This window comes from Nelumbo lutea, chromosome 4 (genome assembly GCF_056320005.1).
Source record: "Nelumbo lutea isolate HS-2025 chromosome 4, American lotus-T2T, whole genome shotgun sequence".
In the NCBI taxonomy this organism is placed as follows: domain Eukaryota; kingdom Viridiplantae; phylum Streptophyta; class Magnoliopsida; order Proteales; family Nelumbonaceae; genus Nelumbo; species Nelumbo lutea.
The window spans coordinates 680,918-802,123 of NC_142687.1; the positions used below are offsets into that span (position 1 = coordinate 680,918).

General features: G+C 41.1%; 1 protein-coding gene, 1 long non-coding RNA gene and 1 pseudogene across 3 annotated transcripts; 1 reads left to right on the forward strand and 2 right to left on the reverse strand.

The window, feature by feature from the left end:
- Positions 1-4,206: 4,206 nt before the first annotated feature.
- LOC148853283 (uncharacterized) lies at positions 4,207-5,078 on the reverse strand. The gene is made up of 2 exons (XR_016112214.1): positions 4,822-5,078; positions 4,207-4,489 (listed from the first exon to the last, which is right to left on the reverse strand). It is a non-coding gene; the product is annotated as an uncharacterized LOC148853283 (long non-coding RNA).
- Positions 5,079-5,634: 556 nt separating this feature from the next.
- LOC148853284 (Gut esterase (DUF1350)) lies at positions 5,635-112,355 on the forward strand. Of its 2 annotated transcripts, XM_088983801.1 has the most exons (10): positions 5,635-6,362; positions 34,149-34,218; positions 36,376-36,500; positions 66,526-66,634; positions 66,712-66,775; positions 66,897-66,952; positions 90,544-90,651; positions 91,307-91,456; positions 111,530-111,700; positions 111,891-112,355. In XM_088983801.1, the coding sequence occupies exons 1-10, from the start codon at positions 6,103-6,105 to the stop codon at positions 112,122-112,124; spliced, it is 1,347 nt and encodes a 448-aa protein (XP_088839927.1). In that variant the 5' UTR covers positions 5,635-6,102; the 3' UTR covers positions 112,125-112,355. The 2 variants fall into 2 exon arrangements, with proteins under 2 accessions (XP_088839927.1, XP_088839928.1); XM_088983802.1 differs by lacking the exon at positions 111,530-111,700 and having other exon boundaries at positions 5,667-6,362.
- Positions 112,356-118,210: 5,855 nt separating this feature from the next.
- Positions 118,211-119,733, reverse strand: LOC148853285 (putative UDP-rhamnose:rhamnosyltransferase 1 pseudogene; annotated as a pseudogene).
- Positions 119,734-121,206: the final 1,473 nt, after the last annotated feature.

Below are 121,206 nucleotides of genomic sequence, written 5' to 3' on the forward strand. Positions count from 1 at the left end.
TTGTTTTGTTTTTTTTTTTTTTTTCATTTTGGTGTGGATTATCCATTTCTACCTTTCAAATATAAATTTCAATTATACAATTTGGATAATGAAGTATTCAGTCTGCTTTACGCAAAATGTTTTAATATTTGACAATATATAGGTATTTCAATATTAGTTTTTATGTACAAATTTAACAGAATATTTTGACCAATCTAAATGTTAACTTGGAATTCCACCCATCTGTTCAACTTTTTTTATCAAATATCTATAAATCTCCAAAAATTCCATTCAAGTGTTTAAGGACCAGACGAGTTTTTGTTGGTTGTTAGATGCCTTTAATTCTCTAAAATCCATCATGCATGGTGTTTAAGTGATAGTTGTTAACCATTCTAATTGGTAATTAGAAAGTACGATAAACTATCTGATATGTGTAATGCCGGATATTCATTTGGTTTGTTGTCAACATTGGATGATGTGTATTTTAACACATATTCAAGAACAAAAAAGAATTATGTGGTCTATTAGTTGCTAGATGCACTTGAGACTCTAACTTTCATTAGAGAACTTGAATAATAGATGTACTCTAATTGGTAATTTGACATTACCAAGAAACTATCCAGCCTATTTTGTGTGAGATGCTCACAAGTTTGTAAAGTGCTATTTAATGATCTGTTGGTTGTTAGATGTTAATTATAAACTCTAAATGATAATTTAGCATTACAAATAACCATCCAACCTATTTTGTATTGGATGTTCATAAGCATCCGGTCTATTTAATACTGGATGATTTGTACTCTAACACATATTCAATATTCATAAGAAACCATATGGTATGTTGGTTTTTATATGCATTTAATGCTCTAAATACCATCACAGCATTTGAATATTAGATGTTAACCATTCTAATTGGATATTTAAAATTACAATAAACCATTCAATCTGTTTGTATCAAATGCCCATAAATTTGTGAAGTACCATTTGATCTCTAAATACCATCAAAACACTTAAATAATGGATTTTAATTACCCTAAATGGTAATTTTAAGTTAGAAGAAAGAATCCAGTCTATTTTATGTCGGATGCCTATCTGGTTTGTTTGATACCAAATGATGTGCATTCTAACATATTATATTCGAGAATCATAAATAACAATATGATTTATTAGTTTTTAGATGTATTTAAGGCTCTAAGTACCATCAAGGTACTTGAATGTTAATCACTTTAATTGGTAATATAAAGTTGTAAGATAGAAATTAACTATCTGCTCTATTTTGTACCAGATGTTGGTAAGTTTATAAAATACTATTCGGTTTATTTAATATTAGATGATGTATACACTAGCACATATTCAAAAATCATAAGGAATCATATGGTCTATTAGTTATTAAATGAACTTGAGGCTTTAAATACCATCAAAGCATTTGAATACAAGATATTAACCACTCTAATTTGTAGAATGTCTTTTAATTTCTTTAATACCAAATGACATACATTTTAAGACTTATTTGAAAATCAGATAGAACCATATGGTTTGCTGATTGTTAAATGCCTTTAAATATATAAAAACCATTAAAGCACTTGAGTGTTAGTTGTTCATCACTCTAACTAGCAATTTGAAATTGTACCAAATTTCTATATAATTACTTATACTTCCAAATTACTAGCTAGACTAGTTAATATTTATTATTCAAGTGTACATCGTTCAGTATTAAACAGACCAAATGATTCTTATAATTCTAAAAATTAATGTCTAAAAATTCTATTCCCTTAAGGAAGACGCACCACTTGTATCTTTTGACTACAACATTTTGCTCTCTCTCTCTCTCTCATATTGAGGAAAAACACCCAATTTTCTTTAATATAAAACACTTTAAATACCCATTCAACATGCGTTTCCACCATACATGATTTATATGTTTAAAAAAATTAAGGAAATGGCATCCCCTTCTTGGTGAAATGGAACAATAGTGAAATGCATTGGTGCAAATACATCTAACTCAATTATAAAAATTGGGTTATTCGGGTTGTGTTATGTTAGAGTCTTAAAGAAGGTTACCTGAAAAAAATGTCATTTACTAAAATCTTATAGTCTTTTGTTTTATAAAACCTACCTTATAGTCTTTTATTAAAACCTACCTTATAGTCTTTTGTTTTATAAAACACCCCATCCTATAATTTGTAACCAATTTGTTTTTAGCCTTTTGTTCAACCTTTTCTTCTATTGTTGTTTGAAAATTGCTATATGACCATCTAAGTTGAATGGAAAATGTTTAAGGGCATAGGTTTATAAATGTTTATTCCAAAAGCACCCGTAGCACTTTACAAAACTTTTGGCTATATTTGTATATGGTGTAAATCCAAGTTTACACCGAGGATTATAACATGGATGGATTTATGAGAATGTAAAATGGAAACCGGATGTTGATCCCATTTAACACTCTTCGTATTTGATAAATTGGTTGAGGCAAAACTCCAACCTTATTAAAACCCAACGCTTTCTAAGAGAGAAGTTACAGTTCTTGTCCGCTGGCCAAGAGAAAACCAACTTAATCGGCATATGTAGACAAGGTAGCAGATATAGTACGTAACATCGCACAGAGAATAATGACTCTTCACCAGAGTGGAGTGGAATAGAAACTAGTCCACCGGATGGCGGTGGAGGAGACTACCTTCAAAAATGGAGTACCGTCTGTTTCACCTTTCACTCTCTAGCAACCACCACCCTTAAACACAAATATGCAACACCGGCCTACGAAGCCCTTCCACTATTCCCCTCATTTGACATCGCAAATACACTGTCAGTGCCACTGGGGATCTAGATTGTCATTTGGGGTTACTTTCGGTTTTGACATGTATTTTACATCAATTATCAATGTAAAAGTCTTTCGAAATCAAATTTTACATGATCTTGACCAAACAGCCACAAACCTAACTGAAATATAATATTACACTGATCCACTATTTACATCGCAAATAAAAGCGACCAATAGCTATCAAACAATGTTTGATTTCAACAAGATAAAGAAGAGAAAAACAATGGTGTCGAGGTTCACTGTTTGTACATATCTTCCTTTTTCCACTTTTTAACAGAATCTATATTAAATAAATGGATAAATTTTTTAAGCTACCCCTATTGTTTATGAAATTGAGAAACTGTATTCTTAGTGTTTATATATTGTCTTAAGCTATCCTTAAGTTTTCAGACAATTGTATAAAACCTCCCTTGCTGTTAATTTTCCGTTACACTCTATTTTCATGTGACATTACGTGAGTAGTAATTATTCTAAAAATCCTAAAATACCCTTATTGTTCACCGTAACTATTGAAAGTTGCAACGGTAGCAGTGATTTTCGTATCGTTAAGAACCAGCAGTTAGGGATGTTCATGAAAAACTGAAAAACCAAAAAACTAAACCGAACCGAGAAAATTGAACTATAAAATGTGGTTAGCCAAACCGGTCGGTTTGAAATTTTTGAAAAACAGAAGGATCGGTTTGGTTTTCGGTTAACCTACAAAAAAAACAACAGTTAGCTGAACCGACCGATATATATTTATATGTATATTTTATATATATTTTTAATATATGTCACATATTTTCTATGTATTATATATAAAAACCGAAACTGGTGGACCAGTTAACCGATGGTACCAGTTCGGTTTCGGTTTGGCAAAATGAAAAAATTGGTACCACCAGTTTGGTTTATAAAAAAAGGGCCATGGTTCGGTCAACCGAACCGTGGACACCCCTACTAGTAGTGCCGGTGGGATCGCTAAGAGCCTCAAGAGTCCCTGCAATACAACTTTCAGACACCCATTTCAAGATTAAAAAAGAATAAAGAGATTGGGTCAAATGACTGAAAACATACTTTGCAAGAAATTAAAACTCTCACCTATGCGCCCAAGTAACGAACAAACATGCCACTACTAGAGTAACCAATCAAGACCCCAACTGAAGAAGAAATCCATTTTAAGACCCCAACTGAAGAAGAAATCCATTTTGGATTACACGAGGAATTAGAGGTGCATGATAATTGATAATATGACACATCCGTAATTGGGTTAGGCTCTTATTTGGAGTCGGAATATAACAAGAGCAGAAAGCGGATGCTCTGCTTTTGTCTTTGAACAGAGAAAAGGACTGAGTGAGAGAGAGTGAGAGAACGAGAAAATAATGGTTTCAGTTAAAGAGTGAGAAAGAGATTTATTTTCAGATCGCCTAATTCAATAGCTCAAAAATAGGTGGAGTTCGCCCTTTGAAGCATGGTTTAGTTAAGCAACAGGAGGGTTGTTCAGCGAACGGGAAGCAAAGTCTTGAGTCTCCATACCAACATTGACGGCTTTGCAGCTATCCAGAAGAGAGTACGCGCGCTAGTCAGACTAGGCGCCTGACTGAAACAGCAAAGGCACCTTCCCTGCAAATCCCCTACCCCAATATCTGCATGCACCACCAAACATTTGCTACAGCTCGTTTTGAATTAACTCACTTCCCTGCCCGTCTCGCCATCCCTCTGACATATATATAACAAGAAAAATTAGAGAAATAGAGCGATCTAAAGAGAGAGATGCAGCAAGATAGAGGTAGTGGTGGTGGAGGAGGAGGAGGAAGAATAGCAGTTGTAGGAGGAGGAAGAGAGGACCAGATGAAGGGGTTGCAACAGCATGATTGGCGGGTGAAACCGCCACCACCACTGGTGGTTATGACTATAGGATTACCACCACCACTGCTCTGTTTTCTCCATCTAAGCAGAAAGCGAATGCTTTGTGACAAGGGAGGTTAAGACCCAACTCTTAACCAATTGGGTCTTCTGGAGGGGGAAGAACAACGGTGCATAGCACAAACCTTACAGAAACCATGGGGAGCAGAATAGGAGTCAAGAAAGTCCTCGACTTGCCATCCCGGCAACATCTTTATCAAGTACTCCGATATGCTACTGGCCGATCCCCCTCCGCTTGTCGGATGATCATCAAACTTGTGAGTCGTAATAATAGCAGTAGTTGTTGGTGGAGGTGGTGGTGGTGGTGATGGTTTTTCAATTACTGGCAATGTAGAATGAATAACCCCTCTAGAAAATAATTGGAAATCAGGGGTTTTTCATCGATTGTTTTATTTTGATAATTTGATAAATAGTGTAGGTCTATTTTGATGTTTTATTTTTTTATTTATATTTATCACGTGTCAATTGTCTGATAACTTAAGGATACAATATGTAAACAGTACGGTACAATTGATCAATTTTGTGAACATTAGAGGTAATTTAAGAGATTTTCTTAAACAAATCGTTGCATAAATGGGTGTTTTAGTAAAATACAAACTGCAAAATATATAAGGTATTTAATTAGTAATGGCAATGGGATAAGGCGGGCCCCACGAAAATCTCATCCCCATCTCCATCCCATCTCGCTAACGAAGACAAGGTTATTCCTTAGGGATCTCAATTTTTATAATGTTAATAATTTTGTTTTTATTTTTTTTATTTTATTTAAAAAATAAAAATAAAATAATTAAAATTTATAATCTATTAAAATAATTTAAACATATTCAACTATATTTTTAAAATATTAATATATAATATATATATATATATACATATATACATATATATTAATAGGTATATTAATAAGTATATTAATATATTAATATTAATATATACATACATATATTAATACGTATCTACGAGCGGGATCGGGATTCCCAAGGGTGGGGAGTGCGAAAATTTCTCTATCCCCGTACCCATGAAGGGAAGGGCGAATCCCCGGAAATGGGGAAAATTGCCTGTAGATGATATGTAGGATTAACGTACCTTTACCTCGAATTGGGTCTGGGTTGACCTTAACCCAACCTAAACTCGACCCAAGTTTGACGTACCTCATCAATAATTCTCTGCTTGGTTTCATGATCCGGATCCATCTTGTGACGGTTTAGCAACGAAAAAGCAAACTTCTAGATCAATAGACCAATCGAGACTCGAGAGACCTACCGTAAGAAAGAGAGAAGGAAGCAGTGAACACTGCCTTTTATATCATTTTATTCCATAATAAATAGAGAGGGTGGATTCTAACGAACAAAAGGTCTTACAGTTGCAGTGTTCTAAGTTCTAACTGCTGTGCTTTGGAGGCAGCTATGGCTAATTGGTTTTCGGCTCCACGTCCGTCCGTTGCTTCTTCCCCCTACCCGTCCAAGCTACCACATATTCCATGCGTAAGAATATCGCGATGCGATCAAAGCCATGACTTTCACCGCCTGCCTTTTTCGCTCAGAATCCGTCTCCATCGCCGGTCCAGTTGTAGCAGCGTTGCTAATAGAACTTTCCATTACACTGATGATACCAGCAAGAAACCTCGCGAAACAAGCGGAGTTCAGCTCTACAGTGAGATTGAGAGGTATATGTCAATACCTTCTACCATAATTTCTTTTACTTTTATTAGAAGATCATACATAATCTACATATGTACTAATGAACAATTTTCTTTCTCATGAATTTTTGTAATGGCTATACATGAAATCTTAGAGGATTTCGTGCTTTTTAGTTCTCGAGTCCACGTTTCTGAATTGTAGAATGAATTCATAGAGGATGCTTCTTGGACCCAGCTGAACTCAACTAGCCCTTCTGCTCTATCAAGGGTTATCTTTTTTCGCTAAATATCAAAGGCCATATCTTGGTTTGCATGGACCTGTTCTACTATTTTCTGCTGGTTTATTTTGATAGCGTTTCAATGAATTTGCAGATTCAAATGCAAGAGAGGTCGTAAATGAAGCAGTGTTATAAAAATTGTTACCTTATCGTAAATCAGAGAGAAATCTGAATCAAATACCATCGTGAATTGTATCATAAGGTCATTTTTGTTTGTTTACAAATTTGTCAAAAATTAAGAACAGATATACTAAAACTTTTAATGTATAGAAAAGTGATTTTACCCAATTTTTAATCCATATCTACCAAATGTGTACCAAAATTAATAGAGTTTAACACTTATACACTATAGGCCTAAGATTATAGTCAAATTTGACTTGAAAGTCAGATATGTTGTGTGATGCAGATCTAGAGTCTATATCTCATTTTCTCGTTTACTGTAGCTTCGCTGTGCCTATTTGGTGGCACTTCATCAGGCTGTTTGGCCGGCGATGGGTCACTCCTGACATGGTGGGGCTTATCCAAACATGACCAACAAGTGGTTTTAACATTAGAGGAAAAATTCTATGAAATCTTGTTCCTTTTGTTTATCTGTTGGCACTTATGGATGGAAAGAAACACTAGGATTTTTTTAGTCTAAATGATGAGAAGCTCAAGCACTCATAGGTGGCATGAAAAGGAATTTGTTGTATGGGTATGAATTTTAGAGATTTCAAGGATTTTTCCTTGAGACAATGTATGATGTGTAGGGGAAGTGGAATTATGGGCTAGGGTCTGTTTTTCCCGTCATTTTATTTGGGCAGTTGGCCCTTTATTTGCAGCAAAAGTTTTCCTTATAAAAAAAAAAAGTTTTGGGACATTGTTACCTGGGTTGTAAGGAAACAATCCTCTATTATCACCCTGAAATCCATCTAAGTAGCCAAATTTTGTCACTGGAAATTGCAAACAAGCCATCATTTCAGAAGGCTATGGGAGAGCACCATCATTGGTGGTGATGACGGAAAAAAACATCATGGGAAAATAGCATTATTGTTACAATAAAGAAGAATAAACTAGAGTGGAATCTGGTTGCTACATTGGTAAAGAAAAAAATTGGATATCATGGAAGAAGTAAGGATTAGGCCATTTGACAATTGTAAGGCACCGTTTGCAGTGTCAAAACCAATTTCTATGTTGAAACATTGGCATTCAGTCAGAGATGGTTTCTATCCTGATTACAAAAGGGATGCCTAGCAGAAAATATGAAGGTCTAGAATCTTCCAACAGCCATTGCTGTAGGTATCTTGGGTTTTCCCTTCAATCTTTCGACGACAATCATCTTCAAACAAATAGTGATTTGTCTGGTGGTTTTGTTGGGGCGGATGAGACCTCTCTCAATCTTATCAACCTTCATATGTCCCGCATTAAAGTGGTAGGCTGTATTCTAGAATTCATCCTATTAATGATGGAGTTGTTTGATGGTCTGAAGTTCAAAGTTTGGTAGACAAATTGTTAGCGCTCCATTTGCTGAAGGTTGAAGACAATGACATGGCATCACCTTAGGAAGTTCAAAAGACATCCATGGTAGTGATAACATTAAGTTGATTAATTCTGACTGGCCATCTAGAAAATGTTTTCTGAACAAGCATGCTCAATCCTCACTGCCTATCTTAGATCTAAGGGTCCATAAAAATAACATTGGGACAGGGGTAGTCAGGAAGCCTGTTAACCTGACACATGGATGATTGAGAAGGGAAGTCCATTAGATGGTAATTTCTGGAACATTGGATCTATGGTCCATGCCAAATAATGTAGAGGGAAAATTGATTAAAATTCACTATTTGGTTAGGCAGGTTGAACCAGAGATTAATACAAGAACCGGTTTCAGAAGATCATAGGGGTTGTCCAAGATAACAAGTCACACGACTCACTTAAAAGTTATGTGGCTGGACCTAGATGTCGAAAGAAAATATGTGAAATGGCAAGGTATGGATAAATAGCTAGGATAAATGAGATGAGGAAAAGTTTAGTGTCTCTTCTGATGAATTAGACATTGAGGGGTGTAAGGAAAAAATATCAGGTCATAAGGAGGTGATGCCAATAATTGTATTGTTTACTTAAGATATTTTGAAAGAGCCTACATTTGCTCTGGTGGGGAAGTCTGACAGAAAACTAAGGAACTTTGGTAGGGTGTTCTCTCATTCGGCTAAACAAGGGTAAGGAAAAATCTTAAATTCAGAAGTACAAGGACAGGGTGCATTGAGAATGAGATTAGACACAACTAAGTGTCTTGTGTAGGACCCACTGAACAGGATTACAGAAAAGGCTCATCTGATAACAAATGAAACTTTGGTTGATCCTCTCATGTTAACATTGCCAAATTTGAGCCCTGAGGCTGAGGATGTTTGGGCTTCAGTGGTTAATAGGTGATATACCATTGGATATTACATGTTTTTTGGCGGTGACCTTGTCAAATGGAGAAGTAAAAAGCTGATTGTTGTGGCAAGGTCAAGTACAGATGTGGAATATAGAGCAATGGCCCATGATGTAGCTAAAATTTTGTGACTAAGAAACTTGTTAGAAGAGTTGTTTCCTTTTTCCAACACTATGATAATAAGGCAGCTATTAACATTTGCTTTTGTTTTTATTGTAGGTACAGTAGTCCGAACCAGTAAGGAGAAGAAGAAAGAGAAGAGAAGAAGAAGAAGATGAAAGAGTTGTCGAAGTTGATAGCTAAACCCTATCAGTCAACCTCTTAATAGTGATTAGGCTTCTAATTAAATGTACAAGGACTAAACTGCCCCTACTTAAGTATGGGACAGAGAACCTCTAATAAGACTGCCACATAAGCTCATAACTTAACCAACGTGAGATGACTAATCTACCCTTATTCGGCTAACTCTAACACTCCCCCTCAAGCTGGAGAATATATATCATATAATCCCAACTTGTTACATATATAGTTCACTCTCCCTGAGCTTAAGTATTTTGTAAACAAATCTTCCCACTGATCACCTGAGCTTACATGTTCTGTGCTTATCTCTCCAGTAAGAACCTTCTCCCTTACAAAGTGGCAATCAATGTCTATGTGCTTTGTTCTCTCATGAAAAACAGGGTTGGATGAGATATGGAGCGCAGCTTGATTGTCACAGTACAACTTCATAGGTTTATCCATGTGGAACCCGATTTCTTGTAGGAGATTCCTCAACCACACTAATTCACATGTGGTGTGTGCCATGGCTCAGTACTCGGCTTCAGCACTGCTTCTAGCCACAACCGTCTGCTTTTTACTCTTCCACGTCACAAGATTTCCTCCAAGAAATGTGCAGTAACTTGTAGTAGATCTTCTATCAGACACAGAGCCCGCCCAATCTGCATCCGTGTACCCAACTACTTCAAGTTTTCCTCCTGGTTTATACAATAGCCGACGGCCTGGAGCTCCCTTTAAATATCTTACAATTCTAAGAACTGCATTCCAGTGAGATATACGAGGGTTCTGCATAAATTGGCTCACCACACTGACTGCAAAGGAGATGTATGGTCTCGTGATAGTCAAATAGTTCAGCTTCCCCACTAGTCGTCTATACCTTCCAGGATCATCAAATATTTCCCCTGTATCACCGCTCAACTTAACATTTGGTTCCATAGGAGTCTCAGCCGGTTTTGCACCTAACAGTCCTATTTCGTCCAATAGATCGAGAACATATTTTCTTTGGCACAGGTTTACACCTTGTCTTGATCTAGCAACTTCTATACCCAAGAAATACTTCAATGTCCCAAGGTCTTTTGTTTGAAAATGATTTTGCAGAAAGACCTTGAGTTTGTCGATCCCCAATTTGTCACTGCCAGTTATGACAATATCAACCACATGGACCACTAATAAAATCTTTCTAGCTTCTGAGTCATAGCTGAACACTAAGTGATCAACCTGGCATTGTTTCATTCCAAAATTCTTCACCACTTCACTAAACTTCCCGAACCAAGCACGAGGCGATTGTTTCAACCCATAAATTGCCTTTTTCAGTCTGCACACCTTACCAACCTCCCCCTGAGCAACAAACCCAGGTGGTTGCTCCATATATACCTCCTCTATAAGGTCACCATGAAGGAAGGCATTTTTTATGTCAAGTTGAAATAAGGGCCAATCATACATAACTGCCAGGGAAATTAACACACGGACAGAGCTAATCTTAGCCACTGGAGAGAAGTTCTCCATATAGTCCACTCCATACAATTGTGAATACCCTTTAGCAACAAGTCTGGCTTTCAGACGCTCCACACTACCATCTGGCAAGTATTTAACAGTATACACCCATTTACAACCCACAACATGCTTACCAGGGGGAAGAGTAGTGGGCTCCCACGTGTGAGTATGCTGAAGAGCAGAGACTTCCTCCTCCATTGCCTGCCTCCACCCAGGTGAACTAAGAGTCTCTTGGACATTGTTAGGTATGTAAATGGATGACAATAGTGAAACAAACTGGCGATGTGAGGCGGAAAGGCGAGATACTGAAACAAAATTGGAAATGGGATGGAGAATAGAACTACGTTTACCTTTCCGTAAGGCAATGGGTAGGTCAAGTCCTGGAGGTTCAGCAACAGGAGCAACGACAGGATCCGCGGACAAGGTAGAAGCTGGAGGAGGGGCCGGTGTCGTTCGACGTGTATACACTTTCCGAATTGGTGGTCGTTTAGTAGGGATCTGCACTGGATGAGATGATGAGTCAACTCCAACAGGAACACCCGGAACGGGATCACTGACCGGAAGAGGAAGAGGAAGTAAAGGTGGAGACGAAGATGCTTTGGTTCCTGAGAAGAAGGAACAAACTCAAAAAAGGTGACATCAGGACAGACATAGCACTTCCGAGTAATGGGATTGTAACACTTGTACCCTTTTTGAGTCCGAGAGTAGCCAAGAAAGACACACTTAATGGAGCGTGCATCCAACTTGTCTATTCCAGGACTCAGATTGTGAACAAAGCACACACAACCAAAGATACGAGGTGTTAACGGAAAGGGAGACAACGTGGGAAACAAGATAGAGAAGGGAGACCGACCATGAAGAATAAAGGAGGGCATCCGATTAATGAGGAAACACGCAGTAAGTACAACATCACTCCAAAACCGTTTAGGAACACTCATATGATGAAGAATAGACCGAGCTGTTTCAAGGAGATGACGGTTCTTCCGTTCAGCCACCCCATTTTGTTGAGGAGTGGATGCACAAGAAGTTTGATGAATGATGCCATGCTGTTCTAAATACTGTTGAAAGGAAGTTAGAAAATATTCACGACCATTATCTGAACGAAGAACTTTGATTGGAACACCAAATTGTGTACGTATTTCAGCATGGAATTTTTGAAAAATGGAAAATAATTCACTCCTTTCTTTCATTAAATAAATCCATGTCATTCTTGAACAATCATCAATAAAAGTGACAAAATACTTGTAACCATTATAAGACTCTATTTTGATCGGGCCCCAAACATCTGAATGAACCAAAGCAAAATGACTCAACATACGACTTTCAAATCTAGGACTGAAGGAAACACGACGATGTTTCCCAAACTGACACGACTCACACTGTAACACTGACAAATGACTCAAAGACGGAACTAGTATCTTGAGTGCCTTGAGAGAAGGATGTCCCAGTCGACAATGCCATTGTAGAGGAGTGAGTGAAGTCTGAAGTGCAACTGACGATCCACCACCTTCAAGGTAATACAATGCACCAGATTCATGCCCCCCACCAATCTTCTTCCCCGTCCTGAGATCCTGAAAAACACAAGAGGAAGGGAAAAAAGTAACAGAGCAGTTAAGAGTCTTGGTTAATTTATTAACAAACATAAGATTGAATGGAAACTTAGGGACATATAGAACAGATGATAAAGAAAGAGAAGCCATGTCAACATTGCCAACACCACAGATGGGAGAGGAGGAACCATTGGCAAGGGTAACAGTTTGAGATGTGGAAGTTTCAGAGAGAGAAGAGAACACACCTGGAGTCCCGGTCATGTGATCAGACTTCGGAGTCAATAATCCAATGAGAGGTTTTAGATGACAGGCAAGTTATACCTGAGTGGGGAAGAGTAGCAGTAGTGTGCTGTGAAGTAGACTGAAGGAACCGCTCATACTCATCACGCGGTACACTCACCATCTCCCTTCCGGAAACAGATGTAGATGTGGAAGGAGTTAGGTCTGCCTGTTGATTATCACTGACATCAACCCCACCAGCAATAGCATGATTGGCCCATTTAGAGGGAGGGCGGCCATGAAGATCATAACAAAAATTTACGGAATGTCCTTCCCTGCCACAGTGGGTACACTTCCTTGTAGAGCTGCCTTTTTCTTTGCCACAGCCTCCCCCTGAGTCACGACCACCACCACGGCCAAATATGGAACCACCACGACCTCCTCGGGAGGCATGTCTCCCCCTTTCGTACCACGTCCACTTCCTTTGGCTGTTACAAAAGCTGATCTATCAGACTGTGTGGGATTCTCTATCTGTCCCAAAGAAATCCTGCGAAGCCGAGCAAACACTTCCTCAAGTGTAGGAAGGGTAGAGCCCCCCAATATTTGGGCTCTACTAGTTCATACTCTGATTTCAACCCCACTAAGAACTTGGTGACATCTAGTTGTTCCCTCTGTTGTTGCTGAACCTTAACATATGGAGTGAGAGGATGATAGACATTGAGTTCATTTCTGAGGTTCTTCATACTGGCATAGTACTCTTCTAGGGTTTTATTTCCTTGTTGCAGACCAAAGTACTCCTGATAGAGCTGGTATACCCTTGTAGTATTATCTTGCCCAGAATACAGCTTCTTGGCATGTTCCCATATGTCCTTAGCCGTATCTAAGAACATGAAGTTGGCACTTATTTTGGGTTCCATACTGTTCCATAACCACGTCATGATTTGAGCATCCTCTTGTTCCCAATCATCAAACCCTGGAGAGTCAGCCGGTGGTTTATTTTCTTTCACATGCTTCACTTTTCTCTTTGCCTTGAGAAAAACTTCCACCGGCTTGGCCCATGGAACATAGTTCTCACCATTCAGTTTAATTGAGGTCATCTGTACACCTAGATAATCAGAGGAAACCACCACACTAGGTTTCTGATCACTACAGCCATCTCCCATTGCTGCCATGATACTCTTTCAATGCTGCCTTTTAATCTGAATTCCCAATCACCAACTAAGTGCTGCTGTCAAGAGTTTGATGTTCCAGAATTACAGCAGTCCCTAAACACAATGATACACACGCCTTTGTTCTTATCCACACCACTACTAATTTCACAAAAAAAAAAACACAGACTACACCGACATTAATTCAGCAAGCTCTCTTACAACTACTCAACAAAAACTCAACTAGCTGTCACACCACTACTGCTGTCAAGAGTTTGTGCATTACAAACACCACCACACAGCCATAGCTGTCACACACAATACAAACCTGCTTTAACGTTTTTAAGAGGGCACCACAAGACCAACAAAAACTCAACTAGTACCATTGCATTACACCTTGCACCATTCGGCCACCTACAGTAGCAGCCCTTACACCATTTGGTCTCTGTAAACACAGCCTGTTCTTGAAATTTTTCCAAGAACCAGGGCAACAACCAACTTAGTTCTCTAGGTTCTGATCAGTCCTCTCAAGTTCTTGAAGATTTTCAACCCAGAAATACCAACAGCACACAGAGGAGAGATAACCAACCTTTGTTTGAGAGCTTCAGCCAACCATTCACTGCTGAAGTTGTTTTCTTAGGAAAAAAGGTTCTGTGCACCAGAAAAAAAAGAGTTGTGATGTTTCAGGCCTGGGACGAACCACTTTTCTCCATTGACAGCCCAGAGAAGAAAAGGAGAGAACACGAACTGAAGTTGTCACGAACTGAAACAGGTCACGAACTGAAGTTGTCAGGCTCTGATAACCAAGGTGAGATGACTAATCTACCCTTATTCGGCTAACTCTAACAGCTTTAATCCCATTTAGCACGACAGGACAAAGCAATTGGCACTTTTGTTAGCTCTCAAGAGCAATTGGCACTTTTGCAGACATATTCATTAAGAATGTAAGCAGCTTGTGGCACGCAGAACCTTGTAGTAAGTTGGGTATGCATGATATATATACTCCATTACAGGAGATTTGTCTCTCATTTGTTAGCTCTCAAAAGCATTTGGCAGAGATATTCATTGAGAATGTAAACAGCTTGTGGCATCTGGAACTTTGTAGCAAGTTGGGTATGCATGATACATATACCCCATTAGAGGGGGAGTGTTGTAATACTTAATGTACCGAACATAGGAGCATTTATGTCCTTGTACTTAGTTTCTACACTCTTAAATAAGAAACTGGGCACTGCCACTCTCATTACATTCCTTCAAATTTTTGTTTTTTCTACTTGTCTTTATTTATTTGTTTACTTTTTTATAGATAACAGAATGTCTTTCATTCAATTCAAATAACCCCTGTTGACCAGAAAAGAGCTATAGGATATTGTCTTCTTGTCTTCCTTATTCCTCTAACTGAGCTATTGCAGAAAACACTCCTTGATAACGCCTAATATATTTGCCTTTGAGTCTTATCTCCACTGAACGAAACCAAAAAGAAGTACCTTGTAATAACCTACCTCCACTCATCTGTACCTTTGGTTTTACCAAAATGCTCTCCTATAAAATCTTTCCAACCTTGTAGAGAGACCGGGCCGAATGGGCCCTAGTATCTATCCTTGTAGTGTGTTATTTATTTATTTGTTTGTTAATGAGCCTATCTTTATGGGCCTGTTATTTCTTTTTGTAAGTTATTTTATGTTTCTGCCTAGCTGGCCACCCACTTAAGGGCATGCTTGTAATTATCCTAATAAATGAAGTTTAACAAAAGGATTAGATAGGGGAGAGAGGGGAGATAATCAAACTCTTCTTCTTCCTGTTCTTTTCCCCATCTTCTTCCTTTGTGCTGCTGTCCTCTACTTTTCTTCTTCTTTTCTCTCTAATTTTAACCAAGTTTATATCAGTTTTAGAGGACTGATTCACATCTTGGTATCAGAGCAGGTTTCTTTCTTCCTTATTTCTCTTTTTCTCTTTTCCCATACACCCTTCGATTAAGAGTGTATGGAGAGATATGTTCTCTATAGTTCAAAGGATCTTTTGCCTAGTTGGTGAAGTGTTTGGAGAGTTGAAATCTAGCCGAAAACTGCCAAGAAGTGGCACTGTATTTTTTTTTTTCTGCCCAAAACCCTAGCCGATTAGAGAGTTTAGAAGTTACAGGTAAAGGAGAAGTTTTGGGTGTGGCGCTCAGTGCTTGGGAGGTGTCTTTTGACTTCTAAAAGAGGGTGGTTCAGTTCTGGAAGAGATTGGGAAGCTTTGGTAGGAGCAGTTGTATCTTCTCTCTTTCTACCCAATAGTCGAGCACAATGAAACCCTAGTTTTCAAGCATCTGGGTACTGTTTTGACTTCAAGTAAGTTTATAAAGACCAAATTTCTGATTTTTTTATTTTTGTTTGATTAATGGAGCAATACGGAAGTGAGTTCAAGCAGTCTATAGTTAGATGAAACCAATTACCTTGCTTGGGCACTGTCTATACGGATTTATGTCTATAGTAGAGGAAAATTAGGGTATCTCACAGGCAGTAAGGTGAAACCTGAAGAGACAGACCCTGAATTTGAGAAATGGATGCAGGAGAACGATACTGTCATAGGATGGTTGGTCAACTCTATGCAGCCCCATATAAGTCAGCACTATCTTTGGATGTCTTCAGCCAAGGAGATCTAGGATAGTGTTATGGAAACCTATTAATAGAGGTCGAATGTGGTAAGAGCCTACAAGCTGAAAAGTGATGTGAAAAACCTGAGATAGGGGGAGAAGAGTGTGGCAATCTACTATTCTATGTTGAAATCCCTATGGCAGGAAACTGATGTTATGGAGACTGTTGTATGGGAGAGTACGAAGGATGCAGAAACTTTTAGGAAGTTGGTGAAATGAAACAGGGTCTTTGAGTTTCTTACAGGACTCAACCTTGAGTTTGACATTATTAGTCACAATATTCTAGCCAAGGATGAGGTAACTCTTGCCTAGTTATATGCTATGGTAAGTAGTGAAGAGAGTAGGCGGCAGATTCAATTACAGAGTCCACCTACAGAACACTTTGCACATGCTAGAATTAAGCTGAAGGGTTCAACTGAGAAGAAAGAGTTGGTATGTGAATACTACAAGAAATTGAGGCATACTAAGGACACTTGTTGGAAGCTTCATCTAGATCCTCTACCTGACAGGTTTTAGAATAACAATAGTTTTAAGAAGACCAGTCAGATAGGATAGCCTAAGAGAGTTAATATTGCCACAGTACCCGAAGGAGGGAGTAAGGAGAGTGAAAAAAAGTCAACCATGAAACAGTTGGCAGCAATGAAGGCAGATTTTGAGAAGTATGGAAGGTTGTTAAATCACTTGGAAGCCACTGTCTCTACATCTCACTCTTCAGGCAACACATCATCATCATTCGCATTTGCTCACTCAGGTATTAGTGCTTCTACAAACCATGCTTTAGTTTCAGGTAATCATAAAATCCCTTGGGTCATTGATTTTGGTGCATTAAACCATATGACCAACTTGTCTAATCTTTTTTGTTCATACCACCTTCTCTCTAGTAAAGAGAAAATATCTCTTGCTGAAGGGTCTCTTCCTCCCATTTCTGGAAAGGGCGATATCAAGACCTCTGACATCCTTATTTTATCCTCTATTCTTCATGTCCCCAACTTAATACAAATCTTTTATATGTTAGCAACTTAATTGAATCCATGAACTGTAGCATAACCTTCTTTCCCACTCATTGTATTTTTCAAGACCTGCAATGTCAAAGGATGATTGGGAGCGGCCATGAGGCGAATGGAATATACTTGCTAGACACACTTGATAGGATTCTTGGACCACCTCATGGAGTAGCCTTGGAGTCAGTTTTGTTAGAGTTTGTTGACAGAACCTTGTTATGCCATTTTCGGTTTGGTCATTTGTCTTTTTCTTTTTTGAGTCATTTGTTTCCAAATATGTTTAAGGGAGTGTCTTTATCAAGTCTTCATTCTGAGTCGTGTGCATAGTTCAAAGTATCGATACGATACGCTCGATACGGGGCGTATCGTATCGTATCTTTTAAAAAAGATACGGCCGAAACGCCTATTTCCAGGGGTTTCGGACCCCCATTTTTTTTAATAATAAAAAATATCTTATAAGCTTCCCAAAAACCTAAGTTTTGAAAAAAAAAACTAAAAAAAAGTATGTATCGGTCGTTTCCAAGTACCGATACGATACGACCGAAACTTGTATCGTATCGATACTTTGAACCTTGGTCGTGTGAACTGGCAAAGCATTGTAGACAATCTTATTCAATAAGCAATAAAAGATCAATTTCTCCTTTTTATATTGTTCACTCTGATGTGTGGAGGCCATATCATTTGCCTACTATGGGGGGTTACAAGTACTTCATCCTTTTTAATTGATGATTATTCTCGTTACACTTGGATTTATCTCATGAAATCCCGGGATGGAGTACCAACTATTGTGCAAAAATTTTATGAACTTATTTGATAGAATTCAGGTCTGCCTTAGAGTTCGGCCTGACTGAGTTCAGTTATGTAGAAGAAGAAAGAGTGATAGAGAAAGAGAGAAAGAGAGAAAGAGAGAAAGAGAGAAGAGAGAATTCTGGTTTGAACTGAAAGAGTCAACTTGACTTCTCCCAGTCGGCCAATAAGTATTTATATTATTATTAAAACATAACTGAAAAGACCTATGTGCCCTTACTTAAGTTAAGAGCACATGTTTCAACACAACATTACAGATCAGCAACATCAATCAAGGTATAAAGACGGAAATACCCCTACGCTAACACTCACCCTCAAGCTGGTGAGTATATATATCATATACTCCCATCTTATTACATATGTAGTCCACTCTTCCCCGACTCAAGCCTTTTGTAAATAAGTCAGCCCACTGATTTCCTGTATTAACATGTGTAGTGTCTAGCTCTCCATTCAACACCTTCTCCCTCACAAAGTGACAGTCAACCTCAATGTGCTTGGTTCTTTCATGAAACACTGGATTAGAGGAGATATGAACTGCAGCCTGATTATCACAATAGAGCTTCATTGGAGTGTTAATGTTGTACCCTACTTCTTGTAGAAGGTTCCTTAGCCACACTAATTCACAAGCGGTATGCACCATAGCCCTATATTCCGCCTCTGCCCTGCTTCTTGCCACAACTGTCTGCTTCTTACTTTTCCATGTCACCAGGTTACCTCCCAGAAACGTGCAATAGCCTGTAGTAGACCGCCTATCAGACATAGAACCGGCCCAATCAGCATCAGAATACCCTTCTATTTCAAGTTTTCCCCCACTCTTGTATATCAGACCGCGACCCGGGGCCCCTTTTAGATACTTCACAATTCTCAGAACCGCATTCCAATGAGGAGTCAGAGGTTTTTGCATGAACTGGATTACACTAACTGCAAATGAGATATCTGGTTTAGTAATGGTTAGGTAGTTCAGTTTGCCCACAAGTCGTCGGTATCTGCCAGGGTCTTCAAACACTTCACCCATATCACTACTTAGCTTGGTATTTGTGTCCATGGGTGTTTCAGCTAGTTTGGCACCCAACAAGCCTGTTTCTTCCAGCAAATCAAGCACATACTTCCTCTGGCACAGGTTAATCCCATACTTGGATCTCGCTACCTCTATCCCCAAGAAGTATTTCAGTTTACCCAGATCCTTTGTCTGAAAGTGATCCTGCAGATAAGTCTTCAGCCTATCAATACCCATGTTATCATTCTCAGTAACAATATCATCTACATACACCACCAATAGTATTTTTCCTCCTAGAGAGTCATTACTAAATACAAAATGGTCAACTTTGCACTGTTTCATGCCAAACTTCTTTACCACCTCACTGAACCTACCAAACCATGCTCGAGGAGACTGTTTAAGCCCATATATAGCCTTCCTTAGTCTGCACACCTTACCATCCTCCCCCTGAGCAACAAACCCTGGAGGTTGCTCCATGTAGACCTCATCGAGTAAGTCACCATGCAAAAAGGCATTCTTGATATCAAGCTAATATAGTGGCCACTCATACATGGCTGCAAGAGAGATCACAACACAAACTGACCCTATCTTAGCAACTGGTGAGAAGGTCTCTGTGTAGTCAATGCCATAGGTTTGGGAGTACCCTTTTGCAACTAATCGCGCTTTCAAGCGTTCAACACTACCATCAGGCAGATACTTAACCGTATAAACCCACTTACAACCAACAACTTGCTTCCCAGGAGGAAGAGCAGCGAGGTCCCAAGTATGATTATGATGAAGGGCTGAGAGTTCTTCTTCCATGGCACGGCACCACCCTGGAGAGGCAAGGGCTTCCTGGACATCTTTAGGAACAATAACTGATGATAACAAGGTAACAAACTGGAGATGGGAAGCGGAAAGGTGAGTAAGAGAAACATAATTAGAAATGGGATGAAGGGTGCAAGTACGTTTACCTTTTCGCAAAGCAATGGGTAGATCAATCTCAGATGCCAAGTGGGGTTCTGGTGCCGGATCCGTCGACGGAGATGTAGTCGGAGGAGTAGTAGCCGGTGCACGTGGGCGATGTGTATACACATGACGGATAGGTGGGCGTTCAACAGGTGGTGGCACCGGAGGCAAGGATTTGGTCACAACTGGAACAAAGGGAGGAGGATCGACAACGGGAAGTGGAAGGGGAGGAGGTGATGAGGAGGAAGAAGCATCACCGGACCTCAAAAAGAACGGAGTAGACTCAAAGAAACTGACATCAACACACACAAAGGACCGTCGAGAACCAGGATGGTAACACCTATACCCTTTCTGGGTCCGAGAATAGCCAAGGAAGATGCACTTGAGAGAACAGGCATCAAACTTGTCGTTCCCAGGACCCAGATTATGGACAAAACAGACACACCCAAAAACTCTCGGTGTAAGAGGGAACGGGGACAAAGAGGGAAACAAGACCTGAAACAGAGACTGACCATCAAGGATGAACGTGGGCATCCGATTAATCAGAAAACAAGAGGTAAGCACTACATCTCTCCAAAAAGGTTTGGGAACATGCATGTGATGCATTAGGGATCTTGCTGTTTCAAGGAGATGGCGATTCTTTCTCTCAGCCACCCCGTTTTGTTGTGGGGTGTAGGTACACGAGGTCTGATGTATAATGCCGTGTTGGTCCAAGTATTCCTGAAATGATGAGGATAAATATTTGCGGCCATTATCAGAACGATAAACTTTGATGTGGGTACCAAATTGGTTACGAATTTCAGCATAAAATTTTTGGAAAATGGTAAACAATTCACTTCTTTCTTTCATTAAATAGAGCCACGTCATCCTTGAAAAATCATCCACAAAAATGACAAAATATCTGTATCCATTATATGACATTACTTTATAAGGACCCCAAACATCTGAATTAACTAAAGAAAAAGAACTCGACACACGGTTATCAACCCTAGAACTAAAGGGAACACGATGGTGTTTCCCAAACTGACACGACTCACAATCCAAAACAGAAAGCTGACTCAAGGACGGAACCAAGGACTTCAAGACTTTGAGCGATGGATGACCAAATTGGCAGTGCCACTAGAGAGGAGAAAGAGATGACTGGAGAGCTGTTGGAGTTCTACCGCCACCACCGTCAAGATAATACAGTCCACCTGCTTCATGCCCTCCACCAATCTTCATCCTCGTCTTGAGATCCTGAAAAACACACATAGAAGGATAAAAGGTAATGGAGCAGTTAAGTGATTTGGTCATCTTATTAACAGACATAAGGTTTAAAGGCAATTTAGGAACATATAGAACTGATGAGAGGGATACAGGATCTAGGTCAACATTACCAACACCACAAATTGAGGATGTGGAACCATTAGCAAGGGTGACAGATTGTGATGTTGAGCAATGAGATAAGGAGGAAAACACACTTGGAGTTCCAGTCATGTGATCGGAGGCTCCAAAGTCAATGATCCAGGGATTGTGTGTAGATGCCAGACAAGCTATACCTGAGTGAGCAAAAGTCGTCGTGTTTTGCTGTGATTGGATAAACCTCTCATATTCATCATGGGGAACACTCACCATCTCCTTCATGGGACCATCTGTGGATGTAGGAGGCAACTGGTCAGATGAATGATTCTCCTGTCTAAAGCTGGAACTTGAGTCACCGGTTGCGGCATGATTGGCCTAGGTTGAGGGAGGACCATGTAAATCATAACAATAGTTGATGGTATGTCCTTCCATACCACAATGTGTGCACTTCCTCGGGCCTGAGCTACGTCCTCTACCACGGGCTCCCCCTGAATCTCTGTTCCCAGTACGACCACCAATACGATTATAAGTAGACCCACCATTGCCACTTCGGCCATATGCAGAACCACTACCAACACCACGGCCAGACCGAGCTCCCCGAGCTCCACCTCTACCACCACGGCCTCTCGATGCAGCAAAGGCAGATCTATCTGAGATATTAGAGTTCTCAGTAGATCCGATAGAAATCCTCCGAAGTCGAGCAAATACCTCTTCTAGGGACGGAAGAGCTGATCCCCCTAATATCTGAGCCTGTATTGGTTCATACTCAGACTTTAGTCCCACCGAAAATCTAGTCACATCAAGCTGCTCTCTCTGTTGTTGCTGAATCTTGACATCAGAAGTGAGAGGATGATAGACATTCAACTCCTCAAGACTCTGATTGCCCTGTTGCAGATTAAAGTACTCTTGATAAAGTTGATAAACTCTGGTTGTATTGTCCTGCCCCGAATACAATTTTTTCCGCATGGTCCCACACGTCTTTGGCAGTATCAAGGAACATGAAGTTCACTAATCCTGGGTTCCATACTGTTCCACAACCATGTGATGATCTGAGCGTCCTCTTGCTCCCAATCTTCATACTCATGAGAGTCAGAGGAGGGTTTCTCCTCTCTTATATGTTTTACCTTCTTCTTTGCCTTTAGAAAGACTTCAACGAATTTAGCCCAAGGCACATAATTCTCTCCATTTAACTTAATGGAGGTCATCTGAACATTCAGGTAGTCTGTAGGCACCACCACACTAGGTTTATAATCATTACTGTCTCCCATTATGTTATCACCAATTCCGCACACTTGCTGAATTCTATTATCACTGAGATCCACACTACACATCACTAGGTCACACCTGTCACACTGATTGCAGCACTAATTGTTGCTGGAATGTGTGCTCTTTACACCACAAACCCTACTCCTACAACTACCTGAAATCTCACCACTATATGATCATATCTCTTCTTTCAACATGCACAAAGAAACCAGCATAAACCCTAGCACTTACTGGCCGAAACACTATATGATCATATCTCTTCAAAAAAAACCTAGAACTGAAATCTCTTACCTTATCGTTGAAGTAACACCCATGCGAGCAGGAGAGCAGTCCACACACAACAGCAGCTTCACACACAACAGCCACACACGGTTCGACCCTCTATTCTTCCTCTACTAGGAGACGGCGATCTCAGAAATCACAGCAATCGACCACATACGACCTGACTGGAGGCATAGAGACCCCCAAGGGAAGAGGGTGATCACTCCTTTTCAGCCCTTTCCCTTATCTCCAATCAAACACAAAAAAAAAAGAGGAAAACCCTAGATAGGGTGCGTAGAGAATGAACCCTAGGCAAGCAGAAATCTAAGCAGATTTAACCTGCTCTGATACCATGATAGAATTCAGGTCTGCCTTAGAGTTCGGCCTGACTGAGTTCAGTTATGTAGAAGAAGAAAGAGTGATAGAGAAAGAGAGAAAGAGAGAAAGAGAGAATTCTGGTTCGAACTGAAAGAGTCAACTTGACTTCTCCCAGTCGGCCAGTAAGTATTTATATTATTATTAAAACATAACTGAAAGGACCTATGTGCCCTTACTTAAGTTAAGAGCACATGTTTCAACACAACATTACAGATCAACAACATCAATCAAGGTATAAAGATAGAAATACCCCTACACTAACATTATCCTTACCCAGTTTAACACCCGGATCAAAATATTATGTTCTGGTAATGCTAAGGTGTAATTGAGAAAACCCTCTCATCCTATTTTGAAGATTTTGGCATTATTCATCAAAGTTCTTGTTCCTACACTCCACAGTAGAATGGAATGGCGGAAAGGAAGAACCAACATGTGGTTGAGCATGCTAGATCCCTCCTTTTTGCATACCATATTCTTATTAAATTTTGATGAAATGTTGTCCTTACCATTACCTTTTTGATTAATCGTATTCCTCCTCGGGTTCTTGGCTTCAAAACCCCCTTTAGATCTCTTCTCTCTTCCTCTCCGTGTTTTTGGATGCACCTGCTATGTACATGTTCACAACTATTAAAGGCACAAATTTGAACCTAAGGCTCGTAAATGTGTTTTTCTAGGATATGCCTCCACACAGAAGGGATATTTCTATTTTGGTCCAGATAGTGGCACCCGCTTTGTATCTTGGGATGTCACATTTCCTGAACCTACTCCTTTCTTTAATATTCCTCCTGAGGGGAAGTTCCTCTTTCTGCTTCTTTTGAGTCATCTGAAAAGGTGTCCACCTCTCCCACTGGGCCTACCTTCAATATTCTTGCTCCTACTCCTCCTCCTCCACCTCATCCTCCTATAATTCCCCCACATCCTGTTCTCCAAAGGTGATACCAAAGACACTGATTCAGACATGGGCAAGTTGTTTCCACTCCTGCAGAAGACCTCTTTCTCCTCCCATCATTACTGAGTTAATTGATCAGCCTTCCTCTGACCCATCTACTTCTTTCCCAAACCTTGATCTTCCTATTGCTCTTCGCAAGGGCAAGCGGAAGTGTACAACCCATTGTATCTCTAAACACGTGTCCTATAGCCTTCTATCCCCTACCTACTACTCTTTTCTTGCTTCTATTTCTTCCCATGTGATACCTAGGTCCGTACCAAAAGCCCTATCTAAACCTGAATTGAGGGATGCTATGATGGCTGAACTGGATGCTTTGCATAAGAAACATACCTAGGATATTGTGGATTTGCTAGAAGGGAAGGAACCAGTGGGTTGTAAATGAGTATTTGCCATTAAATATCATTCTGATGGCTCTATTGAGAGGTCTAAGGCTAGGCTGGTTGCTAAAGGCTACACTCAGATGTATGGTATTGACTATCTTGAGACCTTTGCTCCTGTGGCCAAGATGACCTCAATCTGGGTTTTGTTGTCCCTAACTGCTACTTTTGATTGGCCTCTCCACCAGTTTGATGTTAAAAATGCCTTCTTGAATGGAGATCTACATGAAGAGGTTTATATGTTTTTGCCTCCGGGAGTGTATGGAAAGGAAATGCAAGGGAAGGTGTGTAAACTGCAAAAATCCATTTATGGTCTCAAACACTCTCCTCAGGCCTGGTTTGAGAGATTTAGGGCTTCTCTTGTCTCATTTGGTTACACACAAACTCAATCTAACCATACCTTGTTCTTGAAAAGAAGTGACTCTCTGATAACCTTTCTGATAGTTTATGTTGATGATATTGTGGTCACGGGTAATGACACCCAGGAGGTCAGTAAAATCAAAAAGTTTCCTAACTCTGAATTTGAAATCAAGAATTTAGGAGATCTCAGGTATTTCTTGGGAATTGAAGTTGCTAGATCTAAGGATGGTATCTTCATTTCTCAGCGCAAGTATGTCCTTGACCTCCTTGTAGAGACTGGTAAACTTGGTGCTAAATCGGCCTCCACTCCTATTGATCCCAATCATAAGCTTTTTGCTATAGATGGTGAACTTTTATATGATAGGGAAGTGTTTCAGAGACTACTTGGAAAGTTGTTATATCTCTGCATGACTTGACCGGATATTTCCTATTCAGTGAGTGTTATTAGTCAGTTTATGCATTCTCCCAAAGATACACATTTAGCTGCAGTAGAAAGAGTTCTGCTGCAGTAGAAAGAGTTCTGTGTTACTTGAAAGGTACTCCAGGGAAAGGCATTCTATTTGCCAAACATTGACATATGAAGCTGGAAGCATACACCAATGTTGATTGGGCAGGATGTATTGATGATAGGAGATCCACCTCGAGTTATTTTGCTTTGGTGGCAGGGAAACATTGTTTCATGGAGGAGTAAGAAACAGTCTATAGTTGCTAGATCCTCTACTGAAGCAGAATGCAGGGCAATGGAACAAGGTGTGTCAGAATTATTGTGGCTGCAATCACATTTAGAAGAATTGGGGGGGTTGACTATGAGAAGCCAATGAGGCTCTACTGTGACAACCAGGCAACTATCAATATTGCACATAATCCTGTTCAACATGACAGAACTAAGCACATTGAGGATGATAGACATTTTATATGGGAAAGAGTTTCCTCAGGAGAAGTTTGCTTGCCATTTATCGCCTCAGAAGAACAGTTGGCTGATGTTTTGACCAAGGGAGTTCCAAGAGAGAAGCTAGCACACTATATAAGCAAGCTGGGCATGATTGACATCTATGCTTAGCTTGAGGGGGAGTATAGAGAGACTGGGCCAAATTGGCCCTAGTATCTATTTTTGTAGTGTGTTATTTATTTATTTGTTTGTTAATGGGTCTATCTTTATGGGCCTGTTATTTCTTTTTGTAAGTTTACTTTATATTTCTGCCTAACTGGCCACCCACTTAAGGGCATATTTGTAATTAGCCTAATGAATGAAGTTTAACAAAAGGATTATAGAGGGGAGAGAGGAGATAATCGAATTCTTCTTCTTCTTCCTCTTCTTTTCTCCATCTTCTTCCTTTGTGCTGTTGTCCTCTACTTTTCTTCTTCTTTTCTCTCTAATTTTAACCAAGTTTATATCAGTTTAGAGGAATGATTCACATCTAACCTAACCTAAGTAATTTACCAAAACCGGGTTTAGCTGAATTCATTGGCCACTTTAGTTCACAAGAACCTGCTCAAAAGCCTGAACATGTTTCTCTACCTCTCTCTCCTTTCAAATATCCCCTCCACCCTTCTATTTTATTTCTATAAAACCCACTTATTCACATAATGCTCTACTATTCATCTTCCCATTTGTAGAGAACACTGATGTGGGCCCCACGACTGTGGTCCCCACGGTGTTCGTATGACAGCACATGTAATCTTTGTTAGTTATGTCAGTGTTAGTTGGTAGTTATTTTAGGCAGCTTGTTATTTCAATTTATTATTGTTTTATTTGCCATGTAAGCATTAAGGGCAATTCTGCCCTTTCCTACAATTAGTGAACATAACATATAAATATTGAGAGAGTGGCGGCGGCAGATTCATTCGATCTGTCCCTCCTTTTCAAAACCCTTATGTACTTCTTTCTTCTTCTTCTCCCTCTTTCCTTCTACTTTTCTAAATCTGAAATCCTTTGGAATCCAAGACTGACTGTAGTCTTGATTGACTACTTGGTATTAGAACCTATCTAGGGTTTCTCATGTGTGTCTAGTCCAGCCGACCACATGAGAACTGTCTAGGGCTGGAAGCTTACAAAGGACTGTTCGTTGGCTGATTCTTGGAGGTTACCAGAAAGGTTTAGCAGCTGTCCGAAGGCTTGTAGAGGCTTGGAGAGTGTTTTGGTAATCAGGAAGAATCAGAGAAGGTTAGGGTTCAGGCCACGATTGAAGGTAGTGATCAGAGTCTTCTGGGTAAGTTTTTATTTTTCCCTTGAGGTTGCTGTCAGTCAAGATAGGTTGGACCTATCTGGGAGGAGCGGCCAAACTCTCCTTTATTTTCTCAGAGGCAATCAGTTTTTTTTAGGGTTTGTCATTAACCCTACGGCCAGACTTGACTGTGAATCCTTTGGAAGGTGTGGCTGAGCACTGTTTATGTTCTTACAAAGGTTTTCCTAACCCTATGATTAAAACCCTAATTTTGCTTCAGCATTACAGGTTGTTTTCTAAGTGGTTTTTAGACCTGTTTCGGCTTCCAAGCCTGTTTTGGGGGTGAGAACTGTTATCGGACTGATTATATTCTGACTTCGATTGGTTTCAATCAGATCTGAACTGATTTCATACAGATTCCTGACTGTGATCAGTTGTTTAAGTGCTGTTTTCTATTGTAGTAGCCCTAATAGTTCTTAATTACTGATTCTTAACCAAGAATGGAGTTCAAAAATCAAGGGGAAGGTGTCTTTGGGAACAATAATTCTGGTAATATGTCTAAGACTGCGTTTCAGATTACAACTGTGAGATTAGACGGATCCAATTACTTGGAATGGGCCCAATCGGCCATGATAGCTATTGGGGGAAGGGGAAAACTTAGCTACCTATTGGGAGATGTGAAAGAACCTTCCAAGGAGGACCGAATGTATACCAAGTGGGTTCAGGAGAACTACTTGGTTATGACATGGTTGTGCAACTCTATGCAGCCACATGTTAGCCGAAATTACTTGTGGGCAAAGACAACCAAGGAGATATGGGACGTCATGAAAGAGACCTACTCCCAACCCCTTAATGTTGCTAGAGCCTATGAACTGAAGTGTGAGGTAAATAACCTCAAACAAGGAGAGAAACCAGTATCTGTTTATTTCTCTACCTTGAAATCTCTGTGGCATGAAATTGACCATCTGGAGACTCTTGAGTGGGAAGGTCCAAAAGATGCATAGACCCATAGAAAGCAAGTCGAGACCAATAGGGTGTTTGAATTTCTGGCTGGCCTGAATTCTGATTATGACATTATGAGACAGCAGATACTGACAAGAGACAGTGTGACCTTATCTCAAGCCTACTCCCTGGTGCATAGTGAAGAGACTAGAAGAAAGGTTATGATGCAGCATCAATCCTTCCCCCCAGCCCTAGCAGCAGTTAAACCTAAGTCTGGGGGTGATACAGAAAGGGACATGAAGAAGGAAGATAAGCGGGATCTATTATGTGAACATTGTAAGAAACCCAAGCATACGAAATATACATGTTGGAAGTTGCACCCTCATTTAGTCCCAGCAAAACTAAGGAATAAAAGGGGTAATGCTCATATGGCTGTGAATACCGATTCTGCATCCTCATCGAGCATAAAAGGCACGCCCCTAGATACCTTAGTTGTTGTTCGGGCTGCCCTAATACAGTTGGAAAAGGAGGTTGGGAATTCAGCTCAGTCATCTCAGTCACCATCAGCCCTTGCCACATCAACATTTGCTCATTCAGGTATTTGGGCCTCAGCTAACCATGCTTCAGCTCCAAGTAACACTGAACATTGTTGGGTAATGGACTCAGGTGCATCTGACCATATGACTAGCTTGCCATCACTGTTCATTACTTATCACTTATCTTCTGGTAGAGATAAAGTATCCATTGCTGATGGCTCCCTTGTTCCCATTTCTGGCAAGGGTGACATCAAGTTATCTTATACTATTTCCTAATCCTTAGTCTTGCATGTTCCTAAACTTGATACTAATTTGCTTTCAGTCAGTAGTATTACAAAACATCATAACTATTTAGTAACCTTTTTCCCTAACCGATGTGCTTTTCAGGACTTGGAGACGAGGAAGGTGATTGGGACTGGCCGTGAGACGAATGGGATCTATCTGCTTGGAGAGAGTTCTCATCGGAAAGAGCCTGTGGATAAGAATTCTTTTGTCTCTTAGTCTGTGAGTCCGGTTATGCTCTGGCATAATCGGTTAGGTATTTATCTTTTCGGTCTTTGAAGAGTCTGTTTCCTACTTTGTTTGAGTTTGTTGAGATGTCAAATTTGAGATGTGAGAGTTGTGAGCTTGCCAAACATTGTAGAACATCTTATTCCTTGAGTAATAAAAGAAGTAGTAGTTCTTTTGATATTGTGCACACCGATGTTTGGGGCCCATATCACATCCCTTCTATGGGGGGGTACAGATATTTTCTATTGTTTGTTGATGACTATACCCGTTTTTCTTTGGTCTACTTTATGCGTTCTCGATATGAGGTTTCCGTTCTGACCCAAAACTTTCATCAGATGATTTTAACCCAGTTTGGGGTCAAAATCAAAATCCTCAGATCTGATAATGCAAAAGAATACTTTGCCAAGCCACTGGCCTCTTATCTACTCGATCATGGGGTTATTCACCAGAGCACTTTCCTCATACAACACAGCAAAATGGGGTTGTCGAGAGGAAGAATAGACACATTTTGGAGGTGGCTAGAAGCATTATGTTTACCTCCAATGTGCCTATCCGTTTTTGGGGTGATGCTATCCTCACGGCAGTGTATCTCATTAATCGGGTTCCCTCATGGGTTCCTGACATGAAGCTTCCGTTTACCCTTCTATACCCAGACGAGGAGTTGTTTACTGTTCCTCTTAAAACCTTTGGTTGCACCTGCTTTGTTCAGATTCTTGGACCTCATCATTCCAAATTTGACCCTAAGGCCTCCAAATGCATTTTTCTCGGTTATGCACAATCTCAAAAGGGTTATTGCTGCTATGATCCTGTTTCGGGGAGGAGATTTGTTTTGATTGATGTCACCTTCGTTGAGGAGGTACCCTATTATCCTAGGGCTTCTCCTCAGCGGGAGAGTAGTGAGAATTTGGGTCTTTTTCCTCAGGGGGAGCGCAGTGAGAGTGGGGTTAACTCATATGAGGTTCTTTTACCCATTCCATTGAGTGATGAGGGCTGTAATGGTGAGGGTTGTTAGAGGGATCAGGAGTTGAAAGTCTATCGCAAGCGATGGAGGCAGGTTGATTTCGGTCTTCAGCAGTCCAGGCCAGCTCCAGTTCCTTCTATGGATCCAGATCCAGGTACTACAATCCCCTTATCAAGTCCAGGACCCACTGAGATACCTTCCACTGTTGCTACTTCCCTTCTTTTGGATGACCTTGACCTCCCTATTGCGGTCCGTAAAGGGAAACGACATTGCACCACATCCACAACTCAATTTATTTCCTAGTTTCTATCCTATGATCGCCTGTCTCCTTCTTACAGGTCCTTTCTTACTTCCATTGCTAATATTCCTATCCCCAGAACAATGCAAGAAGCTTTGTTAGTTCTTGAGTGGAAAGATGCAATGAAAGTTGAAATGGATGCCCTTTTGAAAAATAATACTTGGGAGCTAGTTGACCTACCCAAAGGAAAGAAACCTGTTGGATGTAGATGGGTATTTACTGTGAAACATAATGCTAATGGCTCCATTGAAAGGTACAAAGCCCAGTTGGTTGCAAAAGGATTTACTCAAACTTATGGTATAAACTACTTGGAGACTTTTGCCCCAGTAGCCAAGATGACCACTATTCGAGTTCTATTAGCCCTTGCAGCAAGTTACTCTTGGCCCTTGTTCCAGATGGACGTTAAAAATGCCTTTCGAAATGGAAACTTACAGGAAGAAGTCTACATGCAGTTGCCCCCTGGATTTTATGATGCAGAGACAGGTAAGAAGGTTTGCCGACTGAACAAGGCATTGTATGGACTAAAGCAGTCCCCTAGAGCTTGGTTTGATAGATTCAGACTAGCCCTTGGAAAATTCGGCTATGTACAGGTTCAGTCAGATCATACATTGTTCGTTAAAAGAGTGAACTCTTCCTTGACCTTGCTTGCAATATATGTGGATGATATTGTAGTGACAGGGAATAATAATTGTGAGATTGAGTCCCTCAAACAGCTCCTTCATCAAGAGTTTGAGGTGAAAGATCTTGGTGCACTGCGATATTTTTTGGGTATTGAGGTTGCTAGATATAAACAAGGGATCTCTATTTCTCAAATGAAGTATGTTCTAGATCTGTTGGCGGAAATTGGAAAGTTAGGTGTCAAGCCTACAGATACACCCATTGAACAGAATCACAAGATCAGTGTAGAGGGTGGAGAGCCTCTTGAAGACAAAGCTATGTTCCAACGGTTGGTTGGAAAGCTCCTATATCTCTGTCTCACACGGCCAAACATCAGTTGTGTAGTCAGTGTTGTCAACCAATACATGCACTCCCCTAGAACTACTCATCTTCTTGCAGTTGAGAGAATATTAGCATACTTGAAGAGATGTCTAGGTAGAGGTATACTGTTCAAGAATAATAATCACATGAAGGTGGAGGTCTATACAGATGCTGATTGGGCTGGGAGTGCTGATGACAGGAGGTCTACCTCTGGATATTGTGCCCTTGTAGGAGGTAACCTTGTCTCTTGAAGGAGTAAGAAACAAAGTGTTGTTTCTCGCTCTAGTGCCGAAGCTGAATACAGATCAATGGCTAATGGAGTGGTTGAAATCACTACTTGAAGAGTTGGGTATTGATTATGAGAAGCCCTTGATGTTGTATTGCGATAATCAGGCGACTATTAATATAGCTCACAATCCGGTGCAACATGACAGAATTAAACATATTGAAGTTGATCGACATTTTGTCAGAGAAAGGGTCTCATCACAAGAAGTGTGTCTCCCGTATATCACCTCCAACATGCAGCTCGCAGATCTTCTCACCAAGGTTGTTCCAAGGAAGAAGTTAGAGGCAGACCTATGCAAGTTGGGAATGACAAATATCTATTCCCAACTTGAGGGGGAGTGTAGAGAACACTGATATGGGCCCCATGGCTGTGGTCCCCATGGTGTTCGTATGACAGTACATGTAATCTTTGTTAGTTATGTCAATGTTAGTTGGTGGTTATTTTAGACAGCTTGTTATTTCAGTTTATTATTGTTTTATTTGCCATGTAAGCATTAAGGGCAATTCTACCCTTTCCTACAATTAGTGAGCATAACATATAAATATTGAGAGAGTGGCGGTGGCAAATTCATTCGATCTGTCCCTCCTTTTCAAAACCCTTGTGTACTTCTGCTTTCTTCTTCTTCTTCTTCTCCCTCTTTCCTTCTACTTTTCTCAATCTGAAATCCTTTGGAATCCAAGACTCACTGTAGTCTTGATCGACTACTCCATTAAAGCATGCCTTGTATCTCCATCCATCTTATTTTTGGAACTCACCACTACCATCAAATTCACCTATCAGCTACATGTCTCTTAGCGTCAAATGAGTTGACGTCTTTGACCTTCTCAATATCCATTGTGTCTCCTACCTTCTACCCTCCCCTAAGCTCTACAAGACTACAACTACCAATTGACCTTATACTCGTGGTTCAATTTCAAGCTCCTCTTCTCCATAAATCTCACCTACTTCTTGCCAATAAAGAAATCAGCTTCTAGCAGAGCAACTGACATGTCTGAAGTCTCTACTAGGGGTGTAAACGGATCGAATTTGAATCAGACCAGACAATATCCGAATTCGAATCTGATTAGAAAATTTGATATCTGATGAATATTGAAAATTAATATTTGATTTCGAATTTGATTAAATATTCGAATATTCAATTAGATTTGAATCGACTAATTAATTATTTTAGGTAATTAATAAATATAAATTAAATATTTTATTTATATAAAGTATATAAATATATAAATTATTTATATATTTTAATTATCATATATATACTATTATAAAAATTTAAATATTTTATATATTATATATAGGTCATATCCTAATTCAACCGATGAAATATTCAAATTATCTGAATTTGATTCGATTATGTCGAATCTCTAATTCGAAATCGGATTTTCAAATACCGTTGACATTCCTAGTCTCTACAAGAATCATAGCCTAACTAATCAGATTTCCAGTTAACACCTCTCCTATCAACCTCTGTATTCTCTTTATAGCATTTTGATAAGTAAAAAGAAAATTTTCATTAATCAAAACAAAAGAAGGTACAGCCAAGTAGGGTTTCGAGGCAACACCCACACATACACTAGATTATAAAAACTTTCCATATAACAATACATCAACAGAAAAAGCTGTCAAAGGTGTCATGCACCAAGCTTGAAGAAGTGGTTGCATAGGCTGTCAAAGAACACTATTGATGTTCTCTTTATAGCATCACTGATCACTATAAAAGACATTAGATTTTCTACTTCTTTGACATCAAAAACCAGTAAGCTATTGTCCACCCAAATGTGGATTTCTTTTTTTTCCTAATATCAGCCACAGAAATTACTTTCATTAATTGAGAATTAAATCATTACATAAAATACTGGAACTTAATCCAGCAACCCATTCATTTATATCCAGCCCATTACAATTCACCCAAATGTGGATTCAGCAACTGAAATTCCTTTCCTTCTCCAGACAGGATCTCATTGCCCTCTATTGTTGCCATTGACCTCAGTTTTTAAGTTTTCTTTACCTGAAGGAAAATTTTGTATTCAGATCAGATCTTACAGTCCATGATTCAAATCCTACCTTTTTCAGTGGTACACTAAGCCAAAATCTTATAGAATCCTAAAAGTGGGAAAGTAAATCTAAAAGGCAAGGAATGATAGATTCAAGTGGAACTGGTGATGTTGAAATGACTATTTACCAGTTCCATGCATTATCATATAGAATCTAAAAATGAAAAATCAACCTTAATGGCAAGGAATAGATTCAACTGGAATTAAGGATGCTGATATTGGCTATTTTCCACTTCCATGTATCTATACCATGAACCAATACAATAATGCTTTCTCACAAGAACTCCTTATGATTGAATTCATTTACCTATTTAGAAGAAAAATATAATGTTTTTATCTGGCCGGTATTTGAAAAAATAAATTAATTCTTATTTTCTAATTGCAGATTAATTATTGAAACTGCGAGGCAATCCCAAAGTGGGTGGAGAACTTCAGGAGATTGGAGTGAAATTGAGGTCTTGTGAGCTTAACTTTTAGCTGTTACTTATGGATGGTTGTAGCTAGTAGTCTGTATATTTTAGTAGCAAAAAATTGTTTATACTTTGTGGTACTTTGTAAGTAGCATATCCATATGTCAAGTTTTCTTTGGAATCAGTAATGATTTTTCTGCTAAAGGTCTAAAAATTTTCTGAATCATTAGATTATGAAATGGAGAGTACCTAAAACTAAAAGTGACTTAGCTGACCTGTTTGTAACAACAATTATCTATTCCATTTCTATTGGAATTGCACTCCTCTCAAGCAAGGTAAACTAATTCAGGATTCACTCAAAATGCTGTGCATTTCATTCTGATCCACACACTCATCGGGAAACCAATATTGAAAATGAAGTTTCCAATTAAAAAAAATCAAATTAAAAAAGAATAACAGGGTGTCAGCTTATAATATTTGGTCCAGTTACAGGTCATAGAGTCAGATTTTGGGAAGAAACTTGGTCGGGTGATATGCCTCTTACTATGCAGTACCCTAGACTCTATGTTTTATCCCTACATAAAAATAGAAGCATTAGGGACCTTGTGACTCTTTCACCCAATGGGTTATCTTGGAATTTGAGACTCAAAAGAAACTTGAGGGAGGGGGAAAGTGAGGAAGTCTGCAGCTTATTAAAAACCTTAACCAAGTTTTCCTTCAATTAGAAGGTCATGGCAGTAGAGTTTGGTCACCAGATCCTATGGGCTATTTCACTTGTAAATCTTTCTTTAGAGTTCAATAATTCTCCTTCTGATCCTTATTCCTTTCCCTTTCTTGAGATCTGGAATTGACCCAGAACACCAAAATCTAAAGCATTTGTATGGGAAGCTACTCTTATAATCATTAATACGTAATCAAAGAAAACGAAAATCATGGTATCTTTTCCCTCATGTGTGTGTTCTTGTGGGGGAAAGTGTTGAACATCTTTTTTCTTTCTTGTCCCTAATCATCAATGGTGTGGACTGTGGAATCATTTTTTCACCCTCTTTGGATCAATACGGTCCTGACCAAATAATAAAATGGAGCTATTCAGCAATCATGTTCAACCTCGGCATTACCAAAAAGGGTGGATTTTGTTGTCTTATACCAGAGCAACTGTGCTGTGGACTCTGTGGGGAGAGGAATGCAATATTTTTTGATAATACTCAAGAGATGTGCACAATACCATAGAAAATGTATGGTTAAGATGGCTAATTGGGTACTCGCTACCAAAGCGTTTAAAGATCTTAAAACCGATGATATACTAGGAGTTCAGGATACAGTGGGGCTAGCCTCCTTGAGAAAGAACTGTATTGAAACTTAATGGTCAACACCAGAGGCAGGGAAGCTGAAATTCAGCTTTGATGGGTACAGTCTTGTCAATTCGGGGTAGTATTGGGCATAGGTTTGGCAAGAGACCATCTTGAGAATATTATAATGAGTTTTACAGGACCAATTGGTTTATGATTAAAATTAGCCCAATATCAAGGGTTGATGGATCTGATGATTGAAGGAGACTGTAAGGTGCTCATGGGATGGATGGAGAAAAAAGATGAGGGTCCTTGGAGTCTGAAATAGATTAATAGAGAAGCCATTGCTTTGGCATCAATGTGAATTGCTTCAGCTAACTCAATTGCTGACGCTTTGGCAAATCTGAAGTTAACAGGAACAATTTTTATGGCAAATACCAGGGCCTGGCATTGCTACAAGTCTGACTTAAATGTGAGCATCCCATTTAAGTCATCACTAACAAGTCTCTGCACATGAATAGGAAGCTCATTGAAGTTAAACCAAACACTATCAAGACCATGGGAGCATCCCAACTTGGCTAAGCCATTGGCCACCTTAATTTTTGAATTAAAACAATTATTTGTTATTGATTAAAAAACAGAACTAGTAGTGTAGACTTGATATCTGTTCTCCTTTTTCAAATGATTCCTTTTCTTTTCTCAAATAAAGCTTCTTCTCTTGTGTGGATATACTTCAGAGATGAAGTTGTTTCCACACTTGTGCTGAAAGATCTTAAATATTTTTTATTTTGAATAGTTTCAAGAAGCTTGATGAAGCAGTTAAAGCTCTTACAAATATTATTCTTGAAAATGATTTTTATGATTTTACCTATTCTGTAATCCTTTTAAATTAATTGGGATTATTTTCTATCAGGGAGCATGGGTGCTAAAACCAAGAAATTCAAAACCAACATCAGTTGTCCATTTCATTGGTGGTATTTTTGTTGGAGCTGCCCCTCAGCTTACCTACCGTTTGTTTCTGGAACGCCTTTCAGAAAAGTAAGTGGTTTTTTACTATTTATTACTTATAATTTGCTTTAGAATATCACTTTTTGGTAATCATAGTTCATGGTACATCATGCATTTGATAATATGATTTATGGTAATCTTGGAAGTTACATTTAGTTAGTTTAGATAAAAATGTCTAATATTTTTTGTTTGGTAATAGAAAATGGAAATTTTACTAAAAGGAAAATAAAGGAGACAATAGGTAAAAATCACCTAGGAAAATAAGTGTAAGACCATTTAGGATAATACTTGATAGGCTAATCTTGCACCTGCTCACAGTCCCTGGGTTTTTATAAGATGGCTTGGCCCAGGGACCACTTAATGTAAGGGTTGGGCCCATAGGGTCCATGTGATGGGCTCAAGGGGTCACTGAACTTTTCAGTGAATTCGGTTGGGCTGAACCCATGTGGCTGGTGTGTAGATCAATGCTTGGGTCCCACGCCATACAAAAAAGCCCATCTGGGCAACAGATTGGAAACTAGTTAAACACTGAACACTTAATGGGCCAAAAGCCCATTACGAGTTGGGCTGATATGATCACCCATCTATGGGGCGAATCTGAGATGTTAGTAAAAGGATTGGGTTTTTTACCTTATCTACTCTAGGAGACCAAATTCAAATCAGATTTGAATCTGGTAACTTCCTGATAAGATCAGGAGTAAACTAACTTAATCTGCAGATAGGATTAAGATAATCCCTTATCCAAATATTGATTTGGATTGGGACAACTCCTAATAAGGAGGTTTTCTTAATCAAGAAGAAAGGAGGAGACACCCATTCGAAAGATCAGATTTCGAACCAAGGTTTTAACAGTAAGCAAGAAAGCTTTTTGCATACAGAGATTAGATCTCACAAAACTCCAGAGAGAAGAAAAGTTGTTCGGCCATCTTCATCCCAGGAGTTCTCCTCCAGCCGCCGCCATTCCCTCTTGCAAGATTCGATCTTTGCAGAAGAAAGAAGTCAAGAAATTACTTCTTGACATTAGTCTTGCAGAAAAGACTGAAAAGGATTCGGTGTTCAGAGTTTCCAGTGGGTTCTTGCGAAGGATCCAATGTGTAGGACGCACCCTACTGGTTCCGTTCCATCCACATCTGTGTCATCTTCAGCAGGAGCGGATCTTGGTGTCTTCTTTGGGTGTGAACACCAACTTTGGGAGATACTGTTTCTCTGGATTAGGTATAATCCTCCCTATTTCTTTTGGTTCAGATCTTGTTCGATTATGGTTCAAGTAGAATCCTTGAATATTGTATTCTAAATTTAGGGAATATGATTCCCAGTTGGGAGAAGGTAGGAAAATTTTTGAAATTCGCCCATCCATTCCGCACACTTCATGGCGTCCATTAGATGGATCCTACCATTCTTTCATAAACTACTTACAACAACCTTTATGGGTCAATGGGAACCTATATTTTACTATCCATATTGATAATAGTGCTGCAGACTATTTGGTGGAGCTGACTATAGACTGATGGCACTTCAGGTTTGAGAAATTCTTTGGTTGTGCTTGTTGGAAAAACTTGGTATTGCATATGAGAAGCCGCATTGATGTTGTATTGGGTAAAGGTAATCAGTTCACTATGCTCACAAAGTGGTAGTCAACTATTATGTGTTTGGTGGCCCTTGCCAAAATGCAGCCTCTTAGCATGTTCCAAGATCTCTTTAGCATTGTCTAAGAACATAAAGTTAACATTAATCTTCAGTCCATACTATTCCATATCCATGTCATGATTTGTGCATTCTTGTACCCAATCGTCATACCCAAAACTACCATCCAATGGCTTCTCATCATATGGAAGGTGATATTGTAACTTATTTGCATTAAATCTCTCTAATAAAATAAGTGAGGGTGGGCCTCTCACCTTGCTCTTCCAATTCTCTTTTCTCTTTACATTAAATCTCTCCTTTTTTTTTTTTGCTAAACCCTAAGAAACTCATTATTGTTACCTATGAGAAAAAGAAACAAATCACTAAATATATCATCTTGAGAATGGAGACATCATTGAAATTTTCCATGGTCTTTACTGCAATGAGTAATCCTTATGAGCTTCCTCCAAGCATAAAGATCTTATGTCAGGCAGAGAATAAACTTCCTATAACACCTTATGGGAAAAGGGATGTGTACTTAGCTACCAGGACAAAGGGGTATTGTTTCTGTAGAGAAGGATAGGTTGTTTATTCTTTGTTGTAATGGGCCTTAATCTGGGCTTATTCTTTCTTATGTTATGTCTTTTTAATTTTCTGCCCAACTAAGGACTTCTCTGTAAATTACCAAAGTTTAACTTAATAAAATAGAATTAAGGGTGTAAGAGAAGAGATTATGTTCGAAAATCTCTCTCTGAACCCAAGTTGTCGTCACCTTCTTCTTCATCTTCTCTCCTCTTGAAATCTGATTTCTGCTACTTTCTTTTGATTTTTTGCATATTTCAAAACAGTCCTTTCTTCTTAAAAGGTTGTTTTTCTTCTTGGTATTAGAGCAGGCTCATTTTTTTCCCTTTTTTCACCTTTTTTTCCCATACACAATGTGTTGGAGAACTGAATCGTATGAATAGTTAAAGACACCTTTTTCAGCCTAGTTGTTAGTAGTTTCTGGAGAGAAGAGGACTGGCTTTGTCGCCCCCTTGACAGATTCAAGTGTGTTGCCCGAAACCCTAACTTTCTGGAGAAATCTGATTGCGGGCCCCACAGGGTGTGACCTGGGCGCTCAGTGACTTAAGGCTTTCTCATTCTCCTTCTTGAAGATCGAATCAATTGGATTGGTGTTCTGTGAAGTCTACAAGGAGCGGCTGAATTTTCTCTGTTTCTCCCTACTTCCGGGTGTGACGCAGATTACTGGTACGGCTGCATAGAGGTTGGCTCACAGCACAGTTTTGTTCTGTCTTCATTTGGTGTTTTTTGAAGCTGTTTGAAATCATTTTTGAAGTGTTTAAGAAGATGAACTCCTCAGACCTTGAACACAAGCATGTTGCTGAATCAGGACAGGTTCCGGGAGCCTCTGTAGACTCTCTACTAGTTGTGACCACAGTCAAGCTGGATGGAACTAATTATCTGGCTTGGTCACTGTTGTACAGGAAGAAGAGAGGAAGGGATAGAGGAGAGGAGAGATGAGAGGACTGAGAGCCCAAAAAGATATTGTAGGCGGCGCAGTATGTTATATTTATACTAGGGCGACAACAACTAAACATAAAGAGAAGTAAAAGTACAATAGTACCCCTGCAGTACTATACATATAAAAAATAACATCCGTTACATCTGTTAACACTCTCCCTCAAGTTGGAGCATAGATATCAATCATGCCCAACTTGTCACATAAATCATGATGTCTTGAGTGGTGTAGTCCTTTTGTAAAGATGTCTGCAAGTTGGTCCTCAGAGCTAACATAGGGAGTACACACTTCGCCTGTGATGACTTTCTCTTTGATAAAATGTTTGTTGACTTCGATGTGTTTTGTTCTATCATGTAGAATTGGGTTAGCAACAATGTTTATGGCTGCTTTGTTATCACAAAATAGGGTCATAGGCCTATCCACAGGAAAACCCAACTCACTCAACAGATTCTTTATCCACATACTTTCAGCCACTCCATGAGCCATTGCTCGATATTCAGCTTCAGCACTGGATCTAGCCACTACACTTTTGCTTTTTACTTCTCCAGGTAACTAGGTTTCCTCCTATAAAGGTGTAGTAGCCACTAGTAGACTTTCTGTCATTTAGAGATCCAACCCAATCTGCATTAGTATACACTTCAACTTTCAAATGCCCGTGTCTTTGAAACAACCAGCCAACACCTAGAAACCTTTTAAGATATCGGAGGATTCTTTCTGCTGCTTCAAGATGAGTGGACATAAGTATAGGTGCATGCATAAACTGGCTAAGGACACCAACAACATAAGCAATGTCTGGGCGGGTCATAGAAAGATATAACAATCTCCCTAGTCTCTGAAACTGCTTCATATCCTTGATAGGTTCACCTTGGCTGTCACCTAATTTATGGTTAGGATCACTGGGAGAGTCAACTGGCTTCACTCCCATTTTTCCAGTATCCTGGAGTAAATCAAGGACATACTTCCTTTGGGAAATGAAGATGCCCTTTATTGAGCTGGCAACTTCAATTCCAAGGAAGTATCTTGGAGGCCCTAGATCCTTTACTTCAAACTGTGTGGCAAGAAAACTCTTCAACCTCTGGATTTCATCCTTCCAGTCACCAGTGACAATTATATCATCAACATATACTATCAAAGCAACAATTTTACCTTCTCCTCTTTTCACAAACAGTGTGTGATCAGATTGACATTTCTTGTATCCTGTTAGAATGTTAGAGTGATGTTTGGCTGATAAGAGTTCTTATTAGCCCATTCTTATGTTTAACTTATCTTGTAACTGGGCTTGTGTTAATGGGCCTGGGCCTAATCCTGTTTAATGATTTAAGTCATCTGGGTGTCCCATCACTAATCAGGGGCATCCTAGTAATTTCTTGTACCTTGTACCATATTCATCTATAAATAAAGGACTGGTCGACTGGATAGAATAGTTCGACATTCTCTTCAGTTTTGTGATTCTCTTCTCCTCCTTGCTACTTCGAGTATTGCTCTTCAGATTACATGGTATCAGAGCATTAGCTCCTTCTTGGTTTCAGCAGGCGCACTCTTTTCTCTTGCTGTCCTTTCCTTTTCTCTCTTCCTTTTCTGGGTTGCTGCAGTGAAGACCTAGGAGTGTAAGAGAGTAAAGCAAGTTCGAACCTAGGGTTTCTCTTGGTTGTAGGACTCAAGGGAAGTAAGACCCAGAAGTAGATGTCCTACTAGATTACACCAGCAAGTAGTAGCTATTGGGCTACTAAGAGAGCTCTGTATAGGACAGACCTGGTTGAGGGCTGATTCAGCAGTCCTAGCACTAGCCGAGAGGGGGAGAACTTCCTCTACAGTTGCAGCTTCGTGCTCCAGCAAGACTTGTGCAGAACAAGTGGTAAGGACTTAGCTCCTTCAACTTCGGTTGCAGTCTTGGTGCATCAGAACAAGTGGTAAAGACTTAGCTCCTTCAACTTCAGTTGTAGTTTCGGTGCATCAGCTTCTACAGTTGCAGTCTTGGTGCATCAGCAAGACTCTTACAGAACTGCGGCAACCTCAGTTACAAATTTTCTTCAGGTCGGTTATCAGCCCTACTCTTGGACTGAACTGGTTCAGTTACAGACCTTTACCTTTTACCAGAACTGCGGCAACTTTTGCACCACACAGTTGCAGCCTTAAACTTTTACCAACACTGTGAACTGGTTCAGTTACAGACCTCTACTTGCTACTGTACCCGTACTGTGAACACAGTGACCAATTTGGCCAGTTCTTAACAGAATCACCTATAGTACTGTGAACAACTCTTGGACTAAAGTCAAGATGTCCACACTATTCGGTGAAGTTTCCTCTAGAGATAACAGACCTGTTACAAGGTCCTCAAACCTGGAAAACCCTAATCTGCATAGCTTGCAGATTACAAGTATGCTGCTAGATGAGTATAACTTCAAAGAGTGGTCTGTCTCAGCAATGCTGTTCATTACCTCTCGTGACCTCACAGGCTATTTGGATGGAGACAAGAAACAACCAGAAATTGGCAGTCCTGAATACACCGTGTGGCGCAAGGAAAATGCCACAGTCATGTCTTGGTTGCTGGCCTCTATGACTCCTAGGGTGGCCAGAACTGTTCATCATTTCCCCACAACTGCTAAAATTTGGGAGAAAGTATCTAAGACATATGGCCAGAAAAAGAACAATGCTAGAATCTACAGGCTGAACCAAGACATTGCAGCCCTAAGGCAAGGAGACATGTCCGTGGCAACCTACTTTGCAACATTGGAAGGCCTCTGGGAAGAGCTTGACCACCATTTGATCTTGGATTGGGAAAATGCTAATGATAAGGGGAGGCATCATAAGCAGATTGAGGAGGGCAGAGCCTTCAAGTTTCTGGCGGGTCTTGACCCTGTATATGAAGGTATAAGGTCACAGATTCTAGGGAGAGATGAATTACCTGAGCTTCACCATGTCTACTTACCTGGTGAGGAATGAAGAAGTAAGGAGAAAGGAGATGCAAGTTGACTTCCAGACACAGTCAACAGAACTACCTAGAGAACATTCAGCCTTAGTCTCCACTAAGGGGAATAGATTTTCAGACAAGAAGTCCCTCAAGTGTACACATTGTGGTGGTGAGAAACACACAAAGGAGAAATGTTGGGTCTTGTACCCTCATCTGAAGCCAGCTGCTCTGAGAAAGGACAAAAGGCAACATAAGGGCCACATAGCAAGTGGGAATCTTGCCACCAACAACAGTAGTGACAACTCACAGAGTATTCAGACAGTGTCATCTTCCACCGCAAGGTAGGCTGCCGACTCCTCTGGACCAAGTACTTTGGGCTTCACAGCTAGTGAGGTAGAGGTTCTCAGCCGGGCTTTAGCCCGTCTGAAGAACAATTCTTTAGCTTCCACCTCTCTTGCCAAATCAGGTACAACCTCTGCATTTAGTGCATCTAGTTCCATTAATTCTACCTCTTGGGTGATTGATTCAGGAGCCACTGACCATATGACACATATGTCCTCCTTATTCTCCACATATCATCTGTTGTCTGGCCAGGATAAGATGAGAGTAGCCGATGGGTCCCTCTCCACCATCTCTGGAAAGGGGGTGGTTGACCTAAGCAAGGATCTCTCTCTTAAATCAGTCCTACATGTTCCTAGTCTTACCTCAAATCTGTTGTTTGTTTCAAAGCTTACAAAAAACTTGAACTGTAGTATAACTTTCTTTCCTTCTCATTGTGTCTTCCAGGACAGATTGACGAGGAGAACGATTGGGAGTGGTCATGAGTATGGGGGCCTCTACTATTTTGATGAAGATGTCAGCTCAGCCTTGCAAGCTTCTACTACTAGTCCGGAAAGTGTGGAGTCAATAGCTAGGCTGCACTTGTGGCATGCTAGCGTAGGTCATTTGTCTTTTTCTTCCTTAGCAATGTTGTTTCCCGAATTACGTAAGGGCATTATGAGTCAGAGTTTAATTTGTGATGTGTGTCAAATGTCAAAACAATGTAGATCAATGTATCCAATTTCTAGTAATGAAAATTCAAGCCCCTTTTGATTTGGTTCATTCTGATGTTTGGGGTCCTTCACCCATTGTTTCCATTGATGGCTTCCGTTACTTTATCAGTTTTATTGACCATTATTCTCGGTGCACATGGATTTATCTGTTGAAAGGATGTGAAGAAGTTCCCCGGATAACTATGATGTTTTGCAAGATGGTTGAAACACAATTTGATAAAAAGATCAAGCAATTCCGTTCAGACAATGCAGCTGAATACTTTGAAATATCCCTGAACTCATTCATGGAAGATGCACGCATGTTACATCAATCATCATGTGCTTACACCCCTCAGCAAAATGGGGTTGCTAAGCGCAAGAACAGGCATCTATTGGAGACAGCTCGAGCCCTTCTTTTCCAGCACAATGTGCCCATGCAATATTGGTCTCAAGCTGTTCTTACTGCATCTTACCTGATAAATCGGATGCCATCTAAGGTACTGGGTATGAAGACCCCTTTCTCTATTTTGTGTCCCACTCTTCCAGAATTTCCTCTTCCCCTGCGGGTTTTTGGTTGTACATGCTTCATACATGTGAAAGATCCAAAGAAGACCAAGCTGGATCCTAAGGCTACAAAGGGAATATTTTTGGGGTACTCTCCTATGCAGAAAGGGTATAAGTGTTATGATTCTGTCTCCAAGAAAAAATATGTCACTAGGGATGTAGTCTTTTTTGAGTCTCAACCCTATTTCCAGTCTTCTCAGAATCCTCTTCAGGGGGAGAGTAGTGGGTTGGAAGAGGATTCTCATTCTCCCTTCTTTTTTGTTCCCATTTCATCACCTTCCACTACTACTAGCTGTAACATTCCGGGTCAACCTAGTGAGACTTCCACTATGCCAGTTGCTTCTCCAGATTTGGCTGATGCTCCTGAAGGTTCCAGTAAACAAGAAAAAGAGATACTTACATACAGTAGAAAGAAGAAGGCCCCTCAACCTCATGATTGCAACCAGTTGAACTCAGATCAATGTCTCTGCAATCCAAGGTAATTCTGATTCACTCAATTCAGATTTGGATCTTCCTATTGCTCTCCGTAAGCCTGTTCGTTCTTGTACCACTCAGCATCCCATAGCCGATTATGTTTCTTACTCACACTTATCCCCTGCCTATCATTCCTTTGTGTCTGCCCTTTCCTCTGTATGTGTCCCTTCCAGATATTCATAGGCGGCATCTGATCCGAGGTGGAAAGAAGCCATGAATGAGGAGATGAAAGCCCTAATGAAAGCAAGGACATGGGAATTGGTGGACCTGCCAGAAGGGAAAGGCACTGTTGGGTGCAAATGGGTATTCACAGAAAAGCACAGGGAAGATGGGTCAATTGAGAGGTACAAGGCCAGACTTGTGGCAAAGGGATTTACACAAAAGGAAGGAATTGACTACAAGGAAACCTTTGCCCCAGTAGCAAAGCTCAACACAAGGAATTGACCAATCCGAAGACTGGCACTCGGTATGTCTCAATGGATGTCACCTTTGATAAGCTTTCTTCTTTTTATGGTTCTTCTCTAGAGAGACATTGTCCAAAGGGGGAGGATTTGTCACAGGTGTTTGCTCTTCCTCTTCCTGTCCTAGTTGAGTCTTTTGCTGAGTCTCTTCCTCCTTCAAATGAATCAAGGATCAGACACTTCACTTTCATTCCAGTGTTCCTATTCCTCCTCCTTTACCTCCTCGCCCTCTTTTTAATCCCAGATTGTATCAATGGCAAAGAACCAGAAATGAGCAGGTTGTTTCCCCTACAACACATGAGCCTCATGTACTTCCAGTTACAAATGAGACAATAGGTACTGTTACAGCCCCTTTGGAGCCATCTTTCCCAGACCTTGATATCCCCATTGCTATTAGGAAAGGAAAAAGGAAGTGTACTACACATTGCATTTCCAAACACCTTTCTTATAGTTTGCTCTCTCCTTCATATTTTGTGTACCTTTCTTCTGTTGCTTCTAACTCAATTCCCAGGTCTGTGTCAAAAGCTCTTAATATTCCAAAATGGAGGGATGCTATGAGAATAGAAATTGATGCCCTGCACAAGAATGACACTTGGGAAGTAGTTGATTTGTTTGAAAGGAAGGATCCAGTAGGCTGTAAGTGGGTCTTTATTATCAAATATCATACTGATGGCACCATTGAAAAGTACAAGGCTAGGCTGGTTGCAAAAGGCTATACACAGACATATGGAATTGATTATCTGGAAACATTTGCCCTTGTTGCCAAGATGACTTCTGTGAGAGTTCTGCTATCTTTGGCTGCACACTCAGACTGGCCACTTTATCAACTAGATGTAAAGAATGCATTTCTGAATGGAGAATTACATGAGGAGGTCTATATGTCTCTTCTGTAGAGAAGATGGGCCGAATGGCCCATAGGTTGTCTATCCTTTCATATGTTTATATTCTTTTCTGTAGTGGGCCTTATTCTAGGCCCATTCTTCCTATGTTATGTTCTTTTAATTTCTTGCCCAACTAAGGGCCTCTTTGTAAATTATTCAAGTTTAACTTAATAAAACAGTGTTAGGGTGTAAGGGGGAAGATTAAGGTCCGAATCTCTCTCTCTCAAAACCATTATTGCCACCATCTTCTTCTTCATCTCTTCTTCCTTAGAAGAATTATTTTATGCTATTTTCTCTTGATTCCTACATCTATCCTAAACAGTCATCTATTCTCAAGGATTGTTTTTCTTCTTGGTATCAGAGCAGGCCTAAACTTGACTTGGGCTCTCATGTAGGTGTTGTCCAGCCGACTACATGAGAGTTGTTCTAGGGTTGGAAGCTTCAGCTTGAGTCGCCTGATTCTTGGAGGTCATTGGAGATTCAAGAAGGTGCCCAAGATTCAAATCTCTTGGAGAGTGGTCCGGTGACCAAGAAGAATCAGAGAAAACAGGTCGGTTTCTGATTTAGAGCTTTCATCAGAGATTGTAAGTTGTGCTCAGTAGTTTCTAGGTTGCTTTTACTATTCTGGACTATTGAAGTATCCGAAGTTTCTTTGGAAACAGTACAACTATTCGGCTGCTCTTTTAGTTTGGTTTAGCCCAGAAATTTCTGGGTTGGTTTCATATTTTTTTCTGGACTGTCAAGTAGCTGAAATACCTCAGGAATCAATACTGCTGGTTATTGTTTCCCTTGAACTGTTTTTGGGCCCCTGTACGGACTGTTCTTTGGGCTGTTTTTATTTTTGACAGTATAGTATTCTCTACTGCCCACTTTGTGTTTGTAAAAAGGCCTCTTCACCAGTACGGACTGTTCTTTGCTCCTTTTGGGGTACTGTTTGGTCAATACCTAGAATTTCTGTTTAGAAAAGGAGCCTGGACTGGGTGCTCAGTGTTTTGGAGGTTTTCTGATTTTATTTCTTGAAGGCCGAACCAAGTTGGTTGGTGTCTCGTGTAGTCAACAAGGTGCTACTTCTATTTCTGCTTCTCACAGCTTTCGGGTGTGACTCAAATTTGTGATACTGCTGCTTTGAGGCAGGTTTAACACTGTCCTTGTTCATCCTCATTCGGTGTTTTTGTTTTGAAGTTAGCTGAAATCTTTTTGAAGTGTTTAAAGAGATGAACTCCTCAGAGATTGAAGACAAGAATGTTGCTGAATTCGGACAGGTTCCAGGAGTTTCTGTTGATTCTTTACTGACTGTGACCACAGTCAAGCTGGATGGAACTAATTATCTGGCATGGTCACAATCGGTAAAGATTCATATCTGTAGTAAAGGAAAGTGGGGTTTTATCTCTAGGAGCAAGAAGGCTCCCTCAGAAGATGATCCATCTTATGAGAAGTGGATGCAAGAGAATTATACTGTTATTGGGTGGCTTGTGAACTCAATGCAGCCACAGATTAGCCAGCACTATTTGTGGATGAATTCAGCAAAGGAAATATGGGATAGTGTTGCAGAAACCTATTCCCAAAAATTAAATGTGGCTAGAGCTTACAAGTTCAAAAGTGATGTGAAGAATTTAAGACAGGGGGAGAAGCCTTTGGCTGTATACTTCTCAACACTGAAGTCTTTGTGGCAAGAAATAGACTTGATAGAAGTTGTAACCTGGGACACCACTAATAATGCAGAGACCTACAAGAAACTAGTTGAAAGAAACAGGGTGTTTGAATTCTTAACCTGGCTAAACCCAGAGCATGATATTACAAAACATTATATTTTATCCAAGGAGAATGTCTCACTATCACAAGCATATGCATTGGTAAGTAGTGAAGAGAGCAGAAGGATTGTCTAGGTTCAAGGGGCTGGTCTAAGTGATCACTTTGCTAATATGGGAGTGAAACCCAAAGGAGTTGTAGGCACTTCTACTGGCTCAGGGAAAAAAGAGGTTGTATGTGAGTACTGTAAAAGGCCAAAACACACTAAAGACAAGTCTTGGAAATTACATCCTGATCTTGTTCCTCTTCGGTTTCAGAAGAAACATGTAGTAAAAGGGCAGGGAGTGCTAATGCGGCTGTTGGTCCAGATTGTGACAAGTACCATATTGAAGAGATGATTGCTTGTGCACAGTTAGCAGCCATGAAAGCAGAATATGAGAAGTTTGGGAGGATGATCAGTCACCTAGAGGGTGTGACTTCTTCTTCCAACCCTTCAGGAAATTCAACCTCTTCTACATTTGTTCATTTAGGTATAAGGGCTTCTGCCAATCATGCAACAATTTCAGGTAATCTTAAGATCCCTTGGATTATTGATTCAGGTGCTTCTGATCATATGATCAACCTTTCTACCTTGTTTGTTTCATATGATTTGCTTCCTGGACATGACAAAATCACCCTAGCCGATGGTTTTCTTGCCTCTATCTCTGGCAAGGGGACCATCAAGGCTACAGATTCCTTGTTCCTACCTTTTGCCCTTCATGTACCTAGACTAAATACAAATTTGTTATCTGTAAGTAGTCTAACTTAGTCATTAAACTGTTGTGTAACGTTCTTTCCTTCCTACTGTGTTTTTCAGGATTTGGAGTCTCGGAAGGTGATTAGGAGTGGCCATGAAGCGAATGGAATATAACTGCTTGATACTCCGGGACAGTGCCTTGAACAACCCGGAAATATTGCTTTTGGGTCTATATCTTCAGAGTTTATCAGTCGAGTTATGTTATGTCATTTTCATTTAGGTCATCTTTCCTTTTCTGCATTGAAGTTGATACACACTTCATTCGAGAAAGAGTGGCTTCGGGTGAAGTATGTCTTCTGTTAGAGTTAGCCGAATAAGGGTAGATTAGTCATCTCACCTTGGTTAAGTTATGAGCTTATGTGGCAGTCTTATTAGAGGTTCTCTGTCCCATACTTAAGTAGGGGCAGTTTAGTCCTTGTACATTTAATTAGAAGCCTAATCACTATTAAGAGGTCGACTGATAGGGTTTAGCTATCAAGTTCAACAGTTCTTTCATCTTCTTCTTCTTCTCTTCTCTTTCTTCTTCTCCTTACTGGTTCGGACGACAGTAGCTACAGTAGCTACAGTAGCTACAGTAAAAACATGATATCAGAGCGTGACAACTTCAGTTCGTGACCTGTTTCAGTTCGTGACAACTTCAGTTCGTGCTTCAGTTCTCTCATTTTCTTCTTTGGGCTGTCAATGGAGAAAAGTGGTTCGTCTCAGGCCTGAAACATCACAACTCTTTTTTTTTTCTGGTGCACAGAACCTTCTTTCCTACGAAAACAACTTCAGTAGTGAATGGTTGGCTGAAGCTCTCAAGCAAAGGTTGGTTATCTCTCCTCTGTGTGCTGTTGGTATTTATGGGTTGAAAATCTTCAAGAACTTGAGAGGACTGATCAGAACCTAGAGAACTAAGTTGGTTGTTGCCCTGGTTCTTGGAAAATTTCCAAAACAAGCTGTGTTTACAGTGACCAAATGGTGTAAGGGCTGCTACTATAGGTGGCCGAATGGTGCAAGGTGTAATGCAATGGTACTAGTTAAGTTTTTGTTGGTCTTGTGGTGCCCTCTTAAAAACGTTAAAGCAGGTCTGTATTGTGTGTGACAGCTATGGCTGTGTGGTGGTGCTTGTAATGCACAAACTCTTGACAGCAGTAGTGGTGTGACAGCTAGTTGAGTAGTTGTAAGAGAGCTTGCATGTGGTTAGTAAGTGCTGAATTAATGTCGGTGTAGTCTGTGCTTTTTTTTTTTGTGAAATCAGTAGTGGTGTGGATAAGAACAAAGGCGTGTGTATCTATCATTGTGTTTAGGGACTGCTGTAGTTCTGGAACATCAAACTCTTGACAGCAGCACTTAGTTGGTGATTGGGAATTCAGATTAGAGGCAGCATTGAAAGAGTATCATGGCAGCAATGGGAGATGGTTGTAGTGATCAGAAACCTAGTGTGGTGGTTTCCTCTGACTATCTAGGTGTATAGATGACCTCAATTAAACTGAATGGTGAGAACTATGTTCCATGGGCCAAGTCGGTGGAAGTTTTTCTCAAGGCAAAGAGAAAAGTGAAGCATGTGAAAGATGATAAACCACCGGCTGACTCTCCAGGGTTTGATGATTGGGAACAGGAGGATGCTCAAATCATGACATGGCTATGGAACAGTATGGAACCCAAAATAAGTGCCAACTTCATGTTCTTAGATACGGCTAAGGACATATGGGAACATGCCAAGAAGCTGTATTCTGGGCAAGATAATACTACAAGGGTATATCAGCTCTATCAGGAGTACTTTGGTCTGCAACAAGGAAATAAAACCCTAGAAGAGTACTATGCCAGTATGAAGAACCTCAGAAATGAACTCAATGTCTATCATCCTCTCACTCCAGATGTTAAGGTTCAGCAACAACAGAGGGAACAAGTAGATGTCACAAAGTTCTTAGTGGGGTTGAAATCAGAGTATGAACTAGTTAGAGCCCAAATATTGGGGGGCTCTACCCTTCCTACACTTGAGGAAGTGTTTGCTCGGCTTCGTAGGATTTCTTTGGAACAGATAGAGAATCCCAAACAGTCTGATAGATCAGCTTTTGTAACAGCCAGAGGAGGTGGATGTGGTACGAAAGGGGGAGGACATGCCTCCCGAGGAGGTCGTGGTGGTTCCATATTTGGCCGTGGTGGTGGTCGTGACTCAGGGGGAGGCCGTGGCAAAGAAAAAGGCAGCTCTACAAGGAAGTGTACCCACTGTGGCAGGGAAGGACATTCCGTAAATTTCTGTTATGATCTTCATGGCCGCCCTCCCTCTAAATGGGCCAATCATGCTATTGCTGGTGGGGTTGATGTCAGTGATAATCAACAGGCAGACCTAACTCCTTCCACATCTACATCTGTTTCCAGAAGGGAGATGGTGAGTGTACCGCGTGATGACTATGAGCGGTTCCTTCAGTCCACTTCACAGCACACTATTGCTACTCTTGCCCACTCAGGTATAACTTGCCTGTCATCTAAAACCTCTCATTGGATTATTGACTCTGGAGCCTCTGATCACATGACCGGGACTCCAGGTGTGTTCTCTTCCCTCTCTGAAACTTCCACATCTCAAACCGTTACCCTTTCCAATGGTTCCTCCTCTCCCATCTGTGGTGTTGGCAATGTTGACATGGCTTCTCTTTTTTTATCATCTGTTCTATATGTCCCTAAGTTTCCATTCAATCTTATGTCTGTTAGTAAATTAACCAAGACTCTTAACTGCTCTGTTACTTTTTTCCCTTCTTGTGTTTTTTCAGGATCTCAGGACGGGGAAGAAGATTGGTGGGGGGCATGAAGCTGGTGGATTGTATTACCTTGACGGTGGTGGATCGTCAGTTGCACTTCAGACTTCACTCACTCTTCTACAGTGGCATTGTCGACTGGGACATCCTTCTCTCAAGGCACTCAAGATACTAGTTCCGTCTTTGAGTCATTTGTCAGTGTTACAGTGTGAGTCGTGTCAGTTTGGGAAACATCGTCGTGTTTCCTTCAATCCTAGAGTTGAAAGTCGTATGTTGAGTCCTTTTGCTTTGGTTCATTCAGATGTTTGGGGCCCGATCAAAATAGTGTCTTATAATGGTTACAAGTATTTTGTCACTTTTATTGATGATTGTTCAAGAATGACATGGATTTATTTAATGAAAGAAATGAGTGAATCATTTTCCATTTTTCAAAAATTCCATGCTGAAATACGTACACAATTTGGTGTTCCAATCAAAGTTCTTCGTTCAGATAATGGTCGTGAATATTTTCTAACTTCCTTTCAACAGTATTTAGAACAGCATAGCATCATTCATCAAACTTCTTGTGCGTGTTTCCTTGAAAGAACCGTCATCTCCTTGAAATAGCTCGGTCTATTCTTCATCATATGAGTGTTCCTAAACGGTTTTGGAGTGATGCTGTACTTACTGCGTGTTTCCTCATTAATCGGATGCCCTCCTTTATTGTTCATGGTCGATCTCCCTTCTCTATCTTGTTTCCCACGTTGTCTCCCTTTCCATTAACACCTCGTATCTTTGGCTGTGTGTGCTTTGTTCACAATCTGAGTCCTGGAATAGACAAGTTGGATGCACGCTCCATTAAGTGTGTCTTTCTTGGCTACTCTCGAACTCAAAAAGGGTACAAGTGTTACAATCCCATTACTCGGAAGTGCTATGTCTGTTCTGATGTCACATTTTTTGAGTCTGTTCCCTTCTTCTCAGGAACCGAAGCATCTTCATCTCCACCTTTACTTCCTCTTCCTCTTTCGGTCAGTGATCCCGTTCCAGGTGTTCCTGTTGGAGTTGACTCGTCATCTCATCCAGTGCAGATCCCTACTAAACGACCACCAATTCGGCAAGTGTATACACGTCGAACGAGACCGGCCCCTCCTCCTGCTTCTACCTTGTCTGCGGATCCTGTCGTTGCTCCTGTTGCTGAACCTTCAGGACTTGACCTACCCATTGCCTTACGGAAAGGTAAACGTAGTTCTATTCTCCATTCCATTTCCAATTTTGTTTCAGTATCTTGCCTTTCCGCCTCACATCGCTATTTTGTTTCACTATTTTCATCTATTTCCATACCTAACAATGTCCAAGAGGCTCTTAGTTCACCTGGGTGGAGGCAGGCAATGGAGGAGGATGTCTCTGCTCTTCAACATACTCACACGTGGGAGCTCACTACGCTTCCCCCTGGTAAGCATGTTGTGGGTTGTAAATGGGTGTATACTATTAAATACTTGCCAAATGGTAGTGTGGAGCGTCTGAAAGCCAGACTTGTTGCTAAAGGGTAGTGTGGAGCGTCTGTCCGCGTGTTAATTTCCCTGGTAGTTATGTATGATAGGCCCTTATTTCGACTTGACATAAAAAATGCCTTCCTTCATGGTGACCTTATAGAGGAGGTATATATGGAGCAACCACCTAGGTTTGTTGCTCAGGGGGAGGCTGGTAAGGTGTGCAGACTGAAAAAGGCAATTTATGGGTTGAAACAATCGCCTCGTGCTTGGTTCGGGAAGTTTAGTGAAGTGGTGAAGAATTTTGGAATGAAACAATGCCAGGTTGATCACTCTGTGTTCAGCTATGACTCAGAAGCTGGAAAGATTTTATTAGTGGTCTATGTGGATGATATTGTCATTACTGGCAGTGACAAATTGGGGATCGACAAACTCAAGGTCTTTCTACAAAATCATTTTCAAACAAAAGACGTTGGGACATTGAAGTATTTCTTGGGTATAGAAGTTGCTAGATCAAGACAAGGTGTAAACCTGTGCCAAAGAAAATATGTTCTCTATCTATTGGACAAAACATGACTGTTAGGTGCAAAACCGGCTAAGACTCCTATGGAACCAAATGTTAAGTTGAGCGGTGATACAGGGGAAATATTTGATGATCCTAGAAGGTATGGACAACTAGTGGGGAAGCTGAATTATTTGACTATCACGAGACCAGACATCTCCTTTGCAGTCAGTGTGGTGTGCCAATTTATGCAGAACCCTCGTATATCTCACTGGGATGCAGTTCTTAGAATTGTAAGATATTTGAAGGGAGCTCCAGGCCGTGGGCTATTGTATAAACCAGGAGGAAAACTTGAAGTAGTTGGGTACACGGATGCAGATTGGGCGGGCTCTGTGTCTGATAGAAGATCTACTATAGGTTATTGCACATTTCTTGGAGGAAATCTTGTGACGTGGAAGAGTAAAAAGCAGACGGTTGTGGCTAGAAGCAGTGCTGAAGCCGAGTACAAAGCCATGGCACACACTACATGTGAATTAGTGTGGTTGAGGAATCTCCTACAAGAAATCGGGTTCCACATGGATAAACCTATGAAGTTGTACTGTGACAATCAAGTTGCGCTCCATATCTCATCCAACCCTGTTTTTCATGAGAGAACAAAGCACATAGAGATTGATTGCCACTTTGTGAGGGAGAAGGTTCTTACTGGAGAGATAAGCACAGAACATGTAAGCTCAGGTGATCAGTGGGCAGATTTGTTTACAAAATCCTTAAGCTCAGGGAGAGTGAACTATATATGTAACAAACTGGGATTATATGATATATATTCTCCAGTTTGAGAGGGAGTGTTAGAGTTAGCCGAATAAGGGTAGATTAGTCATCTCACCTTGGTTAAGTTATGAGCTTATGTGGTAGTCTTATTAGAGGTTCTCTGTCCCATACTTAAGTAGGGGCAGTTTAGTCCTTGTACATTTAATTAGAAGCCTAATCACTATTAAGAGGTCGACTGATAGGGTTTAGCTATCAAGTTCGACAGTTCTTTCATTTTCTTCTTCTTCTCTTCTCTTTCTTCTTCTCCTTACTGGTTCGGACTACTGTAGCTACAGTAGCTATAGTAGCTACAATAAAAACATCTTCCTTTCATCACCTCTGAAGGACAGCTAGAAGATTCTCTCACCAAGGGCATTCCCAAAGCAAAACTTCAGCATAATACTTGCAAGCTTGACATGATTGACATCTATGCTCAGCTTGAAGGGGAGTGTAGAGAAGATGGGCCGAATGACCCATAGGTTGTCTATCCTTTCATATGTTTATATTCTTTTCTATAATGGGCCTTATTCTGGGCCCATTCTTCCTATGTTATGTTCTTTTAATTTGTTGCCCAACTAAGGGCCTCTTTGTAAATTATTCAAATTTAACTTAATAAAACAGTGTTAGGGTGTAAGGGGAGAGATTAAGGTTCGAATCTCTCTCTCTGAACCATTATTGCAGCCGTCTTCTTCTTCATCTCCTCTTCCTTAGAAGAAGTATTTTCTGTTGTTTTCTTTTGATTCCTACATCTATCCTAAACAGTCCTCTATTCTCAAGGACTGCTTTTCTTCCTCTAGGGATGTATGAAATAGATATGAAAGGAAAGGTCTGCAGGCTGAAGAAATCTCTTTATGGACTCAAACAGTCCCCTAGAGCATGGTTTGAAAGGTTTAGGGCTGCTCTTGTTAGCTTTGGCTATGTACGAACACAGTCTGATCATACCCTCTTTGTGAAGAGGAGAGGATCCTTGGTTGTTTACCTGATTGTGTATGTTGATGATATTGTTGTGACTGGTAATGATGTCTCAGGAATCAATGATCTCAAATCTTTTCTTTATACAGAGTTTGAGATCAAAGATCTAGGGGAATTGAGATACTTTCTTGGCATAGAAGTTGCTATATCCAAGGATGGGATCCTTATCTCTCAGAGGAAGTATGTTCTTGATTTTCTCTCTGAAACAGGGAAGATGGGTGCTAGACCAGTTGCTACTCCTATCGATATGAGCCATAAACTCTTTGCGTCAGAAGGAACATTGTTAGAAGATAAGGGAGTCTTCCAGAAACTACTTGGAAAACTTCTTTATCTATGCATGACTCGGCCAGACATTGCATACGCTGTCAGTTGCATCAGTCAGTTCATGCATGCTCCTAGGGATACTCATATGGCAGCAGTAGAGCGGATTCTGTATTATTTGAAGGGCTCCCTTGGAAAGGGAATTCTATTTGCCAAGCATGAACATATGAAACTTGAAGCCTACACAGATGCTGACTAGGCTGGAAACATTGATGACAGAAGATCTATCTCTGGGTATGTAGCTTGGTGGTAGGTAATATTGTCTCTTGGAGAAGCAAGAAACAATCAGTTGTTGCTCGATCTTCAACCGAAGCAGAATACAGAGCCATGGCTCATGGAGTTTCTGAATTATTGTGGCTTAAATCATTGATGGAGGAACTGGGTATTGAGCATGATAAGCCAATGATGTTATACTGTGATAATCAGGCTGCTATCAACATTGCTCACAACCCAGTGCAACATGACAGAACTAAGCATATTGAAGTTGACAGACACTTCATTCGAGAAAGAGTGGCTTCTAGAGAAGTGTGTCTACCTTTCATCACCTCTGAAGGACAGTTAGCAGATTTCCTCACCATGGGCATTCCCAAGGCTAAACTTCAGCATGATACTGGCAAGCTTGGCATGATTGACATATATGCTCAGCTTGAGGGGGAGTGTAGAGAAGATGGGCTGAATGGCCCATAGGCTGTTTATTCTTTGTTATAATGGGCCTTAATCTGGGCTTATTCTTTCTTATGTTATGTCTTTTTAATTTTCTGCCCAACTAAGGGCTTCTTTGTAAATTACCAAAGTTTAACTTAATAAAATAGAATTAAGGGTGTAAGAGAAGATATTATGTTCGAAAATCTCTCTCTCTGAACCCAAGTTGCCACCACCTTCTTCTTCATCTTCTCTCCTCTTGAACTCTGATTTCTGCTACTTTCTTTTGATTTTTTGCATCTTTCTAAACAGTCCTTTCTTCTCAAAAAGTTGTTTTTCTTCTATTTCCAAGGCCCTATATGTTTAAATTTCCATATTCCTCTGTTGCATGTGGAAAATATAAATTTGTATTTCTTATCGAGTTAGTAGGGACGGCAATTTTCTCCATTTCCTCAATCCCCATGGGTATGGGGATGATTTTTCCCCACGGGGACTAGGATGGGGAAATGGTCGGGATCGGGAGAGCACTCCCCGCACCGTGGGGACCTCGATCCCCACCCCGTGGGGATCCCTAGTAATATATATGTATATATGTATGCGTGCATCTATATATATATATATATATATATATATGAATGTATGTTAATATTTTTAAAAATATGTTTGAATATATTTGAATCTTTTTTAATAGGATTGTAAATTTTAACTATTTTATTTTTAATTTTTAAATAAAATAAAAAACAAAAACAAAATGGTTGACATTATAAAAAATCACAGGGAGTGGGGATCCCCATGGGGATGGGGGTGGGGATAACCTTGTCCCCACTAATGGGGATGGGGACAGGGATGGGGATTTTTGTAGGGATGGGAATGGGGAGTGGCTCTCCGTCCCCAACCCGCCCCGTTGCCATTCCTACGAGTTAGTCATGTCTTCCATATCACATGTTCTCATATTTTTATCAATAACTAAAACTTTCACACCTGAGGGGGAGCAGATTGCTTTGGCAACAAAATGGAGTAGTGGCAGAATGAAGAAGAGTAATCCTCCTTCGAAGGATGATGATAAGGATAAACTGTGGTATACCTACTGCCAATGGCCCAAACACACTCATGAGACTTGTTGGGGCTTGGGAGTTGGTGGAGAAGCCAAGGTGGGCAACTAAGAACCATGGGTCCAATAAGAAACCTATTAAGAAGTACAATTCAGCCAACTTGGCTTATCCAGAGTCTCAAACCAATGGTTCAGCTTTTAGTTCATCTCAAATGCATTTCTCTAGTTCGGATCCCAAGAAAGATATCACTAGCTCCTTTGATAACCACTTGGAATTATATGGCAGGGCCTTACACCAAGTGGAAATTGTTCTTACTCCTACCCCTTCTACATCTTTTGTGTCTACATTAAGTACGATCGTCTCTGCTTTCCATGTGACTTATCATGTTCTTGAGTCTCCTTGGATCATTGACTCAAGCGCCTCCAACCACATAACCGGAAAACCAAATTTATTTGTCTTATAGTCTTCTTTTTGGTGGGGATATAGTGAGACTAGTAGATGGCTTTTTCTCTACCATTGCTGGTCAATGATCAATACCCCTTCCTCATGGTCTTTCACTTACCAATGTTTTACATGTTCCTTCCCTCCTATTAATTTGTTGTCCATCAGTAGTATAACCAAGTCTTTGAACCACAGTGTAACCTTTCTCCTCATTCTTGTGTTTTTCAAGATTTGACCTCAGGGAAGATGATTGGTAGAGGGAAGATTATGGTTTTTTCAAAATTCAATTCAGGTATCTGTTTACACCCCTACTTCATATGAATGTGCCAAAACAGTTTCAGATGGAGGCTATTTTTGCTACTGTCTATGTGATTAATTGTGAAGATTCTTAGTCCTAGGTTAGAGAAGAGAAAGTTTGAGAAGAAAGAATTGGTTGCAACTACTCTCCATCCCCTTGATTGTTATTTAAATGAGAACACTAGATAAATACAAGGATTAACAAATATGCCCCTGCTTAGGTGGCACCAAGATACAAACATAAAAACACAAGACATAATAAGCCTGGGTCCATTACACCCAACGATAAGAAACAAATACATAACAGAAATATAATGGACCTAAGCTTAACTGTTAAATCTCACAACACTCCCCCTCAATATGAGCAAAGATATCTATCATGCCTAGCTTGCATAAAAGATGCAAAAATCTTGATCTAGTAAGACCCTTGCTGAACACATCGGCTAGTTGTCTTGAAGAAGGCATGTAAGGGATACATAGTTCCCTAGAGGCAATTCTTTCTCTTACAAAGTGTTTATCAATTTCTATTTGCTTTATTCTATCATGTTGATCTAGATTATTTGCAATGTTAATTGCAGCCTGATTGTCACAATACAACTTTCGTCATCCTCATCCCCAACTCACTTAAGAGGATCTTGTGCCATAATTAAGCAACTCCATGAGCCATAGCCCTATACTCAGCTTCAACACTTGATCTAGCCACTACAGTTTGCTTCTTACTTCTCCAAGTGACTAGATTCCCACTTACAAAGGTGAAGTATTCTAATGTGAATCTCCTATCTCCATAGGAACCAGCTTAGTCAACATCAGTGTAAGCCTCCACATCAATTTTATCATGCTTCTTGTATAATAATCCCTTTCTAGGGCGGGTCTTTAGGTATCTCAGGATCCTTTCTACTACCTTCATATGCGAGACTCGGGGAGCATGTGACTAACAACATTAACTGAATATGCAATGTCAGGTTTGGTGAGGGATAGATAGAGTAGTTTTCCAACAAGTCTTTTGGTATCTCTCTGTATTAGGATATAACTCTCCATCACCTTCTTGTAGACCATGATTCTTCTCAATAGGAGTGTCTACAAGTCTTGCTCCTAGCTTTCCTGTCTCCTTTAATATGTGTAGAGAACACTGATGTGGGCCCTACTGCAGTGGTCCCCACTGTGTTCGTAGGACAGCATGTGTAGTTATTTGTTCCAGTTATAGTAGTGTCAGTTTGAGTTAGTTTGTTAATCCAGTTGTTATTTATTTCAGCTTTTATTTACTTTATTTATTATGTAAGTACTAAGGGCAGATGTGTCATTTCCATTATGTACCAAACATAACCTATAAATAATAAGAAAGTGGCGGCGGCAGATCTGTTAGAATCTGTCCCTCCTTTCAACCACTTGTGTTCTCCTGTTTCTCTTCTATTCTCTCTCCTTTCTTTCACTTTTCTTTTGTTTTGTAAACCTAAAACCTATTAGGATTCAAGACTGATTACAGTCTTGATATTCTACTTGGTATCAGAGCCAATCTATGGCTTCTCATGTGTGTCTAGTCCAGCCGACCACTTGAAGACTAGCTAGGGCTGGAAGCCTTGAAGAAGTATTCGGTGGCTGAATCTTGGAGATTACCAGGATAGGTTCGCAGCAGTTGAAGACTTGCCGCGGCTTGCAGAGAGTTGGTAATCAGGAAGAAGCAGCGAAGGTTAGGGTTCAGGTAACCCTAGAAGACAGTAAACCGAAGCACATAAGTTTTTTTTTTTTATTGAGTTTCAGGGACTGCAATCAGTTGAGATAGGTTGGACCTATCTAGAAGTAGGGGCCGAACTGTGTTCAAGTTTGTTTATAGGATTTGACTTGCCGAACTGTGTTTAAGTTTGTTTCTAGGGTTTGACTGATTACAATCTTGATCTTCTATTATATGTCTAGAATAGAATCCCTCATTGGATTTAGCAACTTCAACTCCTAGAAAATACCTTAAAGATCCCATATCTTTGATCTCAAATTCTGTGGCTAGGAAGCATTTCAACTTTTGAATTTCCCTTGGATCATTTCCAATGACCACCATATCATCAACATACACAATCGATGTTGTTAGCTTTTATCCATTTCTTTTGTAGAACAATGTGTGATCAGCATTGCTTTGTTAGTATCCAGCTACCTTCATTGCTTTGCATAATCTCTTAAACCAAGCCCTTGGGGATTGTTTAATTCCATATAGGGACCTCTTTAATCTGCACAATTTTCCTCCCATGTCATACCCTGGAGGAGGATCCATGTAAACTTCTTCTTCTAGGTCTCCATTCAAGAGGGCATTCTTGATATCTAATCGATGCAGTTCCCAAGAGAGATTATTTGATAGAAAGAGTAACACATGTATGGTATTTAACTTCGCAACTGGAGCAAAGGTCTCTTTATAGTCAACACCCTCCTTTTAGGTGAATCCTTTTGCAACTAGTCTAGCCTTGTACCTCTCAATAGAGCCATCAACATTACATTTAGTAGTGTAGACCCAATTGCACCCTACAGTGCTCTTTCTATTTGGTAGATCCACTAGCTCCCAAGTATTTGCCTTCAATAAAGCTCTCATTTCCTCATCCATAGCTTCCCTCCATTTGGGATTTCAAACAAGCTCAGAGTACCTGGAAGGAATGGGACAGAAGACAGCAAAAACAAAAGAGTGATAGCCAGGAGACAAAGGAGAGTAAGAAACAAATCTATATATAGAATGAAGGGTGCATGACCGAACAGGTTTTCTCAAGGCAACAGATAAATTAGAATCATAGCAAGTAGAATCAGTAGGAGGAACAATACCTTGATTGACATCAGTAGCACTAGCACCCAATTGGTTGTGGTGTTCAATTGGCATATCTCTCTTTCTCTTTCCGCAATAAAGAATTAGTTATTTCTCATCATTAAGACTAGGACCAATGGCTTTCATGCTAGGGGTAGTCTCAATTGGTGTTTCACCAACAAGGTTCTCCTTTGGAATAAGAGGACTCAATAGAAGGGGAAGCTTCGAAGAAAGTAGAAGAAGTGGCAGGAGCAAGGACAAAGGATTGCTCTCAGAGGAAGTCCCTTCCGCCCCACAAGTCTCCCCCTAAAGAGAATTCCGAGAGGGTTTGTTGGGTGAGTAGCCTAAAATCATACCACAAATAGCTCTAGGATCCAACTTAGTTTTGTTGGGATTCTTAACATGTGTAAAACAAATACAATCAAAGACTTTTGGAGGTAAATAAAACAAAGGTTGATTTGGACAAAGAATAAAGAAAGGGGTTTTCATACCTAATGTTTGCTGGATTACAACAGTCGAAGAAGAGGGAGAGGAAGAAGAAGAGAAGAAGATCTGAGAGAGGCGGCTTAAACTCTTCAGCTAGCCCAACAAGTTTATATAGATGATTATAAAATAATATTACATGAACGGACTAGAATGCCCCTGATTAGTGATGGGACACCTAGACAAATAAAACAATTAAAACACTAAACAGGTTTAGGCCCAATAACTAAGAACATAAGACACAAATAAGACCAACTTACACACTAATAACAGCCGAACCAACACTCCCCCTCAAGCTAAGCATGGATGTCAATCATGTTTAGCTTGCCAAGTAAGTCTGAGAACTTCATTGAAGCTAGTCCTTTAGTTAACACGTCTGCAATCTGCATCTCGGAAGGAGTATAAGGAATGCAGAGTTCTCCTGAGACAATTCTTTCTCTAACGAAGTGCCCGTCAATCTCAATGTGCTTCGTCCTATCATGTTACACTGGATTATTTGCAATGTTGATGCTAGCCTTGTTGTCACAGTACAGCCTGAGAGGACACTCGACCTTTACCCCGAGCTCACCAAGAACGGTTATAAGCCACAGCAGTTCTGCAACACCATGGGCCATAGCTCGATATTCAGCCTTTGCACTCGATCTGGCAACCACATTCTGCTTTTTACTTCGCCATGTAACCAGATTTTCTCCAACAAACGTGCAATACCCAGAAGTAGACTTCCTGTCCCCAATAGAGCCAGCCCAATCTGCATCAGTATACGCTTCAATTTCAATTTTGTTTTGTTTGTTGAACAGAATTCCTTTTCCTGGGTAAGACTTCAAGTACCTAAGAATTCTTTCCACTGCTCTCATATGAGGAATCTTTGGAGAGTGCATGAACTGGCTGACTACATGTACAACATAAGCAATATTCGGTCGAGTGAGAGACAGATATATCAGCTTGCCTACCAGTTTTTGGTATCTTTCTCTATCAAGGTCGTCCTCTTCAACTGATTCCTATAGACCATGGTTCTGCTCTATTGGAGTATCTACTAGTCTACACCCCATCATACCTGTCTCCCCTAGTAGGTCAAGGACATACTTCCGCTGACATATATAGATGCCCTCTTTTGATCTAGCAACTTCAATTCCAAGGAAGTATCTTAGATGGCCCAAGTCTTTGATCTCAAACTCAGAAGCCAAGAACTCCTTTAATCTTTTTATCTCTTCTAGATCATCCCTTGTAATCACCATATCATCCACATAGACGATTAACACCGTAATTCAGCTATTTTGTTTCCTTATGAACAAAGTATGATTTGCACCACTTTGAGTGTATCCCACTCTTTTCATGGCCCCACAAAGTCTCTCAAACCAAGCCTGAGGAGACTGCTTAAGGCCATATAATGCTTTCCTCAGTTTACATACTTTCCCATCAAATCCATAACCTGGTAGAGGATCCATAAATACTTCTTCACGTAGATCACCATTTTGAAAAACATTTTTTACATCCAACTGATGTAGTTCCCATGAGAAATTTGCAGCCAATGACAATAAGACCCGAATTGTGTTGAGCTTCACGACTGGAGCAAAGGTCTCTTTGTAGTCAATCCCTTCCTTTTGAGTAAACCCCTTTGCCACAAGTCTGGCCTTGAATCTTTCAATGGACCCATCCTCCCTATGCTTTACTGTGAACACCCACTTGCATCCTACAGTTCTCTTCCCTTCTATTAGATCCACTAATTCCCAAGTCTTTGTTTTCATTAGGGCTTTCATTTCCTCATTCATAGCCTCTTTCCATCTTGGATCAGACACTGCTTCTGAGTACCTAGTAGGAACATGCACTGAGGAGAGAACAGACACAAAGGAATAATAACGAGGAGATAAACATGAGTAAGAGACAAATTCAGCAATGGGGTGTCGGATAGTATAAGAGCGGGTAGACTTACGAAGAGCAATAGGGAGATCCAAATCAGAAGTATGAGTGATAGGATTACCTGAAGTTGCTAAGGCAAATTGATCTGAGTCCGATTGATTGCTGCCATGAGTTGGAGGGTCTTTTTTCCTTCTGTTGTAAATGATTCTTATATCTTTCTGTTGCTTACTGGTGTCTCCAGTTACATCTGCAGCATCAAGAGTGGTAGCAGGAGTAATGGGAGTCTCACTAAGTTCACCCGGGATGCTACAACTAGGAGGATCAGGAGGAGAGGATGGAAGGCCCGAGGCAGAGATGATTGACTCAAAATACCCTTAAATAGTTCAGGAAACAGCCCTTGCAATGATGAAAAAGGTAAATGACCTAGCCTAGCATGCCACAAGTGTAACCTAGCTATTGACTCTTCATTATTCTGACTACTGGTCGTAGATGATTGTAAGGCCGAACTTATGTCTGCATCAAAATAGTAGAGACCTCCACACTCATGACCGCTCCCAATCGTTCTCTTTGTCAATCTGTCCTGAAAGACACAATGAGTAGGAAAGAAAGTTACACTACAGTTTAAATTCTTGGTAAGCTTCGAAACAGATAAGAGATTGGAAGTAAGATTGGGAACATGTAGAACAGATTTAAGAGAGAGGTTCTTGCTTAGGTCAACTCCCCCTTTCTCCGAGATGGTGGAGAGGGAACCATCAACAACCCTCATCTTATCTTGGCCAGACATCAATTGGTAAGAAAAAAATAAAGAGGACATGTGTGTCATGTGGTCAGTGACACCAGCATCAATAATCCAAGAAGTAGAGTCAATAGAACTAGTTGTACTATAAACAGAGACAATACCTGATTTGGCACAAGAGGTGAAAGCAAGAGAATTAGTCCTTAGACGGGTTAAGGCCCAGCTAAGGACCTCTACCTCATCAGCAGTGAAACCCAATGATTCGGATGTGGGGAAATTAGCCGTTTGTCCCATGGGAGAAGATGCAACTGAAGATATGTTCTTCGAGCTATCACCACTGAAGATACGTTCTTCTAGGGCTTCCTGTCTTTCCTTAAAGCAACTTGTTTTAGATGAGGATAAAGAACCCAACAAGTCTCTTTTACATGCCTTTCACCACCACAATGGGAGCACTTAAGATGCCTCTTGTCTGAATGCTTGCTCTCCTTTTGGTTTGAAGAAATTAGGGCTGAATGTTCAACAGGCTCTTTGGATGGTTGTGTTTGAGTGTCAACTTGCATCTCTTTCCTCCTAACCTCTTCATTCCTTACTAGATAATAGACATGATGTAAATCTGGAAGTTCATTCCTTCCCAAAATTTGAGACCTTATGCTCTCAAACGTTGGGTCTAAGCCAGCCAAGAACTTAAAGGCTCTACCCTCCTCAATTTGTTTATAATGCCTCTCCTTGTCTTTTACATTCTCCCAATCAAGAATAAGATGGTGATCGAGTTCTTCCCATAATCCTTCTAGGGTTGCAAAATATGTTGCAACTGTCATGTCTCCTTGTCTCAATGCAGCAATGTCTTGGTTCAGCCTATAAATTCTGGCATTGTTCTTTCTCTGTCCATAAGTTTTAGAGACTTTCTCCCAAATTTTAGCAGCAGTCGGAAAGTGTTGAACAGTCCTGGCCACTCTTGAAGTCATCGAAGCAAGCAGCCAGGACATAACAGTAGCATTTTCCCTACACCATACTGCATACTCCGCACTACCCACTGCAGGTTCCTTCTTCTGTCCATCTAGATAACCCGTAAGATCCTGGGAAGTAATGAAGAGCATGGCTGAAACAAACCATTCTCCGAAATTATATTCATCTAACAGTACACTGGTGATCTGCAAACTGTGCAGATTTGGATTTTCTAGATTAGGAGACCTCCCACCAGGTCTATTATCCCTAGAAGACACTTCCCCCGATATCGAAGACATCTCCTTCCTCTTACAGTGATCACAATTGAAAAACTCAGTGCAAAGAGCACAATTTCAGACTTACCGAAGCTGTTGCAGGCCTGAAAACCCCTTGTAAGAGAACTGAAACCAAGAACACTCCACTTCTGTACAGTGCAGAACTCTTCTGGACTGGACTGGACTTTGATATCTGCTGTAGTAGACTGTGACCAACTGTACGAACCAAACTAGGACTGTCGAAGTCAGCCCTTCCACCTAGATCTGTTCCACACAGATCTCTCTTAGCAGCCGAATGGCTACTACCTGCTGTAAATTGTGTAATAGGGCATCGATTTCTGGAACAAACTCCCCTTGGGCCCTACAACCAAGGGAAACCCTAGATACAGACCTTGCTGTGCTCTACGGTTAGCCCTAGGGTTTCTTCACAGCGACCAAGACAAGAGAGAAAGGAAAAGAAAGAAAAAAAAGAGGGCCAAAAGGTGGCAGCTGTAATCAGACAAACGAACCTTGCTCTGATACCATGTTTGCGGGATTACAGCAGTCGAAGAAGAGGGAGAGGAAGAAGAAGAGAAGAAGATCTGAGAGAGGCGGCTTAAACTCTTCAGCCGGCCCAACAAGTTTATATAGATGATTATAAAATAATGTTACATGAATGGACTAGAATGCCCCTTATTAGTGATGGGACACCTAGACAAATAAAACAATTAAAACACTAAACAGGTTTGGGCCCAATAACTAAGAACATAAGACACAAATAAGACCAACTTAAACACTAATAACAGCCGAACCAACACCCAATACCCTAGAAGGCATTCTATTGATTAAGTAGGATGTTATGAGCACTGCATGAGACCAAAAACTCTTTGGAACCTTGTTATAAAATAATAAAGCACAAGTGGTTTCCATTAAATGACTATTCTTTCTCTCATCAACTTCTATTGTGGAGTGTAAGAACAAAAGGACTGATGTATAGTCCCTGACTCCCTTCATCTTCAAAGAATACCATTTAGGGAATTCTTGAAATATTCAGCAGCATTGTCTAACTGTAACTATTTCACCTTCTTCCCAAGCTGAGTTTCAATCATCTTGCAAAATATCATGGTGATTCTAGGTACTTCCTCTCGCTTTTTCATCAACCTCCTATTTACTAATGTTGTTAATTCATTCTTCCCAATAAAAGATATTTTCTAAAAGGTATTTAAAATTATAAAACCATTTTATTTATAGGGATAAAGAATTTAAGACCATGACATGGAGTTGTTTGAGTTTGCCTTAAGGGGCTTGGTTGGGGTCAAGGGGAAAACCCCCCAGCTCAGCCACCAAGCTTCAAAAAAAAAAAAAAAACAAAACCATTTGTCCCACGTTGGTAGTATGGGATGCTAATGTGAGATATCCCACGGTAGTATGGGATACTGTTGTGTGGTATATATGTGCTTGGGTTCCCTCCCTCTAACAACTAGCTTTTAGGGGTGAGTTCTCCTAAGGCACGTATCAGAGCATGCCTGAGGTGAGGTTCAAGGCACACCAAGCACATGCCTAGGTGCACCGGGCGTGCATCTTTTCACTTGTTTTAACTCACTGTATTTATTATGGTCATTTCCTTTTGGCCAAAATTATTTCCTAAGAATGACGACCACATAACTTCCTTTACTCATCTCTTTAGATTTGCAATTATAAAATTTTAAAAATAAAGGGAAAAAAGTAATACTTAAAATTTTTCCGTGATTTAGGGGAGCAATGGTAATCGCTACACCATATGCCAGTGGATTCGATCACTTCCTCATTGCAGATGAAGTACAATTCAAATTTGACAGGTGCCTTCGGTTTTTACAAGAGATTGTGAGTACCTGATATGATGTGCAGGAAATTTCTTGATTTTTCATGATTTTCCAAACTAAAATTTCTTGTATCTATAGGTAAATGATCTCCCTACTTTTGGCATTGGCCATTCTTTAGGATCTGTCATCCACCTTCTGATTGGTATTATTATTTTTTTTACAATTTTGTAATTATAGTTTTTTTATGATGTTGTGGTTTGGTTTTCTTCTTTTTGGCTGCCTTGGTGACATAATGGTTTCTTTTGCAACACTTCATGCCACAGGGTCAAGATATGCCATCCAACGAAATGGGAATGTATTAATGTCCTTTAACAATAAGGTAGTCTCACATTCTTTTGGCTATTAGAAGTTAAAATGTTATCTATTGATTTATTTCTATGAAAAGATGAGTTATATAGACAACTAGCTAATTTTTCATTCGTGTATCAAGAACATACTTCTAGAGGTTGCACTTGGACCTGCATCATTTTCCTACAACCACTTTATTGGCTTCTACATGCAACAACTAAGTTCCCCATATAGTCAACTTGAGTCACAAATATTTACTTTTATTCAGATGAGGCTCGCGGTATTCACTTAATAGTATTCAAGGGGATTTGGCAACATGCAAGTAAATCCAGAAAAAAGAGTCTTGACAGTGTAGCCGGCCAGAGATAGGTGAAAGAGGAGAGAAGAGAAGAGAAGAGAGGAGAAAAGAGAGGGTTTGCAATGCAACAGTACTGGCGGCGCCAGTGTTTATTTAATATATATAGGGCGACAGAAATAACAAGGGAAAAGACCCTTGTGCCTCTGAGTACAATAACAGACATAACAGAAATAAAAAATGAAATAAAAAACACTTTAATTAGACAAACAGGCCCTAACAACTGCAACTAAGTTATTCTTACATTATTCCAACACTCCCCCTCAAGTTGGAGCATAGATGTCAATCATGCCCAACTTGTCACACAAATCTTTGTGCCGCACATAATGAAGACCTTTGGTGAAGATATCTGCAAGTTGCTCTTCCGAGTTGACATATGGTGTGCACACTTCTCCACTTTCAAGTTTCTCTCTAATAAAATGCTTGTCCACTTCAATGTGTTTCGTCCTATCATGCAGGACTGGATTAGCAACAATATTGATGGCTGCTTTATTGTCACAGTAGAGTGAAGTAGGATTGTTTACTGCAAAACCCAGTTCACCTAACTGATTTCTTATCCACATGATTTCCGCAACCCCATGAGCCATCGCTCTATACTCTGCTTCAGCACTGGATCTAGCCACCACACTTTGTTTTTTGCTTCTCCATGTGACAAGGTTTCCTCCTACAAAGGCACAATAACCACTGGTGGACTTTCGATCATTGACTGCTCCTGCCCAATCTGCATCAGTATATACTTCCACTTTTAAGTGACTGTGTTTCTGGAACAACAAACCAGCTCGAGGAAACTTCTTGAGATATCTCAAGATCCTCTCTGCAGCCTCAAAGTGAGTTGTCATCGGGCTGTGCATGAATTGACTAAGGACACCCACTGCATAGGCAATATCAGGCCTGGTCATAGACAAATACAGAAGTCTCCCCACGAGTCTCTGGAACATCTTTACATCTTTCAAAAACTCTCCCTAACTGTCTCCCAGATGGTGATTAGGTTCAATAGGTGAATCAGATGGTTTTACCCCCAACTAGCCTGTATCTTCTAGTAGATCTAGTACATACTTCCGTTGGGAAATAAAGCTGCCCTTGTGAGAGCGGCCAACTTCAATTCCAAGGAAGTATCGTAAGGGGCCTAGATCCTTCACCTCAAATTTAGTGGCTAAGAATTTTTTTAGTCTTTGGATTTCAGCCTCCCAATCTCCTATGATCACTATGTCATCCACATACACAATAAGAGCTGCAATTTTACCTTCACCTCTTTTTACAAACAAGGTATGATCTGACTGGCATTGTTTGAATCCCATTTGTTGGACTGCTACATTGAACTTACTAAACCAATTCCGAGGTGATTGTTTCAATCCATATAGGGACTTTTCAACCTGCACACCTTTTGTTCACTGCCTCTGGCACAGAACCCTTGGGGTTGAGTCATGTACACCTCCTCTTCCAAGTCACCATTCAAGAAGGCATTCTTGATGTCCAATTGGTGAAGATCCCAGTCAAGATTTGCTGCCAAGGAAAGGAGAATCCGGATGGAGTTCATCTTCGCTACAGGGGCAAAAGTCTCTGCATAGTCCACTCTATATACCTATGTGAAGCCTCTTGCTACCAGTCTAGCCTTGTACCTTTCAACAGTTCCATCAGCTTTGTGTTTCACTGTGAACACCCACTTGCACCCCACTGGTTCCTTCCCCTCAGGAAGATCTACCAACTCCCACGTACCATTTTTATGTAAGGCATCAATTTCTTCCTACATTGCATCTATCCATTCAGGTTTTGACAAAGCTTCTGCCACGGTCTTAGGGATGGGAACACTATCCACAAAGGAGAGGAAGGCACGGTACGAGGGTGAAACATGCTCATAGGACACAAAGTTAGAGATAGGATGATTAGTGGTACAAGATCTAACACCCTTCCTCTTAGCAATAGGAATATTAAGATCATCGGGGACATGTGAATCAACATTTAAAGGAGCAATGGGAGCAAGTGTACCTGGCTGATGAAACGAATCTGCCTCGGGTGAATCCGATGATATTGGTTGCATAGTGTCCGGCTCCACGGCTCTTGAACTCTACTGGCTCTTATGACGACGATGGAAAGCCCAGAACGGAGGAGGATCGGGTAAAGGAGGTAGTTGAATCTGAGTCGTCGCCTGTTTCTCCTCAACCCTACTCTCCCCCTGAGGAGAAACCGAGAAGAACGGTTGACTCTCAAAGAATGAGACATCAATGGAAACATAGTACTTGCGGGCAATGGGATCATAGCAACGATACCCCTTTTGAGATGAGGGGTAACCAAGAAAAACACAAAGAATAGCCCAAGGGTCAAGTTTACCACGAGTAGGTGATAGGTTGTGGACAAAACAACAACACCCAAAAACACGTATCGGAATGGTGGACAGCGGGGCTGTAGGGAACAGGAGCTGATGTGGGGCCTTATACTCTAGTAGCCGAGAGGGCATGCGATTGATGATATATGTCGCACACAATACTGCATCCATCCAGAACTGTTTTGGCACATTCATATGAATCAGCAAGCCACGAGCAACTTTGAGTAGATGACGATTTTTTCATTCAGCCACACCATTTTGTTGGGGTGTCCTGGCACAAGAGTTTCGCTGAAGTGACCCACTCAAAGCAAAGAACTTCGTGAGATCACTATGGAAATATTCCTTTGCATTGTCCGACTAGAAAATATGAATTTCCGTTTGGAACTGAGTGAACACCATGCGTTGGAAATCTTTCACAATTTTTGGCGCTTCATCTCGAGATCGCATAGGATAAACCCAAGTGTATCGAGAATAATCATCAATCAAAGTAACAAAATACTTATAGTCAGCCGCAGTAGGTAGAGTAACAGGGCCCCAAACATCAGAATAAACAATATGAAATGGAAATTCAGATATTTTATTTCTTAAAGGTAAAGAGCTTATACAATGCTTACTCAACTGACAAGTTTGACACTGTAACTGACTCACTGACAAGGACTCAAACAACTTTGGGAACATAACTTTTAACGACTCAAAAGAAAGATGACCTAAACGATTATGCCATAAATAGGCCTGACTCTCACTCGACGAACTTGTGGACTCAGTCGCCACTAGACCAACATTATTCTCCAACACGTAGAGACCATCCACCATGCTTCCTCTACCAATCATCTCCCCCGAGGTCAAATCCTGAAACACACATGAAGACGGAAAAAAGGTGACTGAGCAGTTCAAAGAGTGAGTAATACTACTAATGGACAACAAATTAATAGGTAATTTCGGAACATGCAGGACATTTGGAAGAGTAAGGCCAAGTGGGATAGATATGGTGCCTCGGCCAGCTATGGTAGAAAAAGAACCATCAGCCAGTCTTACCTTATCTCTCCCAGAGAGAAGGTTATAAGTCTGGAACAAATTTGACTTACCGGTCATGTGATTTGAGGCTCCGGAGTCAATAATCCAAGGTGAATCAGTAGTATGAGATGACACATGGAAGGCTGTGGCATTACCTGATGTAGAGGCAAATGAGGTAGAAGGAGTAGGCCCAGAATCCACCTGGCGGAGAGTCCTACCATACAATTCCAAATGTTCACGGAAGGAATTGATAATATCTTCCTTAGGGTCAGAACCGGGATGTCTCTCCTGAGTTACGGAAGGACTAGTCTCTGTCGATGCCAGATTAGCTGAGTTATACCTTCTTTGATTCTGCTGGCTTGGTTTCTTGCCCTGATCCGGTGCTGACTTCTTACCCAAATCCTGCGCCCATTTAGGTTTTCCATGGAGATCCCAACATGTATATTTAGTGTGTCGTGTCTTCTGGCAGTGAGTGCACCAAAGCTTGCTTTTATCTTCTGTTTTTTTCTGAGTGTCACCCCTTTTAAAACCACCTCCGATATTTGTATCTGAATTTCCCCGAACCGCTAGGGCAACTGACTCCCCTTCTACACCATTCATCACATTTCTTTTGCTTTCTTCTGACTGCACCAAGGCATACACCTCCTGGACTGATGGCAAGTCTTTACTACCCAAGATCTGTACCCTGATGGACTCATATGACTGATTCAGCCCTAGGAGAAAGGCAAACATGCGTTGCTGTGATACAAGTGACTTATAGGCTTTTGCATCTTCATCACACTTCCAATTCACATTCTGATAGTGATCAAGTTCTTTCCATATTGATGTCAAATCATAATAGTACATCGAGAGACTCCTCTCCCCCTGCTTGCAAGTAGAAGATTCAGCTTGTAGTTGATATATCTTGGCATAGTGTCTCTGTTCTGAATAAGTGGACTTCGCTTGTTCCCATATCTCACAAGCAGTTTCAGCCCACATGAAGGTCTTCCTTACTTGTGGCAGCATTGAAACCAAGAGCCAAGACATCACCATACTGTTCTCTTGGTCCCACCTATCATGCTCAGCACTTCCATACTTCGGTTCCTTTACTCTCCCATTGATGTATCCTATTCGCCCCCTAGCAGTGATGTAGAGTTTTATCCCCCTAGACCACTCAAGGTAATTCAGACCATCAAAGGGAATGACAGCCATGGGAAAGCTCATATCCATTCCCCCACTCACTCCATTGTGGCTCCCTGAGATTTCTGAAGTAGCAGAATTCTCAGTCAACATGGTCAAGCAGTTACTCAGTCCCACACATCGGATTTAGGACCCCTCCTTACTCCACAAAGCAATGCTCCACTCAGTTCACACCCACACACTAGGGTTTACCAACCAGATTGTGCACAAACCGTACCAAATTCTGGACAAAACTGAGGTAATATTCGGCAGTTTCAGACCTACCTATCAGAATTCTAGAATGGCTAACAGCCACTAATCAGCAGGAGAGATCCTTCTTGCTTATAGTCAACTCAAACCATTGAGAAGACAGGTCAGCATTGACCTACAGTTGTCTTAACACATCAACAGGATCACACGATCCAAGACAACTAGGGTTACACAGGTTCGATAGCATTCAGCCGCCCCAGATTCATAGGGTTTTCACTCGGCCCATGATCAAGGAGAGTAAAGAGGAGAAAAATAGAGGGAGAACTGTACCAGTCGTAGCTATTCTGTAGTCCAGAATCAGATTTCCTTTCTACTAGTCTATTCGATCTATTCTTGACAGTAGGGTTGATCGGTCTGCTCTCTTTTAATCAGTATTCCTGCTCTGATACCATCTTGACAGTGTAGCCGGCCAGAGATAGGTGAAAGAGGAGAGAAGAGAAGAGAAGAGAAGAGAAGAGAGGAGAAAAGAGAGGGTTTGCAATGCAACAGTACTGGCGGCACCAGTGTTTATTTAATATATATAGGGCGACAGAAATAACAAGGGAAAAGACCCTTGTGCCCTTGAGTACAATAACAGACATAACAGGAATAAAAAACGAAATAAAAAAACACTTTAATTAGACAAACAGGCCCTAACAACTGCAACTAAGTTATTCTAACATTATTCCAACAAAGAGTACTGAATTTCGCCCCAATATAGAAATTTTGGTTGAGGATCCACAAGAAGAAAGAAAAATAGGGAAAGGATGCTGGTTCCTCTAACCCTAGCCTTCCCATTGGGGTCTCATCAACCCAATTGTAATTTGCAAGATGGAGTTTCACCATTATTAAGGTGGTATCTGACAAATCTAGATTATCTAAAAAGCCAAAAAGTTTTGAGAACAGTTTTGAAATCTGATCTGTGAAAATTGTTTTTCTTCTTTATGGTATTTTTGAATTGTTTTACCATTGAATATTATATATTTTCTACTTCACATGTTTAACATTATTCATTTTATTCTTTAACTAAAAGCAATAAAAAATTAAAATTATTAAATGGTATACAGATTCTGATTGGAATGGATCCATCTTTGATAAGAATCAGAAGAAAAACAGTCCTTAGGAATGGGGGACTGTTTAGAATAGATGCAGAAATAAAAAAGGAACAGCAGAAAATGCTTCTTCTATGGAGTAGAAGGTGAAGAAGAAGATGGCGGCAATAATAACCTTACTCTCTTCTCCTACACCTTAACACTATTTTATTAAGTTAAACTTAAATAATTACAAGGAGGCCCTTAGTTGGGCAAGAAATTAAAAGAACATAACATAGAAAGGATGGGCCCAGAATAAGGCCCATTACAGAAAGGAATATAAAAGGTAAGAAAGAATAAACAACCTATGGGCCATTCGGCCCATCCTCTCTACACTCCCCCTCAAGCTAAGCATAGATGTCAATCATGCCAAACTTGCCAGTATCATGCTGAAGTTTTGCCTTGGGAATGCCCTTGGTGAGAAAATCTGCTAGCTATCCTTCAGAGGTGATGAAAGGAAGACATACTTCACCCGAAGAGACTCCTTCTCGAATAAAGTGTCTATCGACTTCAATATGCTTAGTTCTATCATGTTGCACTGGGTTGTGAGCAATGTTGATGGCGGCCTGATTATCACAGTATAACATCATCGGCTTGTCATGCTCAACCTCCAGTTCCTCCATCAATGATTTTAGCAACAATAGTTCAGAAACTCCATGTTCCATGGCTCTGTATTCTTCTTCTACTGAAGATCAAGCAACAACCGATTGTTTCTTGCTTCTCCAAGAAACAATATTACCTGTCATCAAGCTGCAATACCCAAAAGTAGATATTCTGTCATCAATGTTTCCAGCCTAGTCAGCGTCAGTATAGGCTTCAAGTTTCATATGACCATGCTTGGCAAACAGAATTCCCTTTTTTGGGGAGCCCTTCAAATAACACAAGATTCGCTCTGTTGCTGCCATATGAGTGTCTCGGGCAGCATGCATGAATTGGATGATGCAACTGACAGCATAAGCAATGTCTGGCCGAGTCATGCATAGGTACAAAAGTTTTTCAAGAAGTCTTTGGAATCTTTGGAATACTCCTTTGTCTTCTAACAATGTTCCATCTGAAGCAGAGAGTTTGTTACTCATATCAATAGGAGTAGAAACTGGTCTAGCACCCATCTTCCCTATTTCAGAGAGCAAGTCAATAACATACTTCCTTTGGGAGATAAGAATCCCATCCTTGAATCTTATGCCAAGGAAGTATCTCAATTCCCCCAAATCTTTAACCTCAAATACTGTATGGAGAAAATATTTGAGATCATGAATTTCTGAAACATCATTACCAGTCACAACAATATCATCTACATACACAATGAGGCATACTGCCAGAGGTCCACTCCTCTTCACAAAAAGAGTATGATCAGACTGTGTCTGTACATAGCCAAAGTTAACAAGGGCAGTTCTAAATTTCTCAAACCATGCTCTAGGGGATTGTTTTAGTCCATAAAGAGATTTCTTCAGCCTGCATACCTTTCCTTTCATATCTATTCCATACATCCCTAGGGGAAGAGACATATAAACCTCCTCATGTAATTCACCATTCAGAAATGCATTCTTTACATCCAATTGATAAAGGGGCCACCCAGAGTGAACAGCTAGAGATAGAAGAACCCTCACAGATGTCATCTTGGCAACAGGTGCAAAGGTCTCCAGATAATCAATCCCATATGTCTGTGTATAGCCTTTGCAACCAGCCTGGCCTTGTACCTCTCAATGGTGTCATTAGCCTGATATTTGATGGTAAAGACCCACTTGCAACCAACTGGATCCTTCCCTTCAGGCAAATCAACCACTTCCCAAGTGTCATTCTTGTGTAGGGCATCAATTTTGGATCTCATAGCATCCCTCCATTCTGGAATATTAAGAGCTTCTGACACAGACCTGGGAATAGGGTTAGAGGCAACAAAAGAAAGATAGGCAAAGTATGAAGGAGAAATCAGACTATAAGGAAGGTGTTTGAAATGCAATGTGCAGTACACTTCCGTTTTCCTTTCCTAACAGCAATGGGAATATCAAGATCAGGGAAAGATGGCCCCAAGGGGGCTGAAACAATACCTGTTGTCTCATCTGTAACTGGAAGTGCATGAGGCTCATGAGTTGTAGGGGAAACAACCTACTCATTTCTGGATCTTTTCCTTTGATACACCTTGGGATTGAAGATAGGACGAGGAGGTAAAGGGGGAAGAACATTGGGACAGGGAGAATGGAATGATTGATCCTCCCTTGATTCATTTGAAGGAGAAATAAACTCATCAAAAGACTCAACTGAGACAGGAAGAGGAAGAGCAAACACCTGTGGCACATCCTCCCCCTTTGGACAATGTCCTTTCAGGGAGGAACCATAAAAGGGAGAAAACTTATCAAAGGTGAAATCCATTAAGACATACCGAGTGCCAGTCTTCGGATCAAAACAACAGTAACCCTTTTGTGTGGGGGAATAACCAAGGAAGATACACTTGTAGGCTTTTGATTCAAATTTATGGCATTGGACACTTGGAATATGTACATAACAGGTGCAGCCAAAGATACGAAGAGGAATAGGAAAAAGGTCATTGTCCGGATGAAGGAGATTGAAGTGTGACTTAAACCCTAAAACCCTAGATGGCATACGGTTTATAAGGTAGGTAGCAGTGAGAACAGCATCACCCCAAAACCTTGTAGGAACATGTGAGGCAAACAAAATACTTCTTGCGACTTCAATAATATGCCTTTTTTTTCTTTCAGCAACTCCATTATGTTCTGGGGTTCTAACACAGGAACTTTGATGGATAACCCCCATGTCAGAGAGATAGTAGGATAAGTTCTTCTCAAAAGTATTCTTTTGCATTGTCGGATCTGAAAATTTTAATCCTGGTATCAAACTGGGTTAGAACAAATTCATGGAACTGTCTCACGAGTCTTGGAACTTCATCACGGGATTTCATCAAGAATATCCAAGTGAACCGTGAAAAATCATCAATAAACAGGAAAAAATACTTGTAGCCACCCATAGAGGGTAAGTGGTAAGGCCCGCACACATCAGAGTGCACAATATTAAAAGGAAAAGAAGATATTTTATTACTCAAAGGATAATTGTTTCTACAATGCTTTGACAACTCACAAGATTCACAATGAAGACTGGACAAACTAATTCCCTTAAACCGTTCAGGGAATAAATAACTCAAAGCAGAAAAGGAAAGATGACCCAAACGAAAATGACATAACATAATTCGACTAATAGACTCTGAAGAAACAGACCCAAAAGCAACATTCCCAAGTTGATCAGGGCATTGTCCCGGAGTATCAAGCAGGTATATTCCATTCGCCTCATGGCCACTCCCAATCACCTTCTGAGACTCCAGATCCAAAAAAACACATTAGGATGGAAAGAAGGTTACACAACTGTTTAATGACTTAGTTAAACTACTTACAGACAACAAATTTGTATTTAATTTAGGTACATGAAGGGCAAAAGGTAGGAACAAAGAATTTGTAGCCTTGATGGCTCCCTTGCCAGAAATAGGGGCAAGAGAACCATCAGCTAGGGTGATTTTATCACGTCCAGGAAGCAAGTCATATGAAACAAACAAGGTAGAAAGATTGGTCATGTGATCAGAAACACCTGAATCGATAATCCAAGGGATTCCCCGAAGGGTTAGAAGAAGAAGTCACGCCCTCTAGATGACTGATCATCTTCCCAAACTTTTCATATTCTGCTTTCATGGCTGCTAACTGTGCACAAGAAGATATCTCTTCAGTATGGTACTTGTCACTATCTGGACCAGCAACCACATTTGCACTCCCTGCTCTTTTACTATCATGCTTTTTCTGAAACCGAAGGAGAACAAAATCAAGATGTAGTTTCCAGCACTTGTCTTTGGTGTGTTTTGGCTTCTTGCAGTAGTCACATAAAACCTCTTTCTTCCTAGAGCCACTAGAAGTCCCTGCAACTCCTTTGGGTTTCACTCTCATATTAGCAAAGTGATCACTTGTACCAGTCCCTTGAACCTGGACAATCCTTCTGCTCTCTTCACTACTCACCAATGCATATGCTTGTGACAATGAGACACTCTCCTTGGATAAAATATTCTGTTTTGTGATTTCATATTCTGGGTTTAGTCCGGTTAAGAACTCAAACTAAAGGGATAGGATATCCATCACATGGACGCCCAAAGATTGCGGATTAAGGGGGCGAATTTCAAAAAAAAATTCTCTCCCTTCAACTGGGAATCAAATTCCCTATTTAGAAAATCATATTTTCAAGGATCATTCTTGAACCATAAACTGGACCAGATTTGAACCAAAAGGAGTAGGGAGGGATTATACCTGATACGGAGAAATAGTATCTCCCAATGGAGGTGTTCACGCCCAAGGAAGGATCCAAAATCTACTCCCACTGAATATGGCGCAGTGCAGGGTGGAGCAGAATCAACAGTATTCTTCCAAAAGAACTTGCCCCTTCGCAATAATCAACTGGATGGCCTGTGAATACAACTCCAACCAATCTTTTCTCCAAAATATTGGTATCAAGATCAAATCTTGATTTCTCCCAATAACTGGAGATCGAACTGCTAGAGGCGGCAACTGCAGGAAGGAGGCGGCAAGAGAGTATTTGCAGGGAGCAGAATTCTCTCTTCTTGTAATCTCAGCTCTGAAGACAAGAGTGTGTGTTAGTTGCATGTCTAAATGCTGCCACCCCCTCCTTTTATAATCTCAAAGGGATCAGCTCCTAATCCCATTAGGAGTTGCTAACCCAAATCATATTTGGATTAGAAGTCCCTTTAAGAGATAAGGGATAACCCTTATCTTATCTGCAGATTAGATCAGCCATCTCCTAATCTCTAAGTGGATACGGTCTGGGCCCAATTCTATCAGCTGATTCATCTCAGAATTTGCCCCTTTAAGTGACTAATCAAATTAGCCCAGTTCAAAATGGGCTTAAGGCCCATTTAAGGTTATGTATTCATTTAGCCTTCCAAACTGCTACCCAGTTGGGCTTCTTTGTATGGCATGGGACCCTAACATTGATCTACACATCAGCCACATGGGTTCGGCCCAGTCTCTATGGGCCCAACACTTACCCTAAGTGGTCCTTGGGCCAAGCCACCTTGTAACACCCAGGGAATGTGGGCAAATGCAAGATTAGCCTATCGGGTATTATCCTCAATGATCTTACACTTAACCTCTCAGCCCTGAATGATCATACACCGCCTGACAAGAGAGGATCTCTCCCTCGACTGCAAGGAACAGTGTTGCACTCTCTGCTTATATGGATCCCGGGAATTAAAACCTTTTGCATATCATTTCAAAACCATAATATATATACTTTCATATCTCATATAAAATATATTTTGCAAAACAAATCTCAACGATTGAAATCGGCTGCCGACAGTCTTGGTTTCCATTAGCGAGAGTGCATCCCCAATCATTACCTTTGTCCGACAAAGGGGCTGATCCTGTCACTATGATCACCCACTCAGATGAACTCTCAAACTGTCCCAACATACCTAGGTTTTGACCCCCGCTAAGGATCTCACTGATTGGTACATCAAAGACAGCCTAATCCGACACCCAGTGCAGTATCATAATCGAGTCTAGGGGTCGGGTGTAACTTTTCAGTTTTGCCCATCAATCTTCAAGGTCCAGGGCAATACTGAAAAGTTGGTCCAGTTCAAATATTCAATTAATCCTACACTGTATGTGCCTAGAGTCTTACCCTAGCAGCTGAGACAAGCCATCCCAACCGACTTGGTGGCACCACAGTGTCAGCCTTGTCAGGATAGGTCTCCCCAGACCGACCCACTGGCTGTGAACATTCTAAACTAACACGAGTCTCATTAAGTGTCCAGTTTAAGGGTATTACATAGAAACATACCAAGGGAACATGAATTAATGTGCACTTTTATTCATTTACAATAAACTCATAAAGTACATCATCTTGATTGAAGCTAAGGGCATACAAAACTGTCTAACAGCTCCCACTTGCACTTAGGTCCAATTAGGTACTAACCGGTGTCCCATGCTTTCCACGTGTTTCTCAAACACTTTCTGTGATAGTGGCTTCGTCAATGGGTCTGCTACATTTTCCGCTGATGCTACCTTCTGAATCAGGACGTCCCCTCTACCAACAATCTCCCACAGTACGTGGTACTTCTTCTTGATGTGCTTCGACTTCGAGTGGGCTCGTGGCTCCTTAGCCTGAGCAATGGCTCCATTGTTGTCACACAACAATGGGATGGGTGATGTGCTGGACGTAACTACTCCCAACTCGCGAATGAACTTTTTCATCCACACGGCTTCTTTGGCAGCCTCACTTGCGGCAATGTACTCGGCCTCGGTCGTGGAGTCTGCAGTGGACCCCTGTTTGCTGCTTTTCCAGCAAACAGCACACGATCCTATCGTGAAAACATATCCAGATGTAAACTTTTTATCATCTGGATCCGACTGGAAATCGGCATTTGTATACCCTTGGATCTGTATCGAGCTACCATCGAATACTAGACAAAACTCTTTTGTCTTTCGAAGGTACTTAAGTATGTTTTTCACAGTAGTCCAGTGCTCCTGCCCTGGGTTGGCCTGAAATCTGCTTACTACACTCACTGCCTGAGCAGTGTCAGGACGAATGCACAGCATGGCATACATGATGCTCCCTACGGCAGAGGCATAGGGAACGTCTTTCATGCCATCAATCTCCTCAGAAGTCTTGGGAGACATATTCTTGGAGAGAGTGACTCCGTGCCTGAAAGAAACATTTCCTTTCTTGGAGTTTTTCATGTTGTACCTTTTGACTATTTTGTCAATGTAAGTAGATTGGGGTAATCCTATTATCCGCTTCGATCTATCTCTATAGAGTCGAAGACCTAGTATATAGGAGGCTTCTCCAAGATTTTTCATGGAGAATTGTTGTGAGAGCCATACTTTCACCGTAGTTAACATTCCTACATCATTCCCAATGAGTAGAATGTCGTCTACATACAGAACCAAGAAGGTAACCTTATCTCTACTGTACTTCCTGTAAACACAGGGTTCATCCGGATTCTGCTCGAAGTCAAACGATTTGACAACAGAGTCAAAACGGATGTTCCAACTTCTAGAAGCTTGCTTAAGTCCATAAATGGATCTATTAAGTTTACATACCATGTTTTCTTGACCTGTAGCAATAAAGCCTTGCAGCTCCTGCATATAGATATCTTCAGTAAGATCTCCATTCAGGAATGCAGTTTTGACATCCATCTGCCAAATCTCATAATCATGGTATGTTGCTACAGCTAGCAGGATCCTACTGAAACTGCATCATTCGACCACTGTTGCTGGATTGCTCCTACCCAGAAATCTCTGGGTTGTTTTTGGAGGTCCTATTCAGTTGATTATTGGGTTGGGAAGTTGCTGAGACTGTTAAAACTAAGAGGTACTAGTCTCATCTTCATTCCAGCCCCTTCTTGAAGGCTGAAACAGTAAACAATACCCTATACTTTGAAGGATGAAACAGTAAACAGTGGGCTGTCAAGTATTGGACACTGAGTGTTCGACAGAAGGTCTCTCAAGGACTGTATTTCTTTTGCCTTCCTCTTGGGACTTCGATTGTTAGAATCAGAAATATCTTGTGTTTGGAGGTTGCTGGGTGTCTTTTGGAGGCTGAAACAGAAAAGAAAAGAATTATCACCGAACTTTGCATGATGGATTTCTCAAACTTTGAAAACAAGAATACTGCTCAATATGGGCAGACGTTGGGAACCCCAACCGATTCTATGCTAGTTGTAACTACAGTCAAGCTTGATGGGACCAATTACTTAGCTTGGTCACAATTAGTGAAAATCCATATTTGTAGCAAGGGAAAATGGGGTTTTATTTCTGGGAGCAAGAAAACTCCTTCAGAGGATGATCCATCTTATGAGAAATGGGTACAAGAAAACTACACTGTGATTGGGTGGCTTGTGAACTCAATGCAGCCACAGATCAGTCAACATTATCTATGGATGAATTCGACTAAAGAGATCTGGGATAGTGTTGCAGAGACTTATTCCCAGAAGTTGAATGTTGCTAGAGCTTACAAACTAAGAAGTGATGTGAAAAATCTAAGACAGGGGGAGAAGTCACTTGCAACATACTTCTCAATCTTAAAATCTATATGGCAAGAGATTGATTTGATAGAGGTCGTGACTTGGGATACCCCTAAGGATGCTGAAACATACAGGAAATTGGTTGAACGGAATAGGGTGTTTGAATTCTTGACAGGGCTGAATTGTGAATATAATATTACAAAGCAAAACATCTTGTCCAAGGAAGATGTTTCATTGTCACAAGCATATACTCTGGTCAGCAGTGAAGAAAGTAGAAGGCAAGTGCAGGTTCAAGGAGTTGGTATTAATGATCATTTTGCAAATATGGGAATTAAACCCAAAGGGGTTACAGAAGCTCACAGTGGCTCAGGAAGGAAAGAAGTGGTGTGTGAATATTGTAAGAAACCGAAACATTCAAAGGACAAGTGTTGGAAGTTGCATCACAATCTTGTACCTATCAGATTCCAGAAGAAGAATGATAGTAGAAAGACAGGAAGTGCACATGCAGCCACAGGCACAGATACAGAGGTTGAATCTACCAGTGCACAGTTGGTAGCCATGAAAGCTGAATATGAGAAGTTTGGAAAGATGATCAGTCAGCTTGAAGGTGCATCTTCATCATCCATCCCTTTTGGAAGTTCAGCCACCATTGCCTTTGCTCACTCAGGTATAAGGGCTTCCGCTAACCATGCATCCACCTCAGGTAAACACAAAACCCCTTGGATCATAGACTCAGGTGCTTCTGATCACATGACCAACCTTTCCACTTTATTTGTTTCATATAACTTACTTCCTGGCCGTGACAAAATCACCTTAGCTGATGGTTCTCTTGCCCCTATTTCCGGCAAGGGAACTGTCAAGGCTACAGACTCCTTACTCTTACCTTCCACTCTTTATGTGCCTAAATTAAATACCAATTTGTTATTTGTAAGTAGCTTGACCAAATCATTGAATTGTTGTGTAACCTTTTTCCCTTCTCACTGTGTGTTTCAGGACCTGAAGTCTCAGAAGGTGATTAGGAGTGGCCATGAAGTGAATGGAATATACTTGCTCGACACCCCTGGCCAATGTTGTGATCATCCCAAGAATGTTGCTTTTGGTTCTACCTTTTCAGAGTCTGTTAGTCAAATTATGTTGAGTCATTGTTGGTTGGGTCATTTACCTTTTTCTGCTTTAAGCCATTTGTTTCCAAAACTGTTTAAGGAAGTCAGTGTGTCCAGTCTCAATTGTGAGTCCTGTCAGTTGTCAAAGCATTGTAGAAAAAATTACCCTGTGAGCAATAAAAGATCCTCTTTTCTTTTTCATATTGTGCACTCTGATGTGTGGGGGCCATACCATTTATCCTCTATGGGGGGTTACAGATATTTTATTTTGTTCATTGATGACTTCTCTAGATTCACCTAGATATACTTAATGAAATCCCGGGATAAAGTCCCAAGACTTGTGAGGCAATTTCATGAGCTTGTTCTAACTCAATTTGGTACCAGAATTAAGGTTTTCAGATCTGACAATGCAAAAGAGTACTTTGAGAAGAGTTTATCCTTGTATCTTTTGGACATGGGGGTTATTCATCAAAGCTCCTGTGTTAGAACCCCTGAACAAAATGGAGTTGATGAGAGGAAAAATAGACATATTGTTGAAGTTGCAAGGAGCCTTTTGTTTGCCTCACATGTTCCCACAAGATTTTGGGGTGATGCTGTACTTACTGCTACCTATCTCATAAACCGTATGCCTTCCAGGGTTCTAGGGTTTAAATCCCCCTTTAGTCGTCTTCATCCAAACAAGGATCTCTTCCCAATTCCTCTTCGTGTGTTTGGCTGTACCTGCTATGTTCACATTCCAAGTGTGCAAAGACACAAGTTTGAACCGAAAGCCCACAAATTATCTTCCTTGGTTACTCCCCCACACAAAAGGGTTATTGTTGTTTTGATCCAAAGACTGGCACCCGACGTGTCTCTATGGATGTTACCTTTAATGAACTTTCTCCTTTTTATAGTTCCTCTCAGGATGGACTTTGTCCACAGGGGAAGAGTCTGTCACAAGTTTTTGCTCTTCCTCTTCCTGTCCCAGTTGAGTCTCTTGACAAACCTGTATCCTCACCAAATGAGTCAAAGGAGGATCAATCATTTCATACCTCTTTTCTAGGGGACCCTATTTCTTTACCCCCTCGCCCTATCCATAATCCCAAAGTGTATCAAAGACAGAGATCCATGAATGAGCAAGTGGTTTCCCTTACAACAGATGAAGCTCATACATTCCCAATCACAGATGAGATAACAGTACTGCTTCAACTCCTTTAGAATCATATTTTCCAGACCTTGATGTCCCGATTGCTGTTAGGAAAGGGAAGCGGAAATGTACTGCACACTGCATTTCCAAACACCTTTCTTATGACCTGCTTTCTCCTTCATACTTTGCCTATCTCTCTTCTGTTGCTTCTAACCCCATTCCTAGGTCTGTCTCAGAAGCTCTTGGGATTCCAGAATGGAGAGATGCTATGGAAACCGAAATGGATGCTCTACATGCAAATGGTACTTGGGAGGTGGTGGATTTGCCTGAAGGGAAGGATCCGGTTGGGTGCAAGTGGGTTTTCACCATTAAATACAGGGCTAATGGAACTATTGAGAGGTACAAGGCTAGACTTGTTGCAAAAGGGTATACACAGACATATGGGATTGACTACCTGGAGACTTTTGCCCCTGTTGCCAAGATGACATCTGTGAGGGTTCTTTTATCTCTGGCAGCTCACTTTGATTGGCCTCTCTATCAGTTGGATGTAAAGAATGCATTCCTGAATGGTGACTTACATGAGGAAGTCTACATGTGCCTTCCCCCAGGGATGTATGGGAAAGATATGCAAGGAAAGGTATGCAGATTGAAGAAATCTCTTTATGGTCTCAAACAATCTCCTAGAGCCTGGTTTGAGAGATTTAGAACTGCACTTGTTAAGTTCGGCTATGTTCAGACACAGTCAGATCATACTCTGTTTGTGAAGAGAAGTAGATCCTTGGCAGTGTATCTCATTGTGTATGTTGATGACATTATAGTGACTGGTGATGATGCCTCAGGCATTCTGGCTCTTAAGTCTTTCCTCCGTACAAAATTTGAGATTAAGGATCTAGGGGAGTTGAGATACTTCCTTGGCATAGAAGCTGCCAGATCCAAGGATGGGATCCTTATTTCCCAAAGGAAATATGTTCTTGATTTATTGTCTGAAACTGGAAAACTGGGTGCAAGACCAACTGCAACTCCCATTGATATGAGTCACAAACTTTCAGCTACAGATGGAACTCTATTGAAAGACAAAAGGGTTTTTCAGAGACTTCTTGGGAAGCTCCTGTACCTGTGTATGACTAGACCAGACATTGCGTATGCTATCAGTTGCATTAGCCAATTCATGCATGCTCCTAGAGATACTCATATAGCAGCAACAGAACGGATTTTGTGCTATCTGAAAGGCTCTCCAGGGAAAGGAATCCTATTTACCAAGCATGACCACTTGAAACTTGAAGCCTATACTGTTGCTGATTGGGCTGGAAATATGGATGACAGAAGATCTACTTCAGGATATTGCAGTCTGGTGGCTGGTAATGTTGTCTCTTGGTGTAACAAACAATCTGTTGTGGCCAAATCTTCTGCAGAAGCAGAGTATAGGGCCATGGCACATGGGGTCTCGGAATTGTTGTGGCTAAGGTCCTTAATGGAAGAATTTGGGATTGATCATGACAGACCCATGATGTTGTACTGTGATAATCAGGCTGCCATCAACATTGCTCACAACCCGGTACAACATGATCGAACCAAACATATTGAAGTTGATAGACATTTTATCTGAGAAAGAGTCTCCTCCGGAGAAGTGTGCCTTCCATTCGTTACCTTTGAAGGCCAATTGGCAGAATTTCTCACCAAAGGCATCTCCAAGGCAAGACTTCATCATGACACTGGAAAGCTGGGCATGATTGACATCTATGCTCAGCTTGAGGGGGAGTGTAGAGAAGATGGGCCTAATGGCCCATAGGCTGTTACTGTATGTTATCTCTATGTTCTTCTCTGTAATGGGCCTTATTCTGGGCCCATACTCTTTTATGTTTCTTTTTTTGTAATTTCTTGTCCAGCTAAGGACATCTCTTGTAATTACTAAAAGATTAACTTAATAAAAGTGTATTAGAGAGTTAGAGGGATGTTATGTTCGAAACACTCATCCTCTAACTCTCCTTGCCGCAGCTCTCTCTTCTTCTCTAATCTCTCTTGCTGTTTTAAACCAGCTAAGTCCCTACTTCTAGGACTGTTTTTCAACTACTTCAAATAAGATTTCGACCAACTTTAACAAAAGTACTGAATGAGGATGAGCAAGGGCTGTGTTAAACCAGCCTCAAAGCAGCAATACAAAAAACCAAATCACACCCAGAAGCTGTGAGAACCAAGACTGAAGCAGCACCTTGTTGACTACACGAGACACTAAACAGCTTGGTTTGGCCTTCAAGAAATAATCAGAAAACCTCCAAATACTGTGCACCCAGTCCAAGCTCCTTTTCTAAACAGAAATTCCAGGTACTTACCAAAAAGTACCCCAAAAAGAGCAAAGAACAGTCCATATTGATGAAGAGGCCTTTTGTGGGCAGCAGAGAAGACCCCACTGTCAAAGGTGAAAAACAGCTCAGGAACAGTCTGTACAAGTGCCCAAAAAACAACTCAAGGAAGCAACAACCCGCAGCACTGAATCCAAAGGTATTTCGGCAACTTGACAGTCCAGAAAAGGAATGAAAACAACCCAGAAATCTCTGGGTTAAACCAGATTAAAAACAGCCAAATAGCTGTACAGTTTTCAAAGAACCTTCGGACACTTCAACAGTCCAGAACAAAAAAAAAAAAAAAAAAAAAAAACCCAGAAATAACTGAGCACAACTTACAATCTCTGACTTAAGCTCCAAATCAGAAACCGACCTGTTTTCTCTGATTCTTCCTGGTCACCGAACCACTCTCCAAGAGATTTGAATCTTGGGCACTTTCTTCAATTTCCAATGACCTCCAAGAATCAGGCGACACAAGCTGAAGCTTCCAGCCCTGGAACACTCTCATGTAGTCGGCTGGACTACACCCACATGAGAGCCCAAGCCAAGTTCAGGCCTGCTCTGATACCAAGAAGAAAAACAGTCCTTAGGAATGGGGGACTGTTTAGAATAGATGCAGAAATCAAAAAGGAACAGCAGAAAATGCTTCTTCTATGGAGTAGAAGGTGAATAAGAAGATGCGGCAATAAGGGTTCAGAGAATGAGAGTTTCGAACCTTACTCTCTTTTCCAACACCTTAACACTATTTTATTAAGTTAAGCTTGAATAATTACAAGGAGGCCCTTAGTTGGGCAAGAAATTAAAAGAACATAACATAGAAAGGATGGGCCCAGAATAAGGCCCATTGCAGAAAGGAATATAAAAGGTAAGAAAGAATAAACAGCCTATGGGCCATATGGTCCATCCTCTCTATAGAATCCATAACTGGATATTACATCTTACTAGGTGGAAATTTAGTTATGTGGGAGAGTAAGAGGCAGATGGTTGTTAGAGTTGTCAATGGGTTGGATCTACCCAATAGGACCGAACCGAATTGATTATACTAGTTCTAGTTCTAAGTTTTGTTTCCCAATTATAATTTGTTTGCAAGCAATTTTTCTATTCCGAACTGATTAAGACCCGAACCGATTATGTAATTAATAATATATAAAGATCTTGTGGTTTTCTTGTATTTTTTTGTTATGATTTATGTCTAGAGGAGTAAATTTGATATATTATATAAGCTAATTTTAGTTAAAAAAAAAACACTTGTTTTTTTATCAGCAAAGGATATTCATTAATTAAATTTGGAGTTAAATTTTAGTACTGTTGTTGTACCATTCAAACTAAACCCCAAATATAAGAGTTCAGATTTTTGCCCAAAGCAAATGGGTTATATCCACTCCTTGTTTTGCCAGTGCATCTTCCAAGCCATTTGCACTTCTTTTAATCTAGCTGGAGGTGATATTGAGTTCCTTTGCTACATAGTCTATCTCCTTGAAGGCATGTCTATAACTCCAAGTTGCTGAGTTACAATGCCTTGTCCAAGATATGACCAGTTTTGGATTTATGAAGGTTGTTTGGACTAATGAACGTAGGCCAGTCTTTGCGCCTTAAGTGATTATGCATGCATACCATTCAAAATAGAGGCCTTACCTCCAAATTTGCACAAGGTTGTTTGGACTAACCCATTCCAAACAATGCCTATATAAAGGCCTTACCACCAACCCAGAAGGTACATGCACAATTTAGTTCTTGCAGCTCTCCAACTCTCTCACATTTAGCAATCTTAAAAATCTATGATTCGCTGACTTAAGCATCGAAGTGCCCACCCCGGGTAAAGCAACCTGGACACTGTGACATTGTTTCCTTGCAGGTCTCACTAGTAAACTATGCAGCTCGCCACCTTCAGCTAGAGACAATTCAGCTAGGCGTCCAAGCCGCCTTCTTCTAGGGATAGTTCAACTAGGCATCAGAGCCACCTTCTAGCTCGTCACCATTCAGCTAGGCGTTAGAGCCACCTTCCAGGTAGGGATTGCTCAGCTAGGCATCCGAGTTACCTGTCAGCCAGGAGCTGCCAAAAAGCGCATCATCAATTAGCGCCGTTTGTAGGAAACGCTACAAAAGGCTAAGTTCTCACCCAATTCTCTGAACCTCAAGTAATAGCATATTCAAGAAACAACAACGGCACTTAATCGAAAGAATCCCCTAGGGGGGCAAAATCAAAATGATTAGCCCAGACGAGTTCTCGCAATCTTGCCCGAACAGAATCTCCCTAACTATGAGGTGACCCCCATAGGTCGAGCCCTATGTGCTCTCTACGAGTGTAGACGGCCAACAGAATGTGAGGTCACCCCGTAAGTCGAGCCCTCTGTGGTTCCCGTGGGAGTTGATAGCCAACAAATTGTGAGGTCACGCCGTAGATCGAGCCCTCCATGCTCTAAATGGGAGTTGATGGCCAATAGGTTGTGGAGCCAATCTCGCAGGTCAGTCCTTCCGAAGAGACGAGGTGTTTGTAGGCCGAGGTGTTGAGAGCAAAACTGGACTGTCAAAATTCCGCCGAACTGGCGACCTGGAGACCTGCCTCCGCCGACCTGGCGACCTACTTCTGTCGACCTGGCAACCTACTTCCGCCGACTTGGCGACCTACTTCCAACAACCTGAAGATCTGCCTCTACCGCCAACATGACGACCAACCTCCGCCGACCTGACGACACGTAATCAGCACGGACGAGCCTTGTCAGCCTTGTTCGTGAGGTCACCCCTAGAGGTCGAGCCCTTTGCAGCTCCCACGGGAGTCGGCAGCCAACAGACTGTAGTTTCCCTTACGGGTCGAGCCTTTCAAGGTTCCCGTGCAAGTTGGCAACTTGCAATTAGTAGATTTGCCCCCACAGGTTGAGCACCCTGTGGCTTATCGTAGGAGTAGACAACCAGCACCTCCGAGGAATGACAGTGCAGATGTGACACTGACCCGCTATTTAAACAACGACACACATATTACAAGGGGAAGCCAAACCGCTTTCAGCATCAAGGATCCCTAAGCTGACCTTGAAATATGTTGGTAACAGGCCAAAGGACCTACAATAAAGCTACTCCCTTCGTTGAGCTAACCTCAGCTAGGGAGTGGAGGGCAATTGATGAGGGCAGATTTGGCCCTCCACTGACATCATGACACATGGCATCTCAAAACAGTTGGATGACATCCCAGCATCACCTAGGTGACAACTTGCCTTAGACAAAATGATGAAGTCCCAGCTAGTGACCTGGTGACCTGCCTCCGCTGCCAACTTGGTGACCTGACAACCTGCCTCTGCTGCCAACCTGGCGACCTGCCTTCGCCACCAACCTGGCGACCTGCCTCCGCCACCGACCTGCCTCCCCTGTCGACCTGGCGACCTGCCTTTGTTGCCAACCTGGTGACCTGACTTTGTTGCCAACCTAGCGACCTACCTCTGTCGTTGACCTGGCAACTTGCCTTCGCTGCCAACTTGGCGACCTGCCTCTGCTGTTGACCTAGTGACCTACCTCCGCCACCGACCTAGCGACCTGCCTCCGCCGCCAACTTGGTGGAAATCTAGCTAGCGAATTCGTCCACAACTCAGGGTGGCTAACAGCACCTCGTCCAGAGCCGACCTGTGGTACCTCATCAGTACCGGCCAAAGTGACCTCAACATGAGGAGCGACCTCCCTCGAAGGCTTGCCGACCTAATTGAGGTCCAAGTGGCGACCTGCAAGACGTGCTCGCTGACCTATTCTGCATGCATCCCGTTACTCCCGGGTCTCTCAGAAGTCAGCCGAATGTTTTGGAAGACACCAAATAAGGCGCAAAGACTAGTCTACATGCACGACTACCTCTGAGGACTTTGGACCAGTTAGGCACATCTTCCCAGAGATCTCGGACACGATGCGTGATGCCCACGCCAAACAATGCCTATATAAAGGCCTTACCTCCAACCTCAGAGGGTACATGCACAATTTAGTTCTTGCAGCTCTCCAGCTCTCTCACATTTAGCAATCTTAAAAATCTCTGATTCATTGACTTGAGCATCGGAGTGCCCACCCCGGGCAAAGCAACCAGGGCACTGTGACATTGTTTCCTTGCAGGTCGGACCAGTAAACTATGCAGCTCGCCACCTTCAGCTAGAGATAGTTCAGCTAGGTGTCCGAACCACCTTTAGCTAGGGACAGTTCAGCTAGGCGTCAGAGCCACTTTCCAGCTCGTCTCCATACAACTAGGCATCAGAGCCACTTTCCAGCTCATCACCATTCAGCTAGTTGTCAGAGCCACCATCCAGGTAGGGATTGCTCAGCTAGGCATCCGAGTTACCTATCAGCCAGGAGCTGCCAAAAAGCGCATCATCACCATACTATATGGTTTCATTTTGTACTTATTTTTTTGAAGATTTTCTTTACAAAAGAAACATTAATATAGTATCTATTTATTCCTTTCTTTTGTTCAAAAAATAATTTTCCTCCTCCAAAAAAAAGAAAGAAATATAAACAAGTATATGGTCTAGCAAATGACAGTACAACGTCATCAGTAGGCTGTATTTATTTCTTCACCCTTAATTTTTATGGTTCTTGTTGTACTTGTTTCGTTTAGATTCTTTTTTTACACAAGAATTAGATATAGTATTTTTGTATTCTTTTCCTTTGTGCAAGAATTAACACCCCCCCCCACACACACAAACACATACACAAAACGAAAGGAAAAACAGTCTATTAGACAACTGTGTAATATGATGGATAGTATGTGTTTGTTTCTTAATACTGAAATGCCTATCAGACTATCACTGAATCTATAAAAATTTGAGAGATCAATTGATGCATTTCTCAACTAATTAATTTTGCAGGAGGCAAGCTTAGCTATCCCATTGTTTTCACCTGTCATTGTTCCAATGGCCCAAAGCTTTGGTCCACTTCTTTCTCAGTTTACATCATCACCAACAGTCCGCCTTGGGGTGAGAAAGTTGCCTTCTTATGTTGGAGTGGTTGTCCTTTCTACTTTGGAGTAATTTAATCTGATATTACTTTGCTATCTGAAGTATGTTGTTTTATGTATGTACTTTTTGTCTATTACAATACATCATCAGCATCCATGCTTTGCAAGAAGATAGTAAAAGAAACTTTGCATGAAAATATTGTGTAGCTAATCCAGATAGACTTGGCCATGACTAATTTTAACCCGTTTTTATTAAAAAACCACTGGAACTTGTATTCAAATTTTTGTATGCTAGAATCATATATTTACCTCAGGTACTTGAGCATAACATACTAAACATTTAAGTTAACTCTTTTATTCTGCTATAAGATAATCTCAAATGCCTGCAATAGTGAAATTTCCCCAGTATTTGATCAGATTCTTGCCTACCATTCTTCATTTAGCCATTTAATATTACCTGTTTTCCCCTATTGCTGGTCGCTGTAAAAGAATTATGTTGTTTTGTGTGTCCCAGACAGAGCATGACTGGATAAGGTAGAGATTGTTTAGTCTCAAAGAAAATGCTTTAAAATTTCCTAGGTCTATACTCTATAGTATCTATATTCTGTGTACTAGGTTTATTACAACAATTTTTGAACTGATGCATATGCCATTCCTTCATGAAATGTTTCCAGGCAGAAATGGCTATGAAGCAACTAGAAAACCTTAGCCCTCCAATTATGAAGCAGGTTTTTCCCTTGGTTGAACAACTTCCTCCTTTGTACATGGATTTAGTCAGGGGGAGAGAAGAGTTTAGCCCTAAACCAGAAGAAACCCATCGGTTGGTATGTAATCACTTTAGTGTTCAGTGAATTTCCAGTAACCTGATTTACTACATTTAATATTCAGATTATTGTATTTTGTATCTCCCTAGGATTGTTGTATGAATTGTAGAAATATATTTTTTACTAAGACTGTGATGAGTTTTCTGCTACAAGGATAGATGTTATTTACCACTATTATTCATTTGAAATCTTTCTTAACCAGTGTTTTAAATGGAACATATTGGGGGTGCCTATACTTAAAAAGAAATGCTAGAATATACAAAGTTCTAGCAAGAAGTAAAGAAGCCATTATTGAGACCATCACAACAAGGGTAGCACATTGAATGAAGTCATTGAGCATTTTCACCCTTCTCTATTGATGATACTATGCATAAATGTGGGGAAGTGGCAGGCTCATCCTCCAAGAAAGTGGTAGTGCAACAACAGTGGCAACCATCCAATGGTAGAGTAATAAAGTTCAACTTTGATGGTAGTAGTATGGGTAACCCATGACCCTCCAGAGTAGGTGGTGTCTTTCGAGATGAAAATGGAGGTGTTAGAGCAGTGTTTTCAGGCCCAACAAGTGTTGGAGACTCCATAAAGGTAGAGGTATTAGCTTTACTTGAAAGAATCAGAGTGGCAAAACAAATCGATGAGGGGCATTTTGGTCATTCTAATTGATGGTGGACATGTGAGCGCTGTCAACAACACAGCGTCCCACTCAATAAGACAGCTCGCCAGCTTAACACATGGCAGCCAGCATCAGGTACATGGACGAGCTAGAGCAAGCTCAGCCCACAGTGTCCAGCATAGCAGAGTAGCTCGCCAAAGTAACACGTGGCAGTCAGTATCTGGTACGCGGCCGAGCTCAATCTTCTGACAGCCCCAGCGGTCCACCGAGCTGACCGCCTCAAGACCAGAAAACGACCTGTAACTGCCACACGGATCTAGCAATCAACTGACCAGTACACCCCAGAATTTAGGAAATAGCTCTGTACAAGGCTCCGAGATGTTACCCAGCAGCACCTGAACCTCAGGCGGTTATAAAAAGACCCCAGGACCACTTCAAAAGGGTATGCACACATAAGCGCACTCTCTCCCAATTTCTCTGATTGAACCACTTACTGACTTAAGCATCGGAGTGTCTTCCTGGGTAAAATTTACCCAGGCACTCTAACCTCTCTTTCGTTTCAGCAGATCCCAGCAGATTGAACCCGGTCTGAGCCACCTCATCAGACACAAGGGAGTGAATAGATTCTGTGCTTCATCTATTGGTGGGAATATTTTGTGCCTCATCAATTGGCGCCGCCTGTGGAAAATGTAGCAAAAGCCTGTGTTCCCTTTCATTCATCTCTTCATCTCAAATTTTACTCAAAAAAAAAACCTTTTAATGGCATCTTCAGAAAATCCTTCCACCAAGAACATCAACAGCCAGATCCCAACCATCACCATTGGCCAAATCAATGTTCCCCTTCCACAAGTGGAAAACGTGAATTGGCCCCCACCATCTATGGAACTAGCAGCACTCCCCACGACAGTGGATGCGTGACAATTTAATGACCTAGTATGGTGTGTCAATACCATGACTGAACAAATGCGGTCGTGGGAGAGCAGGTTTGTGTTTATCGCTGGACAACAGTAGCAACCGTCCCAGCAGCAGCCACAACAGCCACACCAACAGCAGTCTCAGTAGCAGCTTCATCAGCAGTCTCAACAACTTCACCAGCAACCTTAGCAGCGGTGTCAACCACTGCATCCGGTAATGTCCGGACAACCAGCACCAAAGGACAGTCAGCCTCATAACAACCAACAACCCCCACAATCCAATTTGAATCAATAAGGTTTACCCCAATCGCAAGTGTGTAGCCAAATCCATGCACCAACCAGAGAAGATACTACAGCCCTGAATGAGCAATGACCAGAAGAGAGTCAAGCGGAGGCCCCTGCTGAATCTAATGCAGCTTGCTCCGCAAGGCACCAGAAAAAAGAAAAGAACACAGCGCAGGAAGAAAGATACAGCATGCTCAAGTGGGGGGCGAGGCTCGTCTAGGAAAAGGTAGCACGGCAACAGGAAGAATAATTACCTTATCAGAACAATCCAGCTTGACTAGGGAAACCCCTCTCGCACCAGAAATCCTTAGAGCTCCTTGCCCTAAAAACTTCCGGGCACCCACCTTGGAATCCTACCAAGGGAAATCAGACCCAGTACAACATGCTAACAGCTTTCAAGCTCTAATGCTCCTTTACGGAGCAAATGACGCTAGTATGTGTATAGCATTCCCCACTACCTTAAAAGAAGAAGCCTGGCTATGGTATTCGGGACTAGCCCCAGGATCCATAAAAAACAGGGACCAGTTCGTTTGACTCTTCATCAACCAATTTATCACAACCATGCTGCACTCAAAATCAGCTACGTGCCTGTTTAACATAGTCCAAAAGCCCAATGAACCACTTAGAGAATACATCCGGCGCTTCAACATGGAACGGTTGTAGATTCCTAATTTAGATCCCTTTGTACAGTTTGTTGAAGATTAATTAGTTTTATGATGTTTTCTGAGTAGATGTTTTATGTTAGTTGTTAGACAGGAGGTGGGGACCATAGTAGTTATGTGAGTCCAAATTTTATTATGTTTTTTGAGTGTTGTATATACTGTTTTATGTTTTGCCGCCCTATAAAGGCATAGTTGTCTTTGTACTATTCTATTATTTTAGTATAAATAATAAGTGAAGGGGGCGGCAAGATTATTGCTCTCTTTTCTCTCAACTTCTCTTCTTCTCTTCTCCTCCTCTCTTCCTTCTCTCTTCAAGAAACTACCTTTTTTCATATTTTCTAATTCAGCAGATTTCTACTCAGTTGATAGCAGCCAAAAAGGGCGTCAAGCATCGCAAGCTAAAACGGGAACTAGAACTCCACCCTCCCGCTACCATGGAAAGGTTCCTCACAATCGCCCATGAATTCATAAGGGCGGAAAGAAGCAGTAGGAGCAGGTAGGAAAAAGGAAGCGGACAGATGAAGAGGCAAGCAAAAGTCGAACTAGGCGAAAGAGCAGGTCACCTCATAAAAGTAGATCCCCAAGGATAAGGCATAGCAAATTGCCAAACAGAAGAGCAGGACGACGACTGGGAACACCACTTGCATACAGCAGGGTATTTACATCGTTGAACACTCGTAGAAAGGAGATTCTCATGCATATTCAATCTAATGATTATGTGAAATGGCCTCCCAAGATGAGGGGGGACCCCAGCACTAGAACCCGAACAAGTACCGCCATTTCCATAGGGACTTCGGACATAATACTGAGAACTGTTGGAACTTGAAGAATGAAATCGAGGACCTCATTAAGCAAGGTTACTTGAAACGTTTCATCAAGGATGAGCGGACTCAAGAAGTGGAAGCACCACAGAGCAGCAGGTAGTAGGAACCACCTGCGAAAAACTAACAAGCACTAGAGAGACAAGTTAGAGGAAATATCAACGTGATCACAGGAGGCTCGATTATAGCAGGATGCACCTCATCTGCTTGGAGGAACACAATACGCGAACTAGAACAGGAAGATAACTAGCCACACAAACACCCCCGAATAGAAGAAGTCGTTTATTTCACTGAAGATGACATGCGAGGAATCCAATGCCCTTATGACGATGCTTTGGTGGTAAAATTGCTCATCAATGATTTCAAGGTAAAAAGGATTTTGGTAGATTCAGCTGACATCTTGTTCGCCAAAGCCTTCAAAAGAATGGAGCTGAGTAAAACTGACCTACAACGCGCTGATATACCGTTGGTAGGATTCAGCGGGGAAGTAGTTCGCCCGATTGCCAAGATCAGGCTACCGATTGAAGTAGGCTCTCCCCCCCCCAGCTCGACTGAAACATGATTTTCTAGTAGTAGTGGCTTCATCGCCTTACAATGCGATCTTGGGAAGACCAATTCTACATGCATTGCGAGCTGTAGTACCCACCTACCACCTAGCACTAAAATTTCCAACAGACATAGGGGTGGGAGTGCTATGCGGTGATCAACTAGAGTCTCAGAAATGCTATGTGGCCTTGCTGAAAGCCAAAGGTAAAATGATGGTTGACATTGACCTAGATCCTCCACCAAAAAACACTGAAGAAAAAGCTCGCCCGACCGAGGATACAGTAGCAGTGCAAGTCTCCAAAACCGACCCTGAGAAAGTACTACGGATAGGAGTCCACCTAAAAGATCCTCTGCGATCTAAATTGGTAAGCTTTTTATTGAAAAATCTAGATGTTTTCACTTGGTCAACTGCTGAAATGCCTAGTAAAGACCCCAATCTAATAACTCATAAACTTAATGTGAACCCAACAGTTAGACCAATCCGGCAAAGGAAGAGAAACCTTGCCACAGAAAGGTGGAACGTAGTAAATGAAGAAGTGGGGAAGTTGCTAGCTGCGAACTTCATAGAGGAAGTCCAATACCCAAGCTGGGTGGTGAACCCAGTCTTAGTGAAAAAAGCAAATGGCAAGTGGCGGATGTGTATAGATTTTACGGACCTAAACCGTGCCTACCCAAAAGACAGCTTACCCCTACCCAACATAGATCGCTTGGTAGATGCAACCTCAGGATTCGAACTGCTCAACTTTATGGATGCCTATTCGGGCTACAACAATATCTTGATGGACCTTGAAGATCGAGAGAAGATTGCATTTACCACCGAGACAGGCCTGTATTGTTACAAGGTCATGCCATTCGGTTTAAAAAATGCGGGAGCGACCTACCAACGATTAGTGAATTTTGTTTTCTCAAAATTAATTGGCAATAAACTTGAGTGCTATGTTGACGACATGGTTGTAAAAACTATTTTCAAAAGAATTAGTTTCTTATTTAAATCTTGTATTTGACGTTTTGCGAAAACACAACCTAAAGTTAAACCCAGACAAGTGTGCTTTCGGTGTGACCTCAAGAAAGTTCCTGGGCTACATCGTCAGCCAACGAGGCATAGAAGCTAACCTGGAAAAAACCCAAGCAATCTTAGACATAGAAGCTAACCTTGAACAGATTTATGTCCAAATCGGCTGGGAGGTGTCTTCCCTTCTTCAAGGCCATAAAAAAGAACCAGACCTTTGAATGGACCGAGGAATGCTAGTTCGCCTTTGACGAACTAAAGCAATACCCTAGTTCACCCCCTCTGTTGACCAAGCCGGAGGTGGGAGACGAGCTCAAACTCTACCTCTCTACAAGTGATGAAGTGGTAAGCTCAGTCCTTGTCAAAGAGGTAGAAAAAACACAATTGCCAGTATACTATGTTAGCAAAGTACTCCATGCCACCGAAATAAGGTATCCAAACATTGAAAAGCTTGCCTTCGCCTTGGTATTAGCCACCCGGAAGCTGAGATCCTACTTCCAGGCGCACTCCATAGTGGTGCTAACAGATCAGCCGCTGAAACAAATTCTCCTAAAACCCGAGATCTCGGGGAGACTTACCAAATAGGCAATCGAGCTCAGTGAATATGATATCCGGTTTGAGCCGCGCACAGCAATTAAAGCGTAGGTCCTTGCAGATTTCATTGCCGAGAGTACCTTCAGCTCGCCGTCGCCCGGGCAGATGGTGCTAGCAACAGAAGCTTTATCCAGCACAGCGCCCCCACCTCGCGAGATAGCGAGCTGGGACGAGGAGCCCTAGATACTTCAGGTAGACGGCTCGTCTCACCAGGGCGGAAGCGGAATATATAGACCTTGTGGAATAAAGACGGAATATGCGCTCTAGTTTCTATTCCGGGCATCAAACAACGAAGCTGAGTATGAGGCCCTACTAGCAGAATTGGCATTAGCAAAGGAAGTAGGAGCCAAACACGGTCATATGCAGCGACTCTCAGCTCATCGTAAACCAGGTAAATGGGAACTATAAGGCTCGGGACTCCTCCATGACGGCATATCTCACCAAAGTTAGAGGACTCCTGCCAGTTTTTGAATCATGTATCTCCAACAAGTTCCGAGATCAAAAAACATAGAGGTTGATGCCCTCTTCAAATTAATGAGCACGATTGACTCAACAAAACGAACCATCTACATAGAAGAATTACCACGACCTTCGATAGAAAAGGCAAGAGAGGAGGTCGCCAACATTACTACCGCCGAGCCGAGCTAGATTGACCCACTCTACGATTACCTGAAACACGGCACGCTACCAATAGAAGGAAATGCAGCTCGGTGAATAGAGCGACAGGCAACCCGCTACATGATAGTAGGCGAGCTGCTCTACAGGAGATCCTTCACGATGCCCTACTAACGATGCCTAAGACGAGCTAAGGCAAACCAAGTTCTATGCGAGATCCATGAAGACCTTTGTGGAGGGCACCAAGGGAGCAGAGCCCTCACCCAGAAATCCTTGCAACAATGATACTACTGGCCCACCATGAAAGCAGACGCAACTGAACTGGTCCAGCAGTGCGATCAGTGCCAACAACATGCAAACATCCTACATCAACCCGCTACTGACCTAAGATACTTGACCAACCCGTGGCCATTTGCGCAATGGGGCATAGATCTACTAGGGCCCTTCCCACCGGCAAAGGGACAGAAAATGTTTTTGGTGGTAGCTGTGGATTACTTCACTAAGTGGATGGAAGTAGAATCCTTAGTGACAATAACAGCTCGCAGCGTCCAAAATTTTTTCTGGCAAAGTGTAGTGTGCAGGTTTGGTCTATCAAGAGTATTAGTCTCTGACAATGGAAAACAGTTTAAAGACATTAAGTTTCAAGATTGGTGCAAACAAATGGGAATAAGGCAGAGATTCATGTCGATAGTACATCCCCAAGCTAATGGGCAAGCCGAAGTCACCAACAGAGTAATACTACGAGGACTCAAGGCTTGATTATCTCGAGCCAAAGGATTGTGGGTGGACGAGCTACCCAGCGTACTATGGGCCTACAGGACCACTGCCAAAACAACAACCAGTGAGATGCCCTTCAACCTAACTTATGGAACCGGAGTTGTGATACCGACAAAAATAGAAATTCCAACCTTGCAATCTGAAGCATACGCTAAATAATCAAATGAAGAAGAATTGCGAGCTAACCTCGACCTACTAGAAGAAACTAGAGAACTTGCTCACATTCGGACTACAGCATATCAACTGCGTGTTGCGCAATACTATAATGCTAAAGTTAGGAAACGTAATTTCAAGGTCGGCAACCTAGTACTTAGGAAAATCATGGTGCCTGAGCCCAGAGTAGGGAAGCTTGGTCCGAATTGAAAAGGACCTTATAGAGTCTTTAAAATTTTCGGCGGGAATGCATATGAACTTGAGACACTTGATGGCAAAAAGATCCCCCCAAGCATGGAACATAGACAATCTACACCGATACTATTCCTGAAATAAGGATTTAAATAGCTCGCCAGTGCCAGAAATCAGCTCGACCAACAGCAGGTAACAGGAGAGATCAAAACAATGTTGGACAGTTTTGTATGCCCTTAGCTTCAATCAAAATGATGTACTTTATGAGTTTATTGTAAATGAATAAAAGTGCATATTTGATTCATGTTCCCTTGGTATGTTTCTGTGTAATACCCTTAAACTGGACACTTAATGAGACTCGTGTTAGTTTAGAATGTTCACAACCAGTGGGTCGATCTGGGGAGACCTATCCTGATAAGGCTGACATTGTTGTGCCACCAAGTCGGTTGGGGTGGCCTGTCTCAGCTGCCAGGGTGAGACCCTAGGCACATACAGTGTAGGATTAATTGAATCTTTGAACTGGACCAGATTTCCAGTATTGCCCTAGACCTTGGAGATTGATGGGCAAAACTGGAAAGTTACACCTGACCCCTAGACTCGATTATGATACTCCACTAGGTGTCGGATTGGGCGGTCTTTGATGTACCAATCAGTGAGATCCTTAGTAGGGGTCAAAACCTGGGTATGTTGGGACAGTCTGAGAATTCATCTGAGTGGGTGATCATAGTGACAGGATCAGCCCCTTTGCCGGACAAAGGTAATGATCGGGGATGCACTCTCACTGATGGAAACCAAGACTGCCGGTAGCCGATTTCAGTCGTTGAGATTTGTTTTGCAAAATATATTTTATATGAGATATAAAAGTATGTATATATTATGGTTTCTAAAATGTTTGCAAAAAAGTTTTAATTCCCGGGACCCATACAAGTACAGAGTGCAACACTGTTCTTTGCAGCCAAGGGAGAGGTCTTCTCTTGTCGGGCAGTGTATGATCATTATGGGCTGAGAGGTTGAGTGTAAGACCATTGAGGATAATTCCTGATGGGCTAATCTTGCATCTGCCCACAGTCCCTAGGTGTTACAAGGTGGCTTGGCCCAGGGACCACTTAGGGTAAGTGTTGGGCCCATAGAGCCCATTTGATGGGTATCAGGGGGTGCACTGTCCATAACAGTGTATTCGGCCAGGCCTTGCAACAAAGGTTGGGCCAAACCCATGTGGCTGATGTGTAGATCAATGCTTGGGTCCCACGCCATACAAGGAAGCCCAACTGGGCAGCAGTTATGAAGGTTAAGTGAGCACATAAGCTTATAGGGCCTAAAGCCCATTTCGAACTGGGCTATTTAATTAGTTAATTATGGGGCGAATTCTGAGATAGATTAGCAGGCAGGATAGGGTCTTGACCCTATCCACTCAGAGAGTCCATATCTGAATGTGATTCAAATCTATAAACCGCCTAATGAGATTAGGAGAAAGCTAATCTAATCTGCAGATAAGATAAGGGTTTATCCTTATCACCTGAAGAGAAGGCTGATCCAAATATGATTTGGATAAGCAGCTCCTAATTGGATTAGGATCTGATCCTTTGGGGTTACAAAGGAGGGGGTGGCAGCCTTTAGAGAATACACACATAATCAGATCCTCTTCAGAGCTGAAATCAGAGAAGAAAGATTTTCTGCAATCCCTGCAAAGATCTTTCTTGCCGCCTCCTTCCTGCAGCCGCCAGACATCCAGTTCGATCTCTAGTTGTGGGAGAAGTCAAGGTTAGATCTTGACATCAGTTCTTTGAGAAAGAATTGATAGGAAGCTGTGCTCATGTGCCATTTTGCTGTTTCTTGCGAAGGACAGAATTCTTGGAGAAGAGTACTGTTGATTCTGCTCCATCCTGCACTGCGCCATTTTCAGTGGGAGTAGTCTTTGGATCCTTCCTTGGGCGTGAACACCTTCGTTGGGAGATACTTTTTCTCCGTATCAGGTATAATTTTCTCCTACTCCTTTTGGTTCAGATCTGGTTCAGTTTATGGTTCAAGATTGATCATTGAAAATATGATTTTCTAAATAGAGAATGTGATTCCCAGTTGAAAGGGAGAGAAAAAATTTTGAAATTCGCCCCTTTATTCCGCAAGATTTGGGCGTCCATACGATGGATCTCTCATCCCTTCAAACAAAACAGCATATCTAAGACACACAGAGAAAACAAGAACGATGGAAAAAACAAAGCTCCTTTGCTGAAGAAAGAAAAAGGGGGAGAACCAGAACCCCCCCTCCCTACAAGAAGCAGGCCAAATGGCCGCCTAAAATATATATTCGTAAGTTTGGAAAAATACAGGGCATGCAGGCCCCAAGATCTTCATAGGAGCATAAAAGCCCCCGGAACAACTGAGAAGTAACACCAACAGACCACCGCAGATTCCTCGTCCGAGCTTAAGAGATAGGCTACTCTTCACCATCAGCATCATCCTGAGCCTCCTCGCCATCTCCCCCATCAAGCCCCTCTTCATCGTCTTCCTCTTCATCCGACAGGGTCAGCAGCTCCTGGTCCACTTGGGTGACGAGATTGAGCGGCACCTTCCGAGAAGTAACAGATCTAACATTGAGGTCGGGAAAAAGAGACTTAAGGTAATGGCAGCATAGCTTGAAACCCCTCTTCATTGAAGGAATACCATCCACTGCTCATTGGTTCTCGTACACGGGGGATTTTAGGTAAGAAGCAACCGCCTCTGCCCAAGCTTGTTCAGCCCTCGGGCATGAAAGAATGGTAGGATCCATCTAATGGACGCCATAAAGATTGCGGAATGGGTGGGCGAATTTCAAAAATTTTCCTACCTTCTCCCAACTAGGAATCGTATTCCCTAAATTTAGAATACAAGATTCAAGGATCCTACTTGAACCATAATCGAACCAGATCTGAACCAAAAGGGAAGGGAGGAATTATACCTGATCCAGAGAAGCAGTATCTCCCAAAGTTAGTGTTCATGCCCAAAGAGGACACCAAGATCCGCTCCTGCTGAAGATGACACAGCTGTATGTGGAACGGAACCAGCAGAGTGCGTCCTACACACTGGATCCTTCGCAAGAATCCTCTGGAAACTCTGAGCACAAAATCTTTTTCAGTCTTTTCTGCAAAGCTGATGTCAAGAACTGATTTCTTGATTTCTTTCTTCTTCAAAGATCGAATCTTGTCAGAAAGAATGGCGGCGGCTGGAGGAGAACTCCTGGGACGAAGATGGCTGAATAGCCTCTCTTCTTTCTGGAGTGTGTATGAGATCCAATCTCAATTCGCAGGATGCTTTATTGCACAAGACACCTAAGTTCGAAATCTGATTATTTTTCACTTAGGGTTTCTCCTCTTTCTTCTTGATTAAGAAACCTCCTAATTAGGAGTTATCCCAATCCAAATCAGTATTTGGATAGGGAATGATCTTAATCCTATCTACAGATTAAGTTAGCTTACTCCTAATCTTATCAGGAGGTTACCTAATTCAAATCTAATTTGAATTTGGTCTCCCAAAGTGGATAAGGTAAAAGGCCCAATCCTTTTGCTAACTTTAATCCCAGATCCTCCCCACAGATGGGTGATCATATCAGCCCAGCTCGAAATGGGCTTTTGGCCCGTTAAGCGTTCAATGCTTAATTAGTTTCCAATCTGCTACTCAGTTGGGCTTCTTTGTATGGCGTGGGATCCAAGCATTGATCTACACACCAGCCACATGGGTTCGGCCCAGCCTTTATTACAAGGCCCAGCCGAATTCACTAAAAATCTCAGTGAACCCCTAAGCCCATCACATGGACCCTATGGGCCCAACACTTACATTAAGTGGTCCCTGGGCCAAGCCATCTTATAAAAAACCAAGGACTATGGGCAGGTGCAAGATTAGCCCATCAGGTACTATCCTAAATGGTCTTACACTTAACCTCTCAGCCCTTAATGATCAAGCACTGCCCGACAAGAGAGGACCTCTCCCTTGGCTGCAAGGAACAGTGTCACACCCTCTCTCACATGGATCCCGGGAATTAAAACCATTTGCAAACATTTTGAAACCGTACAAATATATATATATATATATATATATATATATATATATATTAATTTTGCAAAACGAAATTCCAACAATTGAAATCAACTGCCGGCAGCTTGGTTTCCATCAGAGAGAGTGCATTCCTGATCATTACCTTTGTCCGACAAAGGGGTTGATCCTGTCACTATGATCACCCACTCAGATGAATTCTCAGACTATCCCAACATACCCAGGTTTTGATCCACGCTAAGGATCTCACTGATTTGCATATGAAAGACAGCCTGATCCAACACCTAGTGAAGTATCATAATCGAGTCCAGGGGTAAGGTGTAACTTTCCAGTTTTGCCCATCTGTCTCCAAGGTCCAGGGCAATACTGGAAATTTGGTCCGGTTCAAGGATTCGAGTAATCCCATACTGCATGTGCCTTGGGTCTTACCCTGGTGGCCGAGACAGGCCATCCCAACACTTGGTGGCACACCAGTATCAGCCTTGGCAGAATAAATCTCCCCAGACTTATCCAATGGCTATGAACATTTAAAACTAACACGAGTCTCAATAAGTGTCCAGTTTTAGGGTCTTACACAGAATTATACCAAACAACATGAATCAAACATGCACTTTATTTATTTACACTAAATATCAAAAGTATATCAAATCGGATTGAAGCTAAGGGCATACAATACTGTCTAACAGCTCCCACTTGCACTTAGGTCCAATCTGGTACAAGTCGGAGTCTCATACTTTCCACGTGTTTCTCAAACACCTTCTGTGACAGTGGCTTAGTCAATGGGTTTGCCACATTATCCACTGATGCTACCTTCTGAATTAGGACGTCCCCTCTACCAACGATATCCCGTAGTACGTGGTACTTCCTCTCGATGTGCTTTGACTTCGAATGGGCCCGAGGCTCTTTAGCTTGGGCGGTCGCTCCATTGTTGTCACACAACAACAGGATGGGTGATTTGCTGGATGAAATCACTCCCAATTCGTGTATGAATTTCTTCATCCACACGGCTTCCTTGGCAGCTTCACTTGCAGCAATGTACTCGGCCTCGGTTGTGGAATCTGCAGTGGACCCCTGTTTGTTGCTTTTCAAGCAAACAGCACACGATCCTATCGTGAAAACAAAACCAGATGTAGTGAACTACCATCGAATACTAGATAAAACTCTTTTGTCCTTCAAAGGTATTTGAGTATGTTCTTCACAGCAGTCCAATGCTCCTACCCTGGGTTGGCCTGGAATCTGCTTACCACACTCACCGCCTGAGCAATGTCTGGGCGAGTGCACAGCATGGCATACATGATGCTCCCTACGGCTGAGGCATAGGGAACGTCTCTCATGCGCTCGATCTCCTCAGAAGTCTTGGGAGACATCTTCTTGGAGAGAGTGACTCCGTGCCTGAAAGGAACGTTTCCTTTCTTGGAGTTCTCCATGCTGTATCTTTTGACAATTTTGTCAATGTAAGTGACCTGGGATAATCCAATTATCCACTTCAATCTATCCTTATAGAGTCGAAGACCCAGTATATATGAAGCTTCTCCAAGATCTTTCATGGAGAACTGTTGTGATAGCCATACCTTGACCAAAGTCAACATTCCTACATCATTCCTACATCTTATCCCTACTGGACTTCCTGTAAACACAGGGCTCATCTGGATTCTACTCAAAGTCAAACGTTTTGACGGAAAAATCAAAACAGATGTTCCAACTCCTAGAAGTCCGCTTAAGTCCATATATGGATCTATTAAGTTTACATACCATGTGTTCCTGACCGGCAGCTATGAAACCTCGTGGCTGCTGCATGTAGATATCTTTACTAAGATCTCCATTCAGGAACACGGTTTTGACATGCATCTGCCAAATCTCGTAGTCATGGTATGCTGCTACAGCTAGCAGGATCCTAATGGATTTAAGCATGGTCACGGGCGAAATGGTTTCCTCATAATCAATGCCTTCTTTCTGAGTATACCCTTTTGCCACCAAACGAGCTTTGTAGGTCTCAATCCTACCATCGGAGCCCTTCTTCCTCTTGTAGATCCATTTGCAACCAATTGCTTTTACCTCGGAAGGCGGATCTACTAGAGTCCAAACCCCATTGGTCTCCATCGAGTCCATCTCAGCTCTCATGGCCTCCACCCACTTCTGGGAATCTATGTCTAACATAGCTTCCGCGTAAGTTACTGGATCCTCCTCACCAGTCAAGGCTTCCACCAGGTAACTATCTTGGTCATAACCATATCGGACTAGTGGTTTGGATACCCGAGTGGATCTTCTAGGTTGGTCACTACCTGGAACTTGTAGGGCATCTCCCACTGCTCCTGAGCTCTCCTCATCAAGAACTATTTCTTGATGATGGGTGTCCAGGATGTATTCGGTTTCTAAGAATTGGGCGTTTCGACTGCATAATACTTTCTGCTCACTTGGGTCATAGAATAGATAACCCACCGAATCTTTTGGGTAGTCTATAAATAGGCAACGGCTGGTTTTGTACTCCAACTTGTCCGCACTTGTTCTTTTAACGTGTGGAACACAACCCCAAATCTTCAAGTGTCTTACACTTGGCTTCCTTCTGGTCCATAGTTCATATGGAGTTTTCGGAACTGATTTGGTTGGAACCCGATTCAACATGTAGATAGCAGTCTCTAATGCGTATCCCCAAAAGAATGTGGGTAATTCTGAGCGTACGAGAAGTGACCGGACCATGTCCAACAAGGTCCTATTCCTCCTCTCTGAAACACCATTGAGTTGAGGTGTAGCAGGAGGAGCTAATTGTGACACTGTCCCATTGACCTTTAAGTAGTCCTTGAATTCGTCAGAGAGATACTCGCTACCTCGATCCGATCGAAGGGCCTTAATTTCTCTCCCTAACTGTTTCTCGACTTCTTGTCTGAACTCTTTGAACTATTCAAAGGATTCAGACTTGTGTCTCATTAGGTACACATAACCATATCGTGAAAAATCATCTATAAGGGTGATGAAATACACGTGTTGATTCCATGTCCTAACACTCAGGGGACCACATACATCAGTATGTGTTAGGTCAAGTGCGCCTACAGATCTTTCAAGCTTACCATCAGATGGCCGCTTAGTCATCTTACCTTGGAGGCATGGCTCACAAGTGGGAAGATTTTCTACGGTTAGAAAATCCAAAGGACCATCCTTTACCAGCCTTGTGATTCGGTCAACACTGATATGGCCAAGTCGGTAATGCTAGAGGCATGTGAGTCTTTAAGTACAAGCACTCATTCTCTAAAAACTAATTCTACGGTTCCTATTGCCGCAGCTGCAACACTTGTAATCGTTCCCAAAAATAGTGTCACTTCGCCTTCACTCAATCTTCTGCTAACTTTGAACCCCTACAGTGAATTACACGCATGAGTTGAAGCCCGGAGTCAACACACCAGGACACAGAAGTAACTAACATATTAGTTTCTATGACACAAGTTTCGACGTTACCTTTCTTAGATTCCAGGTAGGCAGAACAGTTTCTCTTCCAGTGGCCAGTCTGCTTGCAGAAGTGACAGACATCAGATGCCTTGTTCTTCTTCTGCTTCTTGGGCTTGGCAGCTTTCTTCTGGGGCTTCTTTGCCTTTCTCTTTTTCTTGCCCGATTTGTTAGTTTCAACAAGCATAACCATAGGCTCATCCTTCTTGAGTAGATCCTCGGCCCTTTGCAACATATTGCTGAGTTCCTAGACGCTGACATTCAGCTTGTTCATGTTGTAGTTCATTGTGAACGCATTGAAGGAAAAGGGCAAAGAATTCAGGATGGCATCCACTTGCGTGCCAAGATCTAGCCCGGATCCAAGGGCTTCGAGTTTGTTAATGAAGCCCATCATCCGAAGACAATGGTCATGAACTTCCTGCCCTTTGGACATCTGCGCGGTCATGAACAGTTTCAGGACCTTCTGTCGAGTAGAACGGTTCTGCTCTTTATACATTGTCTTTAGACTGTCCAATATGTCCTTGGCTAGTTCGATCTGATCGAACTGCCTTTGTATTGAGTTGTCCAGTGAGGCAATGACAAAGCAGCGGGCTAGGGAGTTCTTATCCTCACAATCTTGGTAGTCCCTCCTACAGGCCTCAAAAGCCCTATCACCCGGACGCTCCGGGGCAAGATTTTTCACCACCTTATCTAACTTTTCGGAACTTAGGACCAGCATAAGATTTTTATACCAGTCGGCATAGTTTGGGCCCTTAAGCTTGTTATCGTCTAGAAGCTTTGTGAATTGACCGTTTGCCATTTTCTGATAAAACAGCAAAGACGTTAGTCCACAACCTTAGTTTGATTCATATTACCTACATAGATATGATTTTTAATCTATGTTCCATTCCCATTTGTTCATCTCTGAGATTTCCCTCCTTTCTCAGTGACGGAGACGACGAAATGTATCTGGAAATGTGGGAAATCACATGGGGTGCGTGAAGCCAACTGTTTCAGCTGCATAACCCCACCACCTTTCTGTGACGGGTCATATCCACTCATCGAATGAGTTTCCCTTTGGCCTCTGTCAGACAAGGTTCAGAGCCGTTTTCAGGTAAACTTTTCTGTCCAGTGAGTGCTCACCCATCATATTCATGTTACGCCAAGGTACCGTGAGAGAGTTCCCATTTTCTGGTGAAGCCCCTCCCACATCGATCTATGATGCCCCTATCATCTTATGAAACACTCTGACAGATCCAACAGCAAATGGATAGTCCAATTTTATGGTGTGTTTCCTCATTACTGAAGGACCCATCATTGTGCTAATGACGGAAGGCCTTTAGAGAGTCCATCATATGGATCTCCCTATCACATGCACTCATATTTGCTGGAGGGAACAAAATTACGCCCTAGTTCTAATTTTATGTCAAACCAGAGTGGCTCCCACTGACTTTCATAAAGTTAGATTTCTGGTGGGCCTTAATCGGCTAGGGGTTCTGTATGCATCCCTTTTCAGAGTTGTGGGGCCCACCAAGTAAGGAGGGGTCATCCAATGACCTTAAGGGACACCATGGCAATGATGTGCATTCAGCCATGGTGTGCGCAAGAGCCACTATCGAGTCTTCATGGGCCAAGTGCTTATGGCCCATGGTCGCAGCACATCAAACATCCAAACATCACATGTAAAGGAAGAATTGATCCAATCAATTAACTGCTGTAAAGCCCATTGAACACCCTATTTAAAATCCATAACATTAACAATTAATGTCGACTAGGTATATGGGCTGAATCGTAGTTAGCAGTTCGGCCCATACAACTTTTCTCACAAGAGTGGACTTTTGCAGTTTTAACCATTTAAAACTGTGCTTTACAGGTGGGCCGAATTAATCCCTGTAATTGAACATAAGGTTTGGAACAACAAGTGTGAGGAAAAATGGACTGAAAAACAGTCCCCTTCAAACCCTAGATTCGGTCCAAATAGTTTTGGTCCAATCTTAGTTCGAAATCGTCCGAACTAGATTGGACAGTTCGCACCACTTGCAAAACAGAGGTTAATCACTAGGGTTGCAGTTTCACAAACTGCAAATCACAGAAAGCGATTTCTCCATCTGCAAATCTCCAGCGCCGCCTTCTTCTTCAATCAAGAAAATAAAAATTACAGAAATCCTATTTCTATTAATTAATTACATTCTTGATCAAAATCCTATATATTCAGTCTAGAAAAATTTTTAAAAATTATTTACAGACCGAATTGAATAAAATAAATAAAAAAATGGTGCACAGACCATCTGTGCCAAATCTGCACTGCGATCTCCAGGTTCGAACAGTCCATTAAATCAAAATAAATAAAGAACAGTTCTAAATAAATTTTGGATTTAACAAAAGTTAATTTCAGATCAATCGCCCTTAACAAGAAACAGATTCTTGAAATAAAGAAAACAATCTGCGCAAATCTTGGCAGAACAACTTTTGTCCATTTGCACAGGTTCAAATCTGATTTTCTTTTGGTTCAAGATTCGAACCTGTGGCTCTGATACCACTGAAAGAATGGTAGGATCCATCTAATGGACACCATAAAGATTGCGGAATGGGTGGGCGAATTTCAAAAATTTTCTTACATTCTCCCAACTGGGAATCGTATTCCCTAAATTTAGAATACAATATTCAATGATCCTACTTGAACCATAATCGAACCAGATTTGAACCAAAAGGGAAGGGAGGAATTATACCTGATCCAGAGAAGCAGTATCTCCCAAAGTTGGTGTTCACACCCAAAGAGGACACCAAGATCCGCTTCTACTGAAGATGACATAGCTATATGTGGAACGGAACCAGCAGAGTGCGTCCTACACACTGATTCCTTCTCAAGAATCCTCTGGAAACTCTAAGCACCAAATCTTTTTCAGTCTTTTCCGCAAGACTAATGTCAAGAACTGATTTCTTGACTTCTTTCTTCTTCAAAGATCGAATCTTGTTAGAAAGAGTGGCGGCAGCTAGAGGAGAACTCCTGGGACGAAGATGGCTGAATTGCTTCTCTTCTCTCTGGAGTGTGAATGAGATCTGATCTCAGTTCGCAGGAAGCTTTCTTGCTTACAACCCTTGGTTCGAAATCTGATATATTTCTCTTAGGGTTTCTCCTCTTTTCTTCTTGAATAAGAAACCTCCTAATTAGGAGTAATCACAATCTAAATCAGTATTTGGATAGGGGATGATCTTAGTCCTTTCTGCAGATTAAGTTAGCTTACTCCTGATCTTATCAGGAGGTTGCCAAATTCAAATCTGATTTGAATTTGGTCCCAGAGTGGATAAGGTTAAAGGCCCAATCCTTTTACTAACATTAATCTCATATCCGCCCCATAGATGGGTGATCATATTAGCCCAGCTCGAAATGGGCTTTTGGCCCATTAAGTGTTCAGTGCTTAACTAGTTTCCAATCTGCTGCCCAGTTAGGCTTCTTTGTATGGCGTGGGACCCAAGCATTGATCTACACACCAGCCACATGGGTTCGGCCCAGCCTTTATTACAAGGCCCAGCCGAATTCACTGAAAAGCTCAGTGAACCCCTGAGCCCATCACATGAACCCTATGGGCCCAACACTTACATTAAGTGGTCCCTGGGCCAAGCCATCTTATAAAAACCCAGGGAATGTGGGCAGGTGCAAGATTAACCCATCAGGTACTATCCTAAATGGTCTTACACTTAACCTCTCAGCCCTTAATGATCAAGCACTGCCCGACAAGAGAGGACCTCTCCCTCGGCTGCAAGGAACAGTGCCGCACTCTCTGCTCACATGGATCTCGGGAATTAAAATCATTTGCAAACACTTTGAAACCATATATATATATATGGCAAAACAAAATTCCAACTATTGAAACCAACTGCCGGAAGTTTGGTTTCCATCAGAGAGAGTGCATTCCCGATCATTACCTTTGTCAAACAAAGGGGTTGATCCTGTCACTATGATCACCCACTCAGATGAATTCTCAGACTGTCCCAAATGATCACCTACTCAGATGAATTCTCAGACTGTCCCAAATGGTCACCCACTCAGATGAATTCTCAGACTATCCTAAATGGTCTTACACTTAACCAAATATATATATATTTGGCAAAACAAAATTCCAACTATTGAAACCAACTGCCGGAAGTTTGGTTTCCATCAGAGAGAGTGCATTCCCGATCATTACCTTTGTCAAACAAAGGGGCTGATCCTGTCACTATGATCACCCACTCAGATGAATTCTCAGACTGTCCCAACATACCCAGGTTTTGATCCCCGCTAAGGATTTCACTGATTGGCATATCAAAGACAGCCTGATCCGACACCTAGTGAAGTATCATAATCGAGTCTAGGGGTCAGGTGTAACTTTCCAGTTTTGCCCATCTGTCTCCAAGGTCTAGGGAAACACTAGAAATCTGGTCCGGTTCAAGTATTAGAGTAATCCCATACTGCATGTGCCTTGGGTCTTACCCTGGTGGCTGAGACAGGCCATCCCAACACTTGGTGGCACACCAGTATCAGCCTTGGCAAGATAAATCTCCCCAGACTTATCCAATGGCTGTGAACATTTAAAACTAACATGAGTCTCTATAAGTGTCCAGTTTTGGGGTCTTACACAGAATTATACCAAACAACATGAATCAAACATGCACTTTATTTATTTACACTAAATATCAAAAGTACATCAAATCGGATTGAAGCTAAGGGCATACAAAACTGTCTAACAAGTGAGATGAGGCAGGTGCTTTTTTGTATGTGACCACGCTGGTGATTTTGTTTTGTTGAGGCCTTGAAGTTCTTGTTTCACCTGTTCCATGTTTCAATTTTCCTTTTCTTGAATAGAATTTGTATTTATTATCAAAAAAGGATCCTAGGATCTATGGTAGGATCTCTTCCTTTTATATGAGGGAGTTATTTGCTCATATTTCTATTAAAAAAGGTTGAGGAAAAAATAGAAAAGGTTTGTTAAGACAGTCTAGCAGATGTACAATCTGCAGGATCAGTTGGATCATATGGCTGCAACGAACAAGATGACAGTGAAAATGTAACTGGTTAATGTCTTATCAACTGTTTCACGGAGTCATGCATGCAAAATTGTGAATCAGTGAATCTGTTTGAGATCCTAACTACAAAGATAAATACATGCCTATAGAGCTAAATCTGGATAAATCTGTTCAAATTGAAATGACACGTGTAGCAATAGAACTTTTGTATGAATAGTCACCTTGTAATAAACTGCCATGCCTTTTGGCTGGAGCTTCCCTGATGCTTTAATTGGACCAACATGTGTTATGAATTACACTGACCTAAGACCCCACATAGCTGGGACCAACATTGGGTAATGGCCTTTTTTTTCTCCATGATATTTGGACAGTTTCCTTTTTGTAGATCCTCAATTCGATTAATAATCATTTAGAGCTTATGATGCAGAGATATTTACCCCTCCTGTAGGTAAAGTCATATTATGGGATTTCAAGGAACCTTCTTATTAAGTTCAAAGATGACACAATTGATGAAACCTCAACATTAGCACAGATGCTAAGTTCAGATTCTGCCATTAGTTCTCTACTGGATATGTCAATTCGTTCATTGCCTGGAGATCATGGGCTTCCTTTGAAACAGGTGAATCTGGCACCCGTTAGTTTAGTTCAATAACCCTTTTCCCTCATCATTAACGAAAACAATGAGAACTCAACTGATTCTAGTGTGAAGCAAAAGAGGAGCAGTAATCTCATTTATGCACAGTTCCCATGATATATTTGTAATCTATTGATACAAGGAAACAAACTAGAACAAATTAACATTTTTGCAGGCTCTCCCAGATGTTCCACCAGCAATGGCAGATGCAGTAAACCGTGGAGGTGAGTTTCTAGCAAACCTGACCGCAGGTACAGCATGGGAAATGGTGGCCAAAGAAGTAGGCAATACATTGGGCGTTGACTCAACAACCCTGAGGGCAGAGATTTCAAAGGACATAGACCTGCTGGTGGATGTGATCACATCTTGGATGGTATCAAACTCAGGTCCAAGACTTTTGAGATCATAAGATTAAATTACAAGGCAGCAATGTATAACTGAACAAGGTCAATTGGGGTAAAGTTAAAGAGAAAAGGAAGCATCTCTGTAGAAAGATATAGTGCAAATACCAATCTCAAGGCGCTGATCATGTCTTTACTTTATTCTATTGCTAGTTTTTTTAGGCTATTTTACTGCTAGTTATTTGTCACATACAGAGCCTGTCAACATAAATAAGAAAACTTCTCAGATTGTCTCTTCATATTACAATTTACAAGGCCAAACACAAGTTGGATAAGTAGTGCACGATGTTTTTACACCTTCCAAATGAGAAAAGATAAAAAATGGTAATTGTCTATTATTTATTTTTTTTATAGGTACAATCCGAAGTATGTTGCATGCAAGTATGTTGTACCCCTACTTCTCAAACCCCAATTTCCCTGGTCTCACTGTCTCTCCTTTAACCTTGATCAAATCTGCCAACTAAAGCATTAAAAGGCAAAGGGTGTAGTTGAGATATAATGGCTCAAAAAGGTGAGGCATAAGCCTTAAGGGGTAGAAAGGCATATACTTAAAAAAAAATTAAAAATATTTAAAGTTTATAAATAATAAAGAACAAATAATAAATTAAGATAGGATGATAGAATTGCTCAACTACAGTCATAGCCCTTTGATTTTCCATATGGAGGAGAATATAGTTGAAACATGAAAATCCTAAGCCTTTTTAGGTTCCACCGAATGTGGACCTATCATCATAATTTTCTTGATATAGTTGGGGAGAATTAGTGGCAGCTATCTCCTTGGTTAGACCTTTTCTAAAACTTCATAGATTGAAAACATGGAGCTAGGAAGCTTTTGGTAATATTCATAGTAATAATGATCACAATAGATTGGTGTTGGGTGTTTATAAGGAGTTGCATGAACCTTAAAGTTGGAAGAAGTGTTATGGAGGCAAAAATCTAAGTATAAAATGGTTGAAGGAAGGAGTTTGTAACACTAAGTTTTTTCACATTTCCGTCAAATTGGGAAGTGACTATTGAGTAAGAACTAATTTCAAAGTTGGTGATAGAGAATCAACAAATTAACATTTGAACTTTGAATAATTTATGGCATTATGCAGTCCATGGCTCTAAAGAATGAACTTGTGCAGATGAACAGATTCATTGATTAACAGGAAAAGGTTTGAAATCATCCACATGTTGTAGAGGCAGTTTAAACATCATTCGGTCAAACATACAAACACCAATGGTGATTACCAAAAAAAGAAACACCATTGGCTACCATTGATGACTCTGTCAAGAGAGACGAGACTAATGTTGCATTTGGAATTCCTTCTTATCTCCTTCTTGCTGTTAAAATTCCCCTATGAACCTTGAATTTTTAACGGCAAAAAAAAGATAATTAAATCCTTAAAATAAAGAATGCCAAATGCAGCCTAGTCAAGACTCAAAGGAAATAAAAAAATGAAAAAGTAAAAAACCCTAGTTGTGTTTAGGACATAAATGTTACTTTTTATTTTATTTTTATTTTTTTGAAGGCAAAATATCATATTTCATTCAACTATGAAACTTATATGAATACAAAGTAGTGGTATCTGGTAATAGTACCAAGCAAAAAGTATAGAAACATTGAATGAAAACAGTTCCAAGTAAGAATACAAGTCTCTAGAAAGAACAAAATATTCAGTGGATAAAGGAGAAATGAAGAAACTTCTGCAATGGATAAAAGGTGAGGCAGAATCACTAACAGAATAGATAAACGACCACATTTCCAACCACTGAAAGATATTGATAAATACAATAGCGATTCGTCATAACTTTAACCACCAGAACTTTAACGAACTGGAACTAACTAGAACTGTAATCGTCGAAACTGTTATCGCCGAAACTGGAACCAATTGGAAGTTTAACCACCCAGAAAAAAAAAAAAAAAAAAAAAAAAAGTAACTATCGAAACTGTTATCACTAGAAGTGAAACCAACTGGAATTTTAATTGCCCGGAACTGAGACTATCAGAACTGTTATTGCCGAAAGTGGAATCAAATGGAACTTTAACCACCCGGAACTGAAACTATAGGAATTGATGTCTCCAAAACTGGAACCAACTAGAACGTTAACCACCTAGAATTGTAATTGTCAGATTTATTATCATCGGAACTGGATCCACCCAGAACTGTAAGTGTCGGTTAAGTAAAATAGGGAAACAATCACCAACGGTGAATCAAATTAGCGATTACGGCCACCGCTGAACACTCTGCCTCCTATACTAAAATCCCTACAAAAAATAACAAAAGAAAAAACAAGGGAAAAAATGAGAAGAAACAAAATAGAGTGGAAGATTGGACCAAGTTAATCAAGAAGAAGAGAGGAGTGAGGGAAAGGAGAATGGAAGAAAAAAATTGAGTAGAAAGAGAGAGAGTGGAAAAAAAATGAACAACTGAAATGAAAAGAAGAGAAGAATCCGAGGACAACCCCAAGATAGAGACTCTATCAAAGAAGAGAGAGAAAACCTCTAGAAACCCAGAGGTGGAGACTCTCTCGTAGAAGCTTCTCTCCCCTATTTGGGTCAATGACGTTTTGAAAATATTGATCGATAGTCTCTTTGGGTTACATGATAAAGACGACCCGTTCCCATGACTATCTGGGTCAATGACGTTTTGAAAATATTGATCGATAGTCTCTTTGTCATATCAACATAGGCCACCCCTCTAATGGGAGTTATGGGGTCAAAAAAAATTATGTCTTTTAAAATAGATCAAACCCACGTCGATCTCAAAAGAAGGGTAACGATTAGGATTTGCATTGAGGTTGATCTTTTAAAAGAGAATCAATAGGATTTTTGGACCGGAATGAGAATGAAAGTTACTAACAAAACACTATCTATGAAAATCTTCCCAAACTTACAATCAAGGGCATAGAAAATAAGAATGTACAATAAAGAAAAAAAAAATGATAAAATGGCAATACCTCGTTGAAAACAGAAGATATGAAAATAATAATACGGTGGGTTTAAAATGTAATAAAGATAAGACAAGAATTTCATGCAATGGAAAAGCTTTGATAGAATAAAATCAAAATGGTGAAATCGAACTTTAACGAAAAAAGCTTTTGGTGAATAAAAAATTATAGCTTCCATGTTCAATTGAAAGAAAATAAAAAAGGCTCATTCTTGATCTTGACTCATGCTAAGCTTTAGAAAGGTGGATATTAGAACTCTCAAAAAAGTTCGGGTCATGCATCAAGCAAAGACTAAATAACTTGACAAACCATGTGACGGCAATGTCGGAGAGACTAACTTAATCGGGTGGAGCTTAACATAATCGGATCTATTTTGATGCATCCAGCATCCGGATAGGACCGTTGCAATATCCAGGAATTTAGGACTGTCAATGATACTTGAAAATCCGTGATCAGATATCTAATTATTAGATTTAAGTGATGTATTTATATAATCAGATTGGATTTGGATTTGACTCCAATCAATCCAATTAAAATCTGAATTTAATTTGATTATGTTATAATATTTATTGATTTTAATATAAATTTGATATAATTATATTTAAAATTATAAAATATATATATATATAGTTTATATATAATAAATTCTATATGTTATATTTACAGTAATTTATTATATATAAAAGTTGAAAAGTAATTAACTTCTTTTTTTTGCATATAAAAAATTAAAGTGGAATCAGATTAAATTTGAATGCATTCCGAGTTCGTAAGGATTCAAATTGACTCCATCCAATCCAATTAAAATCTGAATCTGATTATATTATATCTTCATTGATTTTTAATATATAAATATTATATAATTATATTTAAAAGTACAAAAACATATATTTTATATATTATATTATATATGAATTTATATATAATAAATTCAGTATGCTATAATTACAGTGATATATATAAGTTAAAAAGTAATTAAATTTGTAATGTTAGTGAGTTAGATTAAATCTGAATCTGATGTAAATCGAACTCGAATATAGGGTTTTCAAATCCAATTGGATTTTGGATATTAGTTTTCAATAATCAAATCGGTTATGAATTTTGTTGAATCCAATCCGATTACAGATCGAGTCCGAATAAGGTCTAAATACAATCATCCCAAAAACTGTCCCAGCACAATATAATTGTTCCATCTGTCCAATTGCACAAGAAAGGGCCTCACATGGAATTCTGATTTGTTCCTCAAAGAGTGTGACTAACAGTGACACCTATATTAGGGAGTTTAGATTTCCTACCCACAAAAACTTAGTCCACATCTACCCATATAACATAACAACTACACATGGAGAACATCTCATCCTCCTACATAGTATTATGCACAAGGAGATGTTCCAATGTACGGGAATAGTGTGTCGTGAGTAGGCGTGGGTAGAATTTTTGTGAGTAAGAGATCTAGAGTTTATATTAGGCACCCTCCATGAGGAGAGAATCCAAACACCCTCACATGGAGTTTGCATCAACGCCCCACAAAACACCCCGCACAATCAAATAAAGGACATCTGTCCCCTCGCACAAGCTCTATCTCTAACGCAGGTGGACCCAAATTTCACCCAAAAAGTGAAAAATTTTCCCGATCAATTCCTTGTACTTTGGCTTGAGTGACAATTTGGTCCCCAAACTTTAAAATGCAACAATCTGGGACCTGAACTTTCAAAATGCGACAACTTGGTACCTACTGTTAACCAGTTGTTAAGTGGCATGTAAAAAGACACAAGTGCCCTTCAAATATCATCTAATTTTCTTTATCAACCTATCCACTAAAATCAAAACAACCCCTTGAAGATCATTTTCACACCATCATAGAGAACCTTGGAAAGGTTTTGCACCAATTTACCTTCTCGACACCCCAACAGTAGCGACAGTGGCTCTTCATTTGAGATTTACGCCAATTTACCTTGGGTGGCTTCCTTAACACCCAAAAAAGGGCAACTCAGAAATCTCTAGGCCAAGAGACAACTCGGTCACATCTTCTTGGCTCAATGTTACCTCACTCCTTAATGCAATATAAACCACTGACCCCTACCCCTGTTGGTCTAGCCATTTGTCATCCTCATCCATGGCATCTTTCACTGCCGGCACCGGAGGGAGTAGATCGTTCGGAATGATTGGTTTGCAATAGAGTTTTTCCTCGAGGAGGCGTAAGCAAATGGATTCGAACTCCATACAGCTTCGAATGACCACAATATCACAGCCTAGGATCGCCTTGGTGGGAGTTAGAGACACCTAAAGCATTTTGGTCTAAGCCATCGACCATTATGAGGATCTCATAGAGGTGAAATGCCAATTGGAAAGGTGTTGGAGGGAGATTCAAAACTTCAAGTCTCTCTCCTCCCTATCTTGTTTTTGAGTTTGTTTTTTCCTCTTCCCACTCTTGAGTGCAAGGAAAGATTCCTTGTCCCACATTGCTTGGAAAATGAGTAGAAGTAGAGTATTTCTATAGTTTTGCTCTCTATGGGTAGGGACCCATAGGAGGAAAGCACTATAGATATCCCGTGCATGTGAGGGGTGGTTGGGGATTACTTTCACATGTGTGAGCCAGGTCGGGTCGAGGCACGGGCGTGGGTGCAAGTACGTGTACGTGTACATGCTAAACCGAATCAGTTTTGCTTTTAACCAAATTAATCTTTTGAATTTTAATTTCGATTTTATTTTTTGAACAATTTTCTTTTCCTATTCGTGTCTGTGTCTTTTCGAACAGGTTCTTGTCTCTTTCCCTTCTGTATCTCTTTGAACAGGTGCATGATTTTAAAGAGGCACTTGTCCTTTCGGGTCTAAGAACACTCTATAAAATGAGTGTTAGTCGACTCAGTTTTCACAGAGCAACATTTTCGACATTATTCTTTTTTGTCTTCTCCGTAAATCTGAGCATCATCTCTCAATGGTTCGCGGAAGTCTAATAAACAAGTGCACGCCTAGTAGTGACCTGTGGGCTGTTTTATCTTGGCGACCAATTTGTGATCACTCGACTGCACCATAGGGGGCAAATGCGGTTTTAAGGAGAGTGACCAAGTGGCATGACTCAGCCATCATTCTCTCAATTTCGTAGTTTTATAACACTACACTCCTACAACTTCTTAGTTTGGAAAGCGATTACCGATAAGTTTCATGTGTCTTCTTTATTATTTTCAAATAAAGAAACCCACTTCGATGAAACGGTGAAGTTTTCTGGCTTTTCGACAATCATCCCCACCCAACAAAGCACTCGGAGACCCGAAGAAGGCATTCATTGATGCATTGAAGATATGAAGAAAGCAGAAGGCAGGCCAAGCTTGGCTGTGATAGGCATTCATTGATGCATTGAAGATATGAAGAAAGCAGAAGGCAGGCCAAGCTTGGCTGTGATGGGCGATAATCAATGAAGCACAAAATCATGAAGGATCCAATTCGGGGATGAGCTCTCCAAGAAACAAGTCAAGGGTCCCTCCAACCCATCGAAGGCTTTCTTAAGGTAATGGACCTTGTGGTATGAGAGATCAACAATTGCCTTTGCATTCTCTGGCAAACCATCGACGGGATGTAAGGGGAGCTCCACCAGGTGCAGGAGAGATTATAAGCTTGGAGGGATCTTGGGGAGTCTTTGGATGTTTCTAGGTGTAGAAACGAAGGAGACGCGATGACCCTTTTGAGATAAACGCTTGGAGAGGAGGCGAGATTCAGTGAACCCCTGGGTTCACGGGGCGCGTGAGCCCTTCAATTGGAGGCGTGCGTGTCGCCCCTTCTACTCATGCGCGAAACCTCGATTGCCGTTAGCTTAAATAACCGTTAATCAGTTGAACCGGGCGGGACAAAAACAAAATCAATCGAGAGCCCACCATCCCTTCGTTTCATCTCCCTCTCTCACCCACTCCTCCCATTTTCGAGTCACTCGAGCCGTAGTTCGAGAACACAGAAACCGACGGCATCCTCACTGAGATCATTCAACCATATCCGGCGGTAACCGGGTGAATCATTCAACCATATCCAGCAGCAACCAGCGGCAAGCGGTAAGATCCTCTGGTAAGTGGCTTCTCCTTTTCCGATGGACTTGGAACCCTGTTTTGAATCTCAAACGTGATTTTCTTCTTCTCTATAGGTCACCGGTGGCATCCTGACAAGCAAAACAGCATGAAATAGTTGGAGAAGGAAAGCAAAGCAACATGAAATAGTTGGAGATGGAGAAGAAAATTACATTTGAGAAGAAGAAAATCACATTTGCCGCTATTTTGAAAATTACATTTCAAAACAGGGTTCCAAGTCCGTCGGAGAAGGAGAAGCCACTTACTAGAGGGTCTTACCGCTTGCCGCTGGTTGCCGCTGGATATGGTTGAATGACTCACCTGGTTACCACCGGATATGGTTGAATGATTCGGTGAGGATGCCGCCGGTTTCTGTGTTCTCGAACTCGGTTTCTATGATCTCGTCCCGCCCAGTTTCCACCCGGTTCAACCGATTAATGGTTACTTAAGCTAACGGCGATGGAGGTTTCGCGCATGACTCGAAGGGGAGACGTGCACGCCTCCTATTGGAGGGTTCACGCGCCCGGTTCACAGAATCTCGCCTCATTGGAGAGCTCCAAAAACGGCATCATGTGCCCAAAAAGCTAACCATGGGAACATTTACTACGTGAAGCTCATTATTGTTAGCCATGGAAGAGAGAGAGACGCCATGTCCACCGCACAATATCAAACCAGCCGCCATTGTCTGATATTGGGGCACTACACCTGGCTGCGCTAGTACATTTGCCTCCCCGCGCCATCATAGGCGATCTACGTATAACCTGCGTCCGCCATTTCTGCTGACCTTATCATTCCAACCCCACCTTCTGCATACGCCCCGACCTTCGCTTGTGCCGCTATTGCAGGTGCTGCTGCCGCTGGTGCACCCACACTGTAGACGGGTGGTGGTGCTTTCCTATAAACCTCTGGAACCACTCTTGGCATCGTGTAGTAATTTTGGCCTATTTGACATGTTATTGAGCGCCCATTTGGTGCATGATACACGCTACCCAGTGTTGGAATTAGATACACTGGCTGTTCCGCCCCCGTTATTGTCGCTGCAGCAGGCAGGTAACCCCCAGTTGCCATGTGTCTATCTGGCCAATACGCTGCCGGAAGGGATACTGTCACGTGATATTCATAACAGATTGTTTCATTTTAAAGTTGGAAAATCAAATCGTCACTGGAGCAAAAGTACAGAGTAATGATCAGGAATTTTCCAAAAAAACTCAAAAGCCCCTATTCCCGCTCATCCTTCTCTCTCGACTTCCAGGCACTCCTGTTCAGCGCCCTTCCATCTCCACTTCCTTTTCTGGCGCCGGCATTCGTTCTGACATCACCGGCGACCACCAACACCATTGAATAGGTTCAGTTTTTTCTTCTTTCCTCTTTTGTCGAATACATCACCGGCGAACATGAAGGTTTTTTTGCTCTCAAACATTACGAACAGAACACATAGTCCAAGTGCAAGTACAGTGATCTGTTATTTCGATTGTGCATTTTACAAATTTCCAATCATGAGCCATTGAGATTTTCTTAGAGAGAGACGTTTTGTATTCTAGAACTTTTCCATATGCATTTTGTATTCCGAAGCTTGAAGCCGTGAAATTTCCCTTCTAAAATGAAACATATTAGAGAGATCCATCAAGAAGACTCCTTACTTTTAGATAAAAAGAAGAGTGCAGAAGAAAGTGAACATTCTTCCACATAGGAGACACATACAAGACCTATTGTAGGTACCAATGGATCGTGTCTCATTGGCCTTGGTTAGTCAATATGGGTGCTAGAAGCTAGAACATAAGCATTATCCCTGCGAGTAGTTGGAGCACAAGCACTTGAGCGGTCGAACCATTTGACCTAGGAACTAGGAGGGGTGTCAATCGACTGGTTTTGATTTAGATCCAATCCGATCCAAACCTTATTAAATCGGATTTGGACAGTCCATTATAATTATTGGATCGGGCCAATCCAAAATAATTTAGTCCATATTATTATTGGTTTGAATTAGACCTAAACCAAATTTTCAATAATCCAATCATGAGGTAAAATCCTTGTCAAATTTGAATTCAATCAAAACTGAAAACAACATAAAATTACTTTTACAAAAGTACTTTTCACGAAAACA

Bases quoted from the DNA above. Each gene is read 5' to 3' on its own strand.
- LOC148853284 (XM_088983801.1), top strand. From the start codon at position 6,103: ATGGCTAATTGGTTTTCGGCTCCACGTCCGTCCGTTGCTTCTTCCCCC. The intron at 6,363-34,148 runs GTATATGTCAAT...TTCTAATTGCAG, and splicing joins CTCTACAGTGAGATTGAGAG to ATTAATTATTGAAACTGCGA. The intron at 66,776-66,896 runs GTATTATTATTT...TTCATGCCACAG, and splicing joins TGTCATCCACCTTCTGATTG to GGTCAAGATATGCCATCCAA.